At 45.7% G+C, this 144,179-nt stretch overlaps 1 protein-coding gene across 1 annotated transcript; it reads left to right on the forward strand.

Moving 5' to 3' along the window:
• Window positions 1–8,492: 8,492 nt before the first annotated feature.
• LOC147665198 (protein transport protein Sec31A-like) lies at window positions 8,493–86,040 on the forward strand. Its single transcript, XM_086949682.1, has 10 exons — window positions 8,493–8,990; window positions 15,207–15,299; window positions 19,637–19,769; window positions 27,405–27,740; window positions 36,129–36,167; window positions 38,668–38,726; window positions 64,857–65,129; window positions 65,231–65,350; window positions 82,163–82,234; window positions 85,251–86,040. Exons 1-10 carry the CDS (start codon window positions 8,493–8,495, stop codon window positions 85,428–85,430), a joined length of 1,803 nt encoding a protein of 600 aa, XP_086805808.1. The 3' UTR covers window positions 85,431–86,040.
• The last annotated feature ends 58,139 nt before the right edge of the window (window positions 86,041–144,179 follow it).

Here is a 144,179-nt window from a genome sequence, read left to right on the forward strand (position 1 = left end):
GCCACGTTTGAATAGGGCCCTTTGTTTGATGGGGAGCCAATGGAGGGAAATGAGAAGGGGTGACGAGTGATGAAATTTGGAAAGGCCATGTACCAGGCGGGCTGCCTGGTTCTGCACTAGCTGGAGGCGTTGAAGTGCATAGGCGGGGGCACCATTATAAATAATGTTCCCGTTGTCGATTTTGGATAAGACCATGGCCGTAACAATTAGTTTAAGTGCAGAAAGGGAGAAAAACCGAGAGACTTTCCTAATGGTGCGAAGGGTAAAGAAACAAGAAGATACTACAGAACTAATATGGGACTGTAGGGTCAATTGATGATTGAGTGTGATGCCGAGGGTCTTAACGGAATAGGAGGGAGTGGGGGGTGGGCCAAGGGGGGGGGGCAGAATGAGGGGGACCATGGGTTGCCACTGCCTCCAGTCAGAATCAGCTCAGTTTTATCCGGGTTGAGTTTCAGGTGGTTAGCATTCATCCAATCCCGGATAAAAAACATGACCGACTGGAAGGCAGTGACGCCAGATGAGGGAGAGGCAAAATTAAAAATGAGTTAGAGGTCATCAGCATAGTTGTAGACTGTGACCTCCATTTGCTGTAGTGCGAAAATAAGAGGGAAAATGTAAAGATTGAATAAAAGAGGGGAAAGAGAAGAGCCTTGGGGGACACCACATTGTACCCTGCGAGGCGGGGCAGTAAATTCGGCCAGATGGACGGCCTGGGTGCGGTCTACTAGGAAGGAGCCTATCCAGGTCAGTGCTTGCCCTCCTATACCCGCCGCCTCAACACGGGACAGAAGGATGGAATGGTCCACCGTGTTGAAAGCGGCGGACAAATCTAGGAGAACAAGGGCCTGGGGGGGTATTAGTGTCAAGCCCCTCCCTAAGTTGGTCCATGACCGAAATTACCACCTTCTTGGTGGAGTGGCGGGGGCGAAAGCCCGCCTGGCAAGGTGCAAGATAGTTGCTGTCCTCAATGAAGGTGCTGAGTGCCTGAGTGGCATGGGACTCAGCTACCTTACCCAGGTAGGGAAGAAGGGAGATCAGGCGATAGTTTGCCGGGGAGGTGGGATCAGCCCCCGTTTTTTTTAGGCTGGGGAGGATTATGGCAGTCTTAAAAATAGCAGGGACGGAACTGTTCGTAAAACAATCATTGAGAAGAGTGAGAGCAGGGGGTGGGCATTCAAGAAAGATCTGACGAAGGATGCGCTGGGCATATGTCAGCTGGAGAGCCCGACTTGACGCGACTGAGTAAAGGGGGCAAAGATTCACTGGTAAGTGCAGGGATGGAGGTAAGGGACGCATTGTTGATGGGAGGCTGGGGGTGGGAAAAAGTTGGCGATGGGGAGGGAATGTTAGCTTTAATGCGAGCTATTTTATCAATGAAAAATTAATTGAGTGAGTCACATAAAGCCTGAGAGGGGGGGGATCTTGGGCTGAGTTCTGTCCGAGGATGCCAACTCGTGGACGGTGGCGAAGATCTCACGCGGCTGACTTTCTGCGGCAAGGATGCGCTTCGAGAAATAGTCTGACTTGGCTGCCAAGATGGCTTGTTTGTAATCGTTAAGGGTGGAGATGTAGTATTTTTTTCGGGTTGGGCAGTAATCTCTTCGCCAAGCTCGTTCAGCCTGCCGAAGCTCCAGTTTCTTAGCTTTGAGAGCAGGGCTAAACCACTTGTTGGCATTATGATTGCGGTTGATGGTGATCTGCCCCAAGGGAGCCACTGAGTCGCAGGCTTTGGTAAGCCAGTGATCAAGGGTGGCGGCTTGGGAGTGTGTGGTCAGCCCCGATAGATCCGGGCAGGTGGCAACTAACGAATTGCACAGAGATGGGATGTCAACTCGGTTCCAATTTCTTGTCCGGGTGTTCTTAGGACAGGGAGGTGTAATTTTTTGACTCCGAACCAAGGAGAAGGCGAGTATGGAGTGATCTGACCATGAGCAGGGCGAGATGGTTGGAGTGGAAATCGGGATGTTTAAAGTCCAAATCTGGTCAAGAATGTGGCCCCGGATATGGGTTGGACCTTGGACCTGCTGGGTAAAGTTGAGGCTGAGCAGCAATTGCGTGAAGTCCTTGGATTTCGTATCCTCGGCGGGGTCGGTGGGCCAGAAATTAAAGTCTCCCAGTACGAGAACAGAAGCGCTATTGATTGGGGGGAGAGTGGCAGGTAGATTTAAAAGTGCACAGTATTACACAAAAGATTTAAAACAACAAGTGTTTCTCCCGGCTTCCGCCTCAGGAGATTTACAGTCCTCTGGTCGCGCTCGCAGTCAGCGCGCCTTAAGTACTGGATGCGGGGGCGTGGCCTGAGGGTGGTGGGCGTGGCCTCAGTGTGCCACGAAAATGGCGGCAATTGTAAATAGTATCCCACGTCAGCGCTAAGGTCCGCTGCGCAGGAGTGCACGGGGAGAGTGTCAGGTAGATTTAAAAGTACACAGTATTACGCAAAATATATATATTATACCATGTGACTCCTCCGAATCTCTCGGCGTTTCCAGCTTAGCACGCCAGCAAACAGAAGGAAGACGGACCACGAAGATTCAGCATCCTAATGATTTTATTTGGTACACAGAAAGCAGCTACGCATTTCTGGCAAGTTATGCCCTTGATCACGCTGCAACATGTACTTGAGACATAATGCTTATTTAAATGCAAGGTTCGAAGGGAACACCCCCTCACAGTGACGTAATGTGTCATGTGACAAATAAACAGTGAAGACATACTGCCGCTATTATTAGTCTTTGAAAAAACAAACCAAAGTGCAGAGAAATAAATAACAGGATAAATCCCGGATTTTTGCATGTAAAATGTGGGAATAAAATAAATCTACCACATATTAACGCTCAATAAAGAAGCACAATCTAATTGTATAAATACCGAATTCTTGTACGGCGTATAAACATTCTTACATACAATTTAAAGCACATAGTGCTTGTCTAATCATATAATAGAGGCAGATAATATAGTGCTATGTGAGAGTGAAATAAAGTGCAAAAAAGGAGAAAAGGCAGGAAAGGGAGCAAGGAAGTTCAGTGCAATACCATTCATTAATCAAGGGACGGGAAATATCATGGCATATAAAAGTTTCACAGATCCCTGGAAACATTTGAATATCTCAAAATTCATGAACATGATTCGTCACTTAGTAATAAATAGTATAAATAGTATCAAAAAGAATATGATAAAACCCTATAAATACACCTAAATTTATGATATATATATACACATATATACAAATTGATATATAGCTGCATATATATACACACAATATAATGAGTAAAAGCTATAATTAATATGACAATTCATGTATATAAATTTGACCTCTGTCAAAGTACAAAAGTAGAAAACCTTATAGATAAATAGAGATGCATATAGATACACATATAAAAATATAAATGTCTATATACAAATATCTACAACAAGGAAAAGTACAAAATTAGAATGACATCAAATAGAATAAGTAAGATAAATATATACATATCAAAGCGTTTGCATTTCAACCAACATATATTCTATAGTCATCACAAAACCGCTTAAGTGGGATATATACGTGAGAAACAGAAATGGGACCCGACTTCAACCTCGAAATAGGGAACCTAACTAGGAGGGAGGGAACATGATGTACCGGGTCTAAAAGATATATTGATTTTTAAAAATATATATGCAGGGGAAGGTCCTTTTGGTTCAAAAAGAACGGAGAGACACCATGGGGTATTTTGAAGAGGGAGCTTTTATTTCTTGAGCCTGGGCATGACGCGTTTCGGCATACTGCCTTTTTCAAATGCCAGCTTTCACCCCAACACTAGCCGCAGTCCACAGAAGTACCCTCTTTCGCTCCGCCTTCAATGGTCATCCTGATTGGTCAGTCGAGATCACACACAGACCTGTAGTTTAGGTAGTAAACCACAGATCCCAGCATGCACTGCCACAGCATGCGAAGTATGTGATCCTTTTAACCAGGATGTAGTCCGTTGGGATCAGGTATTTTCACGAGCGCTGATCGGGGCTGCAGCAGGTACGGTAATTGGAACAAAAGATTCCCTCTCCAGTTCCCAAAACGCCTCAAACCAACACTTATCCGCTCCTACTTGTGGCCTGGAAAACTCAATACAGTGAGTGAGAATCCTCCATGTAGTCACAGTCCGCTATCCGCAATCGGCCAGATACGAGGGCGGGTGTGTGTGTATGTATGTATGTATGTATGTATGTATGTATGTATGTATGTATGTATGTATGAATGGGTAGAGGTCTGAGGGTAGAACCTTACTCCTCACTGAGATTAATTCAGATTCTGGTTGTTGATATCCTGGTGAAGTGCTGACATTGTCATTTTGTCATGTATTTTTAGAAAATGCGAATAAAAAGAGGTTTAAAAATGTATCCATATATTTATTACTTTACTCCTATTGTGGAACGAAAGAAAGCAAAAAAAGCCTTCAACTCCCTCGGTTCAACTACCCTGTCTCATCCTTTACCTCTCTCAATATATCCTCTACTGCCACTCTAACTCATCCAAACCTCATTCTACTACTGTGATCTCACTGGGATGCTTTCTTGACTCTTCCCTCCTCGACTCACCCCAAACCTCACTCTCCTACTTTGATCTCCATATATCGCTTTCTATACTCTTCCCTCCTCTATCCTTTTCAGTCAAACTAACAGACTTGCATGTCCCCGCTCAAATTAACAAGTCATATGTCCCAGTACTGATCCACCAATAATCCTTTGTGTTCCGGAGTAGTGTGCTACTCGCCAAAAAGCACTTAAACTCCTCATCAGGAGTAGTAAGCGCTATATAAATTCAATTTCTGTTTACAATCTGGCCCTGGGGCCTTATTGTTTGGGAGTGATTTAATGGTATATTACATTTCCTCTTCCAAGTGTGGCTCCCTCAGGTTTTCTAACAGGTCTCTTGGAATGTCAGGAAAGTTAACCCCTTTAAGATACTGATAGCGAGGGTCTCCGGGTTCCTTCTGGTACAGTTCTATGTAATAGGTTGCAAAGCTGTCTATTACGCTTTTATCTGAGTTTTTAAGGTCTCCCTCCGCTATTTGTATTGCTTGGTTATAATTCTTAACCAATCTATGTTGCAACTTAGAAGCAAAAAACTTATCAGCTTTGTTACCCCTCTCGTAATACACTTGTTGAATTCTTAGTAATGTATCTCTCACCAATCACTCCTCCAGTTCTAATCTTACACGTCTAAGATTACTTTATTGATGGTGGTTGTATCGCCATACATCAATACAGTTCAGATAGGCTATTCACGTTTTTGGAGAGTGACAGACAGGCATATAATCCCACTGAGAGACAGACCATCAACTGCAGGGTCTAGTGCCACATTATAATCTTTGCCCTTCACCAAATTGCCATCTGCAGTGGTAGTTAGGATTAGAAACCACTGTCGACAGAAGCTTTCTTTATCCCTTATTGGGAACCTGGACTGAGACTAGAGTATAAATGGCCATGTACTGTGCCCTTCACCCCACCTCTACCCTTGCCCTTCCTTTGTATAGAATCGGGACAACATGGGATACCAACTCAGATCAGGATAGCAACACCTTTAGATCAGGCTCTGGAGCGCGTTTGTTTGTGGTTCTTTCAAAATCTCAATTGTTTAGTGTCAGAGGACACAACTTAGGTTTCTTGAAGTAAGACTGGTCCGCCTGTTTCATATGAAGCCACTCCATTAGAGCTTTATGCTTCACTGAGGATTTTAACTCCTGTCTGTTTATTGTTACAAATGTTCATGTTTACTTTGGGTCTAAGCTTATTTCTAGTGATAGGGAAATCCCTAATTGGCAAAATCTTAACACTGTCTCTAAAAATAAACTCACCCTCCATGTATTCCATAAATGGTGCCCTAATGAGAAATGTTGGCATTGATATCGTTTCCCAACACTGCTCTTCCACTTTTTTATCGTGATTTGTTGTCAGATGGGTAAAACGAATGAAAACTACAGTTACCTCTGCAACCAGCAGCAGTCTAGCATAAGCATATCTCATCTTGTTGCTTCCAAAGTGTAAAAACATCAAAAGTTGAAAAGTAATAAATCATGATCAAGTATTGATGGTGAGCCAACTGGTAAATTGCTAAATGAATATACCATTCTTCCAACTTGTGGTCTGAGATAGTTTTGGGTATTCCTCTAATTAATTAATTTTTGAGTCTGGATCTGTATTTGCCATCGTCTACTCTGTCCAGGACTACCTGATGTTGGTTCCCAGAGTCTTCTATTTTGGTCTGCAGTTTGTCTCTGTGGTGGGCTTCTTCAACCAGGCCACCTCCAGCTGGTTTACTCATTTCCACCTTTTTGTACCGAGTGATCTAGCTCCGTCAATTCTTTATTAAAGTCCTGTCACAAAACAGTCAGTTCTTTAAATCCCACATTAGAAGACCGTAGCTGGGGCTTCCATATTTATTTCAATATCTCCTTAATGTTAGATGATTTCTATGCCTTTGGTCTGACTGACCACATTCTCTCCGTACATGATTGCGTCTGCAAGGACCTCCACGACCACAGGAAGAATCCAGCCATTTACTCAGCTAATTGCAGTCCTCTGTCAATGTTGCGTATTAATCATCTCAGATGGTCTCTCCCCAATGTTTAGCTATTTCTGTGTCCTAGTTAGATTTTGTACACTGCTCAGGCCATTAGTTCCCCTAAAATAGTCTTCTGTTTTGCCACAGTGATCACTGGGCCTTTGTTGTTTTCCCATAACTTGTTTGGGGGGCGCCCACTGCATTCTGTCTCACGAGCGGACCCCTGTGGGCCTCTCCTCTGAACTCCTTGGTGCTTCCACTCGCTTATGATTATGGGAATTTTTCTGTTCCTCCAATGCCTCAGTTGCCTCACTCCAGGCACTAAGAACCACACCCAGGATCTCTTCTCATCAGACAAGTCAGAGTCGTCGACACACCCCTCTAGGTTCCCCAAGCCACTCATCTAGGAGGTATGTTCCCATGTGTCGAATCCACAAGGGAAGCTATGCCCTCCCCCCTTCTCCCACACCCAACCCCCTCCATGGGAGTAGGACAAGGGACCCGAAGGCAAGCGCCAAACATGTCTAGCTAGTCCAGGCCAGTGCTTCTTCGGTCTGTTTGATGCTATATCGATCCTCGTCATCAATGTTGGGATTCATACACGGGTGATGGGAGGCCTTAGACTCTCTTTACGTTTTAAGTTCTAATTCCGTCAATGATCTACTGGAACCCGTTTTCCTTTGTGGCCTGGTGTTTCTTCGTACCAGGGGAATAGATCCGTTTCCGCTTATTGTGCTCATTAAGTCCGGAAGAAAGTACCCATTAGCGAGAACTCGACAAAGACTCTGGCAGCTGCATGGCTTCTCACTAAAGTTCTCACACGTGACCACTTCTTAATTGGGTGCTGGTTGCAAGCGAGATCAAGTATTTTTTCTGTTCATAAAACATCTTCCAGAATATCTACAGTCAGATCCAGACTTCCTAGTTCAAATATTACTGTTCGAGGCATATGAGCTGCAGATTGTACACCTTAGCATTAGACCGCCACCTGGTGTTGGGCTCGGATGATTGCAGGTTGTTGTTGTCTTGGAAGAAGTCTTTGTAGTCATGAGATAGGTGACTCCTCCCTTGGACAACAGTGCGCATGGTCATAGACTCCATCCTTAGATTGTTTTTTTCGCCACTGGGTTCGGATGAAAGTTTCTCCGCTCCGGCCAGGAAAAGATTTTACAGCAACTTCGAAGCGCAGAACTTCCACAAACTTCAAGAAACTACCTTCGACATCGAAGACAAGGCTTTTTGACGACATAATTTCCATTCCGGTCATCGAAGTGGGCCGTTAGGCCTATCGACGCCGTGCGGCCTACACCACATGAAAAGAACTCTGTTTAAGAAATGCCAGGCAAAATTCCCACATAGCGATCACCACGCGGTCTGCAACCTCTGTCTATCGCCGGAACACAACGAGTCGACCTGCACAGCTTGTGCGTCCTTCCGATCGAAGAAAACAATCCGGGATTGGTGGGCCCGTCGACACGAGATGAGGAGATCAGGCCCAGCACCGGAGGATATCTTCGATGAAGAGGTTCCCCTCATTCCCAAAGAAGACTCTCCTGATCTCCAGATCGTATCAGAGGCAGACGACTCCATTCCATTGGGTCAGTGCATGAGCACTACTGCCCCTGCACCACACTTTGCCCAAACCGAAGGCTAAGGTCAGCACTCCGCCCAAGGGGCCCAGTCGAGACCGAAAATCCACTTCGACAGCCTCGCCATTGAGCTCGGCTCCGAAGAAAACAACAAAGCCTTATAGTGCCTCGACACAGAGTAAAATTCCCCCGTCGTCACCGAAGCACAAAGACACCTCGGCGCCGAAGCCAAAAGACCCTTCGTACCGAAGCAAAAAATCGTATCGGTACCGAAACAGAAAAAAGCACCGGCTCCGAAGCAGTCAACTTCTACATCGGCGCCGAAAACAAAAAAGCCTGATACCGAGGTAACCAAATCCTGGAACATGCCTATGAAGCCGAAAACAACTCCTTCGGCACCAAAAACGATGCCACGGGACGTTACAACACCTCCCAACGCTAAAGAAAGGCCACAACCTCCGCCGGAGCCGAAAAAATCTAAGCCCAGGAAGGTTGTAGAACAGGGGGAACTTTTTACGCCAGATCCTCAACAAAAGGAGATCTATATAGACCCAAGGACAGGACTTGTGGTTACTACACCTCAAAAGAAGAGACCAGCAGATACACCTCCCACACCTGTGGTGCCTGCAAAGAAGGACTGTGCAACATCTCCTATGCACGCTTCCTCTCCTACACCTCTTCTTCCTCCTTCTCCTGTACCTCCTCACACATCACCTCAGATATCTCCTACACATTCTCCAGTATCATCACATTCCTCACAGCAAAATGATGATGAATACAACTTAGAGGGAGGGGACAATGAGGAAGAGCCTAGCTCATATCACACAGATGAGGGATTGTGGGATTTTTCAAACCCTAAAGAGGTACCTATATATGACTCACAGGGTATGCATGACATTCCAGAACCACACTCATACCCATCAAAGCCTTCCCCTCCAGAAGACCCAATTAGTTTTAGTCATCTGCTAAACAGAGCTCCTATCTACCACGGAGTACCTATGCATTCTGATGATATTGAGGAGATTTTTCTCTGAGATACCTTTGAGCACTCTCAGAGGACTGCTCAAATTCTTCCAATGATTAAGGGAGTAGTTAAGCATGCTCCAGAAGTATTTAAGGATCCAGTACGCACAAGAATATTAAACCCTAGAATTGAAAAGAAATATAGACCAGCACCCACAGACCCAGTCTATATTAAAGGACACTTACCACTAGATTCATTAGTGGTGTCCAATGCTAGGAAGAGGGCAAATTCTCAGACCTCGGGAGAAGCGCCCTCAAAGGTCATTGATGCATCAGGGAAAAGGGTAGCGGCACAATCTGCAAACATGTGGAGTATAGCAAATACACAAGCCCTACTTTCTCGCTATGATGGAGTTCACTATGATCAATTAGAAAAACAACTTCAACATCTACCAGATCAGTATAAGGATCAAGCAACTGACCTTATACAAGAAGGCAAGTTAATATCTAATGCCTCAATAAAATGTGCACTAGATGCCGCTGACACAGCATCTAGAGCTGTAAATACTAGTGTCATACTTAGGAGACATGCGTGACTACGCATTTTTGGGTTTAAACAAGAAGTGCAAACTACCATTTTAAACCAGTCTTTCAATCAAAACCAATTATTTGGTCCTGAAGTAGATACCACACTAGAAAAAATGAAGAAAGACACCAACACTGCCAAGTCTATGGGAGCTTTACAGTATACAACAAACAGAGGCTCCTTTCGTCGCTCCTCCTACAGAGGAGGCTCCAAACAGACTGGAGCAGACACTACAACCTATTTTAAATCACAAACATCTTCCACCAAGGGATACTTTAGAGGAGGATATAGAGGAAACAATAACAAAGGAAGAGGTCGCTGTAACAACAACAACCGATCCTCTTCCACCACCAAACAATGACTTCCCTCTGCTCCCCCCGCAGCATACCACTCCTGTAGGGGGCAAATTAACACAGTTCCTACCTGTCTGGATCTCCATTACAACAGACAGGTGGGTAAGACAGATTATCCAACATGGCTACTGCCTAGAACTTACAGCAACCCCTCCAAACATACCTCCAAGACAGCGTCCAATGTCTACAGACCATCTAACTCTGCTTCGACAAGAAGTGCTAACACTTCTACAGAAGGATGCTATTCAGATAGCTCCTTTAGAACAACATGGAATGGGGGTTTACTCACTGTATTTTCTAATTCCCAAGTAGGACGGAACACTGAGGCCAATTTTGGACCTCAGGCCCCTCAACCATTACATACAATCAGATCACTTCCATATGATCACTCTACAACAAGAGTTTCCACTGCTACAACAGGGCGAGTTCCTTACAACACTAGATCTAAAGGATGCCTACTTCCATATCCCCATACATCCTGCTCACCGAAAGTATCTAAGGTTTGTACTAGAAGGACAACATTGTCAGTTCAAAGTCCTTCCATTCGGGGTAACAACTGCACCAAGAGTAATCGCAAAGTGCCTAGCAGTAGTAGCAGCACATCTCAGAAGACAACAGATACATGTCTTTCCTTATCTAGACGACTGGCTCATAAAGGCAAAATCGTTCAATCAGTGTGTTCAGCACACACAACAAACAATTCAAACATTGCACGACTTAGGGTTCACAATAAACTAATTAGTCGCACCTAGAGCCTTTGCACATACATCAGTATCTAGGAGCTACACTAAATACGTCTACAGTTCTAGCGTATCCCAGTCCAGCCAGGGTACAGAGCATTCAGGCTTTAGTCGTCATGTTTCAACACCAGCAGTCTCTGCAAGCCAGGGTGTTCATGAGACTAATAGGCATGATGGCATCTTGCATCTTCATAGTACCATACGCAAGACTGCAGATGCGTCCTCTGCAAGAGTGCCTAGCACAACAGTGGAACCAAGCTCAAGGTCAACTAAACGACCTGGTGTTGGTAGACAGCCGCACATATCACTCTCTGCAATGGTGGAACACCAAAAACCTGACAAAAGGGCGGCCAATCCTAGTGCCTGTTCCACAAGTAGTGCTTACAACAGACGCATCCCTCACAGGGTGGGGAGCCCATCTGTTATATTACACAACTCAAGGCCAATGGACCATTCAACAGAAACGGTTCCATATCAACCACCTAGAGCTGCTAGCAATATTCCTAGCACTCAAGACTTTTCAACTTAGAGTACAAACAAAGCTGTTCTAATCCGGGCGGACAATATGACAGCTATGTACTACATACAAAAACAGGAGGGGACACACTCTCTGCAACTGTCCCAACTTGCACAGAACATTTGGAGATGGGCCGTTCTTCAAAACATACATCTGCTAGCGGAACACCTTCCAGGGGTTCACAATCAGATAGCAGATCTGTTAAGTCGGCAGGTACAACAGGTTCACGAATGGGAACTGCATCCACAAGTTCTTCAGCCATTCTTCAAAAGACGGGGGCATCCACACATAGATCTGTTTGCCACCCAAGAAAGCACAAAATGCCCAGCCTTCGCCACCAGGTTCCCACACCCACGGTCCAAAGGCAATGCGATATGGATGAACTGGTCAGGCAGATTTGCGTACACTTTTCCGCCTCTCCCACTTATTCCATTAGTAGTGCGCAAGCTCAGACAACAGTCTCTCACACTGATACAGGTAGCTCCCACATGGGCACGCCAACCGTGGTTCACCACACTACTAGAACTTTCTCTAGCTCCGCATCAAAAGCTACGCCTCACACCATCCCTGCTCACACAGAACCATGGAGAAATCAGACACCCAGATCCGAACCAGCTGAATTTGGCGATCTGGCTCCTGAAGTCTTAGTTGGGTTATCTAAACCTACCACCAGACTGTATGAACATCATTAAAGAGGCTAGGAAACCCACTACTAGAGCGTGTTATGCCGCTGGATGGAATTTTTTCAATCTATTGCAAAAATAATCCCATTGATCCCCTGTATGTATCCATCCAGAATATCATTTGGTAACTGTTACATCTACAAAGGTCTAATTTGTCATATTCTTCCATACACCTGCATCTTGCAGCAATTGCAGAATACCTACAAAACAGACAACATCTGTCTCTTTAGAGTACCAGCAATCAAAGCATTCATGGAGGGATTAAAGAGAATAATCCCACCAAGGTTACCACCTGCTCCTGTGTGGAACTTAAATGTTGTACTCACAAGGCTCATGGGACCCCCGTTCGAGCCTTTACATAAATGTGAACTGCAATTTCTAACATGGAAAACTGCTTTCCTTGTTGCCATTACCTCTCTTAGGAGGGTAAGTGAAATACAAGCTTTCACAATACAAGAACCATTTTTTCAAATACATCCTAACAAAGTGGTTCTTAGGTCCAATCCAAAATTTCTGCCAAAGGTTATCACTTCTTTTCACCTAAAACAAAACAACTGTTTGTAGCTTTCTCTCCTCCTCATAAAGGCAACCCCATCTCTAAAGGTGGGATTGCAAGGTGGATTGTAAAGTGTATACAAATATGTTATGCTAAAGCAAAACGTACATTAACAGTTCCCCCTAGGGCGCATTCCACTCGCAAACTAGGAGCCTCTATGGCTTTCTTAGGAAACATACCAATAGAGGACATATGTAGGCCAGCTACATGGTCTACACCACACACTTTCACTAAACACTATTGTGTTGATGTACAAGCCAAGCAGCAAGCTGCAGTAGGCCAAGCTGTCCTTAAAACTCTATTTAAAAAAACTGCAACGGATACAGGTGACCACCGCTAAGGGGAGACACAGCTGCACAATCAATGCTAAGGTGTACAATCTGCAGCTCATATGCCTCGAACGGAATATGCTACTTACCAGTATGCATCTATTCTTGGCATGTAGAGCTGCAGAGTTGTACACGCCCTCCCGCCTTCCCGGGACTTGTCTGCGTTCCAGTTTTCCTCATCTTACTTAGATGCACATGCATGGACATCACTTTCTTACTGTATCTCTACTAACTCCATCATTTCACATCATGGCGAAAAACAATCTAAGGATGGAGTCGATGACCATGCGCACTGTTGTCCAAGGGAGGAGTCACCTATCTCATGACTACAAAGACTTTTTCCAAGACATCAACAACCTGCAATCATCCGAGCCCAACACCGGGTGGCGGTCTAATGCTTAGGTGTACAACTCTGCAGCTCTACATGCCAAGAACAGATGCATACGGGTAAGTAGCATATTCCTTCTCTTGTGTTCTGCAAACAGAATACTCCTTTGCCTTCTTCCTTATGCACAAGATGTTCAAAGGTAGCATGTTCTTCTGGGTATTCCAAGCAGTGGAACTTTCTTTCTCCTATTCTTAAAGAAATAGAGAACCAATTTGAATAGTGAATGGAACTTGCCCTAGTTATTTATACTGTTGCTACTGCTGTTCCCTCACTCCCTTCTTGCTACTTCATTTTCTTTCCTTGAAGGTTTGACCATTCTGATGTTGTACGCTATACATGTTCCGAATATTATACAAACATCTAGACTTTGTCTACATTGGTACTCCATGATGTTGATACAGTCCAATCCATGTTGGCTGATTTAGATGACAGGCTCTGTCCTTATGAGGGTCGCAATAAATAAAGCCATTCATAAGTTATGCTTGTTTTCCTTGCACAAGCTAGAGTTCACCTGGATACTGAATTACTGGACTTCGCTCACTGCTTATTAGTATTGCAGCTATTAGGGATGCACTCTTGGTTGAATGGGGAACTATACCTTTTGCTCTGCTATGTCAGATTTGTGGTAAATGAGGCTTTCTTCCAGTGCTATCTCCTCATTCGAGCAACAAGCAAAGTAAATCTTCAGAACATTTATATTTTTTGAAAACACCATTAGTCTGTCCACTCTTAACGAACGTTGTAATTGTAACTATTTACTTCATTGTAGGTGCACTGATGACATTAAAACAGCCTACGAGGCACTGCCTGGAGAATACCCTTATCGAAAGGAACACAGTACACCTCTCTTCCTCCAGTCACTTATATATTTGTCTTGCCTGTTTCTCTCTCCCTTACTTTTTCTCAGCTTGAATATTGGACCATATCCCAGCATGGATTACCACTCTAGAAAGGCTTTTAATTTGGGTTTTAATCTCACCCAAAATGCATTTAGTTGTCCCTTTCTTTTGCCTTGCCTGCATTGATCAAAGTCTGTTTTTTAAATCGCGAGAACCTTTTTTCCTTTTTCACTCTTGACAGGCATTAAAGTGAGACTTTTCACTTCTGTTAATTAATATTGTTGGCAGAAGAGTCTGTTTACAATATATTCTAACATCCCTCTTTTAAATGCTTGTTAGAATGCTGAAATAGTATAATGCACTAATCATGCTCCTCAGGCTAAATGTTCAACATTATAGGCAGCAATGCAAAATCAGTGTGATGGACTGTTTCTAAATCTCCGCAATATCTGGCTTGGTTGCAGATCAGACATTTGGAAGTAAAACAGTGCTTCCCATCAATTGATATTGCTGTAGTATTCACTTACGAAGGGCACTGTGGTATGTTTTTTGAAGTACAAAACCTAGTCTTTGTCAATGAAACTCCTGGACAATACTCATAGTATTTTGCACTATGTATAATGAACATCTCCCACGGGAAAGCTTTTGGCAATCTTATTCGAGTTTCCAATTGCAGAAAATTGCTGTTTCTCATTGCAAGTACCTTCTATTACAGAACCCCTGCTGACTTGCAGTTAAGAGCTGTAAACATTGTTAGAGGTTTGTACTTTGCAACCTTGGTAAAATTATGGGTCGAAATAGGAAACCAAAGTCGAAATCAGCAATTAGAAATTGATGTCTTTAGAAGATTTATTTTAGTGCATAGCTCAAGAATCTGCATTTGGTTCGAGATATAGTATGAACTAGCATATTAAAATGAGTTTAGCAGCAGTTTTGGTTTGTATCGAACCTGATAAGATTGATACGACTATGCAGATCTGACTGCTTTGTTGTTGAGATAGATTCACGAAAGATTTGTGCGAGTGCCAAAGACAACTCTGAAAATATCGATGGGCTTCTCTAACCTTGTGTGTGGTACTGTTAGAAAACGCATACGTGGCCTTACTTTTTCTTTGTTTGATTCAGGTTAGAATTGCCCCTACTGTCACTGCCTGGAGTAACAAATCTCCCACTGCCCTTCCCAGCACTCCACCTGCAGCCTCTCCCTCTGAGTCACAGGTATAATATCCATTCTTCCTCTTTTGGCAGAGCCCTTTTCCTCTTTCTTTGAAATATGTTGCTTCATGCAGACAAGCACTACACTTATTCAAGAATTGTGTTAATGTTCTTTCAGGATTAGCTTTCTGTACAGTCCACTGGAGCGAGCACACTTCAGCTGTAAATGGCTGAGGAAGGAAAAGGTACAATAATTATTTTTCAAAGTTAGGTCTCAAACTGCTTTTTGAGCACTTTACAAAAAGAGCACCCCGCTTTCTATACTGATGTTTCAGATCTCAGAGAGTGTGAAAAGTTGGCCTGGTATATGCTGTCCACTAGTTAAAGTGGGCAGCTTGCACCAATCCAAACATCCCGTATGGTGATTTAAGAAGTCAAAGATAACCTTAGAAAGCTATCCAAGTGGTAACTATGGAGAGCAGCCTTCAGGCTTAGTCTTGAAGGAATGTTAATCAGCTTGTTTTACCATAAAGCAACCCTATTGTACTGGTTAAATAAAAGGAGACCCAAACAGTAGTTATTAAAAGATGTATTTATTAATGACACTCTCTAGTACGATACAGTATCTTCCACATCAAGATACTCACAAAGCACACAGTACTATGGCACAGAAACAATAGTAAACAGCACTAATACACAGTGAGCTTCAGGGGGAGACCAAACCATATACTGAAATAGTGGTAAAACCACCACGACTCGAGTCAAGCGTAGTCCCAGAGTTACTTATACAGGGAAGCCGGGTGCATAGGTTTGAAGTGGCGTCGTAAACTGCATTCAAACCCAATGGAGGACTTCGAAGAAGAGCCACTGCTGGAAAAAAGAAAAGGGTCTGTTGGAATCCAAAGGTGGATTCTTGTTGAAGAGTACCTGAAAGCAGAGGGGACAGAGTCTGGGTCACTCAGGAGTGACCAGGTGCTCTGTAGACGAATGCCCACTGATGGCAGGTGCGTCATTGCCGTTGAGGGGGTTCTTGACTCTGCAGCTACAGGGACCAGGAGACTTCGAGGACGACCAGGAGCCGGGTACGAGCTGTTCGACGAAGGATGTTGAGTGCTAAGGGGTCGGTGTCCGGCAGGAGCACCAATAAGCCTTGGCAACTGCAACCCACGTGGAAGGTCAAGGAAGGTTACGGGTCGAACCAGCAAGGTCCAGGAGACTCACCAAAGCTAGGGGTGTCAGGGAAGGCCTGGAGCAACCAGGAGAGCTCAAGAAAAGCAAAGTTGGCCCTCAAGTGGGCTCACAGGCTGGAGGCACAGGAGTCGCGAGAGGACCTAGAGCGATTTCACCAAACCGCAGACCAAGGAGCACTCTGTGCGAGGCGGCTGAAGATCTTGGTAGGAAATGGTGCCAGAGGTTGGGGCTACTCTGAGCCCAATGCACTTGCTCGGGAAACGGCAACAAGCATATGCACTTGAAAATGAACGCGTTTCACAGGGGTACGGGTATTGCTGCCCTCATGCGGGATTCTGACCTCAAACTCGGTGAGAGGGCAGCTTGGACCTAGAGGGACGTAGAAACTCACCCCCTGTGTTGCTGGAACCTTCAGAGTCCATAGGAGCTCAGGAGCAGCAGACCGGTCAATCGTGATGTGGTGCCTGCGGTTACAAGGGAGTAACTCCTTCACTCCAAGGTAGATGTCTTAAGTTGTCCTTGATGCTCCACAGGTCTGCACAGAGTCTGTATGGTGCACGGTCACAGACAATGCTTCAGACTGAGTGGGAGACTAAGTCGGGCCCAAACGAAGTCCAGAGTGCCAGACGGCCAAAGTTCAGTGGTTTCTGGTTCAGAATCTTGTCCATATCGAATCTAGGTTCCTACAGCCAGGTAAGCCCTTATGTACCCACTAGAGAGTGTTGGACAGATACAGGGGACCCTCCCAGGGGAGGGTCAGGACAGTGGAGAGATTACTCCGATGCAGGCGCGGTGCGTCCATTGGGGCGTGGGGGCGTAGCCCCCCCCCCCTGCCCGCAGCTCCCTCGGCGTCTGAACTTAAGTAAACTCTCAGTTTACTTAAGTTCAAAGATGCCCAGGGAGAACTGACAATGATGTCAGTCAGCATGACGTCGGACCGCCCACCCCCTTCAGAGACTGAAGCGGGTGGGCGGTCTGGCGTCATGTTGACTGACATGATTGTCACCAGGCAGCAACACAAGTGCGCATGAGTAAGGACTGAAAGTGAATTTTCGCACAGTGCCCACTCATGCGCTCTTGTGTTTTTTCTTTGTTTGCGCATGCCCATTAGGAGCCCCTCGGCCTCCTAATGGGCATGCTGCAGGCGAAGATTAGCCGTGCCCTTTGCCATGCCTGGCGCTGCTGGCAGCGCCAGGATTGGCTGGGAGAGGCTGCCACTCCACTCCAGGACCGTTCGTGAAGGCACCAAGGGGAGCAGCAGTGGAGGCGCAGACCAGCTGAGGCAAGTTTTCCTTTTTTTTATATATATTATATTTAACTCCCTTCAAGCTGCCACCCAAACCGTGTGAACACCTCCCCCCCCACCCCTCTGCGAGCCGCGACTGCCACCTACCACCTGAATTCACTCAGACACAAAGAGGCTATTCAGTTCAAAGTCCGTACTGAAAGAGTCATATGTTTAGTGAAAAACAATACAGGAACGCAGCCTTTTTTTAAAAAGCAAATACTCCTGGACAATGCAAGATAAAATGTAAACGGGGATTGCATTGCTGTAATCAAATTAATCACTCGTGGGTGTCTCCAGAGGCTGTCTTACATACCTTAAGGGTATTTCAGTCAATAGTTGAGAAATGGATCAATGCTTTTCCTAGTAAAGTTAGAGGCGTGGGTGTACATCTAGAGCTCCAGGGAATAGTTGTCTGTTTTTAATTATTGCCAGGTCTGAAACCCTACAGGACACACCCTACTTAAAACATGCTGTTTGGAGGAAAACTCCGAAGTGATGGGTGTAATCTTTTCAAAAGTCTCAGCCATTCGAGGCTGTGATTCCACAATATTTGATACCAAACACAATAGGGTTACTTTCAGCCATTTTAGAGTTGGTCATCACACGTTCGCATATAATGTCACTCTATATGTCGTAAATGGCTACTGCACTAACAACCCGGGAGAATGGACTCCATAGGCTGCAGGGGTGTCCAGCACATGCAGTGGCACCCTCTCACTTAGAACCAAGCACCCTGCCATCAGGATTGTTAAGGCCTGCTATAGGTATGGCTTATAGGTTTTAAGTGGTGTGACCCTTAGATATAGTAAACTATATGTTAAGTAAGTGGTGCATGCACCAACTTACACAGGTTGCAATGGCAGACCTGTAGTTCCATTTTGCATGCCCTCTCATGAGGGCAAACTACATGCTTCAGCCCATGGGAGGCCTCTGGGGTACCTATGCCCTGGGTACATAGGTACCATATACTAGGGACTGACAAGGGTACCCCAGTATCCAATCTGGAGTGTACCCAAGTACATGACATAACATTTTAGGGAGAAAGCAGATAGACTGAGTTCCTGATTAGTAAGATCCCAGTCAGACTAGTCAAAAACAGTACCACATGAAGCAAAATGTGGGGGTAACCATAAGAAGCAGATCCTACTTACCTACTGAGAGCTAATCCAGGTAATCAGAAGTCTTGGACAATTACACTTGGCTCCTGAAAAAACACTCCAGTCTGTTGAAGTTATCAGTGTGATATTTCTTTTCACCTTCTCTGAAATACTCTTCCCCAATCTTTTTTAACTCAGATTCTTTTTCTTTTCCTTTGCTTGTTCATGTATAGCACCATAAAGACTTTTAGTTCTATGACGGCTGCAAGTGTTAATTTATTTCTAAATAAATGAGTTAACATTTTCTCTCTGGTGGGATTGATGCTTGTTTGATTTATAGACCTTGTCTTCTGACCTTAGTTTTTCTATCATAATACCTCATAATATTCTTCTAATTTCTCTCCTTTTATGAGTAGTTACTGCTCATTAGTAATAGTGAATGACTATCTTAATATGGCTGTGTCTCTGGATAGTGACTTCATATGTAGAATTGCTAATGTTAGATCACTAGTTGCATTTTTCAGAAAAAAACAGATTGCATGGCTTGTTAATCAGGAAAAATTCACAGCATATTAAAAGAACATAGATGTTTCTGTGGTGTTTGATTAGCAATACTTTATATTCAACCTGAATGAGCATTTGACTTTATCATGCCAGTCACATGTTACTATACCAAAGAGTGTAATAAGTATGTATGTTTTCTAGATGCCACAGGCTAAGGTGGCGGCTTACATATGCATGTAATATTCCCTGTATCTTTAATTTTTGTAATTTGTTTTGTGATGGTGTGTACAAAAGTAATGTGTTTTTTTCGTGTTCTCCAGAGAGACAATCCTCCACCTCCAGGCTTTGTAATGCCAGGGAACACTAATCCTTCACTAGGACAGCCCCCATCATCACCACTTTCCGGATATGGCATGTACCCTCCAGCGGGGGCTCACCAGCCTTACCCTCAAAGTAAGTAGCAACCATATTGCTGCGTGAACTATCTAGCTAGGCTCTTGGTCTATTCATAGTGCTCAAGTTGTTAGTCTGGTATGTTTCATGAAAATATTCGATTCAGTACGGTTGGATATAGGTCCCGCTTGGTGCCTGGCAACTTCTTCTGAGTGATGACTAATTTGTGATGTACATTAGAGCTCATTTGTCAATTGTCTCCCACATTGGGATTAAGAAAATGGGTATGAAAGGAAGAATTGTATTTCATTTGAACTTTCATGGGATGTTTTAACGTTAATAGTGTGCAGGTTCTTTTCTTCATTGTCTATTTGCAAATGTTGTGTTGTGCAGACCTTCGTGGGACCTACCTGAGTGCTGAACACCGGTCGAGACCTCATTATTTATGAATCATATGCTTGACAATAAGACGAGTGTCAAATTAGTTCCTGCTGTGTAGGTGGGTAATGCTCTTTGGAGAGATAGGTTTTCAGTTTTTTTTCAAATAAGCGAAGGTTCGGAAAAGATAATGAATATAAAATCAAATATTTAGTCTACCGCCAGTTCTATTTTTATGTATCAGGTGATGGTTCTTGCTGATCTTTGTTTTGTGTGATTCAGTACCAAAGTGTACATTATTTTGATGCCACATTTGCGATCTTGTACATGTCAACCCGTATATATAAAACTACCACTTTATAAAGTGACGCTGCAGAACTGTGACTTGCACAGGCGAAATGCCTCTGTAAACATCCTTATTTGTTTTTGCTTTGTGTGCTTTCTTGTTAAGGCTTCCCTACCCCTTTGTCTTAAGAAGATGTGCCAGAAAGTTCATTCAGAGTTCACATGTGGTGTAGTATATCTATTGTTAGGTCTTGTGTTTCCTCAAATCAATGTTTTGAGGAAAATCCAGTGTACTTCGAGAATCCAATTATACTTGGTAATTAAAGTATATAGAAATAATTTTGATTCGCTACCACTGAGAAGTAGAGGGGTATTTGTTTAATGAAATTCCACTCCACCGTGTGTCATGGCTATGTTTGGCAAATTCTTCATTGCCTACAAATTGTACGCTTTTGTTAAGTAATAATAATTCATTTGTGGTGGAAGTTACAGAGGTAAGTGTACTACTGAAACATATCCACACTGCCAGTCATACTCTGCATTTTATAATAAATCTTTTCTTTCCTCATGCTTCACATAATCCTGCCCTCTAGTGATTGGACCTGGAATTGTCTATTGATAGGTTTTTGAGAAATAAAATGTGGGCAGTTGGCATTAACTCGGATAAGCCTATAAAACAATCTTTTATAAAATTACCAGCGCCCAATCCGTTGGAGTCATCATCTTTTTTCCACCTATTAAGGCTGAAAGGTGAGCATCCTAATAATGTTATGACTACAGTCATCTCAAAGTATCCTTGTAACCTTAATTTCAGCTGACTGAAGACCATAAAATTGTGGTGGAACAAATTGAAGAATGAGATTACTCCTTGATGGATAAGTCTCTTTCCTGGTTTGTCCTGATTATACTTCTTTAAAAAAAAAAAATGAAAAAAATGTGGAGAGGTTTTGCGCAAAAAGAACACAAAAGACCATCATTTCCCAAACCCCTTAAGAAATGTTCCTTTTTGCAGATGAATGAAAGCCCCAACCATATAGCCTCATTGTATGGAGACTAACCATTGTAGTTATCTGATTCAAAAAAGACCGGGGGTGTCACGGCCAACACATTAAAGTCAAACTAGGTGCGTTCTTTCTAAACTATAAAATGAAAAAAATAAAAAAGGTAGTCACCTCACGTAAGCTTCCTCCACAAGCCATTGTGTAGCAATCCTGCTAGCTCCTGCTTCTCATCATTGTAGAGCAAGGAAGGCACTCAAAAATAATGCCAAAAACACCACTATGACTCTTAGCATCTTCATCTGACCGTGGGGATAAGTAATAAATCACCACCAATATCCCTGCAAAAAAACATCCTGCTAGAATCAGAAGCATTAGGAGTTTGTGCTGCATTCACTACTATGAACTCTCATAGCGTAAACTTCCCAATCTAGTGCACTTGGTTTAATGTATCTACAACTACAGAGGTCCTCACTGGCCCACATTTAACTTGACAGGAAGGATCTTCTTTTAGAGAGGACTGGAACGTTTTGAATCCATTGCCAGCTTTTAGCACCCCTGCTTTTCTCACATCTGTCTGGTTTGCCAAAGTCTTTGACTTCCCCATGAAGGCCTTCACATTACATATTAACTGTATCAGCAATAACAAATTAATTTATTTGTATGCAAATCCATTTATTGTTTTTCAGTCCCACATCAAGTGATGATTTTTGGACTTCATTGCCTTTTCTTTTAATGACATTTGGGGTGCTCTGGAGCGTTCTGTGTTGGACAATACGAAATTGTGTTTGCAGCTTAGTCTCAATTTCTCATGGTATACTCATTTAGATCTGATTAGTAGCAATGCACTGTCTGCAGTGGGAGCGCTCGCTGAATTCAGTGAGTTCTAAGATGGCCCTTCAGTACATTGATTAAAGCCTATAAGGGTAAAGTTATTCATTTGGTGTGTTACAGCTCCCCTTCAGAGACTGATTTTAAAGACTGAAAGGTAAATGTTGGACACGTACATCACATTTGCCCACTTTCACTGTAATTGAATTATTTCAATTATAGATGGGGCATGTTCCAAGTGTGCACCTGCGGGTACGTGATGTGTTGGAATGGGGGACTGCAGAAGAGCATCACATATGTCTCTGCTGCACTTATGAGAGGGCAGCTTAGGTAGTGGCAGTACTGAGGTAGATGTTAGATGCATTTAATACAAATGGGGCTCTGAACACAGACACTGACCCGAGTGAACAGGGTGCATAAAGGTGTACACTGTTTTTAGTTAATGGGGTCAACTAGTACGGATACCACTGATTCATAGGTGGGGTCGGCTTGTAGCCTTGATGCTTTTACAATTGTTTCTTCTGTACAGATTACTGGTTTCAGGGAGGCTGGGGATGAGGCATGCTGTTTGCACTTGATGATGTGCACTGACTTTTCTGTTCACTGTTTTGTGAAACTGCAAAAATAAAGATGAAAAAAATAAAAGGTGAGGGCATTGTTCCTTCAACTTGTTGCCCAAGACTCAGGCATAGTTTTTGTTTCAGAACCAAGAGTTCTTGAGCACAGAAACTTGCATCAGGGATATATGGGATAGCAATTTGAATTAAATTGTATAACATTTGTCATGGGTATCTGAAGCGTATAAGACAATTATCTAATAAATTTGCATTGAAAGTTTGATGCCTCACAACCTTAAATATTTGTAAATGGGGGCGAATTCGGGAACTCTGCTTTCATGTACAGTACACAAATGTTTTAGCTCAGGTTCAATGTGTCCGTGGTGTCAACCCTGCATCCCCAAAACCTAGAACAGCTAAACAAATGAAATAAGCCTACAACCTCACACATTTGTCCAAACTACAAGTATATAAAATAATATAAGTAATCCAGAAGTCTATATATTCCTCGGGTTGTTTCTTTATTGTTCCAATGCACACAGCCAGCCAACACGTATTTTTGTCACTGAGAAATTCACCCCACGACTTCCTCAGGACTAGAATAAAACAATAGTGTGACTTACAAAACCAAATGTACATACACATTGTAAAATTGTCACCCTATGTGAAAAGTATAACCGGGCCCCATTTATAAATGTATAAAATATGGAAGGCATAAAATCAATATTCCACATTATGAGCACAATAATATACATGCCTCACTTGTCTCGTGTCAACTGCGACTTCATCACGAAAGGAATTCAGTTGGATTCAGGATTAATCATAATCGCAACACCCAACGTGTGGAAACGTAAGCCGCTACCGAAACAAGCATCTCTTATGTACAAAACACACATTAGTGACGTAAAAGATCCTAGGCATTGTCTATAAGCGCCTGTTAATCAAATAGTCACCAAACACTTATAATTTATGGAATATCTTCAACAAATCCTCCGGGGCTTCTGGATTAACCACACTATTGTAGTTTGGACAAATTTGTGTGTGCTCGGAGGCTAGTTTCATCAGAACCTTAAATGGTCTATTTGTCAAATATGAAATTGCTATCAGATTGACCACTCCTTTATACAAATTGCTTTCTAGCATGGTTGCGTTTAGAGAATTTGCATTGGTAAACCTGCAACTGACAGTTTAAATTATGTGGTTAAATACAAGCGTTATCCTTTGCTAATTATACAACCAGATTGAGGTTAGCCAGTATTTGACCTTCACTCCAGTTTTATATTTTTACATCTGAAAATGAGACTATGGTTTCCATTGATATTCAAGTTAAATGGTGGATGAAAGAGGAGAAGATGTGGCTGTAAATTTAGTTTTGATGACTTGCCCTTCCATTTTCTTCATATTTGTCCTTATGTCCTAGCTGCTTGGAAATAATGTTTATTTTTTGAAACTTATAAATGTTTGTATCGTCTGGGCTGCCTTCACACTTGTTCTCTTTGAAATCTTCCGACATAGCTCGCACAGTAAACATTTTTTAATGAATTGTTAATAGTGAATACCAAATCTGTTACTTTCAAAGAGAAATGTGGTGTTTTTTTTTCTCACAGGTTTTTACTGTACTATTTGTGATTAACAAAGTGCATATATCGTAAGGATTTAAATACTTAACTGTATACTTAGATGGCCTATTTGTCGAACAAACAAATAATTATTCTTGTTTTTCCAATTACCAATTTAAATAAGTGAAGCCATTGGAAATTCTGAAATTATCTAATCACTATAGAAATGCACTGCCGTCTTTACAGCAGTGAAAAAAAATACTTGAAAATAACTGTTCAGAGTCATTTCACTTTAAATCAAGGAGTTGTACTATACTATGAATCTACCTCCACCCCAAAGGGCGTGCTTGTTTTTCATCAAATCTGACAGAGAAGTTGAAAACTACACTTCAGGATGATTGTAAGTAGTACAGAGAACACTGAGCAGCAAAAAGAAACAACTGAAATAAACATCAATCCAAAACATGCTTCAAAGCTAAGACATGATCTCAGGCAGAGGCAACATCAAAAAAACGCTGAAGCCAGAACCGATGTATGCAATGAAAAAATGGAAATATGAAGAAAAAATAATGTATTACTTGGATCAAGTTTCTTACAGCTTGTGACCCAGGGTTCAGTTTGAATGATATACTAATTCAGCCTCTGTCCCTAGATGAGGATCTTATGAGAAGTTTACTCCTCTCTTCTAAATTACTTCTGCTGAACTGCAACTCCTGAATCAAGTTCCTCTCAAGCCCATCACCACCAGAAGTTGGGTAGCTATTTATCAGCTCATGCAGAGAACATATTTCTCTGAGAAGCCTTTGATTCAAGTGTGCTGGTAGATTACATGAAGTTGACAAAGGTTATTTGACTGAGACAGCTGAGGCACGTTAGATAATTAAATAGAAAAGAACATCATTCTTGTAAGTAACAGCAAATTTAAGTGCAAAGTAGCTCCAACACTGTAAAATTAGCACATCAAGGGGCTCATGCATCAAACTCCCGTTTTGCGTTTCCAAATTTGCGAATTTTACCGAATCGCAAATATGGATTCGCAAAACGGGATGCATCATAGAAAGTGCAAAATATTTCCGATTCGGTAAAAATCGCAATTTTTACCGAATCGCAAATATTATGTGACTTCAAAATTGCGAATTCGCTATTCCCATTGATTCCTATGGGCCAAAAGGCCCATAGGAATCAATGGAAATTGCGAGTGGCACTTAGAAAATTTCATGGGTGCAGGGGGGGTCCAAAGGACCCCCCCCTGCACCCCTGAAATGTATTTTTAAATGGATGTTTCACACACACATGTCCTAAAGACATGTGTGTCTGTAACATGACATTGTTTAAAATGTAAATTAGTACATTTTAAACATTTTTCGCAATTTACCACGAGGTTCAACCTCGTGGTAATTTGCACTTCCAAACCTTGTTCTCGCAATTTGATTTCAGAATGATGCATTGCATTTAAGGAATCGCAAATTTGCGATTCCTTAAATGCAATCGCATTCTGGAAATTCGCAAAATCAGCGAATTTCATTAAAAAATAATGATGCATCTGAAAAAGCACTTTTGCATTCGCAAACGGCCGATTTTAAGGAATCGCACCGTTTGCAAATGCAAAAGTGCTTGATGCATGTGGGCCCAAGTATATTGCGGTTTGCTGTGCACTCCTCAAACCCAGCTTCTATAGAGTTGCACATGTTGAAGGCTGCATAAGAGGGAGTACAGCAAAAGATGAACCCTCACCAAGAAATTATTGCAGAGAGACACTAAGCAAGCATGGCATGGCACCCCACTAGGAGAATTTGTTCACACAATAATGGAGGTACATACCATCAAACACTTAGGTACCTGCGGGCTTCTGGTTTCAACTTGATTAAAGGTAGCAAGCTGCACATCAACAAGAAAAGGAATGCCCACCAAATAAAAAGTGACAAGGGGGATGCACTTCTTGAAAAAAAAATCTATGGAAACAGTATCCCAAGCTTTACATCAATTTTTTATGGAGAGTACAAATTAGGTTCCAGAAAACTAGGACTGTGCTATTACTATTACATATGTGTATAATCTAAGACTCTATGCGATATATGGTATTGCCCACATTCTTCCTAGAGGTTACTCTATAGTTTGAGATAAACTACTAGAATGTCAAATCGCTGAATCTTTGGTGCCTGAAGAAAGGCACAAGCAGAGAGGCACTAACAGACACCAAAGATCTCTAGTAGGTTTGTTACGGGTCAGTTGTTTCTTGAGGAACTCTGGAGCAGCACCAATGAGTCACATGTACAGCCTTAAAGGTAGTACGGTACAGGAGAAGAGGGTGGAGGGAACGGATATGCCATAAAGAATGCAAGTAGCTGGATTTTGTTTTTGTAGACATTTCAGAGGTTCAATGACCATTCTCAAATGGTGTTGCTAAACCTTCAAGTAAAGAATAAAAAATGTTGAAGACAGTTCTGAGCTTGGGTCACACCACTGCATTATAATCTTACATTAGCACCAAATCAAGTGGCATTGAGGGATTTTGCTCAATGACCTGCAGCTAGTCTTTCAGACATACCCTCCAGACGTCACCTTCTTAGCAACTTTTAATTACAAAAATGTCATTGTGACAATTTCAGATTAATTTAGAAAGCAGGACAGTGCAAAACGTGACGTTTTTCCATTTGCCAACCATTGTTGTAGGGAAGAGACATTTTCTCTTCCCTCACCCTTAAATTGAGGTCTCACGGTCACAAAAACTAGTGTCATCTATACACTGTCAAGGAATTGTGGAGTGAAGGGGATTGTGACATGACCATTTATCATTGGTTTAGGTTTGGAAGCTAAACTAGGAGAATTTCATAGAAGTCCAAACCAGGTGAGTTTTCAGTAGACATCTATTACAAAAAACAAGCTGTTGCATTCTCTAGTGTTCTTGATTGCATGTCTATTCCATATGCCAGAGCCAACTTATGCATATGGCTTTCTTTCTATATCTTTTGTAAGTAGAAGAAATCCGAATAACCTGCAAATAGCTAACCTCTTTCTCATTTTAGTTCTTTTACTGTTCATTACAAATATTTACTAATTATAACTCTCCTTTTTCCCCCTGTGTAGCATACCAACCAACGCAACCACACTCTTACGGAGCAGGGGGTCCTGCTCTCTATCAGCCCCAGCAACCTAGTGCCCCATCTTCCTCAAGCCCCTATCCTAACTCTCCTTACATGCCTTCTGTCGGTACTCACTCTTTGCCACCTCACATGTACCAAGGACAGCCCCAGACCTCACCAACCAGCATGAATCCTGTGCCTTCTCTCCCCCCTCCGACTGGAGCATCCTTCCAGCATGGCGGACCAGGAGCTCCAGCATCTTCTGCACCTTATTCAGTGCCTCCTGGACCAACAGGTATTCAGCCTGCTGCCAGTGAGATGCCTGCATCCCAGAGAACAGGTCTGCGCTTGGAATGGGGTGGGGAGGGACTTCTTTTGCTTATTAATTTGCCTTTATTGTTGAGAGAATGGGGAGAGCTCTTAGGGTTGGACTGCAGTGTTTCTAAAACATGAATACTTAATATTATTTTATCATGTTACTTTCATTTATATCTTGTCTTGTAAACCACTTTACCAACAGGTTTACAATTAATTTGCTATCCCACCTGCCGTGTTGAAAAGGAAACTGTGATGGCTTTATGCATATTTCTCTAATGGGAGCAGATATTTTTTAGATGTGAGCCTTCATTGGGTAGTGCTTAACCAGCTCTTTCTATCGAGTTTTTAATTTTAGTAATTTTGTTTTGAACACTAGAAACTTGTCATCCTTTGTGTGTGTACACACACAGAATTGTGTGTGTATATACTAAACTTTAAATACTATGAATTTAGAAATACTTTGAGAAACAAATTAATATACTAGTATGTGTCTCTTGACCCCTCGGGTCGAACAGTCATTGTTTTCCAGTTAATTTGGCAGTCATTTTTGAGTTCTTATCTGTAAAAGCCATCCTGAATTTACAAATACATCTTCATATAAAACAAAACATGTTTTAGAAACACTACAAAAGCATGTTTCCTGGGCCTTTTTGTATTTTTAGTCTCCTGGCATGAATGCCGTAGCATGGGTTTGCTGGAAAGAATGAGCGCACAGAAGTACCTCTGGATTACGGGATCTCACCAATCTTATATCAAACTAAGCAACAGTTGATATCTAGATGAAAGAGTTTACCCTGCATGATTCATTTCTTTAGATCTCTCTTTCTGTACTTCATTTACTAACCAGTGAACGGTGAATGCATGAAATCCGGTATTACTCATGGCAAATGGAGTAAAAGAGCTTGAAGCATTTGCTGCTTGCTCTTTATTACGGTTGCTTCTGATCTCTTTATTTGCATCATCTAGAATTACAGAGCTTTACATTAATTAGGATTTATGCTTGTATGTGAAAGCTTGCCATTTCACACAAGCTCCATGCCGCCTCCTCCCAAAAGCAGAAAGTAATTCCTAAATGGATGGAAGATTTTTCACTGGTTTGATTGTTGGGAGCATAGACCTGCTTTTAGTGACACAAAAGATTATTCCTAGTTTCCTTAGTCTATGTCTGAGGTGGGAAAAAATGAGACTCGGGTGAGCTCGTTTTCTGCCTTACTTTTGAACACCAGGCAGAGAAGTGTGCTTCATGATATCCAGATACTTGGCAGTAGGGGTGTGAATATTATTTACAACAAGTATCTGTTTCAGGTATTAAAATGTTTTTGGTTAATCAGTTAAAGTTCATGAAGAGTAAAGTGAAAGATTTCTTTTTTTAATCACCATGGTTCTGTAATAACAGTCAGGTGGTCTTCTGTATAAAATGTATCTAACCTGATTCACAGTGATCTGCAGATTTGTAAAATTGATTTGCACATTGAGCTAATGGTCTTGAGACATTTTTATTATATAACTAGATCTTTGAGTGCCACTTAATTATCAATTTAGTAAATGTAAGATATACAAGTAGTGGAACTTTACATCCCAGTAAACATTTTTTTTTTTTTTTACATACCTTCTCTGAGTATTACAGTTTAGAAGGATTGTGGCAAAACCTTGTGCCTAAAGGTATTTATTCAGTGGGGTTAAAGACCGGTTTACAACAAGTTTGCAGTCCCAGTGGATGGTTCAAAACCCAGGCGCTCAGTTCTTTTGTATGGAGTTGAAGAAGCAAAAAGTAAAAACATTCAAGACTGATTTCTCGACTCTGTACACTTGAACAATTCCATTTGCGGGCATTAGTCCAGCCATCTAAAAAATATTTTTCTCTTATAAATGTGATGCACTTTTTTTTAGAACTTGAGTCATACTCTTGGTACATTGCTGTTTGAGGACAAGTTGTAAACCTCTTTGTGTCTTTTGAGCGAGGAGTCCAGACCTAGCCATACTCCCTAGGTCTTATCTTCGAGAGGATTAGTAATGAACATCCCAGCAGTTTCATTTTTTTATCTACCTTTGCAAAACTTGGTTTAGGCATATAACAAAGGTCTGCAAAATGTACTTTTCCTCTATTTTTAGATTTCAAGAACGACCCTTGCTTGCCTCTACAATTTGGTGTTGTGGATAGCGATTCATTCACATTCACATTATATTTCTAAGGTTATCCTATTTTATAAAAAAAAACATTTACTGTTCCTAGACTAACCCTAGCCCTCATTTGCTATGAAATTCGGTAGGAAAATTGTATTGTTGCCAGGAAGGCTTATGTTTTTTTTATTGGAAGGGATCCCCCCCTTTTGTGTCTACACCTCAATCTCTACTGACAGGGTTTCCTCAGGGGTCTATTCTTAGTCTTTTGCTATTCAATATCTATATGACCCCTCTTATTTAGCTGGCTGAGGACCTGGGTGCCAAAGTGGTTGCCTACGCCGATGATGCGCAACTTTTGTTTACCTTGAAGAAACACGAGGCTGCCACATCTCATGTCAAGGCTTGCCTGTCTGCGGTATTTAGCTGGCTTGTGTTGGCTCAGTTGAAATGTAACACTGACAAAACAGTGATTCTCTTCTTTGGGGAGTTTCCCCCATTGTTTTGGCATCTTGTCTGGCCGACTGAATCTCCCTGTCCTTCTCCTTCAGGCCATCCTGTGAAAAATCTTGGCATCTGGTTTGATGAGAAACTCAGTTTTGGTAACCAGATTGGCAAACTCACTGGCACTTGCTTTGGTCTTTTAAAACTCCTCCGCAGGTTCGTGCCATCATTGCCTCTCTCTGCTAATGAAAAGGTTATCCGTGCTTTGGTTAACTCTCACATATACTAAGCGAATGCACTTTACGTCGGTCTGCCGTATTACCTTTTGAACAAATTACAGGTTGTTCAGAATGCTGCAGCTCCTCTTATACTGGATCTTCCTAAGCGCTCCAGTGTTAGTAAACACTTGCTTAACTTACAATGGCTGCCAGTTAATGCTAGGATAATGTTCAAGGCTGTGACCATTGCCCATGCTGCACTTTACGAGTATGGCCCTGCCTATCTTAGCAAACGTTTTCAGTTCTATACCCCCGGCAGGTTTCTTCGTTCCTCAATATGCTTTTAGCATCTGTTCCCGGGTTTCATTTGAAACGGAAGGGTGGCAGCTCTCTGTCCTACCTTGCAGCGACTTACTGGAATTCCCCGCCTCTGGATCTGCATAATAAGAATCCTTCTGAGTTAAGAAAAAAGCTCAAAACTTTCTTGTTCAATTAGCCTGTTTCTAGTTCATCTGCGCTTAGGTTCCCTTTGACTCTTGGGCTCGCGCCGAGACACTCTATTGAGTAGCTGTGCGCGCTACAAATCCCTAACATAACAAAGCCTTTAAGGTACACAGCTAAATATTGTATGGGATTTATAGATAAACTGTTTCCAGAAGGTAGGTTGCTCTTGCTCGTCCAGCACACAAGAAGTTTGACCATGCACCTTTACCTTTTGTATTTGGAACCCAATTCTGTGCCTTTGTAGCAGAGACAAACCTTGCTCTTGGATCCACGTACTACACACAGTTAATATGTGAATAGTGAAATTCTAATTTCGACCCAGGGAATTCTCCAGCTACACACTTTCACTCACCCTTCCTTATTAAAATGTACAAAACCCCTATAGCAGTACTACCTCCTGCATTCTTACCAGTCATTGTTTTGCGCAAGATGTAAAAAATGGCTTCTATTCAGCGAGGTGGTAAAGCTTTTTCCTATTACCATCCGAGTTGAGCTTTGAATATGCGCTGTTACTGTATCTGTCAGTTGTGTTCTATACTGTTGAGCTACATCTGAGTACCCTCCCCACTTGTACAGGAATCAGCATGGCAGTGCTCAAGTGTTTCTCCTTCTTGTTCTCTGGAAATCAGCAGCTCACTCAAACGGAGACCTCCAGATTCTCCCCTCCTTTGTGCTGTACTTCCAGTGGTATCTGCAGTGTTTTCCAATCTTTCCTCCTGCACTGACTTTTAAACCTATGCATCGAAATCTATCAGCTATAGGAGACTTAGTTCATCACAATCCATTATTATACTGATTTCCGGTGAAGACTTCTAGCCGCAGGTTCCTTATCTTTTGACTATTTACTTGGGTGTCAGACTGGATGTGGAAACTTATCAACAGTACCTCTTTCAGCCGGTGGGTGGCAACAAGTGGCTCTGCACTGACACCATTCTGTTTCGTAAATGACATGTGGTGTTTATATAGGCAACACTCCCTCGTGATGTCAGTTTCTTTCTTGTCGTACCACAAGACTTGGACCCTCTTATCTCTCTAAAACACTTTTACCATAGACGTTTGTCAAAAATCTTAGTGTGCATGGGAATGTCACCCAAACAGGTTTTAAGTCTTGAAGGGACTGTCACAAACAAATGTCTGTGACAGATCTCAATCAGGTGTACCTGATGGTGGTGGTGCCTGGGGTCGAGTCACGATGAATCTGAAAGCAATCCACGACTAAGAGGCAAAACTCTACATCGCCAAACATGAGAAGACTCAGCAGCAGGACTGGTCCAAGTCTCAAGCCTGGTCTCTATCCTTTTCTCAGCCCATATGCTGCCAGAGCAGTTCTAGAGGTTGATCTTCGTCGAGATTTAAATCATCCTGTAATTTAAAGAAGAAACATAAAAGATCAAAGCAGGACTCTTCCCCCGTCAGCATTTACTTTGACCTAACAATGCACGGGGGCATTGTACCTTCCAATTTCTGAGTTACTCTACTTAACAGCTAAGCTTGTAGCTGGTGCTGGCACAAGCAGAGATTCCTTGGCCATCTTCCACCTCAAACCAGATTGAAAAGGTCTGCGATGTCGTGGTACAACTCTTTGGATTTCTTCTAGCTCTATGTGGTATGCTTTCAAGCCCAAAGGAGCCAAGAGGCATTCCATTTGGGATTCCACAAGCAAGTTCCCCCTTGCCGCCAGTTTGTACCTGCCGACCCCACCACAACCCTGCTGGCTCGTAGCGATCCCACCTCCAGCACCATGATGTACCCCGATTCCTGGCACATTGATGGACAGGGAGGTACAAATTGTACTCTCCTACTCTTCACCAGTCCGACCTCAACCGAGGCTGCACCCAATCTGAGGTGCCATTTCCCCCTGGTAATCTATCACCTCTTCAAGGGGATAAACACATCCATCACTCCCTTTTTGGGATGGACACGGACAGCGATTATGATACAGGTGATGAGCTCGTGCAAACCTTTCATGGGGATAATTGGTACAAAGATTTGCAGTATGCCAATTGCCTCCATACCTCCCTTGAAACAAGTCTCTTCTCATCCCCTGGTCCAACCACAGAATAATCTGCTACCTATGCCACATGGTAATGTGTATAGTGGTCCAATTCCTTGACCTCCAACTCCCCACCTTAAAGGTAAATACCATTACATGGAAAGAAGTCCTCCAGCCGAGGAAGACCTCAACTGAGCCACTGCTGCATTTAAATCAGGCATTAACTGATACCTTATTAGGGGCCTGGGCCAAATCTTGCTCTGGACCTCCAGTCAGCAGGCAAATAGCGTGACACCATTGTTCAGTGCCGAGGAACCCTGCTTTACTATCTCAGCACTCCTCCCCTGAAAGCTTGGTGGGGCAGGCATCCACAAGCCGGTCTAATCCAAACACTTTTGTGACTTCTCCCCCCGACAGGGAGCCCAAGCTGGTGGAGTCATTTGGAAAGAGTTTTCCTTCCTGCCAGCTGCCTCCTGAGATGCTATTTCCATGCCATTTGAGAGCCGTTGACTCAAGTCCTCACTGGTGTCACCAAAGGTCTTCGGCCAGTCCTGGTGTATGCCATTGAAAACAATCAAGATGCAGCCATGTTCACAATTCGTGGTGGCTTGGACGCCACCAATGGCATCGGGTGAGCCATTGGCACCAGTGTTGCCATTCACCGTCATGCGATCAACCAGGCGATGTCTTCCCTTATGGACATGCCCTTTGATGGGACTTGCCGATTTGGGGACAAGACTATTTCCGGTTAGAGCTAGTCAGAGATTAGGGCTACTGCATATGCTTTAGGCTTATCCGCTCCTTAACGCCATATGCTCCAACCCTACCTCGCCTGGGCCTTTGGTAGAGCTGGTCTATTCCACCAGCCTGTCCATCCTTAGCAAGGAATCCAGCATTTTTGTGACAGAGGCCAGGTTGCAGTTGCACACCATCAGCGTCACCATCCCCCTCAATCCACTGCCCCACCTCTTCTTCAACGCACGCTTAGTGGAGCACAGCCACTCGGTTGGGGACAGGTACCACAATTTATATCTGGATAACAAGCTGTTACTTAAGACAGGTGAGTCCTGCAGATCACTCACAAAGGATATGCCTTACCTTTCCTTTCTTCTCTACCACACCGTCCACCAATGGCTAACGGAGGAACTTATGTCCCTTTTGTGGCAGGAAGTGCAATCTCTTTTGGCCAAAGGAGCTATTGAGAGGCTACCTTCTCCAGAAGTATAGCATTTTTGCTATTCCGCTAATTTCTGGTGCCCAAGAATGGAGGCCTTTGTCATATTCTAGACCTGCGTGCTCTCAACTTGTTCCTCTGCCAGGACAGATTCCAAATGCCCACTCTGGCCCAGTACTGGTTTGTCCTTTTTTTTTTTTTTGCAGAGTTTTATATAGCGCAAACTTGACCCGAATCGGGTATCAGAGTGCTTTACATAGCACCAGTTACGTTACATGAGGACACACATACAATTTTTTCCGCACAGGGAGATTAAGTGATTTGCCCAGAATCACAGGATGTTCAGCGTCATTGCAGAGATTCCAACCCAGTTCCCCAGATTCGAGGTCGACCGCCCTAGCCGCAGGCCAACTCCTCTCTCCTTGACCCTTGAGACTGGATGCTGGCGTTGGACCTACAGGATGCCTAATTCTATAAACTGGTCCTGCTGGCTCATCGGCTCTACCTGCAGTTCGTGGTGGGACCAGAGCATTTTTCAGTTCCCCTTTCGTTTCATCTCTGGTGTTCACAAAAATGATGGCGGTGGTAGCAGGGCACAGTTCGAAGTCAGGGCTGCCCCTACCTTGATGACTGGCTGTTGACGTCGGGCTTGCCTCAGGTAGTCGTCAACCACCTCGAGACTATGGCAAAACTCCTATTGTCTTTGTGGTTCACTGTCAACATGCTGAATGGTACCAGCTTTGTCAGAGTATTTCCCCCATGTAAATTTTTGTAGTGTACATGTTTCGGTATCCTCACCATCAGCAAATGGGTTCTGTTCTAGTGTCTGAGTTAGTAGGCTGCATGCTGATCCAAAGACAGGTAAATGAAAAGGAAAGTTTGCTTAACCTTTCTGAAGAGGTGACTCAATCTTTTTAACAAGTTTTTTCTATTTACCTCCATATTAGCTTCTTCCCTTTTATAGACTCCAGTATAGGTCTGTTGATGCTCATTTCTGGATTCACATTGAGCAAATGTGATTCTAAATGCATTTCTAAAGCCACTTGTCACATGCAAACTTAACGGCAATTGAGCTATTCAGTAGAGACAATTGTCCCCTGCTGAAGAAACCTCCATAAAAGGTATATAGGGCATTGTGACTTATGCAGTCCATCTAAAAGATGTCAAATAATCTAGGTAATAACTGTGAGCCAAATAATTTCCAAAAAGCAGGGTAGAAAGTGTTTTTCACTGAACGTGTTTTGTTAAGGTATATCTTGAAATTCTCCAGCATTATCCTGGATTGTGTGCAGTGCTTTATCAAAGTGCAGGAGCACAACGTTGTTTGCAAGAGCTCGGGCAGGGGTTGCTGCGTAGCAAGACTGTCTAGTCTTGCTTCCATATCTTGCCTTCTCCTTCGCTACCCAACACTTCCTTTCTCGTTATTTCACTATTAAGGGTTCTTTTTCATCCGTCTAGTCTCCCTTTGTGACTTATTTTTCTTTCTTTTTTCTTGCTCTGGGTCTGAAAATAGAAAAAATAGTTCAGGTTCCCATAAATGAGCTAGGCACTTGCAGCTAGAGCAAAAGATTACCAATGGTTACGTGTGTGTCTGTCTGTCTTTCTTGGTCTGGCATAAATCTTGCATATTTTTTAGACAAACCCTCCACATTGCAGAATGAATTTTGATGGCCACTCTCGAGAATTTGTTGTGTTTTATAGTTCAGACCATCTTTTCTTTGTAGGCTTTTTTAAAGTTCTTAGCTCGTTACATGCCCATTTTCTGGTGCTGTCTAATGTGTATTGCAGAGTTACACAACTTATGCCACATTTGAGTAGTCTTGCAGGACCAATTTATAATATCAAGGAAGATGGTGCAATTTTATTGAGAAGCTCACTTTAAAGGAAGAGGTGTGCAATAGCTTTGTATGTACTCTTCTTTACACCCTTTGAGTTACTTTTGCATTTCATCCACAGAAAATCTATCTACCCAAGACATGGCAGCTTTCCTGCAAGGTGAATTAGCTATGTAGTCTGAACTAACGACTCATGTGGAATATATGTTTAATCAATGAACCTAATAAAATATTCCTTAAATTAAACTCTTGATTTCTGTGATTTCACTCAATAGTAGATATAATTAAGCTGTGTGATACAAATCTGCACCTTTTTTCTGGACATTAAGATGTTAGGAGCGGACTCTCTAAAAACCAGTACAAGATGAGAAGCTCTGTTGTAGTTTGATTGGAAGGCAGAAAGGAGGCTGGGTGGGCGAGTTGTAATAACTCTCATTGTACTACCAGCTCATTTCTTCCCTTGGTTTGGTTTATTTGTGTTACAAATGTTTTATTTTCTTTGGAAATTGTAAAGAGCACCTGTAATTTTATTTTATTTAAACTGAGCTATCCGTGTTTGTCTGAAGGTGTTTTCAGGGGCTTGTGTTAGCTTTTGTTTCATTTTTAAAATTTGAGTGATTGTCTATTTGCACAGGTCTGAAAATACTACTTAGTACATTTTTGATGTGTGAATACGAAGCATATCTAATCAATTGGACCTTTTTGTAGTGCAAATACGGATGTAACGTCTTGTGATGTACTGAGAAATGTTAGTCCCATTTCCATAAGACATTGTGTTGAAATGTAGAGCATTCTGTAATTATTGCAAAGGCATGTCGTTGTTCTGGCGTTTTGAACATCGCCCAGATCTTACACTGGAACAAAGTCATTGGGCTTTGCTCCAGTTGAGTTATACCAAGATTACTCGTCTGTACTACTCGTTTAAAAGTTACGAGTGATAGTAATTTATTCTCGGTATGGCTTATTCATATTTCAATTGCTGGATGGGGGAGTATTGAATAGAGTGGTAGTGTGGGTACACCACAAATCCTGTGTGCCAACATTTTTCTTAAGTGTCATTTTGAGGCCTTTTTTGGAGGAGCAAGTAAAGATTAATTTCCTATGAGCATTTAGATAGTATATCTATGAAATGGGAGTTGCTAGATAGATGTTTCCAACGTACTTCCCTGTTGGTGAGTGTTTTGGAGTTGCAAGTAGATCTGTGAGCTGTATTTGGACTATCCTTTTCCATCTGTAGCTTGCTCCAATATTGTCTTAAGAACTAATGGTAGATCAGCATTTAGTATTTTATTGAAGCATCTAATTTGCTTTTGCATGTTCTGCTGAAATATGTGAAATTTTAATTTCTTCTTTGATTATCTCTGTATTGCCTACACAGACCGAAATTATTTATTTTTTATGTCTTTTTTTTTTAATTGCTCGGACCAATTTGGCAGCTGTGATTTACATGTAACAGGTGAACAGGAATAAGAACATATGAAGAACAAAGTATGGTTATGATGCAAAAAGAGACTTGGGAACACTACTCATTTAAGTACTGTCTGAAATTGTGGGTTGTTCTGCCTTTTCGGCACTTGTTTGCATTTTCTTGCTGCTAGGTGAGTGATTGCCTGGTTCAGGGTTTTGTACACATAAATATCCATTACAAGGCTCTGTTTTCCTCAGGTGGTACTTCCTTTTTCCGCATTGTGAAGTGTTTTTTTCCCAAATATGTAGGTTTTCCCAAGTGTAGCCAGATATTTTGAATTTGATTATGGCTTCCAGAAAATTTTATGACACTCTCTCAAAGTAGAATTGGTGTGATCTGATTTCTTCGACGCTTTGAGGCATGCTGCAACTGGAAGAACGGATTTGAGAGGAAGAAAGACACATTTGGAGAAACCGGGTAGTAAAGCCTTTCTGTTAGGTGATAGGTCTCACGCCTGAATTGTATTTCTCGAGTCATATGGAGATAATGGGGAATTCGTTTTTAAAAATGAAATAGTAAAGGAGGCAGATTTAATCAGTTTGATAATGTCTGATTCCATGGTAATGTGGTCGAAGATAAAGCCGAGCAATTTTTATGAAGGTGCCGGTATAGGGAAGTCATGAGGTGTTGTGGTGATTGTCTGTAGTCTAGGGGGGCAATTCCAGTTTTTGCTTCGTTTATTTAGAAGGAAAATAACTTCATACATGCAATTACATCTTCAAGTGATAATTTCAAGACCAATAAGTCTTTCAGGATAAATCTAATAAGTCTTTCAAAATATTTCTGGATTTCAGGAGTGTATGTCTGATGATTAACAACTCTAAATGATTGTTAAACATGGTGCAGGCAGAAACAAAATGGCCATTGGAAGTCTTTCTTCTATTACATCAGTGTGTGTTGGTGTAAGGAAGTTTTTTTGATAACAGAGGTGGTGTTGAGCAAGTTGTCAGTGTTTGCATCATTTGAGACTAAATATCTTCACAAGACAAGCAAGTCAAGCCTTGGAGTTAGACACAGAACTCGACACCCTCTGTGTCACATTCTTCATTACAATTTTTCTTTTTTATGAATAACATGCACAATTATAAAAAAAATTATTTGGAGCGTATGATGATTTTTAAACTGTAAACATTCAGGGATCGGAACTTGATCTCCACAAAGTAAATGCTGTGCTGTAATTTTTTCCTTCCAGGACCTCAGAACGGGTGGAACGATCCTCCTGCGCTGAACAGAATTTCGAAGAAAAAAAAGGTATGTGTCACTAGAGTCAGCTAAGACCAGATTGCTAGTTTTTGTTTTACTGCATTATTCAGTCTGCCTTTTAAAAAAATATCGTATTCTTTACTTCATTTGAATTATAATGCAATCTAGCAGCGGAGGCACCATTGTAAAATACATCATCCTTGATAATCTTCAGTGATAGGGCAGTTGATGAGAATCATTTCCTTGCTCACAGCTTCAGAGTTTCTATGTTACAAGTTATGGAACTGCCTGAAAAAAGTCGCCCCTGTCTCAACCGGACTGCAGGCTAGCATAAAGCAAAGATGGCCACCACATGATGTGGAATGGAAGAGGCAAGAGGCATCTGGACCTCCACAGGACATCTTTTGGAGTTCTCTTAATAAAGGGAGTGAAGCACTTTGGAGATAGACTGCTGACTGAGTACAGTGCTGAGGCTGACTGAGTACAGTGCTGGACTGATCTCACTCACAGATACACAGACTGTTTATGAAAGGATTTTTTTCAGTTTGAAGATAAAAGCCCTTCCTGGGAAGTCAGCACTAAGAGCCCTATATAGGACAACGAAAAACATAAGAAGAGAGATGTTTTGCAGTAGCACTGTAAAATAAGAGGTGACGTCTGCATACTCGTGGGCGAAGGGAGTTCAGAAGGTATTGGGAGGGTTTACCATTTGCAGGATGGCTGTGATTGAAAAGAGGTGCGTAGGGACAGGGATGCCACACATAGTGCTCTGTGGGCTACTAAATAAAACAAGAGATACCTCTTGTTTTATTATGAAACTGTATGATCATAGTGCAGGCAAAAGGTTTCGATGGGCTCTATTTTATATCGTGTGGACATGGACTGTATGGTCATCGAGGGAAACGGAATAGATAGTGGCTGTTGCTGGTGAAAGCAAGTCATGTATATCTGCACCAAGAGTTGGAGGTGTCAATACATACCCAATGTCCTACAAATGATACAAATCAAGTGAGGAAGACTACAACAGAAGTGCTATTGGTGAAGAGTCTGCAGATTAAAAGATCTTGACACTTAATGGTATTCAAATGCAGAGGTGCCAACATCTCACCAAGATGATATGATCATGTCAGAAATGTTGGAGACCTGCGTCGATTGCTGCACCATGCACCCCAATGCCTTCAAGTGAGGTCCCTCAAGCTCCTTGCTGCCCGATGTGTGGCGCTGCAGCAGTCTCTATCCTGGTCGAGAGGAACCACCAAGCATCGGCCACGGAGCCCAAAATCTTAATCTCACTCGAGTAAGAAGTCGAAGAGGTCCTAGACTTCTCCTCATCCGTCGGCCAACGAGACAATGGATTGTCATCAATCGAGTCCTGGCTCCTGGTTCATGAAGGGACCCCTCCTAGTTCGGGAGGGGCCCCCTCCTGGTTCTGGAGGGGCCCATCCTAGTTCCACACCAGTTGCTCGCTCTCCGGCACCAGTTAGGCCCCTTTGATCCATTGCTGTATCCGTACTGGTGCCGGTCTTACCACCTCGACCTTCCCCGGCACCATTCTTGATGTTCTCGGCGCCATGTGCATCCACCGGCGGCCATGCCTCTATTCAGATTCTCAACTCCGACACTGTGCCAAAGGGGCATTGTCAAACTCCTGCTCCAGCCCCAACTGGAGCCATGCCTTTCAGGCCAGAGCCATCATTCTGTGGGCTAGGGCTCTGGTAGGATTGAGAGGGGTCGCTGTACCCTGGGGAATACCAGCCTTTAGATCCCCAAATGGACTGGAGTGAGGACTTGGGTTGAGGCCAGTTGACTGGACACTTACAAATACTGGCATGCTTTCTCCTCTGACCATGGCCACAGAGGAGGGGAGTGTCCTTTGCCATGATGGTGAGAAGGGTGGCTAAGGTTTTGGACCTTAGCCTGCCCTCAGTGGCAGTCAAGAAGAATGTCTTGACAGAGGTGCCTCAACCGGGAGTGTCTCCCTTGGAACTGCTTCTCCCATTTAATGAGGCCCTTACAGAAGTCCTGCTTGGGACTTGGTCCAAAGCCAGCGCAGGAGCTCCTGTGAACAGGACGATTGCCCACCGCTCTGCCCCACAAGTCCCCCAACTTTCTCACACAACACCCTACCCGATAGAACTTGGCGGTCCAAGCCTCTACCTCCCATGTAAATCCTGGTGCATTCCTTATTGCCCCACTGGATAGGAAACCCACAAGTCTGGACACCTTGGGGAAGGTAATGTTTTCTTCCACCAGCCTGGCAAAGCGGTCCGTAAACCCCTGTGCCTTTTGGGACATTACTCCCACGCTCATTGAGATTCGGTTGCGCAGGTGCTGCCATTCGTCCTGGAGGAGGCCTGGGCCATACTTGCCAAGGGGAGAGATGCAGCTAAGTTCACAGTCAGATGTGGACTTGATACCACCAACTCCCTGGGCAGGGCGGTTTTATTGACAGTGGCCTTATGGCACTACACCTGGCTGAGAACTGGCTTTTCAGGGGATGTCCAAGCTTAGCTTATGGAAATGCCCTTTGATGGCTTCCTTCTCTTCGGAGCCAATTCGGATTCAGTGCTTGAGTGCTTTAAGGAAAGCAGGACTATGAACAGGTCTTTAGGGCTTCCCATAGCCCCTCACCCCCTTCAATCCACCTTTCGCAGCCACAAAGGGTTCTTCCAGCCGTGTCTATACCTGCCCAGCCACCGCAGTGCGACAAGCTTACCAGCCTCTGCGTGGCAGAGGGGCACCCCCAGGCCTCCTGGGCTGGGAAGCCAGAAGTCTGGCCAGTCCACAACCCTAGACAGCCTCCAATTCCTTATAGTTTGCCCTCTTACCATCATGGGCACCCAGTGGGAGGCAGGATACACCATCACCTGTCCCACTGGAGCGCTATGACATCAGGCCAATGGGTTTCTTGAAATTGTCCGAAGGGGTAACACCTTCCCCTTTGTGACTACCCCTCCACCCATTCCACCTACTTGCAACAGGCCAAAGGAGCACTATCTTTTATTGCTCCAGGAAGTGACCGCTCTCTGGGCCAAGGGAGCCATAGAGAGTGTGCTGACAACAGAAGTTGGTCATGGTTGCTATTTCCGCAACTTTCTGCTGCCCAAGAAGGACAGAGCCCATCTATCTATCCTAGACCCGCACCCTCTCAATTTCTTCCTCAAGAAGAAGTTCAAAATGCTTATGCTTGTTCAAGTCCTCTCTTGCCTGGGATACTGGACGGTAGAGTTGGACTTGCAAGATGAATTCATTTCCACATTCCCACTCTGCCTACCGACACGTGTTACCTGATGTTTTTGATGGCCCACGAGCACTTGCAGCTTGGCATGCTCCCTTTTGGCTTTCCCAGCACCCCTCGAGCGTTCACCAAGGTAATGGTGGTGGTTGCAGCTCATTTGCGGAGATCAGGAGTGCCAGTCTTCCTCTATCTCGACGACTGGCTGCTGAAGGCATGCTCGTCCCAGGCTGTCGTCTCCCACCTCCAGACTATGGCGGACATCTTTCATTCGCTGGGGTTTGCTATAAATGCGCGGAGGTCACACCTGACACCATCTCAGACACTTCAGAGCTATTCTGGACACAGTGCGGATTCAGGCCTTTCCTCTCGAATGGCGAGTCCAGAATGTTCTGCCTCTATCCTTGGATTTCAGTGAGGCTGATTCTGAGGCTGCTGGGACTCATGGCCTTGTGCATCCTGCTGGTAGCACATGCTCGCTGGCATATGCAGGCTCTACAATGGGATCTGAAGTTCTGTAGTAGGGGATCTCTGTGTATAGTCATAATCTAGTGAATAGTCCCGCCCATATGTGTGGACCCCGAAGCAATCAAAAATAATCTCTTAAAGTGTCGAAAAAATGCAGAACTGCACAGACACTTAAGAGAGAATTTAAAGACACATAATGCAGCCTATAAACAGGCTACACTGTCCAGTACTTCAGCTAGAAATTCCACCAAAAATCCACAAAGCAGCAAAGCCTGTCCAGATTTCCCTTGCCTTCAGCAAAAACCCCTCTGGAATGATGGAGAGGAAGACATGGACAGACAAGCCCCATAGGCTGCCATTATGTGGCTCAGAACAGGATACTGTGCCTTTAAGAGAACTTTCCAGAACTTCACAGTATCCCAGAATGCCTGAAGGTCCCTCTTACTTTCAGTTCTTTTTTCCGGCTCCTGCTAGCAGGACCCTGGAGCATTGAGCTCTCCCTTTTTGGAATTTATTTGGTGTTTGTTCGCTAATTTTCACAGATTTAGTACTTTATTGTGCTGTGGGGCTTTTCTTCTTGGTTTTCTCACTCTGTTTTTTGTCGAATATGCCTGCATTATTCGACAAATGCTCGGAGTGTTCCAGGAAAAAGGCCAGGTCGGACCACCATGGGGTGTGTATCCTCTGCCTTCCAGCTTCTCATGTTCCAGAGGAGTGTGTTATCTGCCAAGGCTTCTCTGGAAGGACCCTGAGGGAAAGGAAGAAGATCAGACTTCAGGGTCTCGAAGAAAGAAGACTGAAAGCACAAGGTGGGTCTGAAGGGGCTTCTTCTGCCCATGCTGAGGCCCCTGGGGGGCTCCCCAGGGGCAGGAAGACCAGCAAGCGTCACCATTCTCCGCCTGGGTCCATTGCTCCCACTACGGCGTTGAGAGGAATGACTGCAGTCTGTTCCCCATCGTCGGAGACGAAACGACGTCGACGCTCGGCGTCGAGGGATATCACTAGACCTTCGATGTCCACGGTGGCTGTTTCATCGTCATCCTGGCGTCGGCGCTCGCCGTCGAGGCGATACCGCCGTTCGCCGTTGGCGAAGAGGAGGCGGACGTCGTCGGTGAGGTCCTCTCCGTCAAGGTCGCCGTCGAGGCACAGGAGGTCGCCGGTCGAGGCAAGGGAGGTCGCTGTCGAGGCACAGGAGGTCGCCGTCGAGGCACAGGAGGTCGCCGTCGAGGCACAGGAGGTCGCCTTTGAGGCCCCGAGGATCGCCGTCGAGGCACTGAAGTTCACCGTCGAGGCGCAAAAGGTCGCCGTCGAGGCACAGAAGGTCGCCGTCGAGGCGCAGAAGGCGTTCGACGCCGAGGAAGAGACGCTCGGCGTCCAGGGGCCGACGCTCGCCGTATGGTCGCCGTTCTTCGACGCCGAAAAGAGGTGGAAGTAGACCTGATGCCGTGGGAGGTTCGCCTACGTCCCAGGCTGGAAGAGAAGGGGGTTCGCCGCACTCGGTGTATTCCGAGGTGTATACCCCGTCTGGGAAGGTGACTCCCCCTCCTCAGTTATCGAGGGGTCCCCCTCCGAGGACGCTTACTCCGCCTCCGTTACCTCCACCGCAACCTGGGTCAGGGTTGCCTGAGAAGCCACCTCCGGTTCCACCGAGGTCGACTTTGTTACCTAAGCTTCCGACGCCTCGCAAGGGTACACCTAGACCGAAGGCTCCGTCCAAACCCAAGTCACCCGTTCCGGTGGACCCGGTTGATCGTCCTCGGCCGAGGAGGTCCCGTTCACGCTCAGGACGGAGAGGAAGATCAAGGAGTCGTCATAGATCCTCCACCAGATCAAGGCGTCGCCATAGGAGGCGAGAGTCTAGGTCCCGCACGGACTCTTACAGGACCCATTCCTACTCGCCGACATTATCGAACTCTGCTGAGACCAGGATCTCTCCAGTGGATGACATTGCCACATTGCCACATTCCAGGAAGTTCTCCTGAGGGGAGCTGCGAAGTTAGGTATCACGGTGACGGCTCCAACACCTACGACGTCCGTGATATTCGAGACGCTTCACAAGAAGCACTTGTCTCGCCCTCTTCTGCCTCTGGTACCTGGATTGAAGGAACCTGCGGAGGAGCTGTTCCTCACGCCAGCGGTGGTGAAGGCCGCTCCGTCCCGGCTTCTAAAGAAGTACAGGGCCCCGGATTCGGACCCTGCCTTTCTGAGAGTGGATCCGGTACCGGATTCAGTGATAGTGACGGCGGCCAGGAAATTGCATTCTACCTCCCCGTCATCCACAGTGCCGCCAGATAAAGATAGTCGATGGATCGACTCAGCGGGCAGGAAAGCGCGTGGGACCGCTTCCGCAGCCATGAAGGCTGCCAGCGATACAGCTCTGCTGGGCCGTTACGACTGGGTGCTGTGGGACCCCCTACAACAGTTTGTGGAACTGCTACCGAGAGACAAGAGGAAGGACTTCCAGGAGATCCTCAAGGAAGGGATGCTGGTATCAAACCAGGTGATCAGTGCAGCGGCGGACGCCTCCCTGTTGGCCGCACATGGTTACTGCCATGGAATCAATCAGCGGCGGCATGCCTGGCTACGGCTCACGTCACTCAAGCCTGAGGCCCAGCAGCGGGTGGCCAATCTGCCATTTTCTGGGGAGACCCTATTCGGGAAACACGCGGATGATGAGATTGTCCGCATGAAGGCGGAGGCGGAGACCCTTACGGCTGTGGGCTTGGAGAAGCCCAAAGAAAAGAAAGCCTACCGACCGTTCCAAAGGCGGTTCGGTGCACAAGGAAGAGGACGGGGACAGTCTTCGGGACAACAGCAGCAACAACAGCAACAGTTCCGGAGACCCTTCCAGAAAAGACAAAAGGGTAGAGGAGGACAGCAGTCCTCTACCGCGAACAAGGGCCCGGCCGGGTCTCGACCCTGAGCGGTTACTTCCCCTGCATCCGTTACCCGCACCGCTGGGGGGAAGCGTTCAATTTTTTCTGGCAGAGTGGAGAAAAATTACTCAGGACAAGTGGGTGCTGAATATTGTTTGCAATGGATACAGTCTTCGGGTCATCAGCCCTCCTCCAGCGATCTCTCCGGTCAGCTCGCAGTATCAACTGCGCGCGCTCCAGGCGGAGGCCGATATCCTGTTAAGGAAAAGGGCGATAGAAGACGTACCTCTGTCTCAAAGAGGAAGAGGTCTGTACTCCCGGTTCTTCCTGGTTCGCAAGAAGGACAAGAACGAGTTCAGGCTCATTCTGGACTTGCGGCAGGCAAACAAGTGGATTCGCAGAGAAAAGTTTCGCATGCTGTCGTTGCATCAGATTTTTCCTCAGTTGCAGCGGGGACTGGCTTTATGCCATAGACCTACAGGATGCTTACTTCCACGTGCCCATCGCGTACAAACACAGGAAGTTTCTGCGATTTCAAGTCGGCACCAACCATTATCAATACACAGTGCTGCCATTCGGGCTGAAATCTGCGCCCAGGACTTTCTCAAAGTGCATGGCAGTGGTAGCGGCACACCTCAGGAAGAACAAGGTGTTTGTCTACCCGTACCTGGACGATTGGTTGAGCAAGGCCTCCTCCTTCTCGGAAGCTCAGGCAGACTTCCAGAAGACGTACGTTCTCTTGAACAAGTTGGGGTTGCACATCAACATGTCCAAGTCTGTCCCGATCCCGGTCCAGTGCATTCAATACTTGGGGACCACCATCAATACGCTGTCAGCAAGCGTGTCTCCTTCGGAGGAGCGACGGCGATCGATCCTTCGGAAGGCTCAGGCTCTTATGACCGCTCCATCTACAACAGTGAGGACGGTATCTTGTCCACTGGGGTCGATGGCCTCTTGTATCTTTCTCACTCCTCATGCACGGCTACACATGAGACCTCTGCAGGAGTGCTTGGAGGACCAATGGGACCAGAGGAAAGGATCTTGGGACGACAAGATACAACTGTCTCTGCATGCTCTTCAGTCTCTGAAGTGGTGGTGTTCAGTGGAGAATCTCCTCAGAGGGGTTCCCCTCCACAAGGACATCCCTACTCAGACTATCGTGACGGATGCTTCTCTCCAAGGCTGGGGAGTGCATTCGGTAGACTTACAGATTCAAGGAACGTGGTCTCAGATGGAGTCCACGTATCACATCAATTTCCTGGAACTCAGAGCTGTTCACTTGGCACTGAAGGCCTTTCTTCCGTCCTTCCAGACCAACTCTCTGCTTGTACAGACGGACAATACAACCACAATGTATTACCTCAACAAGCAGGGGGGGTCGAGATCGCGCACTCTGTCTCGGGAGGCGCAGACGATCTGGCGCTGGCTTCTGACCAGAGGATTGACGATAACGGCTACCCATCTACCAGGTGTGCAGAATGTTCAGGCAGAAGCACTGAGCAGACTGATTCAGGAAAACCACGAATGGGTCATAAACGACGAAGTACTAGGAGAAGTCTTCGAAAGGTGGGGGACGCCAGACGTAGATCTGTTCGCCACAGCCGAAAACAGCAAATGCCGAGACTTCGCCTCCAGGTACTACCAGCAAGGGATGCTGGGGAATGCACTCTGGATCAACTGGTCGAACAGCTTTGTTTACGCTTTTCCGCCCATTCCCCTGATTCCAGCGGTGCTCATCAAGCTGGCTCGGTCCAGGGCACGTATGATCCTGATTGCCCCGGAATGGCCCAGACAGTGGTGGTTCACGGACCTTCTACACCGGTCAATCCTTCCGCACATACGGCTGCCGTGCAGGCCGGACCTTCTCACGAAGTTCGGGGGGCAGATGTTGCACCCCAACCTCTCGTCCTTGAGTTTGGCGGCATGGCTCCTGAGATAGTGCAATATGGCCATTTGAATCTGCCCGAAGATTGCATGGACATACTGAAGGAGTCTAAGAGACCTTCCACTCGGACTTCTTATGCTTACAAGTGGAAGAGGTTTTGTATCTGGTGTGTGTCCAGGAACTTTGACCCAACGACGTGCAAGGAAGATGTCATCCTTCCGTACCTTCTGCATTTGGCGCGGTCTGGCCTTAATGTTCATTCCATTAAGGTTCATCTCGCTGCATTGACTGCCTACAGGAAAAGCCCTTTACAGACTTCCTTCTTCCAGATCCCTGTGATCAAGGACTTTTTGGAAGGCTTGAAGAAAGTGTTCCCTCCTGTCCGGCTTCCGTCGCCTTCATGGGAATTGAATGTGGTGCTGTCCAGATTGATGAAGGAGCCTTTTGAACCCCTTCATAAGGCTTCGTTGCAGCACCTTCCTGGAAGGCGGCGTTCCTCGTGGCCATTACATCGGCCCGCAGGGTGAGTGAAATTCAGGCGTTGTGTTGTAATGAACCTTATACTGTATTTCATGCTGCTAAGGTTGTTATGCGTACTCACCCTAAATTTCTTCCCAAGGTTATTTCTGACTTTCATGTCAACCAGACTATAACTTTACCTACGTTTTTTCAGAACCCTTCATCTCCAGCGGAAAGGTCTCTACATTCCCTGGATGTTAGGAGGGTGTTGAAATTTTATCTGGATAAGACCAAAGGTATTCGTAGGTCAGACCAATTGTTTATCAATTATGGATCGGTCATGACGGGTCTTGCGACCTCTAAGCAGTCCATCTCTAGGTGGATTGTGTCCTGCATACAACTGTGTTACCAGAAAGCTAATAAGACCTTAGGAGGTAAGCCTAAGGCTCATTCCACCAGGGGCAAGGCTGCCACGACAGCCTTCCTCCGTAATGTGCCGATTGCAGAAATTTGCAAGGCCGCCACTTGGAAGTCGGTTCATACCTTTGCTAAGCATTACTGTCTGGACACTGATGCCAGGGCGGATGCTCAGGTTGGACAGGCTTCGCTGCGGAATTTGTTCGCACAATAGTGGTGTTAGTTTATTTTCTCCACCGCCGCTTTGTTGTGGGGATGGGCTTGCCATTCTATTTACTAGATTATGACTATACACAGAGATCCCCTACCACAGAAGGAGTAGTTTCTTTTCTGTAACTCCAGTTCTGTAGTAGGGGTATCTCTGTTAGTCATTAGCGCCCGCCCTCCTCCCCGGTGGAGAAAGATATTCATGTAAGGAATGCTACAGGTCTGGCGTGTTACGCCTTCAAAAAGAACTGAAAGTAAGAGAGACCTGCAGGGCATTCTGGGATACTGTGAAGTTCTGGAAAGTTCTCTTAAAGGCACAGTATCCTGTTCTGAGCCACATAATGGCAGCCTATGGGGCTTGTCTGTCCATGTCTTCCTCTCTATCATTCCAGAGGGGTTTTTGCTGAAGGCAAGGGAAATCTGGACAGGCTTTGCTGCTTTGTGGATTTTTGGTGGAATTTCTAGCTGAAGTACTGGACAGTGTAGCCTGTTTATAGGCTGCATTATGTGTCTTTAAATTCTCTCTTAAGTGTCTGTGCAGTTCTGCATTTTTTCGACACTTTAAGAGATTATTTTTGATTGCTCCGGGGTCAACGCACATGGGCGGGACTATTCACTAGATTATGACTATAACAAAGATACCCCTACTACAGAACTTGAGTTACAGAAAAGAAACTACTCCTTACAGTGGGTGCAGCATAAAGGTAATCTCTCTGACATGGTCCAGATCTCAGAGGGATCTTCAAAAGATCTGCAGTGGTGGGAAACTAACCACGATTGGGTTAGCAGCAGACCCCTCTCCCTTCCCCAACCAGATTTCACAGGAGTGACAGATGAGTCATTTCAGGAATGGGGCGGTCATCTGAGAGAGGTGGATGTCAGAGGACTCCAGTCTCCGGCGGAATCCGGGCTTCACATCCTCTTTCTGAAGCTCTGGGCAATCCGGCTGCTTTTAAAAGGCTTTCTACCCTCCATCAGAGAATGGCTAGTTCTAGTGTTCACGGACAGCACTACTGCTGTGTGGTACTGCACCAAGCAGGGCAGTCTAGGGTAGTTTAACCTTTGTCAAGAGGCCCTGCGTCCCTGGACATGGCGGCAACAATAGGGAATATCTCTGGTAGTTCAACACTTGGTGGGCTTTCTGAACTCCAGGGCAAACAAACTCAGCGAAGATGCCTAGTGGAACACAAATGGAGTCTCCATCCTGAGGTGGTGCAAGGTCTCTTTTAGCAGTTTGGAGAGCCTTGGTTAGATCTGCTCGCCACAGCAGAGACCATGCAATGTCCTCAGTTCTGCATGCTGGTGTTTTCACAGCGGCTCTCGCTTAGAGACTTTTAGTCTAGAGTGGAGCTCAGCACTCCTTTAGAGAAGTGTGGCTCACTGGTTAGAGCAGGCAGACCCTGAAGCAGAGGTCAGACCCGGGACCAGGGTTCAATTCCCGACGCGGCAGGGTCTTGAGCTCAAATGTCCATGGACTCGATAATTCTCGCTTCGGTGCCTGACCTAATCATGGGTTCACACTCTGCAACTCTGGGCATTAAGCTTGCTTAATCTCCACAACGGCCCCCCGCGGCGGGATGCCTGGCTTTCACCTTGGGGATGCCCTGTAGGGGCTATCTCACAGGGAAAAGCCAGGACGGGTTCCCAAGGCAAGCGCGGAGATACCCCTTCGGGGTCGATTCAGGCGCTATATAAGAAACATAATAATAATAATAATAATAATAATGCCGTTGGGCCATCACTACTCCTGCTCAGAGTTCTCCAGAAGATTAGGAACAACCGGACCCAAGTCATCCTTGTGGCTGTGGACTGGACTCGGATAGTTTGGTATCCCAAGCTGTTGAGCATAGACATCGGTCCTCCAATCAGACTGCCGCGAGGGAGGGTTCTCCACTTGATTCTGTCTACACTCTAAATTCATGTGTGAAGATTGAGCTGTAACAGTTGACAGCTTTTGACCTTCTGCCGAAGTCTGCTATATTTTCTTGGGAGCCGGGTGTCCCTCCAACAAAACAGTATACTCTTACTGGTGGGCAATTTTGTTGCATGCTGTGCAAAAAGACTATCTCAGCAGCTATCTCAGCAGCTAAAACCGCCTACTTCTCCTCAAAAATTCTTAACTCTGTGCAAAAATCCAAAGAAATTTTTGCCATTGTGGAGGAGCTTTCACATCCGGATAGGGTGACTATTAAACCCCTTCCCTCCCAGGCCCTCTGCGACTCCCTCAACTGTTTTTTATAGAAAAAATCAGCAAAATCAAAAACAGTATATCCTCCGGACCGCCGGTGACGCCCCTCTCTGAGGTCACCTCCTCTTTTAACCCCCACTCCCTGACTCAGCTCCCCCCCATACTACAGGAAAATTTTTTTCTCCCTACTCAATAAAGTTTCATCTGGTTCCCCCACAGATTGTTGCCCTCCTGAGATTCTCCGGGCCGCCTTCTCGGCTTGCCCCGCCCCTCCGCTGGCCCTCCTGAACAACTCTTTACTGCTCGGTGAGGTCCCCAGCCATTTTAAGAATGCTGAGGTGGTTCCTATATTAAAAAAACCCAACGCTGATTCCGGGGTTATGGGTAATTTCCGTCCCATTTCCCTGCTCCCTTACCTGAGTAAGGTACTTGAGACTCACGTGACCAGCGTCCTTAGCTCCTTCATCGAAGACTCCAACTTCCTTGATTCCCAGCAAGCCAGGTTTAGACCTGCCCATTCGACCGAGGCGGTTATCCTCTCTGTCATGGAGGAACTCCGTAGAGGCGCTGACTCCAACATCAGCCAAGCCTTGGTCCTTCTGGATCTGTCGGCTGCCTTTGACACGGTCGACCACACCATCTTGGTCGACCGTGTCAAAGAAGCAGGCATCGGTGGGACGGCCCTTAACTGGGTCCGTTCCTTTCTGACGAACCGCCACCAATCCGTCCGACTCTCCCAGTTTTCGGCTGACAGGAGGATGCTTACCTGCGGTGTTCCACAGGGTTCGTCCTTGTCACCACTTCTTTTTAACCTGTACCTCACCCCTTTGATCCGCTCCCTCCGGGGAAGGAATGTCTCTGCATTTAACTATGCAGACGACATTCACCTTGTCTTCAACCTTGACTCCTCTGACGAAGCAGCCCAAAATTTCCAATCCACCCTCTGTCATATCAGTAATTGGATGGGCGCCCACCATCTCAAACTTAATCCCGACAAGACGGAGCTTGTTCTTGTCGGAGGCCCATCCAACCCTTGGAACTCCACTTTCTGGCCCCTTTCACTTGGCCCCCCTCCCCGCCCTGCTGATAAAGTGGAAAGCCTGTGGGTTTATATCTCCCACGATCTCTCTATGAAGCATCAGGTCAATGCCACTGTATCTGCTTGCTTTTTTCAGCTTAGGAAGATCCGAAAAATAGTCCACTTCTTGACCACCGAAGCCCTCACTCTGGCACTGCTTGCCCTAGTCATCTCTCGGATCGACTATGCTAACGCTTTGTATGTAGGCATCCCTCAATATCAAATCAAACGACTGCAGTTGATACAGAATCAGGCAGCTCGCCTGATCTATCATCAACCCAAACATCATCATGTCCACCCTCTGCTCAAAGCCCTTCATTGGCTTCCTGTATCAGAGCGCTGTAAGTTCAAACTTGGTTGCCTTACTCATAAATCTTTGGCCGGTATCGGCCCGTCCTTCATTTCTTCCCTCCTACATCACTATGTCCCTTCCAGGCACCTCCGATCCTCTGACCATGCACCACTCCAGGCACCCAGATACAGACGCAAAAAACATGGTGGTCTCAGATTTTCTTTTCTGGCCCCCTCATTTTGGAACTCTCTCCCACTGGAACTCAGACTCTCTTCTTCTCATTCTCAATTTAGGTCTCTCCTTAAAACACACCTTTTCCGTAGTGTTTATACATAAGTACATAAGCTTTTCGCAAACCACCAGCCCCCCCCCCCCCCCCCCCCGCCTCTCACCGAATAAAGTGAACAGCGCCAAGAAACGGTCCGGTGTATGCCGCGCTTTATAAGTAATTTTTTACATTACATTACAAAGACTGGTTGCTAACCTTTCTTCTCCCCTTTATCAGGTGCTTCTTTGTTTTCTCTCCCTTTCCCAACAGAGCTATGCTCTGAGCACCTTAAAGAGCTACCTTTCTGCTATATCCGACTTTTTGCAGTTGCCTAACCTGCCATCTCTCCTCAGATCCCCTATTGTACATAGGTTCCTAAAAGTTTTGCAACATTTGTTTCCTCTTTTATCATGCCTCAGTGGAACCTTAATCTGGTACTGACGTTACTGATGTGTGCTCCCATTGAGCCCCTGCACAATTGTCCTCTCAGTCTCCTTACCATCAAGACGGCCTTCCTGGTGGCAATAACATCTGCCTAGAGGGTCAGTGAGCGTCAGGCTTCGTCATCCAAGCCTCCATGTCTGAACATCTACCCAGACAAGCTGGTTCTTCACTCTAGAACTTCCCTTCTGCAGAAAGTGATTTTTCCTTTTCATGTAGGCCCGTCCATCACAATGCCTACATTTTATGCTCCACCACAGTCCTCTAAGGTAGAGGAACAACTTCACTGACTGCACCCAAAAAGTTAGTTGTTTTTCTACCTTGGCTGCACGGAAGAGTTTCCGGGTGGACGACCAACTCTTCGTGGGATATGTCAGTAACGAAGGGAAAGGCTGCGCAGAAGAGGACCATCTCTTGATGGACCGTGTTCTGCATTAGGATCTCTTACATATTGGCCTTGAAGTAACCCCCTGAGGGCTTGCATGCTCATTCCACAAGATCCAAGGCTGTGACCACTGTGGTAGCACACAGCGTCCCGGTCCTGGACATCTGCCAAGTACCTATGTGGACGCCTCTGCACAAAACAATACTGCCTGCACAGTTGCGTCTGTCTGGACAGGCACTTTGCCCGCTCGGTCTTGCAGGACATTTTAGTGTGAAATTGTTTCATAGCCCCACCTCCAGGTATGTATTGCTTGAGTATCTATTCTAAGGTAAAGAAACAGTGGCTAGAAGTGTATCAGATGAACAATTTACATACCTTCGGTAATGCATTATCTGGTAGAGACTCCATCTAACCACAGATTTCCTTACCAACCAACCTACCTATCATCCACGCAAATGGGTTTATTCCCCCTTTCAAGGCCCTAGTTTTAACACACCAGTGTCAGCAGTCTTCATGGCTGGCGTGGAAAGCCGCGAAAAGAAACTGATATCAACATGCTGGTGTGGTGCCTATATAGGCACCGCACACAACACTATGATGATGCCACGCGGAGCAGAGCGACGCCACCTACCGGTGTGCAAGGATACAGTTCACAAAAAATATCTGGATCCACTCTGACTCATGGGGATAATTCTAAAGTATGTAATCTGCGGCGAGATAGTCTCTACCAGTAATGCATTACCGAAGGCAACAAACTTGTTCTTTCCTACCAAAGTTTTTATCCCCCTTTCTGTTTTAGATTTATTTAGGCCACTATGGGCTAGATGGAGGTGGCCCAATACCGCTCGGTAACGGTGAAATTCGTTAAATTTCACCATTACGACCGGTATTTAGGCATTTGAGATGTAGGGAGGATTCGGTATTAAGGAATCGGTAAATACAGATTCCTTAATTCTGATTCCTTATGGCCTTGCAGTTAAGGAATCGGTAATACTGATTCCTTAAATGCAATGTAGGTAGCACTTAATAAAGTGCACCTCAGCCTTAAGGACTCACTATTTACCACCAACTCCAAGTTGGTAGTAAATCGCGATTTCCTTTCAAAAAGCACTTTTTTGCTTTTTGAAGTGTGCCATGTGGCACACATCCATGCCCTTAGGGCATGCATGTGTGCCACATGTGCACACATGCACATTTCAGGGGTGCAACAGGGTGTCCTTTGGACACCATGGCACCCTTGAAATACCTCCCGGTATTACCGATTCGGTAATACCGAATGTCTTCACATTCATTCCTTTGGGCTTCCAAGCCCATAGGAATGAATGGGTAGGTATTCTTTATTACCGAATCTCAATTACCGATTCGGTAATAACGAATATTAAGAATTCGGTATTTTTTACAGAATTCTTACCTACATCCGAAATACTGATTCCTAAATACCGAATCGGTAAGATTCGGTATTTAGGAATCGGCATTTCCCAGTTACCAACATCTAGCCCTATATTCGGTGTCTCAAAGCTTGGCATTTGTAGGTGTCCCTGAGACAAAGTGGAAGGTACCTTGTGCGTGAGCTTGGGTTACATATCGATGGTTATCTTGATAGAAATATGGACTGGTCAAGAAAGTCCAATCAAACAGGAGTCAGTTATGTATAACTATTTTGAGCTGTGTATCAACATTGTAGAAGCACAGCAAATCTGATTGCCCCCTTTGATTTTGTACTGTTCTATTAATTGAATCTTACCCTATTGTAATAGAATTATCCCTTACTATACTGATGCCATCAGTATCATTAGAAATATAGTTAAAAAAATGTAGAGGAAGGTTGTGTGTCTACTGCCTTAATGATCTAATTGTAGACAACATTTCAGAACATTATAAGGTCTAAAAACTCAGTATACATTGTTGTGGGCAGATGCAGAAATACCAGATATATACATGGCTTTAAGAGTGGGCAGGTAAGGCTCTGTATTATTGCACTGATCGAGGAAGTGATGTTAACAACTAATATAGACCGAATGGGGACCATTTTGGCACCCCAAGATTGGGAGGTTATTTGACTGCTCTCTTTAAGAGTTATAATGATCAAAGGGGCTTTGCCGATAAGTAGAGCAGAGAAGAAAGAATGAACTTATCCTTGGATTCAGTGTCTCCATCCTTAACACTTTTCAACAGTATTGCATGGGGTGATGCTAGCTAACCTGCATAGCCAGTATTTCTAAACTATCAGAAAAGTTATATAGACAACAACTGGGCAACTATAATGCATGCAGTCTAATACAACAGAAAGGGGTAGTTTTATCTTATTTGTTTGCTCAAGGTACATAAATTTAAGGGTAATGGGCGCTGTTTTGTCAAGCTATTTGTGAATTTTTTTGTCCAACACTGCAACATCAATCCCCCTGGCAACATTTGTCTGAGATGAAAGCAGGTTTGGTTTTTAACTTAATGTGTGTTGAGAGACTTCTCCTCGCTCAACATTGAATTGATTGTAAACCTCCCATTGTGTTTGAATGCTGGACCACTGTCATTTACTATTAGCCATTAGTAAGTAGTAAGTAGTATCAAGGTGAAGAGTGATGGCAAGATAACTCATGGTGAGGTAAATTAACACTTTCAACCTCTTATATTTAACCGTAAAGGCGGGTTCTTTCATCACATTAGACTAATGTGTTCTATCAGAGGAAGTAAAGAGGCTGGCTAGGTGAACTGAATAAGGTACGACAAATTAGTTATCCTGTTAAGATGCCAGTGGAACTTCTATGTTTATTTCCTTTCATCTCTTGTTTTGCTCTTCTGTTTACAGTCGAGGGAGGAGTTAATCCAAGGCTTTAAAAGTCCACTCTCTGATATTTAATTCCTCCCATGCTGGTGACGAACCCCAGCCGTCACGCCCCGCGGTGGGCGTGTGCTGATGACGGCTGGGGTTCGTCACGGCCCTGCCCTGTTCTTTTGTTTACCGCACAGCGGTAAAATCGCGGCCGCAGTGAAGGGGTTAAAGGAGAGGCATTTGGCCATTAATGTCCCCAAGCACCAACACCCCCCTGAATAAAGCCTTTATGTTAAGTGCATAGTAAAGTAGGTTAGATAGTAATGTCTGATTTCTGAAACATTTGCCTTTAGAGATCTCTCTTGCGATTCCCATCTGTTACAACTATTATAGAACATTGATGCTTTGCCTAGTGGACACTGACAGAGGGAATTCTTAGCAGCAAAAAACACTATTACTGCCACTGAAGAATAATAAGAGAATATTGTCTGCTTGTATCCTCATCTATCCCAACAAATGAGCATTCCACACTTTCCCTTTGAAACAAATAAAATCCAGATGTCCACGATCCTATCCTGTAAGGATAAGAAGATCGCCCAATGGGATAGCTAGCTATCGTTTAGTTGTGCATCAGAGCATAAATGCCTTTACCCCTGAGCCCTTTGACTATGTGTGTAAAAGAACTTAAAATACATAGTGTTCGAGGCATGTGGACTGCTGAATTCATATCTGTGCATAGATCGCCGCCTAGTTTTGGGTCCGGATGATTGCACATTGTTGTCCTGGAAGAGTCTTCGAAGTATCACGAGATGGGTGACTCCTCCCCTGGACTACAGTGCGCATGGGCATCGCCTCCATCCTCAGATTGTTTTTTTCCGCCATTGGGTTCGGATGTTACTATCTTAGCTCAAGTTAGGAAAACTTTCTACAAAGCCAAAAGGATTTCGACAGCGTCGGTATAGTTTCATTCGGTACCAATATCATTGCTTCGAGGGGACATCGAGGAAACAGACGGTTTTTTTCCACACTCGACCCGATCTTCGATCTACGATGGAAAGAAGCCCATTCAAGAGGTGTCCACTTTGCAATGCAAAATACCAGCACATCGATGTCCACCCGGTGTGCAACAAGTGCCTGTCCCCGGATCACAACAAAGCCAACTGTATGGCCTGTGCCCGGTTCAGGTCGAAGAAAACTCTTCGAATTCGACGAGCGGCTCGATTAGAGTCGCAGAGATCAGCGCCTAATCCAGAAAACGTCTTCGGGACCGAAGACGAGGAGGTCGTTGATCTGGAGGATCGGGAAGAACACTCGGATCCTGTTTCGGGGCATGACTCCGAGTATGACGCCGAAGATGAAGAAATATTGGAAGAGGAAGAAAACGTTGTCGATAAGGTAGGAGAGGACGCGGAGGCCCTTGGGGCCGTAGAAGATAGCTCAGGCGATACGGGGGCCGACTATGAAGCACTCGATAAGGCTCAGGTCGTGGGATCACCACAAGGCCTTACCCGAGATCTACCGACTTGTTCTACAGCCCCGCATAAAGGCCCGGCTACGAACATATATATAAAGAGCCATCGGTATCGAAACTGCCATCGGTCGATCCAAAGAAACCGAAAGCATCACTGCCAAAACCGAAACCAAAAGTGCAGCTGACTCTGGTTGGTTCCAAGGCATGAAACCCCTCGGAGCCGAAGAAACAGAAAAAGGCAGTCGATACCGAGAAGTTCAAAAAGGTCGTCGAGCCGAAGGTTGGGGTAACGAAGACCAAAGTCAAGGCTGTCGAACCGACAAAGTCGGCGCCGAAGAGAGCCGACACAGACAAAAGGCTCGAACCAAGAGAGGGGGTCGATCCTCGGACAAGGCCTGCGGCCAAGACAAAGACTGGCTCCAAGGACCCTGTCGAGTCGACGCAGCCGACCCCATTCTTATCCAAAGAGGTGTCGGGAGTCACTCCAACGCATCAGAGAAAAGGCTACAACGGTCGGGCCGAAGAAGGCCCCAACCCCGAAGTTGGTCGGAAACATTCAGACCGCATCAACACCAATCAAATTCGGGTTGCCACCGATGGTGCTACCGAAGATGTTCGAACCGAGAAAGGGTATCGGAGCCATTAAAGGAGTGTCGATGGGACTGGGGGCTACAGAGGAGCCTGAAGAACAGGAGTCGAGGCAGTTCATCGACTCGGACACTGGTAGACTGTCCATGTATAAGAGGAAAATTGTACCAGAAACACCAATGGAGTCATATAAGATTCCATTAAAAAAGAAGAGGGATTCAACCACATCGCCAGTTCTTGTGGAACCTCTGCAATCCTATGGACAAGAACCTCAGTCTTTTTCACCCACATACTCAGATGTGGATGCAGGGGATGATGAAAATGAGGATGACACTTATCATGTGGACACTGATCCCGATAATCAGAACCAACCATGGGCAGACCCAGCTGACCCAAGGGATCCGCAAAGTGCCCCCGACACACATGCATACAATGTAAAAACATCTCCTACTGAGGACACCACTGCCTTCAACGCCCTTATTGAAAGAGCGGCAGGTAACCATGATGTGCAACTACATGCTGACCCTGTTGAGGAAGATTTTCTGGTCGACACCTTTTCCACTTCGGAAAGAACCGTCAAGACTCTGCCCATGCTAAAAGGGGTCCTTAAGCATGCTGGTGACATTTTTAAGGAAACCACCAGGGCAAGGGTATTAAACCCTAGAATTGAAAAAAAAATATAGCCCGGCACCTGTGGACCCTACTTATATAAGAGGACAGTTGCCATTGGACTCATTAGTTTTTTCTAATGCACGTAAGAGAGCAAACTCTCAGACTACAGGTGATGCTCCCCCTCCTGACAAGGAATCGAAAGTACTAGAAACTTCAGGAAAAAGGGAGCAGCGCAGGCAGCGAACATCTGGCGCATTGCCAACACTCAGGCACTCTTAGCCAGATATAACAGGTCCCATTATGATACCCTTGAGACACTGTTGCAACACCTACCAGATCAGTACAGGGAGGGAGCGGAGTTACTAATCCAAGAAGGAAAGCTTATAACCAATGCTTCCATCAAGTGCACGCTAGACGCAACTGACACTGCAGCCAGGGCCATTAACACTAGCGTCATGTTAAGAAGGCATGCCTGGTTAAGAATCTCAGGATTCAAACTGGAAACACAAACTACTATCCTCAATCAGCCAGTAAACCCGGACTACTTATTTGGACCTGAGGTTGACACCACCCTTGAAAAGATTAAAAAAGACACAGAGACTGCGAAGTCTATGGGGGCTCTGCAGTCACAGCAGTTTCGGGGTGGCTCTTTTCGACGCTCCAATATTAGAGGACCTTTAAGAGGCCAAAACACACAGCAGACACAGTATAATAAAGGAGGTACACAAACCACCTACAATAAACACAACAGGGGTGGATATCGTGGACACAACATCAAGGGCAGAGGAAGAGGAAACAACAATTCCAGATCCTCTGCCAGTAACAAACAGTGACGCCCTGTCACTGCCCCCTGACCATATAACACCTGTCGGGGGGAGACTGCAGCAGTTCCTGCCGGTCTGGAAATCCATCACCACAGATAGGTGGGTGAGAGACATTGTCCAGTACGGGTACTGTCTAGAGCTGACATCCATTCCACCCAACATACCACCAAGACACCGGCCTATGTCCGCAGAGCACTTACACTTATTGCAGCAGGAGGTCGTCAGCATGCTGCAAAAAGGAGCCATAGAGCGCGTGCCTGTAGAAGACCAAGGCTCAGGGGTGTACTCTCTGTATTTCTTAATACCCAAAAAGGACGGGTCTCTCAGACCCATACTGGACCTCAGGCCTCTAAACAGATACATTCTGTCAGAGCATTTTCATATGCTCACCTTACAGCAGGTTCTACTGTTAGTCAGGGAGACTTCCTCGCAACACTGGATCTAAAAGATGCGTATTTCCATATACCCATACACCCATCACACAGACAGTATCTCAGGTTCACTATTCAAGATCAACATTATCAGTTCAAAGTCCTCCCTTTCGGAGTAACAACGGCACCCAGGGTGTTCACAAAGTGCCTGGCGACAGTAGCAGCACACCTAAGGAGACAGCACATACATGTCTACCCTTATCTGGACGACTGGCTTATTCAAGCAAAGACGGCCCAGCAGTGTGCCAGCCACATGTCCCACATCCTTCATCTTCTTCAGAATCTGGGATTCTCGCTGAATTATCCAAAGTCATATCTTCAGCCCGCCCACGTGCGACAGTACCTGGGCGCGACAATAAACACTCTGGCAGCCAAAGCTCAGCCAAATTCAGTGAGGATAAACAGCATGCAATTGCTGATACAAAAATTCAGACCCCAACACTCGCTTCCAGCAAAAGTGTTCATGCAGTTGATAGGCATGATGGCCTCCTGCATCTTCATAGTCCTGCACGCGAGACTACATATGCGTCCGTTTCAGGAGTGCTTGGCACGTCAGTGGAATCAGGCTCAAGGACAATTAAAAGACCTAGTGTTGGTGAGCGGTCGGGCGTACAACTCTCTGCATTGGTGGAACCCCACAAAACCTTTGCAAGGGCCGACCGTTCCAGGAGCCTGTACCACAGATTATACTGACGACGGACGCATCTCTCCAGGGATGGGGAGCTCATGTACTCCACTACACAGTGCAGGGACTATGGATAGCACAGCAAAAGAAAATGCACATCAACCTTCTGGAATTGATGGCAATCTTCATGGCAATGAAAGCTTTCAAAGTACACCTGTGCAACAAGGTCGTGTTGATCCGGACGGACAACATGACTGCCATGTACTACATACAGAAGCAGGGAGGAACACACTCTCCACAGTTGTCTCATCTGGCTCAGAGCATGTGGAAGTGGGCCATTCAGAGGAACATCTTCCTCATGGCGGAACACCTCCCGGGCAAGGACAACCAGATGGCGGATCTGCTCAGCAGACACAGCCACCAGATGCACGAGTGGGAGATACACCCATCAGTACTCCAACAGTATTTCCAGCAGTGGGGTCATCCACAGATAGACCTATTCGCCACAAGGGAAAACGCAAAATGCCAAGGCTTCGCTGCCAGGTTCCCACATCCGCAGTCACAGGGCAATGCGATATGGATGAACTGGTCAGGCAAATTTGCGTACGCTTTTCCCCCAGCACCTCTAATACCGCTGGTGGCACGCAAGCTGAAGCAACACTCGATGACACTCGTCCTGGTTGCTCCAACGTGGGCACGCCAGCCATGGTACACCACGCTAGTAGAACTTTCCGTGGTACCGCATCAACGACTGTGGCTAACACCCAGACTTTTAACGCAGAGCCATGGCGAAATTCAGCACCCAGATCCGCAACAGCTCAAACTGGCGATCTGGCTTCTGAAGTCTTAGAATTTGGCTACCTCAACTTGCCGCCAGAATGTATGAATATCATCAAGGAGGCAAGACGACCCACAACCAGAGCATGCTATGCAGCTAAATGGAAAAGGTTTGTCATATATTGTAACAATAATGACATTAACCCACTGGATGCATCAATTCAAAACATCTGTTATTTGTTGCATTTATACAGATGTAATCTAGCGTACAGTTCCATTCGTATACATTTATCCGCAATAGCAACTTATCTTCAGAACAGGCAGCACCTGTCACTATTCAGGGTGCCTGCCATTAAAGCTTTTCTGGAGGGACTTAAAAGAGTGATCCCTCCCAGACACCCACCTTCACCTGTCTGGAACCTCAATGTGGTCCTCACCAGACTAATGGGACCACCTTTTGAACCTCTACACTCTTGTGAGATTCAATTTCTGACCTGGAAAGTTGCTTTCCTAGTAGCCTTTACCTCACTGAGAAGAGTTAGTGAACTCCAGGCACTAACCATTCAAGAGCCATTCATACAGGTCCACGCAAATAGAGTTGTACTACGCACCAACCCTACATTCATGCCCAAGGTGATTTCGCAGTTCCACATGAACCAAACCATAGAACTGCCTGTTTTCTATCCTAATCCGGAAAATGTCGCAGAGAGATCTCTACACACATTAGATGTCAAGAGGGCTCTCATGTACTATATAGACAGAACACAGGATTTCAGGAAGACAAAACAACTGTTTGTTGCCTTTTCTCCACAGCACAAAGGTAACCCCATTTCCAAAGCAGGAATAGCCAGATGGATTGTTAAGTGTATACAGATGTGCTATGCAAAGGCTAAACGTACACTAACCATTCCTCCAAGAGCACACTCCACACTTAAGTTAGGAGCATCCATGGCTTTCCTGGGAAATATTCCTCTAGAAGAGATATGTAGAGCAGCCACATGGTCCACTATACATACATTTACAAAACACCACACCACTGCGTAGATGTACATTCAAGACAGCAGGCAGCTGTAGGACAGGCTGTTCTCAAAACTCTTTTTCAGACTGCTGCAGCTGGCACGGGCAGCCGCCGCTAACAGGAGGGACTGCTATATAATCTATGCACAGATATGAATTCAGCAGCCCACGTGCCTCGAACCGAATATGCTACTTACCAGTATGCATCTGTTCTTGGCATGTAGGGCTGCTGACATTCATATCGCCCACCCTCCTCCCCGGCGCCTGTAGCAGCTGTAGCATTCAGAATTACTATGTAGCATGGACATCATTCACTGTATTACACTCCATCTCTGCCACAATGGCGAAAAACAATCTGAGGATGGAGGCGATGCCCATGCGCACTGTAGTCCAGGGGAGGAGTCACCTATCTTGTGATACTTCGAAGACTCTTCCAGGACAACAATGTGCAATCATCCGGACCCAACACTAGGCGGCGATCTATGCACAGATATGAATGTCAGCAGCCCTACATGCCAAGAACAGATGCATACTGGTAAGTAGCATATTCGACATCCAGGCTGCTCTCTAGTGCTGGCATCGTAGCGGACTCATGTATGCTTAGGTACTCAAACATACTTCACTCAAGCAATAGTTTACACCTTCCTTTGAAGGCGACATATCTTAATTTCTATAGACAGTGGGTAATCTTACATTTCTTAGCAATGCTCATTGGGAACAAACTGTTTTGGGCGCACCTTGTTGCAAGTGTTGAGCTTCAACGACTAAACTGGTACGGTTTGATACAAAGTAGGTCTTGCATTCAGTCTTTTTGTGTGTTTTTTAATGCAAGTTAGCAAAATAATTTCACAGTACGCCTTTGCTGCCAAGCCTTGGTGTTTTAGATTTACGGCGAGACATGGACAGTGTTGCTCCTCCATTCTGGTTGAAATCCTCTGTTTTAGGAGGACGGGTCTGCTTCAGTGAAAATTTGCTTTCAGTGCGTTCTACAAATTCTGTGGCCTTCTTAGTCGGTGTGTGTCCTTCGTGCCATGATTTTCCTAGTAAAGTTACAATCTTCCAGGTGCTGTAGCAAAGGTAATTGTCTGCATGGAATTTATTTCTGCATTGTTTGAAAAAAATATAGCTGCAGAAATAAATTGGTAATAAGTACCAAGATTTTGCTGCATTCAATACCTTGTGGTTTAAAAATGAAGATGCCACTTAAAAGTGGAAGGTACTTTTTTCATTTCAAGTAATGAGCATCTTGCCCGTTTGGCTAATTATACAACCTTTCAGGTAAGGTGTGGGTTAATACATTTAAGATTTCAATTAAAACTAGACTTCGAGATAGAGGTAGTAGGGTTAGGACTAGAGAGGGACTTGCAGGCCCTCAGATGAAGTAAAAAAACGTGGCATTTGCTGCATGAGACAGGCTAGCTCTCAGACCCTGAACTAGCAAGGAGAGGTGGAGTAAGTACACACATTGTCACTGCGACTAAGAGTCTCTTCCCCCACCAATGAAGTCTGGTCACCAGAACATGTTGTAGTTAGTGGAATGTTTCACAATTTCCTTTGACCTCTCTGGAATTTCTAGAGCGATTATGTATTTCAAAAGACAGTTTTTCTGTACTGTGGGGGAAATATCTTATTTTGTTTTTACCTGGATACAAGGCTCAAATGTTGGAAGCTCACCAACTGAACTTTCAAAATGGTTTTTGACTCACAGCAAATCTTTTGCCTTCAGAGGGTTGGAACCATTTTCGTCTCAGTATATTGATTTACTAGTAATTTTGTACACAGTGGAGAAATGGTGCTTATGCTAATCTGCCAGTGTTAAAGTAAACAATTAGGCCTATGCAGTCCCTTCAGTTAAAACTATCAACCATAAGGCTTTCACAATCCTGAATAGGTGTAGTTCTGATATATTCCTTGCATATGTTGTTGATTTTAGAACTTTACACAAATTTACTTAAGAGTGTGGTGGTAAGGCCTCACACATTTCCTCTCGAGGATATCCCTCATTATCTTGGCCTTATGAATGTTCTCCTTGAATCTCATTATATATATTTATACTGGTTTACTACGGTACTCATTTGTTCAACATCTTTCAAGTTTGTTGTCTGGGTACCCAGGCATAAAAGATGCCTTATTTTATGAGTAGTCTCTTGCATTGTTTACTCATACATAATTTGAGAGAGGTGTTGTTTTCTGAAACGATTCAGCACATTCCATCACATCTAGAGTTATGTCTGCGTTTCACATTCTCATCCATATCGGGCCACTGGTGGAGTCTCTGTTTAGGTGATACTCTGCTGCAGTGAAAAAAGTCACTCTGCTTAAAATACAAACAAAAGAAAAAAAATAACAATCCCACCAAAGGATCATTATCAAACATTATTGTGCCTGAGCAATACAATATAAATAAAGTATCGGATAACCTAGCACTTCCTTCAAAGCGGCATGAAGGAAGTCTATAGAATATCTCATGAGCTAATATCAATTGACTTCCACAGACAAATCAGTCCCTTCCCTTGGTCCGTGCATGTAAAAAATACTCTTTTCTACATGGGACTTCTGAATGTGTCGCTGTGTTTTGTCAGACTGCTTAGGCTCTTTGTGTACGAATATTTTTTTTCATGCCAAGAGACTTACAACTATATATAGGTTTCTGTGTGAAGGGAAGTTATAGTCACACACTGAGTAGACCACATCCAATGCTTAATTATTTGATTTTGCAAAGAAATAAAACCCTGAACGATAGGACTATGGAGTTCTATGTTTGGACACATTGTGGTTGGCTTACAATTGAAAATTCAGTTAGGCAAATCTGTATTTACATTCATTTAAGAAAACGAATCACTTGAAAATGTAATTTTTTCTAGATTCCTGAAAATTATGCCTCTCCTGCTCCTATCACTGCTCCAATCATGAACCCCTTGGCAGATGCCCAGTCTCAGGGACATCAGCCTACCATGCCCTCTGCACCAGCAATGATGACTCCATTCCAGCCGTCTCACATGCCTCCAGGACAATCCGTTCCACAGATCCCTTTCCAGCCTATCCAGCAACCATTGGGCCAGCCTGGTGGGCTCCCTCCTGCCCACAAAACAAGTGCTGAAGGGGCACCTGGTGCTCCCACTGGGAATTCCATACAGGTTTGTATGCGCTCTGTTCTTCATTTATCAAAAAACTTTTGAACAAATAACATGCTTGTGACCTGAAGTCTGAGTGCAATGTTTGATATGTCTTCTTACAGCCTGTACATGCATTGCCTGCAGAGAAGATAACCAAAAAGCCAATCCCTGAAGAGCATCTTATTCTGAAGACAACATTTGAGTCTCTTATTCAGAAATGTCTCTTGTCTGCATCAGACCCGGTAGGTTGGTTTGTATTGTTTGTTGAGTGTGTTTTACAGCAATTCATTGCCTATTTTGGGTACTTAACTTGATTTTGCAAGGTATCTGCCCTGTATTAAATTGTGACTTGAAGCATAGATCATTAGAGCAAGAGGGTATTAAGTAATGTAAGAAGCATACATATAATCAAAATCTTGCACCAATGAATTAGCAGGCCTGTACCACCAATACCATTCTCAATCAGCCTTGCTTGGATGCCGGCTAGCCCCTTAGCACATAAAGTTCTGTTACCGAGCTGATTGTATTCCTCCCTTTGGTAAGGAAGTCCTTTTTCTCTCTACTTCTAGACGTTTCCAATTCAGTATAACAGCTCTGTCTCCAAAAGATTGTTAAATAGTCTCAATTTGTTGGATAAGGAACAGATGCTTCAGTCTCTTCTCCCTACCAGATCTCAAATGTGACAGTGGGGTTCCCAGGTGCCATCAATGATTAGAGCCTTGGATAGGAAAAGTCATGACATGGCAGTGGAGTTGACGCGCCGGCAGAGATCCCCAGGCTGAGGCTAGGCTCCTCACTATGCCTGCAGATATCGAACATAAAATCGTAGAGAATGAGCGGCTGCAGAATCGTACATGTTGCCAGATAATGCACAGTGAAGTAGATAAGGTGGGCAGACTATTGTCCTGGCTCATGAAACTGGAGGAGGCATTAAAATGTATAATGGTCATTAGAGATACTAATGACTTGATTGGGGACACAAGGGAGGGTATAAATGACATCTTTCAGGAGTATTATCAGCAGCTGTGCAAAAAGAAAACCAGTTACTTACCTTTAACTTTGGTTCCCCAGCATTGGTAACTTTCATAGATTCCCATGCTTTTGTATCATTCCCCGTCGTCGGAATGGGAGTCTCGGTAACAAAAATAACATAGCAGTATGTACAAAAGAGAAAGAAAATGGCCTAGGCCTAGGCCTTATTCCCTTTTGTAGCATATCCGCCTCTTTTTGTAAAAGAGACCAAACTAAGCATCAGCCAATCCGAAGAGCCCCACCCCATAGAACCCTCCTGAAGGAATCTCAGAGCCTTAGATTTTCGTAGCGGTTGTGTAACAGTAACCACATCTGCTGAAGGCTGAGCTTTCCTCAGGGAGGAGGATGGGCGCATGGGAATCTATGAAAGTTACCAATACTGGGGAACCAAAGTTACAGGTAAGTAACTTGTTTTCTTGTCCCAGTATTGGAACTTTCATAGATTCCCATGCTTTTGTTTCAGAGTATGCATACTTTCATAAGCGAATAAGTAAATACACATTGCAATAGCCATCATTACCGACATTAGATACAAAATGTGCAGAAAAGGAAGGAGGGATAGTAAGGAAAGCTCACCAATCAGTGGAAGAGGGTCCTCAGGACTGCCTGGCCCACAGCCGTGTCCTCCTTAGTCAAGGATTCCAAGCAGTAATGCTTCGTAAAGGTGTGCACGCTGCTCCAAGTCGCAGCCCTGCAAATGTCTCTGATGTGCACTCCAGCGAAGAGAGCAGTCGACGAAGCAACGGATCTTGTGGAATGTGCTCTAATCCAGCTGGTCAGCTGCTTACCCGCTGTCGAATGACAATAGAGAATGGCACTGGAAATCCATCTCGCAATACTTTGTTTCGAAAGTGGGAGGCCCTCGCGAGGACCTCCAAAAGCAATGAATACTTGTGAAGATTTACGAAATTTCTTGGTGCGATCCAAATAAAATTTCAAGCACCGTTGTACATCCAAAGAATGCAGTGACCTCTCCGCTGGTGTGGAAGGGTGAGGAAAGAAATATTTAAGAATCATTGGTTCTTTCAGGTGAAAGTCCGAAGGCACCTTTGGTATGAACCTCGGATTAGTCCTTAAGATTACTGTAATCCTCTTGAACTGGAGAGACGGTTCCTGTATAGTGAGATCCTGCAACTCCCCAATGCGTCTCGTCGATGTGAGGGCAAGAAGGAGAGCCAATTTCCATGAAAGAAATTTCATGTCCGTCCGATGTATTGGTTCAAAGGGTTCCTTCATGAGAACCAAATTTAGCTGCCAAGTAGGAGGCGGAGGCCTCACTGGGGGATAGACTCAGAACAATCCCTTGAGAAACGGTTTAATTATTCTTGAAGACCAGAGGGAAGGTCCAGATGCAAAACGTCTGTATCGAGAAATTGCTGCCAAGTGAACTTTTATGGATGAATGAGCTAGTCCTGTCTTGGCCAAAGACAAAAGATGAGGAAGAAGCTGATGAGGCGGAGAAGAGAAACGGTCAACACCTTCCCTCCTGCACCAAATGCAAAATCTCTTCCAATTTAAATGGTAAGTCCTATTCGTGGAAGGAGCTCTAGCCTGGGAGAGAACCTCTCTTATTTCATTTGAGATGGGAAGGCTCATGAATTCTCGCTGCTCAGGAGCCATGCAGTCAGGTGTAATGAATCTGGATCCGGATGCCAAATCTGTCTGTGGGACATTGTGAGAAGATCCGGTATCTTTCGCAAAGGAAGAGGAGGGAGGAGCGACAGAAGATGGAGCTCCGTGAACCAGAACTGTCTCGGCCAAGCAGGGGCTATCAAGATCATCTTATACGGTTCCACCTTTGTCTTCCTGAGAAGCTTCGGGATCATTGGAACGGGAGGAAAGGCATATACAAATGCTCTTGACCAAGCTATCGAAAGCGCATTCCCTAATGACCCTCGATGGTGCAGCCTGCTTGCAAAAGACCGTCATTTCTTGTTGGCCGGGATGGCAAATAGATCTATTGAGGGTTTGCCCCACTGTTGGAAAATTTCGTCCAGAACCCTTTGGTTCAGTTCCCATTCGTGACTGTCTGAGGATAGCCTGCTGAGTCTGTCGGCATTTTCGTTTAGGACCCCTGGTAGATGTTCCGGCTGCAACGATATTCCGTGAAGAATAGCCCACTCCCAGATTTCCTGAGCTTCCTGAGAGAACGGAAGAGATCTGGTACCCCTTCCTTGGTTATGTAATGCATGGCCATGGTGTTGTCCGTTCGGATGAGAACTTTCGAACCTCGCAGTCGAGGGAGAAATGCTTGAAGAGCCAGCCTGATAGCCCTGAGTTCTAGGAGGTTGATGTGAAGAAGACCGTGCTGAGGTGACCAATGCCCGCTGACATGAAGTACTGCACCCCAGCCGTCCAGTGACGCATCAGTTGTCACCACCTGAGGAGATGGATTGCTTACGAAGGATAGACCTTGGGAAAGGCTTTCATGTTTTGTCCACCACAAGGCCGCTCTTTTCATTGCTAAGATGATCGTCACCTTGTCGTCGAATAATCCATTAATCTGCTTCTGTAGTAGGGGATTGTCGTCGAATAATCCATTAATCTGCTTCTGTAGTAGGGGATCTCTGTGTATAGTCATAATCTAGTGAATAGTCCTGCCCATGTGCGTGGACCCCGGCAATCAAAAATAATCCCTTAAGTTGTCAAAAAATGCAGAACTGCAAAGACACTTAAGAGAGAATTTAAAGACAGATAATGCAGCCTATATCCACAGGCTACACTGTCCAGTACTTCAACTAGAAATTCCACCAAAAAAACCACACAAACAGCACAGCCTGCCCAGTTTCTCCATTGAGAAACATGCCTCTACCAGTAAAAGCCTCTGGAATGATAGAGAGGAAGGCATGGACAGACAAGCCCCCCAGGCTGCCATTATGTGGCTTAAATAGGATACTGTGCCTTTAAGAGAACTTTCCAGAACTTCTCCCAGTATCCCAGAATGCACAGCAGGTCCCTTTTACTTTCAGTTCTTTTTTCCAGCTCCTGCTAACAGGACCCTGGTGCATTGAGCTCTCCCTTTTTCAAGGGTTTATTGGAATTTTGTGCACTTTTGGTTTTAAAAGTGTTTTCAGTTTGTGTACTTGGTGTTTCCCTTCACTCCTGTGTATTTGTTCAGGCTTTTTAGGGCTCTAAAATGCCTGCTCTCTTCGACAATCGCCCAGCATGTGGAAGGAAGAAGTCCAAGACTGATCCACACAATATCTGCATACTCTGTCTCCCTGATGCACATGTCCCTGAAGAATGTGACATCTGCCAGAACTTTTCAGCAAGGACCCTGAGGGAAAGGCTGAAGATTAAGCTTCAAGGCCTAGAGGAGAGACGACAGCAGGCTGCATGTGGGTCTGGGCAGGCTGAGAAGGCTCCCTCTGCCTCTGCTGAGGCCTCTGGGGGGGCTCACCAGAGGCAGGAAGCCCAGCAAACGGTCCCGGTCTCCGTAGTTTCGATTGCATCGACAACGTCGAGAGGGATGACGACGGTGTGTTCCCCATCTCCCCGGGGCTCCGGGTCGAGACGGCGTGAAGGATCGACGTCGAAGGGCCTGGGTAGGCCGCCGTCGAGATCAGTCGACGGATTCTTCGTCCTCGTCGTCAGCGTCGGCGCTCGCCGTCACCGCCGGTCGCCGTCGAGAGAATAGTCGGCGTCTAGGGGGATCCTCGACGTCGAGGACCTCGAGTAAGCAGTCGGCGTCGAGAAGGAGTCGACGCTCATCGTCGAGGACTGAACTTTCGACGTCGTGGAGGCGGCGTTCGGCGTCGAGGAAGAAGCGTTCGACGTCGCGGAGGCGGCGTTCAACGCCGGAGTCGCGGAGGTGATGTTCGACGCCGGAGAAGCGACGCTCAGTGTCGAGAAGAAAGAGATCAGCGTCTCTGAGACTTTCCAACTCTCCTAAGCAGCGCAGAAGGAGTTCTGGCGCCAGAAGTCACGCTGGGTCTGGAGGAGGACGCCGGAGACGGGGATCACCTACTGGAGGGGCTGGTTTGCAGTCCCCTCCCCCGAAGAAGTCACCGGGCTCGGTGTACTCGGTGGTTTATACCCCACCTCGGCCGAAGACGCCCCCACCTCCTATACCTAAGGAGGATCCTCCCATCAACCCTCCGCTTCCACCACTTCCCCCCTCGGGACAACCACCACCACCGCTTCCGCCTCATGGGCCCGCCCCGCGGTCGGAGATACCTCTTGTTCCTCCGCCAAGGTCGGTGTCACTGCCTCCACTCCCTACACCGCCTAAGGGGACGCCTAAACCAAAACCCCAGGATAGGCCACGGAAGACGCCTCCACGGAAACCTGCGGAGCGTCCTCGAACTGGGAGATCACGATCTCATTCCAGGAGGAGGGAACGATCTCAGAGTCACAACAGGTCATCCACGCGGTCGAGACGACGCCACAGGAGGCGCAGGTCTCGTTCCCGTACTGGGTCTTCAGAGACCAGGGACTATTCTCCGACTTTGTCGGAGTCACCGGAGACAAGGGTGTCACCGGCTGACGATCTGGTGTCCTTTCATGATGTCCTGTTAAGAGGTGCAGCAAAATTGGGCATCTCGTTGACGGTGCCCCCGCCCAAGACATCGGTGATCTTCGAGACGCTGCACCAGAAACATCTGTCTCGGCCATTACTACCACTGGTACCGGGCCTGGAGGATCCGGCCATGGACCTTTTTCTCACCCCGGCGGTGACTAAGGCGGCCGCCTCGAGACTACAGAAAAAATACTGGGCTCCCGACTCGGATCCGGCTTTTCTAAGGGTGGAACCTCCTCCAGACTCTGTGATAGTGACGGCGGCTCGAAAACAGCATGCCACCACTCTGTCATCCACAGTCCCACCAGATAAGGAATCTAGATGGCGGAATTCGGCTGGGAGGAAGGTTTGTGGGACGTCTGCGACTTCCATGAAGGCTGCGAGTGCCAGGGCCTTGTTGGGGCGGTATGACTGAGCCCTCTGGGAATCCCTCCAGCAGTTTGTAGAACACCTGCCTCGTGACAAGAGAAGATTTCCAGGATGTGTTGAATGAGGGGATGTTGGTGGCGAATCAGGTCATCAGTGCTGCAGCCGATTCTTCCCTCCTGGCGGCGCATGGTTTCTGCCATGGGATTAACCAGCGAAAACACGCCTGGCTCCGCCTCACGTCGCTGAAACGTCACGCACAACAAAGGGTTGCCAATTTACCATTCTCTTGCGAAACCCTGTTTGGAAAACATGCGGATGACGAAATGGCCCGCATGAAGGCGGAGGCCGAAACACTCACGGCTGTGGGTCTGGAAAAGCCCAAGGATAACAAGAAATCGTACTGCCTGTTCCAGAGACGGTTCGGTGGACAGGGCAGAGGGTGTGGCCAGCCTTCTGGACAGCAGCAGCAACAACAGCAGCAGTTCCGAAGACCGTTCCAGAAGCGCCAGAAAGGCAGAGGCGGCCAACAGTCTGCAACAGCGACCAAAGGCCCGGCCGGGTCTAAGCCCTGAGCGCTTACTTCCCCTGCATCCGTTACCCACACCGGTGGGGGGAAGCGTTCAATTTTCTCTGGCAGAGTGGAGAAAAATTACTCTGGACAAGTGGGTGCTGAATATTGTTTGCAATGGATACAGTCTTCGGTTCACCAGCCCGCCTCCATCAATTCCTCCGGTCGGCTCGCAGTTTCATCTGCACGAGCTCTAAGCGGAGGCAGATATCCTGTTAAGGAAAAGGGCGATAGAAGACGTACCTCTGTCTCAAAGAGGAAGAGGTCTGTACTCCCGGTTCTTCCTGGTTCGCAAGGACAAGAACGAGTTCAGGCCCATTCTGGACTTGCGACAGGCAAACGAGTGGATTCGCAGAGAGAAGTTCTGCATGCTGTTGTTGCATCAGATTTATCCTCAGTTGCAACAGGGAGACTGGCTATGTGCTATAGACCTACAGGATGCGTACTTCCATGTGCCCATTGCGCACAAACACTGGAAGTTCCTGCGATTCCAAGTCGGCGCCAATCATTATCAGTACACAGTACTGCCATTCGAACTGAAGTCTGCGCCGAGAACATTCTCGAAGTGCATGGTGGTGGTAGCAGCACATCTGAGGAAAAACAAGGTGTTCGTCTACCCGTACCTGGACGATTGGTTGATCAAGGCCTCCTCCTTCTCAGAAGCTCAAGCACACTTCCAGAAGACGTGCGTTCTCTTGAACAAGCTGGGGTTGCACATCATCATGTCCAAGTCTGTCCCGACTCCGGTCCAATGCATACAGTACTTGGGAGCCTCCATCAATACGTTGTCAGCAAGCGTGTCTCCTTCGGAGGAGCGACGATTATCACTCCTTCGGAAGGCTCAGGCTCTTATGACCACTCCATCTACAACAGTGAGGACAGTGTCTTCTCTACTGGGATCAATGGCCTCTTGTATCTTCCTAACGCCACACGCACAACTGCACATGAGACCGTTGCAAGAGTGCTTGGAGGATCAGTGGGATCAGAGGAAAGGATCTTGGGACGACAAGATACGACTGTCTCTGCATGCTGTTCATTCTCTGAAGTGGTGGTGTTCAGCGGAGAATCTTCTCAGAGGGGTTCCCTTCCACAAGGACATTCCCACTCAGACTATCGTGACGGGTGCTTCTCTCCACGGTTGGGGGGCGCACTCCGGAGACTTACAGATTCAAGGAACGTCGTCCCCGATGGAGGCCACGTAGCACATCAATTTCCTGGAACTCAGAGCTGTTCACTTGGCACTGAAGGCCTTTCATCCGTCCTTTCAGACCAACTCTCTGCTTGTACAGACGGACAGTACGACGTATGTATTACCTCAACAAGCAGGGGGGCTCGAGATCACGCACTCTGTCGCAGGAGGCGCAGGCGATCTGGCACTGGCTTCTGGCCAGAGGACTGACGATAACGGCTACCCATCTGCCAGGTGTGCAGAATGTTCAGGCGGACGCACTGAGCAAACTGATTCAGGAAAACCACGAATGGGTCATAAACGACGAAGTACTAGGAGGAGTCTTCGCAAGGTGGGGGACTCCAGTCGTAGATCTGTTCGCCACCCCCGAAAACAGCAAATGTCAAGACTTCGCCTCCAGGTACTACCAGCAGGGGACGCTGGGGAATGCGCTATGGATCAACTGATTGAACAGCTTTCTGTACGCTTTTCCACCCATTCCCCTGATTCCGGCGGTGCTCATCAAGCTGGCCTGGTCCAGGGCGCGGATGATACTCATTGCCCCGGTATGGCCCCGGCAGTGGTGGTTCACGGACCTGCTTCACCGGTCTCTCCTTCCTGACATACGGCTGCCGTGCAGGCCGGACCTTCTCACGAAGTTCGGGAGGCAGATGTTGCACCCCAACCTCTCGTCTTTGAGTTTGGCGGCATGGCTCCTGAGATAGTGCAATATGGCCATTTGAATCTGCCCGAAGATTGCATGGACATACTGAAGGAGTCTAAGCGACCTTCCACTCGGACTTCCTAAGATTACAAGTGGAAGAGGTTCTGTATCTGGTGTAAGTCCAAGAACTATGACCCAACGACATGCAAAGAAGACGTCATCCTTCCTTACCTTCTACATTTGGCGCAGTCTGGCCTTAATGTTCATTCCATTAAGGTTCATCTCGCTGCATTGACTGCCTACAGGAATTGCCCTTCACAGACTTCCTTCTTCCAGATCCCTGTGATCAAAGATTTTCTGGAAGGCTTGAAGAAAGTATTCCCTCCTGTCCGGCTTCCGTCTCCTTCATGGGAATTGAATGTGGTGCTGTCCAGATTGATGAAGGAGCCTTTTGAACCTATTCATAAGGCTTCGTTGCAGCACCTGTCCTGGAAGGCGGCGTTCATCGTGGCCATTACATCGGCCCGCAGGGTGAGTGAAATTCAGGTGTTGTGTTGCCAAGAACCTTATACTGTATTTCATGCTGTTAAGGTTGTTATGCGTACTCACCCTAAATTTCTTCCCAAGGTTATTTCTGATTTTCATGTCAACCAGACCATAACTTTGTCTATGTTTTTTCAGAATCCTTCATCTCCAGCGGAAAGGTCTTTACATTCCCTGGATGTTAGGAGGGTGTTGAAATTTTATCTGGATAAAACCAAAGATATTCGTAGGTCAGACAAATTGTTTATCAATTATGGATCGGTCAGGACGTATCTTGCTACCTCTAAGCAGTCCAACTCTAGGTGGATTGTGACCTGCATACAGCTGTGTTACCAAAAAGCTAATAAGACCTTAGGGGGTAAACCTAAGGCTCCTTCCACCAGGGGCAAAGCTGCCACGACTGCTTTGCTCCGTAATGTTCCAATTGCAGAAATCTGGAAGGCGGCCACTTGGAAGTCGGTCCATACCTTTGCTAAGCATTACTGCCTGGACACTGATGCCAGGGCAGACGCTCAGGTTGGGCAGGCTTCGCTGCGAAATTTGTTCGCACAATAGTGGTGTTAATTCTCGTTCTCCACCGCCGCTTGGTGTGGGGATGGGCTTGCCATTCTATTCACTAGATTATAACTACACACAGAGATCCCCTACTACAGAAGGAGTAGTTTCTGTCCTGAAGCTCCAGTTCTGTAGTAGGGGTATCTCTGTTATAGTCATAAGCGCCCGCCCTCCTCCCCGGTGGAGAAAGATATTCATGTAAGGAAGGCTACAGGTCTGGCGTGTTACGCCTTCAAAAAGAACTGAAAGTAAAAGGGACCTGCTGTGCATTCTGGGATACTGGAAGAAGTTCTGGAAAGTTCTCGTAAAGGCACAGTATCCTATTTAAGCCACATAATGGCAGCCTATGGGGCTTGTCTGTCCATGCCTTCCTCTCTATCATTCCAGAGTCTTTTACTGGTAGAGGCAAGTTTCTCTATGGAAGAAACTGGGCAGGCTGTGCTGTTTGTGTGGTTTTTTGGGTGGAATTTCTACTTGAAGTACTGGACAGTGTAGCCTGTGGATATAGGCTGCATTAAATCTGTCTTTAAATTCTCTCTTAAGTGTCTTTGCAGTTCTGCATTTTTTGACCACTTAAGAGATTATTTTTGATTGCCGGGGTCCACGCACATGGGCGGGACTATTCACTAGATTATGACTATAACAGGGATACCCCTACTACAGAACTGGAGCTACAGGACAGAAACTACTCCTTCCACTGTTTGTTTAGCTGCTCCTGAAGAGGACGCATTTGCAATCTGCAGTGAGGAATCAGAGGGATGCATGAGGAGATCACTCCCAGAAGGGATTTGTAACGGCGTACTGAAAGAAACCTTCTTTTTCTGAACGGCAGTGCCATGGTTTGCAGTTTTTCCTGCCTTTCTAAGGATGGGAAAGCCCTGTTGCGATCTGAGTCCAAGATGGCCCCCAAGAAGCGCGCTGTCCTGGACAGAATCAAAGACGATTTCTCCTTGTTGAGAGTAAGAATCAAATTCTGAAATAGGTTTGTACATGCATTGACTGCTTCCCTCGCAGCCTCCCTGGACGGAGCCTTCAGCAACCAGTCGTTCAGGTAAGGGAAGACCTGAAAGTGATTTTTCAGCAGAAAAGCTGCCACCAGTGCCAGCACATTGGTGAAGATTCTTGGGGCAGAGCGAAGTCCGAAGGGTAAAACCCTGAATTGAAAGTGGCTCTTGGCTACTGTAAACCGAAGAAACCTTCTGTGTGCTGAATGAATGGGTATGTGGAAATATGCATCCTCGAGATCTAGCGTGGCCATGAAATCCCCTGGATTGATGAGTCACAATATGTCTTGAAGCGAGACCATCCGAAAGGATTGGGAAATTTGATAGGTGTTAAGCTCCCTGAGATCTAAAATAGGGCGCCATCTCTCCAGCGTCTTCTTTTTCCAGGAAGAATCTGGAATAGAAACCCTCCCCTCTTTGTGATAAGGGGACCAGCTCCACAGGTAACTTTAAGAGCATCTGATGAACTTCGAGCTGCAGGAGACGCAAATGTTTTGAAGGAATGGCAGCAGGGGGCTTGGCTGGTGGGATTTGTGTGAATCCCAAAGTATGGCCCTTTCGAATGATGTTTAGCACCCAACTGTCTGATGTTATCTCAGACCAGTTGTGAACGTATTGAGATACCCTGCCCCCTACAGATGTTCTTGTGGAGGTGGGCTCAGTAGGAAGAGCAAGGAGGCCACTATTGCCTCTTTGACGTATCACGTCCCTGGCGATTCTGTTTCCCTCTAGTATTTGATGTATTCGATCTTGAGAAAGTCGAGGTTTGACTTGCTTCTGATGATAGGGCTGTCGGTATTGTTGAGACGCTGACCCATATGATGAGTACCGCTTCTGCTGGTATGAGCCTCTGTATGTGGTACTCTTGCCTCTGGCACCCTTGAACAGAGCATTTCAGTATTGAAGTGTACCAAGAGACCTAGCCGTCTCTGTATCCTTCTTAATATCTTGGAGAGTATCATCTATATGCTTTCCAAACAACGCCTCTCCATCGAAAGGTAGATACAAGATTTTATTTTGGATCTCCGGCCTGAACCAAGTCGCTCTGAGCCATCCCTGGCGACGAAGAACCACTGCCCCAGCTAATGAGCGAAAAGCCATTGTGGGATGTCCATGGCACAATCGATTATCTCCTTTGATGTTGCTTCCCCCTCCTGTAGAATTTTCTTCGCTTCACCTTTCACCTCCTGGGGTAGTTGATCTAAATAAGGCGAAATGTCACACCATAACTGGCGATCATATCTGCCCAGTATCGCCAAGGCATTCGCTGCCCGCACCAGAAGACTAGCCAATGAAGAGAATCTTTTCCCAGCGTTACCCAGTCTCCTGCCATCCTTATCAAGGGGAGTAGTCAAAGGAGCCGACGGGTTGCGGGACTTCCTCTGAGCAGCCTGCGAAATCACAGTTAGGTTTTGGGTGCCCAGTCAAAGCCGCCGGACCATCCTCGGGTGCCTTATATTTCTTTTCCAGGTGCGGTAGGACAGGGACCAATGTAGCCGGGTTCTTCATAGCCTTCAGACCTTCTTCCCATACATGTTGTACAATCGGGATAGATCTAGTCACCTTCTTATATGGCTCCTTAAAGTCATTTGGAAAACACTCCAAGGCAACAGACGACATAGGTAGCTTGAATCTGCTAGATGCCCTTTATATTAGCTTATGGAACCCCCCGATATCCACCGGAGGGGAGTCCACAGGGTCTGAACATGGTGACGCCCGGTCCGGGAATACGTACTCATCCCATTCTAAGCCCTGATTAGACCTGCCATCGAGATTCTGATCCTCATCCGAGGAATCATCCTGTATGTCCAGTGGCGTTGAAGGTACCTGTGGACCGGTGTTTGCGGCAGAGAGACCATCTGAGCCGGCAACTCTGGAGAGATCATCACTGGGGTCGTAGGAGCAGGCAAGGCTTGACTAGCCGTAGTAGCAGCAGGTGGAGAGCACCTTGATTTGTAATCCTGCAACATGTTATGGAGATCTTGTAAGAGAGAAGTAGGAACAGACACCATCTCTTGGCTTGCCAAACCCTTTGGTCGAGAAGAATGTTAAGTACATTCCTGAAGATATTCTCCCTCCGAATCTGTCTCCTGGCATTTCACCAGCAGTTGGGATGGACTGTGTGCATACCCAAACGATTCCTGATCTTCATCATCTGAATCTTCATCATCCTCCTCTAACAACAAAGCGGGAGGCAAGGGGGTAACCCTCCTTGGAGACGTCATGTCTGGAGTAATTCGTTTCAAAAGACGATGGAGCTGGTAAAGGTAAACCTGCCGTCGTTGACGTCGACAGAATAGGTACCGTCGACTGATGAACCGTCGACATCTTCGCCTTAATCTTGGGCTTCGACACCTTCGTCGACGGAGCCTTCTGCTGCGTCATCGACTACTTGGAACTCCTGTCTGACTTCTCAGAAGACTAAGAAGATGGCTTTTTTTTTTTTTAGAAACAATTTTATTGATATGAAAAACAGTCATTGGGCATATAAAAAGCATTCCATGCATACAGAGAGAGAGTCAAGTCAAGAAATCCAATACATCAATACATAGAAGAAAACAATTCAGCTGTGTCAATTAGGCGACCCCACTGCCCTCCTTAGTTACGCACCTCCCTCCATTCTACTCCGAATCGCTGTCGTTATCAGAAGATGGCTTTTTGAAGGCTGAAGCAGTCTTCATCCCAGTGGATGGTGTAGATGGTCCCTCCCTCTCCTTTACACCGTGGTGAGGAGATTCGACTGGACCCTGGGTCTCAGACTCGCGGGGGATCTTTTTTGAGGCTTTAACTGGACGCTCCACAGAAGGTGAAGGGGAAGCCCTACCCCTTTTGACTGACCTTCTTGAAGATGAAGCTGAAGAGGACTCCTCACTGTCGCTGGAGACTGTGTCTTTCCTGGGCTTCAGTTTCTGGAGCCAGTTGAGGAGCCGACCCTCACGGTAGAAAAGGTGCGGCAGATCTTGCAGTCCGCAGCCTTATTATCTGGGTACAGGCAATATATACAATCTTTATGCCTGTCCTTAACAAATAACCTTTTCTTGCCACAGGCGGAACATGGCTTGAAAAAGGCCTTCTCCTTATCAGACATCCTGGAAGAGACAGCCAACAATTCTGAAGAAAAAACTGAAGAAAATCCTCAAAAGAGTAGCGATTGAGCAGAGCTCAAAGGAGACTCCCTAAGCACAACGTGCGGTAGAAAATCAAAGTCTCTGAGGTTCCTTCAGGAGGGTTCTATGGGGTGAGGCTCTTCTGATTGCCTGATGCTTAGTTTGGTCTCTTTTACAAAAAGAGGCGGATATGCTACAAAAGGGAATGAGGACTAGGCCTTTTTCTTTCTCTTTTGTACCTACTGCTATGTTATTTTTGTTACCGAGACTCCCATTACGACGACGGGGAATGATACAAAAGCATGGGAATCTATGAAAGTTCCAATACTGGGGCAACCCATTCTCCGCTAATGTGGACACTACATAATACATACTGGAAGTGCCAGGCGTAGGTAAATTGTGGCCTGCTAAGAGAACGCAATTGGAGGAGCCGCTTACTCAGAGGCTATGAGGAACTTGAATTCCAATCAAACACCTGGGCCGGATGGGCTACTGGTTGAATAGTAGTGTGCATACAGTGGCCTGTTAAATGAGAAATTGCTGCAGATGTATCGGGAGGCATTGGACAAGGGATCTCTTCCATGCTTGGTTAGAGAGGCTGGGATCGTAGTCCTCCCAAAACTGGAAAATGACCCCTAGATTGTTGGGCATATGGTCTGCTTTCACTACTGAATAATGATAATAAAATGCTGGGTAAAGTTCTGGCCCATTGGCTATAAAAAGTAATAGGTACTCTATTTGACGTGGATCAATGTGAATTTATACCGGGCAGCTAGACGGCACTCATTCTTAGGCGACTGCATCATGCCCTGGCTGAAACACAACAACATCTCAACTCCATGGCCCTGGTGTCTTGCAGTGCATGTTTGAAGTCCTGCAGGTCATTGACTTTGGTCCTTCGTTTATAACAGTAGCCAAATTACTATATACTAGCCCCATAGCCAGGGTGAAAACAAATGGGTATATATAAGCAGAATGGGAGTTAGAATGTGGCATAGGTATCTGCTGTCCTCTTTGCTCTGTGTGCTGTTAGCCGAAAAGTTTGCCTTTCAGCTCACTTGCTCTGTCAGACTGGGCCATTGAGGTGGGAGCAGTGAAGCACCTTGTGTCCCTTTATGCAGATGATCTACTTGTGTACCTACGGAACCCTGTAGAGGCGGTGCAGGGCCTGCTTACTATATTAGACGACTTTGGCCACCAGTCAGGGATTCACAGAAATACCTGGTGTTATACAATAGTTGAACTCTTGGCGGTAACTGCATAACAACTACCACCCGCCCCCCCCCCACCCCCAGCTATTCTCTGGAGACACAGGCTTACCGGTATCTAGGGGTAATGGTAACTACCTCAGAGCACACCTGGCATGACCTAAACACGGACACTAATACAGGGCTCCATAGATTTCTGGACTTCCCTCCTTTTTTCGGGCGCATCACAGTTGCAAAAAATGATTGTATTGTCTCAATGCCTTCATCTCTTCCAGTGCAGCATCTACATGATTCCCTGTAAATATATTATGACACACTCCTAAATGCACTCATATGAGATAAGAAAAGGAGTAGAGGTAAGATGGGCATGCTAGTCAGAACGTATGAGGAAGTGGGCCTATGGGTCCCAGATATGTAAGCATTTTACCTGTCGGCACAGCTGCAATATGTGGCTGGATGGTTTGACGCTGTTGCCAGCACAGATGGTAGACTATTGTGGGGATGGACTGGGGGGGGGGGGACTTGCCCGAGCACATGTTCATGGCGCCGTATACACTACGTTGGGCACCCCTTATGGTGCGGTATATGGGGCTTCTATGGCAAATGTCTTGGGGTGAGGGAGGCTGTGTCTCGCACGCTGTGGACATGTCGTTCTAGTGTATACCCAAATTTGCCCAGCTGGAAAGTTCTGTGGGCATGTGTGAGTGGAGTTGAGGAATGTGTGTTTAGGGGGGGGGGGTTGCCTTACGGTAGTTGACCTTTGGGAGACAGAGGTCATGACCTCCTTTAAGACTGCCAAGACACAATTTCAACTATCACATGGACAGTACCTACATTATAATGCTATCAAGGGAATAATGCAGGCATTTGGGGAGACACAATCTGTGACCCTAAATTTGATGGTTCAAGCAGATGCGGAATCATCACACACTTATTTGCAGGCCTCCGAAAGGACAAACGCAAACACCCACTGCACTCGCACCCAAAATGGGAGGCAGACTGGGATCCGGCCTTCTCAGACACAAATTGAGAAAAACACTATTACTGATAAAGGAGATCTCAAGCACTGCTAGATTTCGTTTACTTCATTCTAGTTATGTACACCTCACATATGATGAGACAGTGATCCTTAGGCCACTTATTTGCATCTGGTCTGGGAATGTCTGAAAATTGCGGCATTCGGGGGGGGTTACTGGGATTGGTGGGTGTAACTAGATTGTCAGAAAATTTGTCCCAGTGACAATGTGCTAATTAGGTATTGATGTTAATGTTATTAAGACCAAATATAACATGAAAAAGCAATTTGTGAACCATACACTTATTGCGGTGGCGCCCTGTGGCAATCCGCTGGCTGAGCAGATAGTTAAAGGCCCCAGAAATCTGCAGATGGGTACGCAACATGGCAGATTGGACACCAGCGGAAGAGCTCAGAATGTCAGTGGTCAGAACTGATAATAAGCTACAAGATGAACTCAAGCTGTAGAAGGCCCTAGCACGTGCACTGATCTGTCCCCAAGACCCACTGCCCTTTGAAAGTATGTCTGGACATGTAATACTGCTCTTTACGTGCACGTGGCCGGCTGCGTGGGGCTGCACATGCTACTGTCTACTGGGTCTTCACGCCCACTTTGCTATCCAGTTGAATGTTTTATTTGATATGCCACCATATATACCTCCCATTACTAATGTATGTACCTACTGTATCACAAAACCTAATAAAGAGACTTGGAGGAAAAAAAATGCGACAATGGCCAATTCTTGCTCTATTGTTTACTTTTCCGCTTAGTTGGAGAGGAGTGGTAGCACAAGTTGGTTCTTTCTCCTGATCTGTTGAAACCTCAGTCAAATGACCACCTCAGACACAAGGGTTTGATCATGATTTATCCCAGTGACAATGCACTCTCACAGGTATTCCTAGATGTCAGCGAAAGGTACACCGAAAGGGGTGGAACTTTCCATAATGTTAGGTTGACTGAAATCTTCCCAATGGCAAAAATAGTTCACTACCAAGCGTATCTTCTCAAATTCATAATGGAACTTCCACCATACCTTAAACTAACACTAAAAAAATAACTAATGAAAAAAATAATTTGGATCTGAGGTCTGTGAGCCAATAAAGCCCTGACTCACCTTAAAACATAATATAAATAGGCTTCATCTTTTTTCACTGGAGACTGCAGTTTAAAGGATAAACGTACCATGATGGTGACACTGTTGCTCTAACCCACAGGCACTCTCCAGTATTTACCCTTGTGGGTGCCTAGCCCAAAACTATTATCTGTACAAATGTTTTATTCCGTTTTTTTTTTTTTTGCAGCAAACAAGGAGAAAATTGGAAGATGCTAACAAGCGCTTGGACTCACTTTATGATAAACTTAGGGAGCAGACGGTAAGTCATTTAAAGTCCCATGTAGCCGCGGCTACTAAGGGATTCCTTCTATGAATACAGTTCAAATTGTTAAATGACTTTTTTTTCTTTACCTGTCAAATATTCTGGAATTCCTTTTTAATCCTTTATTGACTATTCATGTGTTTTAAGATGTGTATGCACATGATTCACATCGCCTATTTCAAAACCCGAATGCAACATGTCAAAAGTATTGAACACTTTACTTTTTTTTTTAAGTTGGGAAACTCACACAAATAAAAAAAATATATATACCCTTAATCTCACAAATGTACTTTCTTGTGATTGCTGAGTCTGTCTCAATCCAAACCTTGTGGGTGTTTGGCGTGCATTGCTGTCCAGTGTTTTCTTTTGCAGTTTTCAGGCAATGGTAGAACCAGAGTAATCCGGGTTCTAAATTGAGGAAACACTTCTAAATCAGAAATGTCAGATTAGCCTTTTAATAAGTGCAGAAATGAAAGAGTCTGGTTCAAACACGTGACTGGTTCTTGAATGGCAGACTAATCCCAAATTTTCAGAGCAAATTTTGGGTCTGTGTTGCAAAACACTAGTAGAAGTCAAGGCTGGGCTTGTGTTTGTAATTAGCTACTGGAAAAAGGAAGTGAACTCATAATATGTAGGAAACTGGAGCAATCTTGCTATGATTTGTTGCAAAAGAAACTGTTAAAAAAAAAAGTATTTCTTTACCAGCTTCCTGGGGAAACGCAAAGTGGGCTATACCCACAATAGGACGCTCGATGAACTTGTACCCTGAAGAAGCAAACTAGTGATCAGAACTTCTACTAATGGATGAGAGATCCTACCTTAGCAGAAGTTTGCTTTGTCCTTTGGCTGGGGGTATAAAGCACCACTACCCCTAGTATTGGAGAGGGTATGGGATTGTCACCGTAACTCTGTCAAATCAATCAACAAAATCACAAGTATCATTAAATTGTGCTTACAGAGTGGGCAAGGACACACAATGCCAATATCCAAACTCCTTGCTAAAATATGTCCAGAGTTAAAACGCAATTTTCTCTGGTAAGTCCTCTAGCATTCTATTAGTCTTTTAACTTTATCCATTACTCAGTTCCTTCACTGAATATTCAGACCTGTCCATGGCCTTCGAACTGTACATGTAGCAGTTCTCAAAAAGAAAGGCGAAGTGTCCCAATGTCCATTTTAGACCCAATCAACCAAGGAAGATATCTCAAGGAATTTCCAAACCCTTCCATTCTCTAGAACGTTCCCATCTTAACTATTCCCAAAGTTGTAGAATGGTGGTTTGAAAATGAGATCCGCTTCAGTTCTGGTGCAGTGAAACTTCACTGCATTGCTCTGGGGTTCTCTTCTCTACTGTAAAAGCTGTATTGACTAGTAGTTTGGAAGTGTGTGCGGCCACCATTTATAGAGGAGTCCAACCATAAAGCTGCCGAGATCTCTTGGGAGTTTCGCAAAGTTTCCGAGATCCAAGACGACCATCAAGACATTTGGGCAGTCTTTGTGGAGGTGTGCCATGGAGGCCGAACATGAGCAACTTCCATATATCTTGGGAAGTGTTGCAGCCCACACTTGCCACCACCATCGGTCTCTGTGCTGCATGAACAGAGTGTGTGATGACTTGCCACCAAAACAAGGCATCACATGTCTGCCTGGTGTGGAGGCTAGCTTTACTGGGTGAGCTCCTTAAAGCTCTCCCGGTCCCTCCTGAAACACTGAGGATGTCACACATTGGTCAGAATAGGACAATGTGAATACAGCTGAGATTTGGACTTCACAAAGTCCTTCTATATTCCTGTTGAATATGTCCGAGAATACTATGAAAGGGAATATGAACCACAGCTAGATAAGACGAACTGACCTTCGTGACAGCCTCCGACCATGTTTGGATAGAGCAACCTTTCAGAACTCCAAATGTAAGCAGTGTAGAAGTTGTAAATAATTCGGTCACCCTCCTTTTCCACTGGTATGTTCATGGAAATCACTTGAAGACTATAGACCAGAACAATTTATGGTTGTTGTGGCTCTATGCTGCAACGGTGTGGCTGACGCTCCCACATTTACTACAGCCTTCACCTGATTAAGAACTGAGCCACAGTTACACATAGGAGTCTGCTGCTTAGTATCAGTTAGGGACAAAATGGCTGATGCTCATCTCTGCCACCTGCAGTCATCTGGAGGCCATGAGATTGGAGGTCGGCAAGGGACACTTTCCTTCTGTCTTGAGTGCTGTTAAGTTAGGGAGTATTAATATGTGTTATTTACTGTGCTTAAAACTGTCATAAATGCAGTACAAAGCTGTATATAAACAGGATGAGAGTTATACATGGAAGTATACAGACTGCACAATCTCTGTTACCTTTTCAATGCTTAAGGGGCAGGGTTGGAATTTTAGAAAGGAAGGTTTTGTCTGAGGTTGTAGATTGTAATTTCTTCCCCCCTCATTGCAGGGCTCTTAACACATTCAAGGTTGTCAAAACTAGGGTGGCAGCAACGTCTTAACGCGTGTCACTAACATGTGTCACTAATCCAAACATTTGTTTTTCACATTGTGTATTTACTTATTTACAATCATTTTATAATGGTATATAAAAATCATCTCCATCCCATTCTTTTTACATAGTTTTTTCTCTGTCTTGAGTCTGCTTGGTCATTATTTACGAATTGTCATTGCCCCTCGCAGTACTTTTCATCATACAAATATTCCTAACACAGCATCACTTTAGCCAACCTCCTTAGTCCCAGCTGGTGGCATCCTTTATTTTGTATTATTTGTAGACATTTCAAAACGCATTTATTCCCATAAAAGTGTCTTCAGATATGCTGTGTGTGTGTGTATATATGTCCGTGTGTGTGCATGTGTGTACATATATACACACGCACATTCGCTCCTATGTGTGCAGGCTCGCACACACTTGAGCGTGTGTGTGCCTGCACAACAGTGTGTGATCCATCCATACAATGATTTCCACCTTCTTTTCTGCTCATTACATTTCTTGTTGCTTGCCTCCCCTGACAGCTTTCGCCTGCAATCATCAACGGCCTCCACAGCATTGCCAGGAGCATTGATTCTCGCAACTACATGGAGGGAATGACCACCCATACTCACATTGTGAGCACCAGCAACTTTAGCGAGACGTCTGCGTTCATGCCTGTGCTGAAAGTCGTACTCACTCAGGCCAACAAACTGGGGGTCTAAATTGCTGCTTTTTTGTTTAAGGACGCACACCCCAGCACCTTCTGCAAAGAAAACATTGTAATGAGCTCATTTTCCATGCACACTATTATTTTTTTCATAGAAATACAGTAAATGGCATTACACTGTCTGCAGAAGTACCGCTAGATTCACCTTAAACTTCCTTTGGTGCTGATTTTTTAAAATCATTTTTTTACTTGCTGTAAACTGTCCACCCCAGATTAGAATATTTAAAGGATTACATACAGTATTGCCAACTGTAGGCGCACAGTGTATGGACCAGATGTACCGCATGTGTGGTTTTTAGCTTAATGATGAATATATTCTAGAAGATGCGGTTAGCAATATGGAAAGCAGAGCTGCAACAAAATGTCTCTTCTCCTCCCTCCCCTGCGTTCCAGTCACTTGCACATGCTGTCAGGTGGATTAAAGCACGTGTGTGGTCCTGTGTTTTAGCCCTTTTATTGTTTGATTGCCAGAGTTGTGCAAGACAAAACATTTGTTCAAAAAATCTATAATGATGAGCGATGTTTCGCAGCGAGGAAGACAAGCCATGAATCATAGTAAAAGCAAGCCACATACAATATTTTAAATAAACCTCTTAATTTATTAACAGGTGTTATTCTACTTTTAAAGGAATGGATTCAATTGAGTGATTGAAGTAACACAGATGTCCTTTTTTAATGCAGTCACTAGCCTTGTGTTTTTTTTTTTTAAGGATTTCGCTGTATAACTACCATTTTTGGGGGCCACTAGAAGCGCTCTGAGATACTGTTCAAAAGCAAAAATAAGATAAATGGAGACAATCCCAGTATTGTAAATGAACAACACCCTGCACAGTGATATAGAGGACTTGTTTTCTGGGATCTTCATTGTAGTTGCCCACTTGCTTCCGTGCCCCAAATGTCCTCACTGCCTGTGCTCCAAGGACCCAACTGTATTGCAGATTGTGTGTAGCACTTCCTACTTTTTAAAGCCCTCAACAAGCTTTAATGTGGTTTGGTAAGAGTATACCTGTTAGTTGTTCATGGCTGTTAGAGTGTGGGTTTGTAGTCTGACATTTGGGGAAAGCATTTAGTGTCATGCCTGAGGTTCACAAAGATGTGGCCAGGTGTGAATTGATGCAGAATTTGGTAGGACAATGTAGTCCTTCCCCTTTTCAGATATGTCCCTCTTCATATTGCTTGATTTGTACCTGAGCGCCTTGTGTTTAGAAGAAGTTCCGTCTTTTAAGCTTTTCTAAGCTAGATGTTGTTTTGAAACATCCTTTTACTCTTTGGAAACAAGTTCCAGATCTTTGCTGTCTTTACATTGAACAGCGTGAAACCAGAACAAGAATTTCTGTAAGAGGAGATTGTGACTGGCATATGTTTTTGACAGTAGGTGTGGATGTCAATTTTGAGGAAGATCTGAGCAGTGCCATAGATGGCCAGTGAGTAATGCAGTTGTCCTTGAATGAGGTGCATTTTGCCACAGTTACCCAAAGTCATGCTGACGGGGTGGGAGTGATGTGGATACCTAGGTCTGAAAATGGTCTGGCAGTCAGCCTCTGTTTACTAGTCCAAGATGGAATTTTTGAGATGCTTAGCAATGTATATTAGGAAATGACACTGCGTACACAAGATCTCAAACACAGTCCGTGTCAGCAAAGAACTCCAAACAACTGGCTGACTATACTTACACGGTCTCTGAATCTCTGCACACGTATGCTCTAGTTCAGTCCAGCCAAAACTAAAATCGCAAAATATGTGGCCTTCCGGAGGTGATTAATTCAATGGGGTTACCCAAATAAATCGAAGGACCTGGGTATCAATTAGTATAAAACAGTGGTCCTCGATATTTCTTCAAACATCAACTAAATGTATTTCTCATATTTCATACATTAAGGAAATTAATCCACAACAGAAGACAGAATATATCAATATTTTCAAAGCCAGTGATGCATATCAGTATGTTGTACCCAACACAAATCAATTCAAAAGAACAACCAATCTTTTTGGTCAATAATTGTATTCCAAATTTATTTACAACATTCATAAAAAACAATTAGGTAATAGAGAAGAAAGGGCTGCAAGAATGCAGTAAACTCCGCTTATTGAGCCAGGGTCGAAAGGTCGACGGTTTTTACCCCCATGTTTTGAGGCCTATACCATATCTTTGATGTTCCCTCCCTTCCCTGTTTAAACCATCACTGTATATAAAATATGTGGGTAGGCCCCTGTAAATTGTCCAATTAGAAGGATTGTATATAAATTTTGAACCTTGCCTCTTGAGCTCTTTTTCTCCCTTCCAGAGGTGAGCACTTTATTCAGTTCATTTGTGTTTTCGGTTCCAATCTTTACAAACCACAATCGTCTATTCTTCGGGCAAGAGCCTGAAGGATCAAGAAATCTAGCTGCCAAAAATAGTGCTGCTACAGATACTCAGATGAGGTGTGGGCCTGATGCTGGGGCTGCTGTGAGTACACTGAGCTCGGTCACCTCGTGCAGTTACTGTGTGCAGGTTTGGCATTGTGTAAATAACCCACTTTTGGATGGGAGTAGGCTCCTGTGGTCATTGATTGCATGAGCTAGGCCTTTGTACTTTCCCTCTATACTGCACATGAAGCCTTCTATAAACGAGATGAGACTTTGAATGCATAGTAAATTATCACGAAACAGGTCGAAAGATGAACTGATCAGAAACTTTAGAGGACTACAAATGGATTTAAAAACAACTAAGACATTTAAATTTATTAACATGTCTGTCCTATTAACATCTATATACATCTTGATAACTGTCTCCACACCGCTATTACGATTTGATTGTTTGTGTGTGTGTGTATATGTATATGTGTGTGTATATATATATATATATATATATATATATATATATATGTGTGTGTTAGGGAAAGAGGGATATACCTACCCCTGCGCTGACTGTGATGGAACCTGGTGGTTGACGAGGGGTGTCTTTCAGACCAACCGTCCACACGACGTGGTGGCAGTGCCCAAGCCAGCGGCAATTGGGAATCATGTCAGCCGAGGAGTCCAAGCCATTGGACATGGATCCACCTATCCCTCTTTCCCTAACAACTGCCGCACCCAATGAGCATCCAGCTCTGATATTTAAGGCACTGATCCGCACACGCTGTGTGTAGTACACGTGAGCTGGATGAAGGCAGAACGCCGAAACGCGTCCTCAAAACTTGTGTACTTTTAATAAAAAGGATTGAACTCACCCCACGAGTGCGTAGTGTTTTTGGACACCGGAGCTTGTATTTTAAAGTGGACCCACCCCCACTATCTTGCAACCATCAGAAGAGTGAGGCGCACGCCAGGGCGGACTTTGGAGCGATGATTAAATGGCGTCTTGCACCGCCACTGGGCGTCTTAAACTACGACGATCGAGCGCCAGCCAGACAGACTGGAGGAGTATCGGATATATACCGACCCCTGCGCGGACTGTGATGGAACCTGTTGGTTGACGAGGGGTGTCTTTCAGACCAACCATCCACACGACGTGGTGGCAGTGCCCAAGCCAGCGGCAATCGGGAATCGTGTCAGCCGAGGGGTCCAAGCCATTGAACATGGATCCACCTATCCCTCTTTCCCGAACAACTGCCGCGCCCAATGAGCATCCAGCTCTGATATTTAAGGCACTGATCCGCACACGCTATGTGTCGTACACGCGAGCTGGAAGAAGGTAGAATGCCGAAACGCGTCCTCGAAACTTGTGTACTTTTAATAAAAAGGATTGAACTCACCCCAGCAGTGCGGAGTGTTTTTGGACACCGGAGCTTGTATATATCATCGACCAATGACCACTCCGTCTGAAAAGAGACCAGAGGACACAGCGGGCCTTTGAAAGATTCTTTAATGAGGACTACAGGGCATAATGCATTTTGGCGTATAGTTGCCTTCATCAGACGCCCTTTAAAGAAACCAGGACTGCAACTCCTTTTTCTTTGTACTGCTGCGGTCCTCCCCTGAACAGGAAGTCAGCTTGCTCCTCCTGATTGCCTGCAGCTGTAGTTAACTGGATAAAGACTACAGCCCCCATCATGCAGTATCACGGTAAGTACCAATGGTAGAGTCCATGCTTAGTAAGCGCTGAATTACCTAGCAAAGGAGGGGTTGGTGGTTCTTGGTGAGTCCTGCAAATGTTCGTCAGAGTCTTTCTTGGGTCGCCAAACGTTCTGCAACAATAACCAGGATCCAGCCGGACCATACAACGAGGATGCAGTGACCCTGCTGTCACGAGCCGCTTATAACGGTGGCCACTTGCTCGGCCTGATTACTGAGGCGGGACTGCGTATCCGATACCTCTGAGGCAAAAAAAACACCAGCCTTGCCACTGGAACCAGCAAAGCCGCAGTCCTCTTGTAGAACGGGTCCTCCGAACGCGGTTGCCAGCTACCGCGTAATATCATCGACCAACGACCACTCCGTGTGAGATGAGACCAGAGGACACAGCAGGGCCTTTGAAAGATTCTTTAATGAGGACTATAGGGCAAAATGCATTTTGGCGTACAGTTGCCTTCATCAGACGCCCTTTAAAGAAACCAGGACTGCAGCTACCCTTCCTTTGTACTGCTGCGGTCCTCCCCTGAACAGGAAGTCCGCTTGCTCCTCCAGATTGCCTGCAGCTGTAGTAAACTGGATAAAGACTACAGCCCCCATCATGCAGTATTACGGTAAGTACCAATGGTGGAGTCCATGCTTAGTAAGCGCTGAATTACCTAGCAAAGGAGGGGTTGGTGGTTCTTGGTGAGTCTTGCAAATGTTCTTCGGAGTCTTTCTTGGGTCCCCAAACGTTCTGCCACAATAACCAGGATCCAGCCGGGCCATACAACGAGGATGCAGTGACCCTGCTGTCACGTGAAGTCTCGAGCCGATATATATACTCAATCCTGTGTTCACACTCCTTCGAAAAACAGGCACCGACTCCGTGGGATTCAAATCAAGGGTCTTTCTTAACAAGAAAAACAATCAGACGTGTTTCGGCGGACAGGTCCGCCCTGCTCACTACATCTGATTTCACCAAGTGCATGTAAAACATTTATAGTGTATACTGATAACCCATTGGTTCATTGTGAAACGACAAAACTGACATGTGACACCTTAATAGAAATGAAAGAAAATTACATTCTTTTTGCAGAGTCATGCTTCCCAAACAGTAAAATAAACCATCTGTTCTTTCTTAAAAAAATTGTTTGTTACAACTCTTATATGGCTTCCAAGCTTCATTCATAATTTAAACAATCGTATTTAAACCGTTTATATCCTATTGTCAGTGTTGTCCTGGAAAAAAGGAGAAAACATCCAGAGAAAAGAATCTTCGGTTTGTGTGTCAGTCGACATGAAAGAAAGGTTGCGCTCGCTATATGAGCTGTCAGCGCATGTCTGCTCTGTAATTTTCTACCCACATTGATGACCGAGCCTCGTGTTCGTGAAGGAAGGTAAGGGCGCTTGTGTAGCGTTTTGGTTTCTGTGGGGATTTAACTAGGGGCATGTTCTGGTGACCCTGTCACCAAGGTCTTCATGAAACTCACTGCTAATGTTTCCAAGTATGGTTTACGCGGGGGTACAGAAGGTAACAAAGTTATATTTTGAGGCTGGTTCTTTAAATAGCATTGCCACACTCTTGATAGCGGAGAGGTAGGATTTCAGCGTTTTTTGCTGGGGAGATTACAAAGAGAGCTGGACACTAACATTGTGCGAACAGGGCTCACTTAGTGGTTGTTCGTAGTGATCTTGTATGCGTAGTACAGACATAGTACGATTGTGAGTGCCATGTATATAAATCAATAGATAACATATTGACAGCGGACCCACGAGGCACGTGATTTCCCCATGAGTGATATATTTCGAAAACAGCATCGCATACACAGAACGCTTCTGTGTGGTGAAGAAATGTTATTATTACTCGTAGTCAAAATTGATACATAGTGTGGAAATTGACAAGCGCCGTATGCCGTATGTTCACGTGATAAACAGGCACCTAGAATACATTTTATAACATAAATGAGACATTAGTACATTGGCTGATTCCAAAAAGATACAAATATAGTTATAAACATAGATACGCCCAAGTGGGCGAGGTAGGATTTTTGAAGCTACATCTTTGTTTAACCTCTAAGAGGAAATAGACGAAAAGCATCTTGATGTATGGCTGGCTATCCGCTTTACCCCATCTATTCATCAGTAATATGATAGAAATACTTGTATTAAGTTAATGAGTAAGCCATCACAGCAGTCGGGTCACAAACAGGGAGGCAAAGTCGGTGTCATGGATATAGTCCTATTGTCGTTTTTTGTGATTGGAGTGCTTAAAGAATAAAAATTGCAGAAAAAGTGAATGTGAGGTTTTAAAAATACAAAAAGATGGTGAAGCTAGATGTTGAACAGCTGGTGGATACAATTTCTGAGTGTGAGGGGTTCAATGAGACAAAGTAAAAGTCTATGATACAGTTACAGATGGACACAGTGCTTCATCAGCATTGTGGCAATTCGGAATCTTAGAGTTAAGCTGAATGATGTATTTGGACTCTAACCGTCTGAGTGCTTGTAATCGATTTCCACCTCTTGGATTTTGTGCCACATGGTCAATTACGAAATATGTTAATTCGTCTGTATTGCCCTTATGGTCTGCGTTTATGTGTCTTGCAAAGGGATAAGTCGGATCATCATTGCTGATGGCGCGCAGGTGCTGCAATATTCTTACATGGACCGGATGAATCATGCTCCCTACATATAGTTTTTTGCAGGTACAGCTAAGCACATAAACTGCATGGTCAGTTTAACAGGTGAAATGACCTTTGATTGTGTAGGGGATTTTCCTAAAAGGAAATTCGACTGCTTTGATGTTGACTCCATGTAAACACGCTTTGCATTTTGGACACTTGAAAAAGCCTTTTTGGGGTTGTAAACAAGGCAAGTTTTTGGTGATGGTGGGCGCATAGTTAACCAGTTCCTGTCGCATAGATATTGCTCTCCGGAAGGTTAACTGAGGTAGTTTGGCACAATTTTGTCCAATGGTAGGGTCCATTTTTATGAGTGGCCAGTGTTTGTACATGATTCTACGTAGGTCCTTATGGTGTTTCTTATAGCCTGTAATCATTCTGGGAGTGAAGGGTTTACTATCACTCTGGCTGGTCAGTATAGGGGATTTCTATTTTAGCAAATCTTTTCTGGTGAGTTTTTCGCTTTTACTCTTTGCTTGGTCTAATGTGTGTTTTTTATACCCTCTCTCCCTCAATCTGGAAAAGAGGCTCTCAGTGTTGTCACTAAGGTCACTTTGTAGACTGCAATTTCTCATTATAAGCAAAGCTTTTAAATAATGAGGGGAAAAAAAAGCAAAGAGTTGATCATGACCAAGGTGTCTGGGACACCGAAACGCATAGACCACTCGCTTTTCACCCTGTAATATTGAAATGATCCAAGAATAAATCACGCATGCTGTGGATAACTAATGGTGTGCGCCCCATTTTTCTTTCAGAAGAAGGATTGTTTTTTAAATATATAAATATCTCAATGAAAAGGGCTTCCTGTGCCCAGCGTCTGGGTTTGCTGGAAAAAAAAAGAGAACAAGTGTGCTCCTGGTGCGGGGGGAAGCAGTTTGATGGTGCCCAATCCCCTATCATAAGAAAAATCAAAACCGTTCCTGGCTTCTGGTTGGGAAACAGACATGCAGCTAAGTCTATAGAACTACTCTGCAGGACGCACAGAGCATAGCAAAGGGTTTTCTCCCTTTTTAATCGCCTTGATTGTTTGTGGTATCTTTACATTGTTTTTAAAGGCGATCTGATTGTCACAGCACTATTCATTCCGCATACCCGCACTATAAAAAAAGAAAACTTACCTCACCACCCGCTGCTTTGGCGTGGTTAGAACTCCTGTGTGGCTTCTGCGCCATATTGGTTGAGGGAGGGTTGGGCTTTGTTTCCATCCTCAAGCGCCATCTTGAGAGGCGCTCTAGTTGTTTGGCAGCTCTTACAGGCCACCACATTTAAGCGGGAGGATGCAAGCGCGCATGCCGATGGCGCGCCAGAGGCAAGCCCGTCTGCGCCCGTCCGCGCCCGTCCGTGGCCTGGAGGCGTCGGCGCCGGCAATGCTGCCCGTCTGGCTGGCGATCAAGGGCGTCTAACCTATGATAGAGAAGAGTGAGGAGCTGAAACAGCTCTGCGTGCTCCGCAAGAAGGCGGAAAGGAAATGGAGGAAATGGTATGATGAGGAAGACAAGAAAGCCCTCAGACGGATACAACTGCAATATAAAGAGGATATCCTCAGGGCCAAGGCAGATTTCTATGCCATCTCGATTATACAAGCGCCTAATGGGACTAAAACACTGTTTAGAATTATCAAGGACCTCTCCTTCCCCATATGTATGGAAAATAAAGTGGCAGCATCCCAAAAATGATGTGATGAAATTGATCTACATTTTCAGGACAAGATTGCAAACATTGTGAATACTCTGCAGGTTAATGATAATGGAGAACAACTTAACCCTGAACAATGGATTGAGGCAGACTCACAAGAGCCTGTATTCCTGGATAACTTCCAGGCATTAACAGAAGTGGCTTTTGACAGCTTGGGTGATAATGTATCCTCTGACTCTCCCCTTGATCCTTTTCCCCATAAAATGTGGAAATCTTTTGGGCGAAATACCTTTCCATGGCTGAGGCAGATATGCAATCAGTCTCTGGAGGAAGTAACGGTCCCGGAATGCTGGAAATTGGCGGTGGTGACCCCATTGATTAAAAAGCCCTCCTTGGACCTGTCAATATCGGCAAATTTTAGGCCCATTTCTCTTCTTCCGTATCCGGTGAAGATTCTAGAGAAAGCAGTCAGATCTTTGTTGTGCTTTCTGGAGGAGAACCACTTACTGGATAAAGACCAGTTTGGTTTTCGCCCTGGGCACGGGACCAAGACTGCTTTGATCACGTTGATAGATAATCTGCATATGCGTGCCGACAACGGGAATGTCACTGTCTTAGTGCTTCTCGATATGTCGGCCGCATTCGATACGGTGAACCATCTTTTACTAGTGGAAAGACTGAAGAAGATAGGAGTGAAAGGCCGGGCACTGCGAGGGCTTCAGTCCTATCTGGAAGGTCGACAGCAGGTGGTAACTTTAGCACCTTTCTCCTCTGGTAAATCCTTAGTGGCCCATGGGGTGCCGCAGGGATCTGCGATCAACCCTATCCTATTTAATGTCTACTTGCAGCCCCTGTTTTCCATCATGATGTCTTCTGGAGTCTGCTTAGTCAATTACGCCGACGACACGCAACTAGCCTTTTCCTTGGAAGGGGACCATGCATTATCCATGGGCATGTTCCAGCAATACATGCGGCAGACGACTGACTGGCTCATAAGGAACTCACTGCAATTTAATAACGGAAAGACAGAGGTAATGTACTGCTCTGGAGGTAGGATGTCCATACAACTGCCTTCTGACTGTAGACTCTTACCAGAGGAGGAACCTTTAACCCCGGTAAGGAAATTTCGTAATCTGGGGGTGTTGTTTGATGACAACCTCCAGATGGAATCACAGGCAAATAAGGCCACTAGCGTATGCTACAGAAAATACTCCCTTTACTACCTAAAGAGGCACGCCCTCTGGTGGTAAGTAGCACTGTGGGAAGCAGGCTGGATTATTGCAACTCCCTATATCTGTGGGCCCCTGCGTACATCTTCCAGGGACTGCAAAGAATCGAGTCTGCAGCAGCCAAATTGGCCCTTGGTAGGCGACGGAGCTCTTCTACTACCCTGGCTCTGAGAGAGATTCACTGGCTGCTCATTAGGGAAAGGGTCCATTTTAAAGTCCTGTGTGTAGTTTTCCGAGCTGTGCACGAACTAGGTCCTGTCCCCCTACAGGAAAGGTTCATGTGGTATCACCCCACAAGGCAGCTCCGCTCTTCTAGCGCTGGCCTGCTGACTATTTCCCGGTTTAAATGGGCCAGGTTAGGAGGAAGGGCTTTTAGCATGGCTGGCGCCCGTCTATGGAATGAGCTCCCTCAGAACCTCAGACTAGTCAACTCTGTTAAAGTTTCGTAGGAACTTAAAAACCTGGCTTTATCCCAAGACCTACGTTCCTGCTCCTCTCCTCTCCTCTGCTGCTACCTGCTTCCACTCTGGTCTGAGTTTTTTTTGTCTGAAGCACCAGGATACCCGTAGGGTGACAGTATGCGCTATATAAGATCTATAATCAATCAATCAATCCTAATCAAGTCTAAATCTGAACAGCACTCAGCAGACACACAGCTGCTTCACAGTGCAAAGTGAGAGAAAGGGTCTGTGTTACTGATAACTCTGTATTTCCAGGTGACAGATTGGAGCCAGAAATTTTAAAGCAGTATCTCGAACACTGGAGCAAATTTCCACGGCCCTAGAAATGACCTGGTAGAGCCGCATACCAGAGCATTCCTGTGCAATATCATAATTTCCTTTCTATCCATGCCCTTCGACATGGATCTGAAGTACGACTCACAACAGGTCTTTTGATGCCTTCAAAATCTTTCGGAACGTGTGCCAGGGAAAATGTTTCCACCGAAAATAGCAATATTCAAGGTATGAAGAGACTGCAAGAAGCTGTTGGCTAAGGACACCTACGACGTGTGCCTATGTTACATGGACTCTGGTCACAACTCAGTCATGTGACAAATGTGCCTTGATGCACTCAAATGTCATCAGAGGGTGGGAAACAAAGCTATAAGTTGCTGAATATGAGAAAAGGTCACATTCGAAACAACTGTCCTGCTCCTACTTCTAGTTGTGTGGGCTGTCCCACTCCAAATGATGAGGCCGGTTCTATGCTAAATTTCTATCCTCATCAAAGTCCTCAGGTAATTCGAAATCCAAAGAACATCCCATCCAAAGCGTTTCACTAGAACAAGACAGCCAAGCGACATTCTCCCCCCTTTTGCCACTGAAATTCAGAAAAGAAGTCTGAACTCCATGGGCCTCTCACCTCCAGCGTCTGGCTCCTAGCCCTTTCCACATGTGTTCCCAGGACGTCCCATATTTCACAGCCTGACAATCCTGCAGCAGATAGAGGCCTTGAAAAAGGTTATGCTGCAGATTTCTAAGACCGTACCGGCTTCTTTGGCGTGATTTCTGGCCCCGTTGAGCCGCTGGGGACTCCAACCGCACTTCAGCAGGTCCTGACTTCCATTCCATTCCCAGGATCCACACCAGTCCCTTTTGCACTGGACCCTGTGCCGACACTGGTCTTTAACCCAAGTCTCCCACCCCAAATTGACATCTGCCTGAGCCAGACCTGTGTCACACTACCAAATCACTAAGGCACAACTAATTATGATGGAACCAGACTCCCAGCTTCTTCCAAGCCGTCCTCTTAAGCAGAGACCAAAAGCCACATTCAGTTCTGATTTGGATGCAGTGCAACGCCTGCAACATGTTCCCCATGATGGTGATGATGAGGAAGTGGACAAAGTGCTTCATCCTCACTACACCGATGCAAGACATTTATCAAAACCTGCAGTGCGCAATTGCATCTTTGCAGCAACCTTCCCAGCCGCTAAAGAAACAAACCCAGACTTTTTGTAATTCCAGCAGCTGTAGTTGAGGCTGTGCGCATCAAGAGGGACATTGGCCATCTTCCTCCTCCCACCCCCTTTGTGGCAGCCACAATGTCGCTCTGTTTTGCCCTTCATGCCGGTATGGGCATCATTCTGGTTTTCTTCCCCAGTTGGAGATCCTTCACATTGCATCAATGGGTATTTCAAATCATTCAGTGCAAAGGCTAGCGGGTGCACCTCCCCCCCCCCCTTTTTCTTTCCCATACAGCAGAAGCTTCCAAGCAATTTCAGTTTGCCCCCCGTGATGCACACCCATCCTGTGGGGGAACAAGATTCAGCACTTCCTCACACTGTGGCAATCCATCACGTCTGACAGATGGGTCCTACAAATCGCTCAGGATGACAGTGCCCTGCTCTTTATTTTTGCCCTGCCAAATCTTCCCCCAAACCAGACAGACTTTCAGAGGAATACCGGTCTATTTTGTTAAAAGGAGCGTGAGATTTATTTTCCAAATGAGCTATTAAAAGGGTTCCAAACTGGGATAGAGGAGAGGGTTGTTACTCTTGCTATTTACTCATGCTGAAAAAGGGCAGGGCCTCCAGCCTATTTTGGACCTTTGACCTCTAAATGCCTTCCTGGGGAATGACTAATTCAAAATACTCACACTGGCCAAGATCTAATCTGCTCTGGACAGGGGCACTGCATAGTGTCCTTGGACATGCAGGATATGCAAGTTTTCATGTAACCGTCCTGCAGTCCCACAGATGTTACCTGAGGTACAAGATCAGCCAGGATAATTTCCAACTTGCCATGCTTCCCTTCTGCCTCACCAGCACCCTTTAAGTGTCTATAAATTGTTGTCTGTGATCGCTGCCCACCTTTGGGCATCAGGGATACCAGTTTTCCCTACCTCGATGAGTGGCTGTTAAAAGCAAGCTCACCAAGTTCAGTCGTAGACCAGCTCCAGACAACAGGGATTAGGGGTTTATGATCAAAGAGACTAAATCACACTTGAGTTCTTCGCAGTGGCTGCCCTTCCCTCTACCACAGCGAGCTGAGGACATTCCAGCTATGATCCCAGTGTTTATGCCTCTGTCCTGGATCTCTTTGATAGCAGCTCTGAGGCTTCTTGGCTCTTACCCTCCTGCCTCCTTTGTGTTGATTATGCCAGGTGGCACATGCAGGCTCTACAAGGGAATCTAAAGTACCAGTGAGCCCAACAGCAAGAAAATCTATTAAATATTATCCAGATTTTCGAGGCGATGGCTCCCAGTCTGCAGTGGTGGTTGCTCAAATGCAATTGGTTAAAAGCCCCTCTCTCTTCCCCCCACCTGGAGCTGACTATGGTGAGGGATGCGTCAATAATGGGTTGGGGAGAGATGATATAACAAGATATTGAGGTCAGAAATATGCCAAATGTATTATACTGTGGTAAACTGTGGAGCTCTTTGACTGTCAGATGCCCGGGATATGGTAGAATCTTAACTAGCTTCTTTATGTACAGGACTATGTGTGTGTTCTTTTTTAAATATGTAACTGTACGCAACTGAAAAGACTGCTCTGTCTGTATTATGTGCATTTTGTCATTGCTGACTGGAATAATAAAAAATAATGAGTTGGGGAGGAAGTCAGGGAGAGGCTCTATATGAGGCTGTTGAAGTTGCAGACTATTCGTCTAGCTCTGAAGGCTTTCCTTCTGTCCATCAAGGGCTGTTGCAGGTTCTGACGAACACCACCACCACCTTGCGGTATTGAAACAAGCAAGAGTGATGTTCTGGGTCCTGTTTCGAGAGGCTCTGTTCCTCTGGAGTTGGTTAAAGCATAAGGGCATTTCTCTGATCGTGAAGCACTTTCAGGAATCCTTGCACTGCATAGCGGATAAGCTCAGCAGGTGGTGTCTGATTAATCATAAAAGCCATATGCATCCCAAGGTGATGCAGGGCATCTCCGGACAGAGGGTAGAAACCAGGCTAAACCTTTTCACCACTGTGTCAAAGGTTTTGCGCTTTGGAAGGACACCCACTAGGAGATGCTGTCAGCAGGACTCTTGTGCTCCTTCCTGCCTCTGCCTTTCTTTCCATAAATTCTGAAAAAGATCTGGAGTGACCAGGCCCAAAACATCCTAGTGGCTCTGGATTGGGCCAGGAGAGTTTGATATCCAGAACTTCTGGGCATTATCATCTGTCTTCTGATCAGGCTACCACTTCGAGCGCAACTGCATTTGTAGCAGGGCAAGGTCCTTCACCTGAATGTTCGTATATCTACTTTAGGAGTGGCGATTGAGTGTTAGCAGTTGACTGCATTTGATCTACCAGCCAAAGTGTTTGATGTCATCCGAGCTGCCAGATGTATTCCATGAAGTCTATTTATGCCAGACCCTGGGACAGATTTGTGGCCTGGTGTGGTATCTGTAAGATTGACTATTCACAAGCCAACCTGCCCAATGTTCTTTTGGTTGTTTTGTCTTTAGACCAGAAAGGCCTTGCAGTAAGCATTATGAAAGGTTATTTGTCAGCCCTTTTGGCCTTTCTAAGTCTGTTGGACAAACTGTCCTTGTTTAAATCGCCTGTTGTGATGCGGTTTAGAAAAGGTTACATTTCTTCCATATAGTTTGTGATGCATTGGGACCTTAATTTGATCTTGATGTTTCTCATGTGTACACTATTCGAACCGATGCTTAGCAGCTTGCTGTGTCGCCTCACTTTAAAAGTGGTTGTCCTCAACGTGATTACTTCAGGCGCTGTAAGTCAGTGCAGCTTCCTTTCACCTCCTTTTTCACAGACGCACTGTTGATGGTGTGCTGAGTAGGCGCCTGTCTTCATTCCTAAAGTTGTGACTCCTTTTCACATGGGGCAATTCATCACCCTGCCAGCATTCTCCCCTCCCCCCCTACCATTTCCCCCACTGAAAAGGGATCTCAGGTTTCATCCGTTGGACTCTAAAAGGGCTTTAAGCTTTTAAATTACTCGTATCAAACACCACAGTGTGGATAATCCACCTTTTGATGAGTTATCCATAGTGACAAAATGGAATGTTGTGCAGAAGAGGACCCTGTCAAGGTGGATATTTCTCTGCATTAAGATCTGCTTCGCACTGGCCAAGAAGCAGCCTGCCGGAATGTTGGAGTGCCCATACTACCAGGGCTAAGGCTGCTGTGTATAGTGACTGTCCTTGACATCTGCTAGGCTGCAAAGTGGGTGTTGGTGCATACCTTCATGAAGCATTACTGTTTTAACAACCGGGTCTAGTAGGAAGGACATTTTGCCTGCTCTGTCCTGTAAGGCTTTTTGCTCTGAGTCCATTCCATAGGCCTGCCACCTGGAGACTGCTTTGGTATCCATTCAAAAGGTGAGGAACCTGCGGTTGAAAGTATCTATCAAAAGAACTAGTTACTGATTTTTTTGTAATGCTTTTTGTGTTAGATAATCTCTATCTAACTGCAGATTCCTCACGACCCTACTGTCCTCTCCTTTTTGTGAACCTGGCTGTTTTCCACCTAAAAAGGTACCAATTATAGAGAGCTGCGCCCTGGTTAAAGCCAATTTTCTGTTCAGTACTGCATCTGGGAGTGCGGACAGCCTAGAAAGAAACTGTCAATCTGTCAACTGTCATTGCACGGGAATGTTTTGCATATCACTTCTGGAGCGGAACAATATTAATATGGAGTTACACGACACTACGTACTAGCACACAGAGGGACTGCTTAAAAAGTTTCCGGTTCCAATCTTACACCTGGGGAATATTCAGTAGGTAAGGACTCTATGGTGAACTACAGTATCTCCCAGAAGGAGTGTTACCAAAAGTAAGTGACTTGTTCTTCAAGGTTATGCAGATACATAGCTAGAAATAATAGGTTTCGTAAAGCATTCCGGGGCAGTTGAGTAGCCCATGACTGAATTCAGTAGATAACTGCAAGGTGACAAATGCATCATAACCGCATGTGTAATAAATTAAGTACAATCTACAGTATATATAACATAAAAGGAAGAGTATCTTTGGCAGCAAAATGAGTGAGATAAGGATGGGAGGTGCATGACTCAAGAGGTTAGAATGAATGTAAACAGGTTGTTTTCATGGGGGAAGCTGATTTACATTATTGATTGTGAGTAGTGGATTTGCCCTGAGCAGGTTGATCCAAAGGTGAGGTTATGCCACTGAGAATTGGCAGATTCATCTTGCTTGTCTGGTTATCAGGTGTGAGGTCTTGTTCACAGGTCCCAAGAGCAGTCAGATTGTACTGGACTTCAGTTGTAACATTTGGAGTTGCTTACCACTGGTGTTCTGTGGCCAGAGTAGCTATTGCACCCTAAACGATATCCCGCCTTAGCACCTGACTCTCTGAATAGCAAGGTAGAGCAGTCCAAGACTTACTCAAGGAAGTGTCATAGGTTTAGACACTCAGAATACAGTATGGCACTTCAAAAATACTCAGGAATAAATTGTACAGTCTGTCGTATGTTTTAAAGAAAAATACTTCGATACAAATAATTATTTTTTACTACACATGAAATGATGATTAGTACAGAAAACCACACCCCTCTAGCTCCACATTTTATACAACTCTGCTTCGATGTCAAGAACATTCTTGAATGATATGCTGGTCACTAGACCTGGTATTTAGCATTAATGTTGCCCAGTCTGTGGTACTTCACCCTTTGGAGTTTAGGGGGATCCTCCATTACCAGACAGTCATGGACACTGCATTCATTGATAATGAACATATATAGTCTTCTCTGGGCCAGACTCAGGTGGCCCACTGGAACTACCAGAAAAGGGACCCATTTCTTTGTACTGGACCTGGACAACTTCTGTACAAAGCCAGCCACCATTTTGAAAGCAATAACCACGTGGACTCAGTCAGTCAGATATTCTTTATTCGATAAAATTAATATCATAAAAGACATGGTACAATTATACAAAAAGTTACAATCTAACAAATTTCAGTACAATACATTTTTTCCATCAATGTTAAAAATACAATACATATTAAAAAGAGAAATTTCTAATATTAAGAGTTTAAAAAAAAAAAAATATATATATATATATATATATACCATTTAAAACTGTCAGTACTACTGCCTTAGTAAAGTAGAATACATATTTACACAAGAGAAACATTACTCAAAACAGCTTTGGATCTGCGGCAGGCTGATGGTATTTTTCCTTACGCGAGTAGCTGCCGTCAAAAAACTAGCCACACAGAACATAATATAGGGGTTACCCAATTGCATTAAGTAAGTTAGAGCGGGCCTCACCTGAATAAAGCCCGCCTTCTTCAGGAGTGGTAACAAATATTTCCGTCTACATACTTCATAGTGAGTGCAAAACATGACAAAATGGAGTGTGTCTTGTAATGAAAAGCAATCACAAGTGCAGGGATCCGCCTTGTCAGGTGCGCACCAGGTACGGAAAACTCCTAGAGAGTAATGAATCAGGTTTAGGCGGAATCTTGTCAGAAGAAATCTGTGGTGTCGATTATTCACCACTATTAAATATGGTTCCGGCCCTGAACCACTAACCAGTCCATAGTTTAGTCTAACAAGAGGCTTTCTCAGCTCCGTCTCCTCCCGATCTAATTTAAAAAGGTCCTCTAGGGCCTTTTTTGTTGGAAAAATATCCTTTTTAGTTATTAATTCGGGAGAATAGAACATGTCTGAGCGACCTATTTTTTGCAGACCATTTTTAATATAATTCAGCCATACAATTTTATCAGCCCTCTCTAAATGCAGGCAGTCTTTAATAATGGAGTGGTTTAAAGTAATTTCTTTGTTAAGCCAGATTTTTAGCCAATACAGAAGGGGTGCTATTTGGATATGGTCTGAGATATATCCGATCCCCACTTCCGACTCAATCATGTACTCAACCGTTACACTAGCATGTCTCCCAATCACAATTGTGCAGGTACACGTGCCAGCACCTTCTAAGCATGTCCCATACATGATGGAGGCAAGGAACCTTGATTAAGGGTGAATAATTTATATAGGTGAGTCCTGTAGGGATCTTCCTCTGAAAAGAACAAGTAAAAATACTTATCCCTTCACTATAATTAGGCTTTCACCATAGCCAGTCTCTCAGAGCCTGGCTAGAGGAGGACATAGAAACTCTAAATGAGGGGGGAGACTTTTTTTTTGCTCCTTTCGGCCTCGGAGTGTGGGTCTGCGGTATACGTTCAGTTCAACAGGACTAAATTACAGGGAAGCTCATTGAAGGAATACAACAGGGTCAACAGAAAAGCTGGACATGGGGCAGGGCTGCATGGTTCTCTGGAACCACACACATAACTTTCTGTCCCATCAGATAGCCTTTCCAGATCAGATTAACCTGGTCCTACTCTTGTGTGGAAGAGGTTGGGTCGTCTTTGTAAACCGCCTACATTCCCATGCAACTGCCTTGCCTTTTGTTCGACATCCACGTCCATTCGCTGATGAAAAATGGACTGCCGGAACAACTTCAGGTTCTCGCCACTGATGGCTATCAACCACTTTTGTGATCGATCTGGACCCCAAATATCCTCCAAAACAAGGTGGACATGAATTTTCTGAAGGCCTATAGGATGGCTTAGCATCTTGTTACAATTGCACCATAGTTATGCTCCATAGAGAGACTTTAGCAGCTGGTTAAAGCCACTCGAAGCTCTTTTCCTTTCTCATTGAGCTGGGCAGGAAAGGACACAACTCTCTTTTGTGATGTATCCATATGGATGAAGGCAGCTGATCACAGTGATGAGTCTTTAGAACATGACCGTGCGGTTCAGGATATTAAATGTCTTTTGACTCCCCTTAGTGTAAATGACTTTCGTAGGGGTCATGGCTGTCAAAGTGGAAACCATGGTCCCATAGGTGGCCACTAAAGTCTGGTAATGGTTGGTGAGGCCCAGTCTGGGTAGGGGCGATCTCAGTTTCAACACTGGTTTGACATTCACCCTTAAGGGTTGCTTCTTCCCACTGCAGACTTAGTTTAACATTGGAAAGGCATTTGTAATCACCAAGGTGTTAATTCCCGTGTAGTCCAAACAGAATCACAGGTCTATCAAATTTCAGTTAGCTAGCTAAACACAGGACTGGCCCGTTGGCTGGGAGAGCTCTTGGTGCACCACCTGCATCTTGGCCACCGAAGCATTGGTGCCCTACCAGACTTTTTATGATAAAGCTGCATTTCTTCTTCTTCATAGGCAGGATATTCTGTGAGTCATGGACACAGAAGTAACTTGGGGTGAGTGAATAAATGATCACAGCGCAGCTTACCACTTTCTCACACTCCTGTGAAGATGTCAGATTAGAGGTGAGCACTGAAAGCCTACCCTTTATATGTTCACTTTGGAGGTACTGTTTAAACTTAGTAACATGGAAGGCAAAATAGTACTCCCAGGTGGTACCTATATCAACCAGATAGCTGAAATTGGAAATTTGTTTGTACAGGCCTGCACCATTTGTCATCTGTAACACAAGGGCAAATATGCTTCGGGATCCAACTTTACAGACTCTCTTCTTAGCCAGTAAGGGTTGTCTTCTGGTCGGGCCACTCATTTAGAAGTGCTCGACTGGCTGGATGGTTCTGCTTCACCTTGAACTTTAACTGGACCATCTTTTATTTTTTGATAAGATCGCCACACCTAATACACCATATTGAAGAAAATAAGTTTTTACTAGTCCTATTAATTTCCTTACATTCCTCGCCATCTCGTGACAACACCCTGCCTACAGCCTCCATTTCTGCTGATGCTAAATTAAAAAAAACGATCATATACCCAAGCCTCCTGTTCTTTGCAGTTAACCAATTCATCAACAGAAACCCATGGGACACCTACGCCCTGTGTAAACAAGCTTGTTTTTCATCTTCTGCTCCCTGCTTGATAAACATCCTTGATGCCGTGATCAGGTCATCTGTACAATGGTCTGACTGACTGAGCCTTGATCAAGCTGATTGAACAGTGGTCTGACTGACGGAGCCTTGATCAAGCTGACTGAACAATGGTCTGAATGCAGAGTCTTGATCAAGCTGGTTGAACAATGGTCTGAACGCCGAGCCTTGATCAGGTCATCAACTACAAACACTGCCTTGATCAGGTCATCAACTACAAACACCGCCCTGATTGAACAATGGACTGAATGCCAAAAGAGTGGAATAAGAATGTATATAAGGCTTGTTCACTGTGGAGTAAAGCAGCAGCCTCCTGAGTTTTGTCTCTGACTAGCTTGGGACTCTGTTCCATAGCCCGGGCTATTGTAATAAAGGTGGTTCTCTCTGTAGACAAAGGTTTCCGGGTCCACTTTAGTATAGAAGGAGGGTAAGAGTAGACTCTGGTGATTCCCGCACCGCAAAGCCCCCACTCCTCCTTGAGGTGGGCTTTTCTTGGTTCTACAAATGACCCCTGAACCGGGACACCACGGAGACGTAGGTCTGGCCCGGTGGTCTTGAGGGGGCCCCTGGTGGAATTCCGACGGAGGTACCCTACCCGAGGGACCATTTTGAGTCTGGTAGACCAGAAGTCTTGCACACGGTCTTCCCCATCCGGTCTGGGCCACCTGACTGTGTCCCTTTAGTGCGGTCTCTGGCTGGATCTGGACTCGTGCCTATGTCTGCAGAAGAGAACAACATTTTCGGGTAAGGGTGAACTGATAATCCGCCACTGGTGCTCTGTTTTCTGTCTGTATTGACTTTTGCTAAAGCCAAGCCAGTGAGGTGAGTGTTTTTCTCCCATTCTTGTCTGCCTGAAGTAAAAATATGCCAGTCAGTAGTAAGTTCCGAAAGTTATGTTGCGTATGTACAGAGGACTCCCTCTGGAGGCAGCCTGCCCGCTTCCTCCAGAAGGAACTCCAAGTTATGAGATGTATGTTAAATATGGGCCATCTGCTATCATGTTTTCTTCCTTATGGGTAAAATATACGAAACAAAGCAATGTTGAATTACAGTGGCCACAGTTTGGCTCCTTTGATTTCCAGGCCCTCTCGAGCCTGGAGGAGCAGCTGCTCCGCAATCGGTCTTGTCAAGCCATGTTTGACGCCACCGCGTTGTGGAGGTAAGAAATAGATCAAAAAATGAGAGAAAAAAGCAAGCGTTGAATAAAAAGATGGAGAGGATTTCTATGGCTGATCATGCGAAAGCGCATTTAAAAAATGAGGTTCAGGAAGGGGTTGAAATGGCAGATAGGCATCATAGGGCTAAGGCGACAAAATGTTACCCCTCTTGGTCTCCCAGGGACCATGAGGTTGAAGGAGAAGAGGAGGACTCGTTGTTGAATGCTATTCTTGAAGGTCCACCTCCTGCCTATTCTCCGGCTCCTATGTATCCCGCTCTTCCTCAAAATGTTCGTTACGCCCCACCCCCACCAGTGGTGGTTGAGGCTGCCCCACCCATTGTACCACTGCCTGATCCTTTGACTCCCGTCATCCTGCCAGCACCCCTCCCTCCGACAGTTCACACCGCCCCACCTATTGGCCAAACCCCGACCATACATTCCGGTCTGCTTGATAATAAGTCTATTGGTACACCTGTTGGTGACTCTTATGCCACTCCGGACCGAACAAGATGGTCCTCCCTTTTGCCCAATACCCTGTTTGGATTCTTCGATACCCCTAGAAAGGAGTCTTTGAGGTCTGCTGAACTTGCTGGGGGTAGTGAAAGGGACGCTATGCGAAAACAATGTGCGTTTTAGGTAAATGGTAATATTTATGGCGTTAAAGATATCTGGTCGACGTTTAGACAATGGACGGCCATACAACAAACAGACATGGCCGATTACATGTGCTCACTTATAATGAAAAGATACTAAGCATTGTTCATAGATACTCCTAGGGGTTTGATTGATTTAAAACTAACTATTACCAAGGGTCATGTTCAGGGAGATGATATGCATGAAGCCCTTGTTACCACGATTGCGTTCAGAGACACAACAGCTTTTCCGCCATCTCCGAATGACAAAGCTATGCCTATAAGAGAGAGAGCTCCTGTCTTTATGCCTGCGGTGCTTGCCAATAACCAGGGTGTTGGAGCAGCCCCAGCCCACTGGTGTAGAATGTGGTTGGATGTCCCATGGGAAAGAGCAGATGTTCTTCAATTGAAATCCCAATTACCAGACCCCCGTAAGAATCTGGCTCTTTACTATCAGGAATTAGGTCAGATTGTTTCCTCTGGTGTCCTTACCTTAAAGGATATTGACTTATTATTCAGGTCAGTAGTCCCACCCGACATATGGGACAAAATACGCCATGCCAACCATAATGCCGCTTTGCATGGTGACTGGACCGACTTTGAGAAGATGGAGGATGACCGAGAAGGGGGGACTAAGCCTGATACGGCTATTCTGGATCTCCAGGCCATCTGTTGCAACTCATGAACACCCTTTTGCCAGAAATAGCTGGTAATTGGGATAAGATAAATGCATGTGAACAACGTAAGGATGAGTCTGTTGCTGATTTTTTTTCGCCTGCTTCGAAACTGAGTACAAAAGTCACAGTGGATTGGACGCTAGAGCCACGGGCTCAGTGTTTATTGATACATTTGTATCTAATTTATTACCGGATCTCTCTGCTCGCCTTAAGAAGATTGAGAGTATGTGGTCAGCTCAGACTATGGCAGTCATCCTTGCCATGGCCCAATATCATGAGAATAGAGAGAATGAAGATAAAGACAAAGAGGTTAGGAAGAACAAGGACCTTAAAACGAAAGTTTTGTTACAACAAGCTTATTCACCCTGGGGACAAAATGCTAGAGGCCAAGGTCCGCCTTCGGACCAGTTCCAGAGGCTGCCCCAGCGCCCCCTTCAGTCTCCTTTACAGAAGTCCATCAGTTCGGCAGGTCCCATTGACAAAGACCAGTGTGCCTACTGTAAGGCTTATGGCCACCGGGTTAGTGAATGCCCGGTATTAGCCCAGAATATTCAGTCATGAAAAACGAGGCCCCCAACTCAAAGGGAAGGAAATATGGGACCTCCTAGACCGAGGCGTGCACCAGATCCTAATGTTTGACCCCGTATGGGTCCTCCCCAGGGTACATATAACAGATTTGACAAAGGGTATGAGGCCACTAGGACATACTTTAACGATGATTATGATGAGATTGATGAGACAGCTTTCTACCAGCCATAGGAAAGCCAGGAAAGGGGTAATGTAAGAGTGCCGATTCCTGTGGATCAGCAAGGTCCTTATATCCGCATGTCAGTTGCAGGGGATAAAAATAAGTTTCTCCTAGACACCAGGACTACTTGATCCTCTGTTGCACACACCTTGATACCGGAGGCCCCCCTTTTCTGGCTCTCTCAATGTCTCTGTGGGTTTTTCTGGGGTCCCTGTCGCCAACCCCCTCTCTAAGCCTCTCCCTCTGGATCTCGGTCCATCTCATATGGATGCTCCTTTGATTCTCACGATTTGATGTAGTGAAAATTTGCTGGATATGGATTTGTTAAAGGCTTTACATGCTACCATTTCTTGTAGTCCTGAGGGCGTGTCCCTTGCCATATCACCAGATTCCTCCACCACTATGTTCCACTCTGGACCCCTCCCTCCCGTTCTGCAGGCCTTAACCTCATCACTTTGGGCCACTTCTAACACTGATGTAGGACTTCTCGACATTGCTCCGCATACTGTCCGTATCCAGCAAAGTACCCAACTGCCCCAGCTTCGCCAGTATCGCCTTCCCCAGGAAGGTGAGGCTGCCCCATTATCTATAATATCAGATCTCATGAAGACGGGAGTAGTTGAGGAGACACGTGGTAATGAGTGTAGCAGCCCAATTATTCCAGTTCTTAAAAAAAGTATTGATCCCTCTCCTCCAAAATTTATCGGTTTGTCATCGATCTGCGGACTCTCAACAACATTACGGTCTCACAGTATCCCGTTGTCCCTTATATCACAGCCCTCTTGACCATTGTCCCAGCGACCGCCACTCATTTTTCTGTTATTGACCTAAAGAATGCGTTTTTCAGCATTCCCATACATTCGGACAGTAGACATCTTTTTGGTTTCTCCCTTGGAGGGCGGAGTTTCTGGTTCTGCTGCGCCCCCCAAAGTTACGGAAAGCCCCAGCATCTATAGTCAGGCTCTCAAGAATCAGATGGACTCCCTGACACTCCCAGCAGGAGCCACTCTGTTGCAATATGTAGATGACCTCTTAATTACAGCCACGTCTGCTCCACTTTATGAACAAGCAACAGTACGTTTGCTTCACCACCTTGCCTCCCACAATCATAAGGTTTACTTTAACAAATTGCAATTTTGTCGAGAGAAAGTGACCTACCTCGGCCACCTCCTCTCAAAGGAGGGAAGACAACTTACCGATGACCGAGTGTCCCTTATTACTTCCATGCCTCCCCCTTTGACACAGAAACAAGTACGTGCCTTTATATGCCTCACGTCCTATTGCAGACAATGGATCCCTAACTTCTCCGCCATTGTCAAACCTCTTTTAGCTCTCACTACTAAAGATATGCCAGAAATAGGTTTTCCATGGACAACTGAACATGTGGCTGCCTTTCAGACACTCAAAGATGCCTTATGTACAGCTCCTGTGTTAGGCACCCCAGACTATGGCAAACAATTTCTCCTTTTTGTCCATGAGACACATGGCTGCGCTTGCGCGATCTTATCTCAGATTTTTTGAGACAAACATTGCCCTTGTGCTTATTTCTCGGCTACACTTTACCCAGTAGCCCAAGCCCTCCCTGGATGTTTCGCGCAACTGCTGCTGCTGCACTTATGGTCCGCCAGAGCGCAGGTATTGTTATGTCTTCACCCTTGACCTTATTGGTCCCACATGCAGTAGATACCTTGCTCAACAACAAGACACAACACCTTACCAGTGCACGACTTACAGGTTATGAGCTCACTCTTTCCCCCCAGTCACATTAGGAGATGTAATGTTCTAATCCCAGCTACACTACTCCCTACTGAGACACAAGGGAAAAATTCTGACCCTCATGACTGCATATTACGGACTGAAGAAGAGACAAAGGGTCGTGTGGACCTACAAGACACCCCCCTAACAGACGTTGAGGGAACACTATACATAGATGGTTCATGTCTTAAAAGATCAAATGGAACTACATCTGCTGCATATGCCCTCACCACTCTTGCTACAGTAGTTGAGACATCACAAATTCCACAGGCATCGGACCAACCGGCTGAATTAATGGCCTTGACACAAGCTTGTGAAATCAGTAAAAACATGACTGTTAATATCTATACGGACAGTCAGTACGCCTTTGGGGTGGCTCACAATTTTGGTAGACTCTGGAAACAAAGAAATGTTCTCACCTCACATGGGACCAGAATACAGCGTGGCCCCCTGATACACAGACTGCTAGACGCCTTGACATTACCTAGAAAAGTTGCAGTGATTAAATGTAAAGCCCACCAGAAAGTGACTGAGGATGTAGGGGAAGGCAATGCCCTTGCAGACCAAACAGCAAGACAGACTGCTCTAAGTAAATCAGATGGAATGTTTGTGACAGGACCAGCCAGATGGGTGGTGGAAGGAGGAATGTTGGAAAATACTAGTCAGTGTGGTCGAGATTCAATCTCATGCCACTGCAAAAGAACTGCACATATGGGAGGAATATCTGGCAGAGAAAGAGATAGAGGGATATTTGGTGTGAAGGGAGGCAATGGATGTTACCAGACAGTCATGTCCCCAGTTGTCACTATGGCCCATGGCCCTGCCCATGTCAGTGCAAAGGGAATATGCAAGTTACTAGAGCCAACGTGGTATAATGAAAAAATACCCCTATATGCTGACCGAGTGGTTAAGTCATGTATGATCTGCCTTATGCACAATCCAGGAAAAGGTACATTTACCCCTGCTGGTGGCTTCTCCCCACCTATGTTTCCTTTTGAGGCCATCCAGATGGATTATATCTACATGGACAGGTCTGAGAATTTGAAATATGTCCTTGTAGGGGTCTGTGCCTTCATCAGATGGGTGGAGGCCTACCCCACCAAGGATTGCACAGCTATTACAACGGCCAAAGTTTTGTTGAAAGAATACTTTCCCTGATTTGGGTTGCCTTGTTTGATTTGGAGTGACTATGGCCAACATTTTACAACCAATGTGGTCCAGTTTGTGTGTTCCGGGCTTGGTGTCAGACAAAAGTTTCATGCTGCTAATTACCCCCAGTCAGCCGATTGATGGAGAAATACAATGGGGTACTTAAATTAAAATTGCCCAAAATAGTGGTGGAAACAGGTGTTAACTTGGTAGATGCCCTACCCCTTGCTCTCTTGTCAGTAAGGACGACTGCCCACTCAAGGATAGGATTATCTCCCTACGAATTGGTATTCGGTAGACCAGCTAATGTATGTGGCATACCAAGTTCAAAGAAATAGTCTGATGTTGAGTTCCCAGTATTGACTGACTACCTGTACCAGTTAACCGATCCTTTCGTACTCTTTATCATCAGGTACACGCTGCTATCCCCGACAAGAGCGAAGGCCCTGGTCACACCATTCAACCAGGTGACTGGGTGGTGATCTGAAATTTTCAGCGTAACAAGTGTCTGGAGCCCCGCTGGTCGCATCCCTGACAGGTTCTTCTGGCCACCCGCACTGCTGTAAAAGTCGAAGGGAGAAAGAACTCGATACATGCTACCTATTGTAAAAGGGTGCCTCTCCCCCTCCCGTACGACCAATGGGTGAAAGAAGGACTGCCGGATTGCGACACAGAAGTAGTACTGACTTTTGTCCCTTTCGGTGATGCTCAAAACTGATTGAATCTTAGGGGGTCCAGTCATCCCTCCTCTGCAGGACCAGAGGAAGGAACAAGAAGCTCTCTTTCCAGACCACTCAATACCTTCTTCCACTTGCTACAACTTGAGACCAAGAAAAGGGGCTGGCTCTTGACTGTCTGGTGTCTAATAGGCTGTAGGGCTGGGATATCTCCGGCTGAGACCGGTGCTGGTATGCTGGACCAATTGGAAGTCTGTAGGACTCTTGGTATCAACATCCAGTGACGCAACCACCAATTACAGACAGCTGCTAGTGACAACAGGCTGAGCACAATGGCAGCGGTCCGAGGGTCTGAAGCGCACAAGAAATATGTCAAACTTCTGAACAATAAATACTTCCTTTCCATGATAGTTATACTTTTTGCTCTCCTCATCCTGCTGGTTGTGGGATGGTTTCTGTTACTGAAGTCTCCCCCAGCTCCTCTGGCTACGACACCGACACCTGTAGAACATCTCCACGCCACCTTGTCACCCCATGAACTACTACGACGCCTGGAATTCATGAACAATACTTTTGTACAATTATTGCACCAGCATCAGCTTGTGATTAATACCTCGGACTGTTGGGTATGTGGGCTCATGCCACACTCTATGACACACACTGTCCCCTATTTCGTCTATCCATTTTCTGTTTTTGGGTCCTGTCTGGCTTGGAGGATGCTCTACACCGATGCCTATACGATCAATGGAACAACGAGCTCCATCATTGGTGATTTTTATGACACTTTCACCCGAAACAGAACAGGCAATGTCAGTAATTCTTTCTGCCCTACTACTACATCTGACATCGTGAACATCTCTCGCGCTGAACGCAATGAGATGGTTGTGTTCAATACCTCAAGTAGAATAATCTTCTCCCGCTTTCGGTCCAGACGCAAAGTTCCCACCAAATTGCAGGCTTTCAATGTGATCAACACGCATGGCCAAGTGTGCATAAAAGGACTAGGGACCCGGGAGGTAGGAGTCCGTGACTGCGCAATAGTCAGTACACTGAATATTACCGCACCACCACTCCTAATCGCTTCTCCAAATACCTATTTTGTTTGTGGACAGTCTGCTTATACCTGGCTTCCAGGAAATTGGTCATGTGTGTTATTTGGCCTTGACCAATCCCCACCTCGACCATCGTATGCCTAGGGGAGTAATTGAGGCCCATGACACTGCAGGACAGGAGGCGGGGGACTTCTTTAAAGGTTTCCTGCCGTTCTTGGGTCCTATGGTCAACAGCTGCAACATACAACACCTTACCCGAGTGGTGGAGGCAACCATTAATGAAACAGCAGGGGCATTGGGCAACATCACCACAAAGCTTCAGGCGGACCGCCTGATGACACTACAACATCGAATGGTACTTGACATCATCCTTGCTGACCGTGGTGGTGTATGTAAACTAATCCGCTCCAGCTGCTGCATATACATACCCGATAATGCTCCATCAGTCTATCAAGCTATCGAACGTCTGCATAAACTTTCCTTTGAGATTCATCCGCAACAAGACGACTGGTCCCTCATGGGCTGGATTTGGGGCCTCCTTTCCAGATGGGGATGGGGGATCCTCATTTTTTTTTCCTTAGGAATGGCAGTCATCATGCTGTCTGTGTATCCAGTGCTTGCCTATGCTTTGTGCTATGCGTACACAGGCCCTTAAAAGTTCCCCGGTCAGTGCACGTTACACCAACGTAAGGATAATGCTTCAACAAGAGATTGGCGACCTAATGCAGATAGACATTTCCTAAGAACATGTTTTGCCACTCAATGGCAAAAGGAGGGTCTGAAGAAAATAAGTTTTTCCTAGGTCCTATTGATTTCCTTACATTCCTCGCCATCTCGTGACAAAACCCTGCCTACAGCCTCCATTTCTGCTGACGCTAAAAAAAACTATCACATACCCAAGCCCCCTGTTCTATGCAGTTAACCAATTCATCAACAGAAGCCATGAGACACCTACGCCCTGTGTAAACAAGCTTGTTTTTCATCATCTGCTCCCTGCTTGGTAAACATCCTTAGCGAAACAAAAGGGGATGATGGACAGAGCGTTTGAGCAAATCAAACACTCACCCCCAGTCAACTGATCTGGGTTAAATCCATCACCATTCTTTAGCTCACGCAGCCACCCCAGTTCAGACATGGCCATATGCAAATCAGTCTGACCCTGTGCCTCATGGGAACAGTCCAGCCCGAACTGCCAAGCAATGTCTTCCCTGGACCGGAAACAAGCATCCTGGGACTGGTTTCGGATTTATAATCCTCATCAGTCAGGCTATCTTGAATCCAGTGGCCAAGTGAGCAAGGGATTCATGTCTGAGCATACCCTGCCAACTTAGGGCGAACAAAGCAACACAAAAGGGGATGATGGACGGAGCATTTGAGCAAATCAAACACTCACCCCCAGTCAACTGATCTGGGTTAAATCCATCACCATTCTTTAGCCCACTCAGCCACCCCAGTTCAGACATGGCCATCTGCAAATCAGTCTGACCTTGTGCCTCATGGGAACTGTCCAGCCGGAACTGCCAAGCCATGTCTTCCCTGGACCGGAAACCAGCATCCTGGGACCGGTTTCGGATTCACAATCCTCATCAGCCAGGCTATCTTGAATCCAGTGGCCAAGTGAGCAAGGGACTCACGTCTGAGTTTACCCTGCCAACTTAGGGCGAACAAAGCGAAACAAAAGGGGATGATGGGCGGAGCGTTTGGGCAAATCAAACACTCACCCCCAGTCAACTGATCTGGGTTAAATCCATCACCATTCTTTAGCTCACTCAGCCACCCCAGTTCAGACATGGACATATGCAAATCAGTCTGACCCTGTGCCTCACGGGAACAGTCCCGCCCGAACTGCCAAGCTATGTCTTCCCTGGACCAGAAACAAGCATCCTGGGACCGGTTTCGGATTTATAATCCTCATCAGCCAGGCTATCTTGAATCCAGTGGCCAAGTGAGCAAGGGACTCACGTCTGAGCATACCCTGCCAACTTAGGGCGAACAGAGCAACACAAAAGGGGATGATGGGCGGAGCGTTTGAGCAAATCAAACACTCACCCCCAGTCAACTGATCTGGGTTAAATCCATCACCATTCTTTAGCTCACTCAGCCACCCCAGTTCAGACATGGCCATATACAAATCAGTCTGACCTTGTGCCTTATGGGAACAGTCCAGCCGGAACTGCCAAGCCATGTCTTCCCTGGAACGGAAACAAGCATCCTGGGACCGGTTTCGGATTCATAATCCTCATCAGCCAGGCTATCTTGAATCCAGTGGCCAAGTGAGCAAGGGACTCACGTCTGAGCATACCCTGCCAATTTAGGGCGAACAAAGCGAAACAAAAGGGGATGATGGACGGAGCGTTTAAGCAAATCAAACACTCACCTGATCTGGGTTAAATCCATCACTATTCTTTAGCTCACTCAGCCACCCCAGTTCAGACATGGCCATATGAAAATCAGTCTGACCCTGTGCCTCATGGGAACAGTCCAGCCCGAACTGCCAAGCCATGTCTTCCCTGGACCGGAAACGAGCATCCTGGGACCGGTTTCGGATTCATAATCCTCATCAGCCAGGCTATCTTGAATCCAGTGGCCAAGTGAGCAAGGAACTCACGTCTGAGCATACCCTGCCAACTGTACTGGTAAAAGTCACAAGGTTGCTCTGGCCTTTGGATTTTTTCCGCTGGTTTGACAAGCCAGGCAGATCTGACCGAATTTCTCTACTTCCTGACCCCTACTGAGAAGAGAGATGTAAGCCAGTTCGTAATCTACGTAATGCACATGTTCCCCGCTAAGGGTACCTCATGGCCAAGCTGCAGAAGGGGATTTCTGTGTGCCAAAGTTCCAAATGTTTCTGACACTCTGCCTTGGCCGTGCAGTATTTCTTCCAGAACAGGCCTCCAGGAGCTAGCAGATTGTGTAGCGCTTGAAGAAACCCAGACTCCAGCCCATGGTCTGTGTACAGATGCTTCCTCACATCTACTTTTGGAGCAGGGGCTCATGTGTGTCTGAATCGGAGCCTTCCTAGAGTCGCCTTTGTTTTTTTTTTCCTTTCTACCTATGCTTACCTTTTTCTGGTCTCTCCTCATCTGAAAGTACCTCTGCCTCACTAGGGGTTTTGAGCAATATTTGAATAGGTGTACACAGCTGACTAGTCGGTGACATATAGGCTTCAGACCATTATACAAAACTGGGTTCATTTAAATCATTTCTGAGAAAGGAAAGCAGCACATTGCTTCTCCTGAACTACTACAGTCACCATAGCAGTCTTGTCTTTCACCCCCACTTCTGCAGGGATTGTTGAGGCATGCTCCTTCCGCTGCAAGGCCAGGGCCTTGGAAATGGGAGATGACATGCGCTCTAACCTTTATGGTGCTGTTGTTGGTCCTGCAGGAGCGATTCGGATCCAACACTCAGTAAGACACTTGCAAGTACTACTTTGAAGCAGCATGGGACGATCAGTACAGGAGCACAGAAGAGGGGAACGAGAGAGACAGAGAGAATACACTGCTTGTGCTGCTTAGTCCATCTCATGGAACAGATTGTGCTTACAGACACCCATAAAGCAGGGCACACACTAGACAGCATTTTTATGTCCAACAAACACATTGAAATGTTGGATTGCCTTCCTGTTACCTGGTCAGATCTTAAGGTCGTAATCTTTTCAATTACATCTGATAATGTAGAAGGGGTTACACTATCTCTTACTGTGGACACCTCTACATCTTGTGTTGATTGGTCTAGATTAGACCCAGAAAAATTAAAAAATCATTTGGCTTTGACGATACCTAGGTTAGTGCCGGACAGTAATACGGCTACAGACCAGATCTGTAATTGGATAGCAGGGGCTATAAGAACTATTGCACCACTGAGGAAAAGATCCAACCTCAGAAAAAAACAGGTGTCACAACCTTGGTTCTCCGAGTCTCTTAGGGAGGCAAAGAGAATTTGTAGGAAGCTTGAAAGAGTGTGGAGGATCAGCTATGACCTTGACAGTAAAAAGGAATACAAAAAAGCTCTAAATTCCTATAAAAAAATAATTTTTGCAGCTAAGAGTCAATTCGTTATCGAGAGAATAGAGGAGTCGAAAAATTGTAGTAGAGCGCTCTTCTTGACTGTAAAAAAGTTATCCAAGATAACTACAAACAATAATATACCCAGTAGTACGGATTTCTGTAACTCCCTTGGTCCATTCTTTACCGACAAAGTGACATCTGTATATGAATCATTCACGTCAAACACTTCCCAATTTGTGACTTCAGAGAATATTTCTCCTAGGAATACATGTCCTGCTGACGAATTGCCAAAATCAGGGTTTAAGTTCCACCCCCCAGGACTAGAACAGGTCTTTCAGGCAGTTCGGTCTACAAAATCTGGGGCCCTCGGGGATCCCTGTCCACCAAAAATTCTACATCTTTTTCCTGAGCTGCTCAGCGAGCAGTTGACTAAACTCACAGAGCATATAATTACCTCTGGAGTCTACCCAACTCCATGAAAATCTACTTAGGTTCTTCCACTATTAAAAAAACCTAATTTAGATCCACTAGATCCAGGAAGCTATAGACCTATAGCCAGGATCCCCTTTGGCGCAAAGGTTCTTGAAAAACTGCTGAACAAACAACTGGCGCAGTTTGTTAAGGAGGCAGACATCCTGGACCCATCTCAGTACGGATTCCGAAAGGGACATGGTACCGAGACTGCACTGCTGATGGCGGTGGAAGAACTTAGGAGTGTGCTGGATGACGGAGGGAAGGCCGCCTTGATCCTGTTGGATCTTTCGGCGGCCTTCGACACGGTAAACCATGACACACTCCTAGACCGGCTGACAGCAGTGGGGGTCCATAAAGAGGCAAGAACTTTGTTGGCGTAATTTCTTAGAGACCGGTCCTTCACGGTGGAGACGGGGAACGCTAAATCTTTCAACTCCCCGTGTGGGGTACCACAGGGGTCCTCACTAAGCCCGACATTATTTAACCTATATGTCTTACCATTAGCTGAAGTGATTAGGGAATGTGGTTTCCTTCCAATATCATACGCTGATAACACGCAAATCGTGGTCACGATTTCTAAAGACACTTTAGGCACGGCTGATAGGTTTAGAAACTGTATGAAGCAGGTTAGCCTCTGGATGGAAAGAAACTGTCTAAAACTTAATGGAGACAAAAGTGAAGTCATGATACTAGGGAGTAACACTGAAATTTGGTCTCCGAACTGGTGGCCCTCCAACCTTAGTACTGCCCCTCGCAAGCCACGAAAGTAAAAAATCTGGGGATGTTGATAGACAATAAACTGACTTTCGAAGCCCAAGTCAATAAATTGTCGGCAACAATGTGTTATACACTGAAAATGATTAGGAAACTAATACCCTATATCCCATTGGATTCCAGGAAAACAGTGGTCACCACATTAGACTTATCGAGACTTGATTATGGGAATGCCTTGTTTGCCGGTATGCAGACCCAGCATTTAGCAAAACTGCAACGCTTGCAAAATTCAGCAGCTAGGCTGCTATTAAACATCCCCAGATCTGAACGCATATCCCATCATCTGAAATCTTTACATTGGCTTCCCATAGCAAAAAGGGTCACATTTAAATCATTGTGCCTAACATATAAGGCGCTACAAGGCTCTGGATCTCTCTTTCTCAGAACACACCTGAAACCGAATATTCCAATAAGAGAATTGCGTTCATCCCAAGCCAAACTAATTCAGGTCCCCCGCTTCAAACAAGTGAGATGGGGTGGCAGAAGCTTCTTACTGCATGCTGCTAAAAATTGGAATCAACTCCCCCAGATCATTAAAAGCTGTACCTCCTTGCTGTCCTTCAGAAAACTGACAAAAACATGGCTTTTTAACCTTTAATAATTCCTGCTTCTTCAGCACTGCTCACGTGATTAGCGCTAAGACGCCCACGGGCATATGCGCGCTTTATAAAACTACATATCAAATCAAAATCTCTGTTGTGTTGATATGCATCTGCAGTCTGATCGTGGCCTGTATGCTCGATGTGATGTTTTGGGTGTAAGACTGCTATGGTGGAAAAGGCAAAGTTCTAAAGCTCTTACGAGTACAATAAGGATCAGTTAACGATTACACAATTAACCATGAAATGACTTAGCTGATTATATTCCTGCTAAATAAACTTTTATTGATCACTTTGGAAAACACTCTGTATGGTACTACTAGTGTACAGAAACTTGGTTGTTGTGCAAACCTAACACCAGCAATGTTAACACTGGTGTTAAAGCTACTATTGAAATATAATAGTATGATATTATACAGAAACTTTTACCTGTGCTAGTACTCACGGTGGAAGGTTTGGGAATTTCATTTATAGGTATGCATTATGCCATGCATTGAGGCATAAACAGAGCGTTTGAGTTCTGAAGATAGTAATCAAAAGAATTGCCTCGAAGACCGAGACACCAGGGAAACTGCACAGAACCAACGGGCATATTATCAAGGCAGGCGATAAAATTATCGCCGCTTTCGCTGCAAAAAACTGCCGCTAAAACGGCGATAATGGGCTTGCTAATATGCTTTATGGAATTCCAATTGAAGCCCATGTTAGATGTGAAGGACATCTAACCCTAGCTTCAATTGGAATACCATAGAGCATATTATCAAGCCCATTATCGCCGTGTTAGCTCCAGTTTTCTGCCGCTAAAGTGGCGATAGTTTTATCGCCTGTCTTGATAATATGCTCCCAAGTGAGAAATGCTGCCTCACAAGATCTGGTTTGTAGAGCTTTAACACTTGGTAAAGGTCTGCACTTGGATTGTAATTTTCAACAGGTACTTGAACTGTAACTCTCAAGTTGAAGAGTTGTAGAGACTCTTCATTGGAGGGCGTAAAGATGTTCTGGAGAAACACAAGAGAATCGCTGGAGCCATCTCATCTGGAGCGTGAAGAGCTAGCTCCCGAAGAGATGCTGCTGCCGCCTCCTTTTCAGAAGTCTCAAAGGCAAACCAGGAGGTCCAGACCAGGGGTGGTTTTTATAATAAGTTACACCCAAGAGCTGGAGCCGCACCTAAGGCCACCAAACACAATTGCATGATGGTGGTCTCACCTGTGTTACCATTGACCAATATGCTATAAGCCCCCCCCTAGGGCAGGGAATGTCTTGCCAGCCTCCTGCATTAATTCCATCAAATTAGAATGAATGTGTTTGAGGGCCTGTGGAGTATCTCCCATACTCCAAGGGCCTCTATTTTCACCTCCTAGTAATTCAAACACTATTTGTCCTTGTTGCTGGGAACCTGTGTCCTTTTGTGGTTTGAGCTATGCCTTGTCCTTTAACTGTATTTTCAAACGAATTGTCTGCTGAGTCAGCAAGTAGTTTGGGATCAGTCTCCGTCAATTCAAACTCGTACAGGCAGATGGTTGCTGGACACTCCTAACTGAGTTGCTCAGCAATCATAAGAAGACAAGATTCGGAATAACCAATAAAGGAATCACACTAACCTTCGAGGAACCCATGGAACTAGCTCGCTACCTAGCAGGCCCAACCACTCAGGTAATGGAGACGCCAACACCCACTAGCAAGAGAAGTGCCTCACCAGACCACTCTACAGACGCACAAGATGCCACCCGTCAGTTTCGTGGATCTAAAACAAATCACAAGAACGAAGATCCCATAAACTCTCACGGAATATATGGACACACGATAAGACTACTTGACTTTACCACAATTCTACCTCATGAATTCACCAAAAATCCTTTGCACAGCAGAATCTTCCTCATGGAAGGCCCGTCATAGACATGGCAGAGCTCAAACCTTCACACCAATGCACAAGAAGTGACTGACAAACAATACGGAACATAGGATGTCTATATCCTTCAACTTTCATACGGGGTTCACTGTAACGACAACTAGCAACGGAGGGACATCTCCAATAGACAGACCCACCCCCGAAAGTCGCACAGCCAATGTTATTGCGCAGCACAAGACGACCTCTAACCATCCTGGGGAAAGTAGCGGGGCGGGAGGGACCTTGCTGTCGCACCTCTACTGTACGACAAAGCTGCAGGGAAGGGGAGGGGTGGGAGGGGGGTATCGATGTACATATTGTCCGTACCGTCGTTCCGTTTTGTTTTGTCCTTGTCTTAGTCATTAACAAATGCTCAGTTAGATCACATGCACTAAAACAACCACCTCAAAAAAACACTACTACACACATCAACATTCACCAGGGCCCCGCAAACCATGATGCCAAATAACAACAACGCCCTACAGGCGGACCTGAAGATAGTCTCCCTCAACGTTAAGGGTCTAAATCACCCGATTAAGGGGCAGAAAGTACTAGACTACCTAGCTAAGACCAAAGGGGACATCGTCCTCTTACAAGAAACTAAACTAGCCAGAGTAGACGCAAGCAAGCTTAAAGCAAGATGGATAGGTCAGGTAGCCTGCTCCCCGGTGGTAGGGAAAAAAAGGGGCGTCATCACCCTGATAAATAGCAGATGCAAGATAACTATTGAGAAAGAACAATGTGACGACCAGGGGAGACTACTGATCACCCAACTGAAAAGAGGAGATGAAACCATACTGATAACCAACACCTACGCTCCCAACACAGACGACACTAGTTACTGGGAAGGGGTAACGAGGCAAATAGAAGCTTACCAGCCGTGCGACATGAATGTGCTGGCAGGCGATTTCAACCTAGCCCTGGACCACAACCTAGACAGCCAATCAGGTTCACACACACGACCCCCGGCGTCCCTCAATATTCTAAAAAACATTTGCATCAAGTTCAACTTAGAAGATCCATGGCGCCTTCAACACCCCGATACCAGAGATTACACCTTTTACTCTAACCCACACAACTCATACAGTAGAATAGACTACATCCTCATCTCAGCCTCACACAAACACACACACACCTGATAGAACACACAGACATCGCGGTTAGAACAATCTAGAACACACAGACATCGCGGCTAGAACAATCTCAGATCACTCGTGCATCAGCCTACAACTCACAGGCAGACACAATGAACACATCACACGCAGATGGAGATTTAACAACATAACCATGGCAAAAAAAGAGGACAAAGACAGAATAGAGAAAGCCATTAAGGATTACATTTCAGAAAACGATATACCTTACACAGACCCAAAGTGCCTATGGGACGCCCTTAAGGCAACCATCAGGGGGACCCTGATAGAAATCAAGGCCAGGAGAGATAGAGAAACAAAAGTGCAACTAAACAACCTAGGACAGGACATCAAAGAACTTGAAAGGAAACACATTAGTGATACCTCGAACGCAGCTGCACTCGTAGAACTCACAGGGGAAAAATATGAATTCAACAGAATTCTGAGCGAACGGGCGGGTCTGTGGATTCAGAAATACAAACAATTAAACCTATGCGAGGCTACTAAAGCGGGTAAAACACTTGCGTCATATCTCAAATACAAACAAAGACAACAATGTATCTCTACAATCAAGGATACAAACAACAAGCCACACACCAGGAACAAAGAAATCATACACACATTCATGGAATTCTACAAAGAACTCTACAAAAAAGATGACAACCTACACCAGGAGGGCTGCTCAGCCTATCTAGACAGCCTTAATCTACCCAAGATAACAGAAGAAGCCAAGGAATTAGGTCAGGACATAAAAACTAGCGAGATCATTACAGCTATCAGGGCACTAAAAGACGGCAAAGCCCTGGGACCTGACGGTTACACCGCACCCTTTTACAAAACCTTCCAAGACCAACTAGTTCCAGTTTTGAGAAAAGTCTTTAACCACTGTGGGAAAGAGTTGGCAGTTACAGAATCCATGTCACAGGTCAATATAATTGTCATACCTAATTAGGATAAAGACCCACAATGGCCCAAAAACTACCGCCCTATATCACTCATAAACTTAGACTGCAAGCTATACGCCAAAATCCTAGCCAGAAGATTAAACTAAGTGCTTCCACTGCTAATCGAAAATTCACAGGTAGGCTATCTAAAAACTTGCATGTCCCATGACAATACGAGACTCCTCTGCCAGGTCATAGAACACTCCTCCAAAACATTTAACCCAACAGTAGCCATCATGCTAGACGCAGAAAAGGCCTTCGATAGGGTATCCTGGCATTTCTTAGAGAAAAGCATGCAGGCGTACAGCCGGGGCGAGAGCTTCATGCGGAAAGTCATGGCATTATACAAATCCCCCAAAGCCCAGATAGCAATTAACGGAGCGACTTCAGCCCCATTTAATCTCGAAAGGGGGACGAGACAAGGATGCCCTCTATCCCCTCTGCTGTTCCTTCTCGCCCTCGAACCTCTGATCAGAAATATCATAGACAACAGCAGCATAGCGGGAGTAAACATTAACAACACCACAGCCAAACTTGCTTCCTACGCAGACGACTTACTCATAATAACGGAGAAGCCCGCTCACTCCATACTAGCACTCATGCGCACCATCGAACTTTACGCCAAACACTCAGGCTACAAACTCAACAGAGACAAATCAGAATGTATGCCCCTCAACATACACACAACTAGAGAAGTATTGGGCTCCTCCGGGCTGGCCTGGCAACCTAGTTCTGTCAAATACCTAGGTATCCATTTTTGCAGAACGCTAAGGTCGACTCTGGAACAGAATGAGAAAACCACTCTAGAAAAGATAAAAGGTCTGCTAGATACCTGGTCGCCCAAGTTCATTACTTGGTGGGACAGAGTAGACACGGTGAAGATGATGGTCACTCCCATAGTAAACTACCTAGCTGGTATGCTCCCCCTGGCTCTCACGGACGAATTCCACAAAAAAATTGACCGAATGCTATATGGTGTGACAAAAAAAACAGAATCAGCCTCCAAAAACTCAGACTAGGTAAAAAGCTAGGGGGTCTTAATGTGGCGGACCTGAGAACCTTCCAGACAGCCTTCATAGCCAGACAAGGAATGCACTGGGTACTGACTAAACAGCCATACACACCAACCTGGCTATCTATAGAGAAAGCCATCCTAAATAATGCAGACTCGTTAACTCTCCTCACAGTCAACAAGCAAGCACATAAGAGCAACCCGATCTTCAGGATCACAAGTGAGGCGCTGCTCAAAGTAGACCGGAAGCTCGAATTCAGCATCAGGAACTCGCTCTGGGATAACCCCAAGATTAAATACAGAGGGAAGACCCTCGATATGCACACATGGAAAAAAGTAGGTCTCGCATATCCAGTTCAGCAGGAGGAGGAAGGATTGCCCCAAACATTCAATAGCCTGAGCACTCGTCACGACCTACCCGACGTGGAACTATAGAACTTCCTAGCTATCAAGACAGCCTTAACAAAATCTAAACTAACCAAACACAAGCCCTCAATCTTCCAGTACATGGAAAACAAACATGTCTTGCACTTGTATAAGCTTTTCCGCCCAGGATCCTCCAAAATAAACACAAAAAACAGCACCTACTGGGAAATGCAACTTGGCTCCAATCTCACAGAACAAGTCCTACAATCGTTCTGGGCGGTCCATCAAAAAACATGATATCCCCAGTGCTAGCACAAACTAAATTCTGGCTTTTACACCAAGCATTCTGGACACCGGCTCGCCTAGCATCAATTAGGCCTGAGAGGCAACAACAGCTACTAGAACTGCGGCGCAGCAGGGGGAGAACTCGCACACCTCATCTTCCACTGTAGTAAGGTTAGCAGATTCGGGGGGAAGGTGTTTAGCTTCATCAGCGAAGCCCTAGGATGAACTCTAGAACACTCATTTGCCACAACAACTATCGCTCACATCACAACAGATCTAGCCACACAGCAGGACAGGTACCTATTGGACTTCCTCCTGACGACAGGAGTCAAAACAGTACTAGCCAAGTGGAAAGACACCACCAAAGCCACATTCAAGGGGTGGCTGAATTGGGTCACATTCCTAAGAGGGGCAGACATCCCCGCATTAAGACAGACACCATGGAGAAACCCCGACCAAGGAATGTGGTCAAAATTTGACAAATTCCTCAGCTCATATAAACCTCCATAAAACAACTGTACATGCCTGACCAGCTGCTAGTAACCCAGCGTAGGGAGTGTAATCTAACACTAAACAGCCGCCAAACACATCTATGTTTTGTCTTTACGTCATAGCACGCGTCCACACGCAAACACATATGTTCAATGTTAAATGTTTTAATGCCGGTTGCAGAAACGTGGGGCAGACACAATTGTAAATCATGTATCCCTACTGGCTCGCCCATGTAACTTCCTATTCGGTATATGTCGCAACGTTTTATATTTTTGTAATGTGCAAGACACCAGTAAAAATATATTTGAAAATAAATAAAAATACTGGGCTGGTATCACCCTAAACCCCCTGATCACGGCATCTCTCATCCAAAATTCAGTTGCTCAGTTACATGAAATTGCATAATGCCACCCCCTTCCGTACACACACAGTGTGCCGACAACTTGATCGTACATCATCTCCAAAAGAGGATAATAAAGGCGTGTCCAATGCACACCAGGCAGGGGCATAATCAAATGGAGTCCTGCCAGCCCCAAGGCTGGCATGTTTTGGGATAATGGATGGTTCCGGTGCCACCACTAAGTTGACAAAAACATCAAGGTCCTATATCTCGGATACTGCTGACACAGTCATTAAATCTTACTAGGTTGCCCATAGACCTGATGGCACAGCAGCTGTCGCCAAGTGAGAGAGTAAGATGAAGGTAAACTACTTTCAGGAGTTCTGACCAAGGTTCACATGTGGATAGCTCCAGAACTGACTGATGTGCAAAGATATGGTCTGCAGGTCCGGGCTTTGGCAACCTTCCCAAACTATTTCCGAATTCCCAGACCAGAGGGTGGAGTTTAGAGAAACTTTAAGACCTCTGGAGGCAGTTGTAAGACATGAAAGATGTAGATATACATTACAAGAACTTGAAGAGTGATCAATGTAACTACAACATATACAGTCAAGAGGGAGACGTTTCATGTAAGTATCTAGACCTGGGATCCTGTTTCTACCATATCTCCACCTTGGTGTTCTACTCTACCTTCGCAGGGCCGCCATTTCGGGATTACCACCCATGTGATGTTGTACACTGTAGCATCCCCCTCACTCAAAACACTGCAAGTACACATACAGGCACCAGCCAAGCATGTCTCAAACTCCTAAGTGATCATGCTGCCACCACTGTGAGTCTCTCAAAACACAGATGTAGAGGGTAGGGTCCACATTGTGAAAGAGGGGAGCACTTTGGATGCCCCCACAATTTCGGCGCACACCTTTTGGGTCTCGAAACAGTTAAACAGAAGAACCATCTGTGGCATGATTATCGAGCTCACTCTTGGAAACCTCAGTCAACAGAAACATGGACAAGGGTCAAGGCTGCAGGGTTCTTGAGCCATGGATTGGACTCTATGTCCCAAAAGGGTGACCAGGAGATGCTCTTCTTTGTGAGTGTAAATTGTGTGTAATGGCGTCTGGTACATTTATTCTTTTTAAGTATTTGGAGGCTGTGTTTTCAGTGCATTTGTGAGACTGAGAATGCTGAATGTTATTATTTTACTGGGAGCCCGTGTAAGAACTTGAGGTGAGCTGCGACCAGTCCATGTGTTTTTTCAGACCATAAATCAGTCTCCCAACTGTGATTTGCACCTGCTGGGGTTGTTAGCTTTGGTAGTCTGCTTGGCCTGAGTTTACGGTGTGCCCTAGTCAAGTCATGAGTTGACCAGTGCTCCCACTCACCTGGAGCAGTATAAAGGGAAACGAAAGGAAAGGTTTTTTAAGGTCTTGCCTGTGATAGCACATGTGCAGTTTGCATATGTGCTCTACCTTGCAAGAGGTATTGATTTTCTTTTTAAGTTCTCACCTGTGATAGCTGCTCATAAGCAGCTTGCACATGTGCAGATTGCGCATGTGCAGCTTGCGAGATGTATTGTGTACAACAAGGGGCTTGCAACCAGCCCTTTACTTATCATTCGTTGGCTTCTTTGTCACTCTTATTTGCTTCTTTGTAATTGGGCAGTGTGCTCCGGCATCAGGGCCTTTTCTTCAGCTGGAGCATGGACCAAGCTCAGATTGCTTTAGCTTGATTGCTGTTCTTCTGCTGATGTTTTTTTTTATTTGGTCTTCGTGTTGCTTCTTCCGCTCTCCAGCCCCCATCCTCCCCAAGGGAAGACCTAAAACGTGCTATGACCCGGCCAGCGCTAGGGTTCTTCACGTTGGTTCTTCCACTCTCCAGACCTTCCACCACCCTTTCCCCAGGCGAGATCTAAAAAGTACTATGAACCAGTCAGCGCTGGGTGGAATGGCATAGAGATGAGCAGAGTGTCTTGGAGTGGTGCAGAGTGGTGTAGAGGAGTGGAGCATAGGGGTGGAGTGGCAGAATGTGGAGTAGAGTGGATTGGTGTAGAATGGAGTAGTGTCCTAGAGTGGAGTGTCATGGAGTGGAGTAGTGTGGAGCCAAGTGGCATAGAGTGGAGAAGAGTGTTGCAGAGCAGTGCTTAATTTGAGCAGGTGCTTTCAGGTGCTCAGCACCGGCACTTCTTTCACAGGGCCGGGGCTATGATTTCTGGTCCTGCAGGTGGTGGTCTCAATATTAATTGCCTGATTTAAAATAAAAAGAACCACATACCTTGCATGGTGACGGGCTGGTATGTTTTCATAGGGAGGCATACATCTGTTCAGGCAGGCTTGATTGTGTATCATCACTTTAGTGATGATGTCGTCACTCCTGTCATGAATCCAAGAAGTCAACACTAACAAATAGCTTGCATTCAATTCCCCGAGTCTGCTACACCCTGCCACTGCCTGGTCCTAAGCCTCCCATTGGATACTTGTAGTGGGGGGCCTGCAGCCCTGCATTGCTCCTATCCTCAATGTGCTTGATGTGGCTGTGGCCCACCGCAACTTTTGTGCGCTATGTAGTCACCGGCAGTTTCTGTGCGCTGCCTCCAAGCATGCTAGTTGCCGAGTGTGCTTGAGCCCAGTAGGTGCAACAGCCATACTCACGTCTCACAGGCATTGCAGCATTAATAATAATAATAATAATTATAAAAGCAATTTATTAGGCGCAACTTAGCCCAGGGGCATCAAGGCGCCAGACAAAGCAAATATCAGGGAAAACAGTCTCAGGACCCCGGGACCATGACTATAAATAGGCTTCACGAAAAAGCAAAGTTTTCAGCTCCTTTCGGAAATGTGGAAGAGATGATTGTCCTGCAAGGGCGGGGGGGGGGGGGGGGGAATTCCGAAGTTTGGAAGCCAGGAAGGAGAAAGCTCTACCTCCCCATTTTGTCTTGGAAAATCTGGGGACTAGGAGAAGATTTTTGGCAGAGGATCGAAGGGCTCTACCTGGAAGATAGGGAACAAGGAGACGGTTGAGGACAGTGCTTTTGCTGTAGCAGGCAGGGTCACAGCAAGCTGAGCAGTGGATGCCTATGCCGTCGTCATAACTGGACCAAGTTAATTACAGGCAGCACTAGTGACATGACCTGCTGTGCTCAAGCAGCCTCCTGACCTGCAACAAACCCAGTCAGACCGCACTGATTAATAGGTTAAAAATAAGCATTTTCATTTGGTGTACATTTTGCTTTCGCACTCACCTTTCGGTGTAAGTAAAGAAGTAAAAAGCATGTCTTATGGGACAGACAGCACAGCATGGTTACAGGATAGAGACTGAGGCAGTGCGGGTGTTGAAAGTTGGACACACCGGAGGTAGAAGTGGGCTGTAGCCTCCTTGGCAGCATTTTCAGCCCCAGCACTTCATTTTTCACAAATTAAGCACTGTTGCAGAGTGGAGTGGTGTAGAGGAGTGGAGTGGCGTGTCGTGGCCTAGAGTGTAGTGGAGTGGGGTAGGGTGTTACGGAGTGTCTTTTAAGTAAAGTGGAGTGTCATAGAGTGAAGTGGACTTGAGTGTCCTGGAGCGAAGGGCTGTAGAGTGGAATGGCAAAGAGTGGTGAACAGTGAAGTAGTGTGTCGTAGAGTGGATTGGCGTTTTGATGTATTTTAATCAAATTAAAATATTTGTTTCCACAACACTTCAGAATTACAAAAAAAGTTGTTTCATTTGTGCTTTTCAAATTTTACATATTTTGAAATATTTGCTCAGCACATTTTGTGTGCTGGAAACTAATGACCTCCCACAGCCTTTCTTGTTAACCCCCAGTACGATTGTCACATAAATCCTCTTACCTTGCAGTCAGAGTAATACAATTAAACACCAGACACCCTAGGACGACTGAACCTAACATTTGACCTATTTGAATGCACAAGAAATGTGGTAAGGTAAAACCATAATATAAAGGCCAGTTTATTGCTCATTTCACTTCTAAACTCAAACGTGGGTACTTTGAGAGTGCTTCAGCAACCACCACTCCCCTGCTTCCAGAGTCTATGGCATGGGTGTGAAATTTAGAAAGAGGATTGTTTTATTTATGCTATTAGAAAGAGCACTGACGAAAATAAAAAAGCTCGCAGACAGAACATTGTTCCACACAGGTATAAGAGATTGATAAACTGATAGGGATTCTTCCTGGCAACTTGTTAAAATCTATTCCAAGCGGACCGGCGGATAAAAACCTCACCTTCACGAGCCTAAGGAGCCTGCTGCGTGCTGCTGCCGCTACAACTTGCCGGACCCGCTTCGCGGGTCCCGCAGCGCGGTGAGCAGCGGCTGCCTCATCACTGAGATGGGATTGGTGCCTGCATTCGACCGGCAGGGCTGCGAGCTTGCAGCGGCGGACTCCAAGGACCAGGAGTCCCCGCGCGCCCGTCACCACCTGGGCTGCTCTCCCTGCCGGCCCCACCCCCACCTGTTTCTACTAAAGTGGCGACTTTGCATTTCCTAAGTGGATTCTTCCTGGCAACTTGTTAAAATCTATTCCAAGCGGACCGGCGGATAAAAACCTCACCTTCACGAGCCTAAGGAGCCTGCTGCGTGCTGCTGCCGCTACAACTTGCCGGACCCGCTTCGCGGGTCCCGCAGCGCGGTGAGCAGCGGCTGCCTCATCACTGAGAGGGGATTGGTGCCTGCATTCAACCGGCAGGGGTGCGAGCTTGCAGCGGCAGACTCCAAGGACCAGGAGTCCCCGCGCGCCCGTCACCACCTGGGCTGCTCTCCCTGCCGGCCCCACCCCCACCTGTTTCTACTAAAGCGGCGACTTTACATTTCCTAAGTGGATTCTTCCTGGCAACTTGTTAAAATCTATTCCAAGCGGACCGGCGGATAAAAACCTCACCTTCACGAGCCTAAGGAGCCTGCTGCGTGCTGCTGCCGCTACAACTTGCCGGACCCGCTTCGCGGGTCCCGCAGCGCGGTGAGCAGCGGCTGCCTCATCACTGAGAGGGGATTGGTGCCTGCATTCGACCGGCAGGGCTGCGAGCTTGCAGCGGCGGACTCCAAGGACCAGGAGTCCCCGCGTGCCCATCACCACCTGGGCTGCTCTCCCTGCCGGCCCCACCCCCACCTGTTTCTACTAAAGCGGCGACTTTGCATTTCCTAAGTGGATTCTTCCTGGCAACTTGTTAAAATCTATTCCAAGCGGACCGGCGGATAAAAACCTCACCTTCACGAGCCTAAGGAGCCTGCTGCGTGCTGCTGCCGCTACAACTTGCCGGACCCGCTTCGCGGGTCCCGCAGCGCGGTGAGCAGCGGCTGCCTCATCACTGAGAGGGGATTGGTGCCTGTATTCGACCGGCAGGGCTGCGAGCTTGCAGCGGCGGACTCCAAGGACCAGAAGTCCCCGCGCGCCCGTCACCACCTGGGCTGCTCTCCCTGCCGGCCCCACCCCCGCATTCACCAATCACATAGCCATAAAAGAGAAGCAATACCCCCGCTGCGCGGGAGCGCGCGGGAGGGCGCCGGGAGAAGCCCGGGACAAGGGCGGGACCGTCTGTGGCCGTCCGGGGTCGGTCGAGGTTGGGTTGGGTCTAGAGTCCTGGTTAAATCTACATCCTGTCATACCTTATTTAGTTACATTTCGAGGCTTTCACATCTTTTCCCAAATATGGCTTTAAGATCTGGTAAACAGCGCTTAGTGCATATACAAACCTCAAAGGGTGTTGTCTCTGGCCCTCTTGATGCCTTTATCACCAGAGCCACAGGAATTCTAGAAAAAGAAATAAAATTGGTAGAACACAGATTGTCCCTGGATTTAGTTACTGGGAAACGCTCTTCTATAGGTGCCTTGGCCCGTGTTAAAAGCCCCTTAACCAATGCAGCGTTTAACTGTATTTCAACCACAGAGACAGAAGCGATAGTCCATGTAGATGGTGATGGAGCCACAATATCTACGGCCAATGAAAATAGGGATCTGAACTCTGATATTAACCAGACCAGCTTAGAAGTTGATAGTCAAAATATTGAGGACGACGAGAGTAGCACGTCTGGCGCCTCACAATCAAATGCTCCCACCTCACCCAGCACGCTCATTCCACGACAAGATACCACTAACCACATCTCCCGGAAAAGAAAACACGTCTCAAGTCCACAGGGGGAAAAGGTACTAAAACAACCCAAAATGGATCATGTCAACAGGATGAGTTCCTCCCACTCCCAGACCAACCAAGATCTCCCAATAGTGTACTGTCCCTCACTAGCCCATTCTGGGTCTTCTAACCCTTGTCCAACTTGTTTTAGCAGCGATGATGTCCTGTTGGCCAAGATGGAAGCAATGTTTAAAACCTTATTGCTCCCGGTCTTAGAAAGAACCAGGTTAATGTCCGCTAAAATAGATGTTTTGGAAGCAGCCGTCAATATCAACATGGACCTTTTGCAAAAACTAACAACTTCCAGTACTAAGACAGGGGGTTTTAATTCCACTGGGGGTGCTAACCAAAAAGTGGGGACAACCACAACATTTCCCCCAGGGACATCAAGTGCTAACGATAATAAGAAGCCAATAACAGGGGCAAAAACAGCAGCTGCTACTTCGACTACTGTCAGTAGAGCTCCCACTAAAAATATACCAAAGGTCAAGCGTCCATTGGCTGCCAATAACGCGCCAGTGAAAGAACATCCAGCGAATGGCACGCTAAATCAATTAAATAATACCCCAGTGCAAACACCAATAACGGGTAAGGAGAAGAAAATTCCCCAACCAGATAGGAACCAGAGGACAGATAACAGAAACACACGACAACCTCCCAGAGTTAATTTACCCCCTGAAGCGTCACAATACACCATCGTCTTAACTGGGGTGGCCCCTCTAAGAGATGGCATTAAAGAGACTCAAGGGGACCTGCGGAATAAGGTCATATTCTGGCTAAACAAACATCGTCCTCTCCCTCTGTCATCCCCTACTGAAATCCTTTATGTAAGGAGAGTTGATTGGGTAGGCAAGGGTGTAAAAGACCTGGAAGGGGACTGCATCTTGATTTCATTTAAAGACCCCTGGGTGGTGGATAGAATCCAAAGGAAGCCTAGATTTGCCCGTCTTGGTGATGTTCAGACCTTGCACCTTGGTTACTTCTACCCCCACACATACCTCAACTATCCAATGGGCCCTAATCATTGGAAATCTAGAGGGGGGAGGCCCCGAGAGCCCATAACTCCCTACCCCCCACAGTACCCCCCTCTCTTTAACCACTTCGAGGCACTGTCAGATTTAGAATGGGTTGACTGACTACGTGCACCGACCCAGTCACCAAATCTGGTTACAGAGAACGGGGAAGGAGTGCATAACCCATACATCCCTACCTCTGAATTAAATATGGACCAACAGTCTTTGTCCCATAACAAAACTAGAACACAGGGGGGGCTAGTCGGGGAGGAGGCCTCCATTCTTAACGTAGAAGAAACCAGATTAACAAGTGCTAGTTCACCGAGTCCCCTTTCCCCTCCCTTTGTCAGCAACAATCTTGTAGAAACAGATACACCAACATCACACATCGTGTCTTGGAATGTTGCCGGAGCCAAGACACGTCTGGATTCTGAGGACTGGTTGGAGTTCCTAGGTAAACATGAGGTTGTGCTTCTGCAGGAAACTTGGGCCACAGCTCCGTTTTATAAGGTTGGATTCATAAACTTTTTCAAACCAGCAATAAAAGGTACTAAAGGGCGGGCGTCAGGGGGACTGACCATATGGGTAAAACAGGCCTGGTGTTACTCAGTTTCAGAATTGTATGTGGATAACCCTGATATATTGGCCATAAGGTTGAGTAAGGCAGGGGGTCAGGATATGCTTATTATCAACATATATTCTAGAGGCCTCCCCGGTGGACGATGCCCCAAACTGATAGGTGCCCTAGATACCCTATTAACTGGCTGGAATAAAGGCACATTTATTATGTTAGCTGGTGACATTAACTGTACAATTGAGCCACTGTATCTGCCTGAGGATAATTGGGGGTTTGCAGAAGATGCTACATGGAAAATCCCAGAATTATCGAACAAAATACCAGTTAAAGCAACGGAGGCTGCCCTGAATTGGACTGCTTTTTGTCTTACTTGGGGATTAAGGGCCGTAAATGGTCGTACCATATCGGACATTGGAGCCAACTTCACCTTTGACAATGGCGTGAGAAAGAGTCGTATTGACTACATTTTCTTAAAAATGGAATATTGGAGCCTAATTGTTGATATGGAAATCGTTACGCGTCCTAAAAGTGACCATAACCCTCTGTCCCTGAAACTTAAAATGCATGATCTGAAAAGTTTAGCGGAACCAGATCCTAGGGGGCAAGGGGTTTTAACCATATCAAATGACCGGAGGAGACTGAAATGGTCAACTATATCAAATGATGTAATGATACAGGACAATATAGAAAATGTGGTGAAGACTGCTTTAAATAATATGAGGTCTGTTGTTGTTGAGAGGGGCCAGAGTGAATTAGATAAGATTATGGGCATACATGATAAATGTTTCTCTGAGCTTAAAAACCTTCTCTCGAAACCGTGTAAGACAAGCACCGGGCATCTGAATGCCCCAAGAGCAAAATGGTATAACAGAGAGTGTAGGGAGGCCCATAGTTATCTAATCGAGAAAGTCAAATCTAGAGACCTGAGTGCAGTAAAGGTGGCTAGGCAAAAGTACAAAAGAGTTCAATGGGAAGCAAAGAGGGAATGGGAAGATGATTTTTGGGCGGACCTTCTGGACGCCAGTAAATCTAATAACCAGACTAAATTCTGGGATATTGTCAAATGCGGAAAGGATGGTGACTTCCGTACCCCATCTAACCATGTATCACCGGAAGTCTGGATAAATCATTATTCCTCCCAATTTTGCTCAGAGGTTGCTGACCCTATATCCACACCGAACTTGTTACATGTAATACCTCCTGGCGATGTGTTTATGACCTTTACTGAATCAGAAACGGAAATTGCCCTAGGCTTAACAAAGCGGGGGAAAGCTCCTGGGTTGGATCAAATCCCAGCAGACCTATTTAAAGCGAACACAGGCCTTTGGGTTCCCTATTTAACAAGCATAGCTAACGCCATAGCGAGAGGTGCCTGTATCCCCAAGACATGGAAGGGGGCGGAGATCCTCCCTATACACAAAAAGGGAGATAGATCAAACCCAGGGAACTATCGCCCGATCAGCCTAATTGACTGCTTCCAAAAAGTTTTTGCTCGCATGATCCTGGCGAGGGTGCATGGGTGGATGGAACTCGAAGGAATACTGTCCCCATTAGAGGCGGGCTTTAGATCTGGTACAAGTACCATTGACCAGGTTCTAAGGTTCTGTATGATCTTTTGGAAGGTCGTCATACTTGGTGGTGGCACTATCTTTGCTGCCTTCATAGATTTGAAATCAGCTTTTGATTTGGTGCCGAGGGGAAAATTATGGCAGGTATTAAGGGACCTAGGAATGCCGGGGGAACTGGTTGAAGTGATCATTAGACTACATGATGATAATTTTGCTAGGGTAAGATGGGGAGCACAAGGGCAATTTACGGACTCGTTTCCGGTCTCAAGAGGAGTCCGCCAGGGGTGCGTTCTCGCCCCCACCCTTTTCTTACTCTTTATTGACCAAGTAGTCAAATTTTTTAGGTCCACTAACACCGACGCACCATCCCTGGCGGGGACTAAATTCCCCATGTTGATCTTTGCTGACGACACCCTCTCCTATCAAAGACCAGGGGAGGTTTACAGCGGGCTTTAAACCACTTTGAGGAATATTGTAATAAAAATGACCTTCAGATTAATGTGGGAAAAACTAAGTTTATGGTTTTTTCCAGGAAAAAAACAATACGTAGTAGTGTACAACTAAACAGGGTTAACCTGGAACAAGTTGACACGATGACGTACCTGGGGGTCACTCTGGATTGCCGGCTGTCTTGGAAAGCACAAATAGAGACCCAACAGTTAAGACTTGCACAACTGACTGGATGTCTCTTGCGTGAGCAAAAGAAATCCATCACAAAAAGGGTCGTCCCCGCCTTACAAATATATGATGCTAAAATTAATGCTGCCACACTACGGGGCAGAGCTATGGGGTTTTTTGGACCTTTCGAGTCTATACAGAATACAGTGTAGATTTCTTCGTAACCTGGTAGGGTTGCCCCAATCAACCCCACTGATCCCTCTTTGCCACGATATGGGTTGTCTTCCAATAACGGACATGGCAAGATACAGAGTAGTGTCCACCTGGAGGCGCCTATGGACTTCGGAGGATTTGACACTATTTGCAAAGGAGCTATCAGAGGTGAAGGCTATGGGGGGGTCGAAGCGAATTCCATGGCTTCGCTCGGTGAAAAAGAGCCTGTGTGATATGGGCTTGAGCCATCTGTGGGTCTCCCCAGGCACTAACAACTTCCCCTCGAAAAAGGAATTTAAGGGTTTATTTTGGGCCTCAACCCGCCTTTCTTTGGCACACGCCTCTAGTTCTGAAGGCCTGACGGGGCGCTTTTTAAGCTTTAAATTGGACCCTGCCCGTGAGACATACTGGGACCTTATTACCAGGCCAATGGACAAAAAATTGTATCATCAATTTCGGGTGGGCTCATTACCCTTGAATTCTTTTACCTCATCCTGGGACAAAACCTCTTCAAATCTTTGCAGTTGTTGTCCTGGATGCAAGGAAACTGAGGGCCACTTTCTGTTCGCCTGTCCTCAATATACAGAACCCCGCTCCAAGTGGTTAAAACCCACCTTCAAATGCTTGATATGTAGAAAATCCTCGGACGCAATATGGGCCCTAAAAACAAATACCTCTGATTTTACTGTGATATGTTTGGCCAAGTATTTAGGTTGGGCCTGGGCAATCAGAGCTAGAAGGAATCTAACTGCCCCATGACTACAAAGTGCAAAGTGTTTTTGTGCACGTGTTAATCCCACTTTTAGGATTAGTCTTATTTAATGTCTTGTTTCTCCTATAAATGTTTAATAACTTTTTTAACTGTAGATTTTAGTCCTATTGTAAATCTGATATTATATTGAAAACTGACTTTTTAATAAGATTTTGTACAATGTGGAGACCTTTGAACTGTTTATGAATGTTTTGTCAAATTTTGTCTTTTATGATTTTATCATCGAAATAAAGACATTAAAACCTGACCTGATAGGGATGTACGTCATTACCACGCACACTTTTACAACGCGTTCCATTACAACGCGGTTGTAACAAAGCAAGTCGTTACAACGACTTGCGTTGGGGGGGGGACGCAAATTAAAAAAATTTCACTTACTATTCCAACACCAGTCCCCGTGGATAGTAGGGAAGGTGTTGGGATAGTAAATTAAATGATTTACTATCCTTGAGCGCCACCCAGCGCAATTCGTTGTAACAACTTTCGTTGTTATGACCGCGTCGTAATGGAACGGCGTTGTAACTGTTGTGTTGTAAACGTCGCATACCACTGATAGTGGCAGAGATTAGTAGAATAGGTCAAGCAGAAAGAAAGGAGGCAGGAAATATTTTTAAAGAAATACAGCACGTTTACAGCTTCCTGAACTGGCACACAAGGGAGACAACTAAAAACACGTACTTTCATCGAGTGCTTCACGAAAAATAAAAAAGAGTTCCCAGAAAGTGAGTGCTCATGGAAGAATACAGAGAGACAGTCAGACAGGTGGTAAACCGGTATGCTCCACAGGAGGCACATAGACATGCTGGACAGCCTAAAAGAAAGCCAGCAAATACAGAACAAGCAAATGTAAGTTACAAAATAGAAAACCAGTGGTGAACAATGGGAAGAATGCTTTCCTAGGGAAGGTTTCAGCATGCCTCTAATATGTTTTTGTAACCATTCAGCTGAGCTGTCTGGTAGGCTTCGACCTAAGAAACCGCTGTTATGCAGAGCACTGCTGCATCATAGCGCTTTTTTACATACCTTTCAGTCATGGTGCACAGTAACTGCTGTACAACATGGCTGAAAGTTTAGAAAAATAGCGCTATCAGACGGCCAGCATTGACCATGTTATAGCTCTTTTTTTAGGTCTTGTCCTATTCCATTCCACAAGGAATGAATAGAACGAGACTATTGGGGCTAAACTAAGAGCTAAACTAAGCTCTCAAAAATGTGGATTTCCAGAAGTGCTTGTGGTCTCGTGAACACGCTTCTATCCACCTGCCTCGCTTCACCACATGAAAGCCATTTGTTGCCACACCACCATCAAAGGCTTCTGCTCCCCCTCACTCCCTTTCCTCCCCCCCACTCGCTGGCCACGTCAAACGCGAGAGATTTAAAGGGGCTTGCTTAAAGCTGTGTCCCCGACCCCCCTGGTGTTTCTGGCTTTTCTTGCTTGCTAATCAGTTTTTTCCCCTCCCACCCTTCCTTTGATGTCCGCCGCGCGTGGCCTCTGCCTGTCGCCTAACACGGTCGTTGGTGCTACCACCTCTCACAAAGCTGCATTTACAATTCTTGTTATTCCTGCATTTTTCTGAAAACTTTAATTTGCACATCTCACACCTCACCTTTTTTCTCTTCATTAGTCTTTTCACTCTCCCCTTCTGTATGTACTGCCTTTCATCTCCTCCACTTCACCATCGCCCTCACACACACACACACACACACACAACCATGCACTTAGCTGTAAACACTACATTTTCTTTTCCTTTGGAGCAGTCCATGTTTCGACAGCTGTGGACCTCCTTCACACACTTTCCCTCAATTACAATTGGCACATATTTCACCTATGCTCTGTGCACCTGCAAAGAGGCCAAGGATTACATGTGCACTAAGGTGACTACTGACAAGCACTTTGAGAAATTCCCATTGTCTTCAGCCTCAGCCCAAGCTCCAAAGCTCTCACTTGTGCCCCGACATTAACACCTACTCACAACTTGAACTCACGCAGACTCCTGTTTTTTTCTCGTGGCAAAAACCTCCCACGAAGGTTGACCTGAAAACGTGACTGCACACATTAAAAAGGCAACTCTGAGATTACGCATTCTTGCTTTCTAGGCAGTTAAATTCCTTGTGTTTCTGCTTGCATTGTCTGTCGTAGCTACAATTTTTGGTTGGTTTCTGACGTCACAGTTCCCGTTGATTTCCTTGTATTTTATAGTTTTTGTTCCCCCTCGACCTCCTTGTTTTACAAGTCATTAGTGTCCGGAAGGTTAATCCAGTTGGTCCAATTGAAGGAAGTTAAGGCCACAGCTCGTACACTGCATGCAAAGCCTTGAGCTGGCTACATTGTGTCCTGACAACAATGTTTTTACTGTCGCCACCTCAATATTTTGACCCCTGTGTACCTCCTCACACATTTTCACAGAATTACAATTGCAACGGGAATACCCTCCCATTGCTCTGTGCACCCTGCAAAGAGGCCAAGCATTGGATGGCCACGTATTCCGAACACCCTTTGAAGTCACTGACAAGCACTGTGTTAAACTCGCACTGCTTTCAGCCTCACCTTCAGAGCTCTCAATTGTGCCCGCTATAAACACCTACTCAAGAGTAAATGTTTCATGGAAAAATAAAGAAACACAACACCCTGGAAATAGTTTACTTAATCTTGCATTTCCTAAGAATGTTAAACTGGAAATAGAAACAAGAACTAAAATACTGACATGGAGTACTTACATTTTTTACATGAATTATTTAGAACTCAATCAGTGTTTTTAGGCAGTGAAGTTAAGGACCTGAATATAGGGCCCAATGGTGACCTTTTTCAATATTAGTTTTTAATTACTACCTAGTGTGAGATTGAATGCACGCTTCCAGGCACACACAACAACACACGCACACCACCAGCCATCAGAGCACGCTTTCAACAGGCACACACACACCACCAGCCATCAATGCAAGCTTTCACCAGGCACACACACCACCGGCCGTCAGTGCACACTTTCACTAGGCACGGACACCATCAGTCGTCAGTACATGCTTTCACCGGGCACAAACACCACCAGCCATCATTGCACGCTTTCACCGGGCACAAACACTACCAGCCGTCAGTGCACGCTATCACCAGACACACTCAACCAGACGTCAGTGCACGCTTTCACCAGGCACACACACCACCAGACGTCAGTGCACGCTTTCACCAGGCACACACACCACCAGCCGTCAATGCACACTTTCACAAGGCACACACCACCAGCCGTCAGTGCACGCTTTCACCAGGCACACACACCACCAGCCATCAGTGCACGCTTCCACCAGGCACACACACCACCAGCTGGCCAGGCACACACACACCACCAGCCATCAGAGCGCGCTTTCAACAGGCACACACACACCACCAGCCATCATTGCACGCTTTCACCAGGCACACACACACACACACCACCAGCCATCAGTGCACACTTTCACCAGGCACAAACACCACCAGCCGTCAGTGCACGCTATCACCAGGCACACACAACCAGACGTCAGTGCACGCTTTCACCAGGCACACACACCACCAGCCATCATTGCATGCTTTCACCAGGCACACACACACACCACCAGCCATCAGTGCACACTTTCACCAGGCACAAACACTACCAGCCGTCAGTGCACGCTATCACCAGGCACACACAACCAGACGTCAGTGCTCGTTTTCACCAGGTACACACACCACCAAACGTCAGTGCACGCTTTCACCAGATACACACACCACCAGACGTCAGTGCACGCTTTCAACAGGCACACCCACACCACCAGCCATCATTGCACGCTTTCACCAGGCACACACACACACACCACCAGCCATCAGTGCACACTCTCACCAGGCACAAACACCACCAGCCGTCAATGCACACTTTCACCAGGCACACACCACCAGCCGTCAGTGCACGCTTTCACCAGGCACACACACCACCAGCCATCAGTGCACGCTTCCACCAGGCACACACACCACCAGCCGGCCAGGCACACACACACCACCAGCCATCAGAGCACACTTTGAACAGGCACACACACACCACCAGCCATCATTGCATCCTTTCACCAGGCACACACACACACCACCAGCCATCAGTGCACACTTTCACCAGGCATACACACCACTGGTCATCCGTGCACACTTTCACCGGGCACACACACCATCAGTCATCCGTGCACGCCTTCACCGGGCACAAACACCACCAGCCATCAGTGCACGCTTTCACCGAGCACAAACACCACCAGCCATCAGTGCACGCTTCCACCAGGCACACACCACCAGCTGTCAGTGCACGCTTTCACCAGGCACACACACACACCACCAGCCATCAGTGCACGCTTTCACTAGGCACACACCACCAGCAGTCAGTGCACACTTCCACCAGGCACACACACCACCAGCCATCAGTGCACCATTTGTACAGGCACACACACCACCAGCCATTAGTGCACACATCAATTGTTAACACATCCACAATTAACTATTGTAGCAATCGCAGTATGGCACACTTTACTATTAAACATATTCATCTAAAGTGCAGCATGCCACCATTGCTACAAACAAAATACACGTTTTTTTGCCCTACAAATTATAGACTTTTGTTGCAATTGGTAATGCAATATTTCGCAATGCCAATAGCTCAAACTTAATTAATGCGAGACTTATTGCATTGCAAATGCTTGTCTTTACTTTCAGCCATGCTGCACAGCAGTGACAAAGCCAACCAATAAATCTCTCATAGACGAGATCTATTGACTTTGTCAATGCTTGTCCTATGAAACGATTTGGTTGAAGGGGGTTTTCACTATTGCCCCCCCGCCCCCCTCCGTTTGAAAATTCCTGCTGAGGTCCACGTCCCACAACACTCCCAGGTCTTGTGCTTTTGTATTGATGAGAACATTTTTCCAAAAAAGATTGGTAGAGGCCAAAGGGTGTCGATGGCTTTGAAGCAGTGGGCTGGGCCTAGGACCAAGGTCTGTGTTTAAGCCATTTCAGTTACCGCCTTTGTTTATGTTTTCAAATTGGTAGGAGACCTGTGGCTTTACCATGGACATGCATATTTCTGCATTGGAGCAGAATTGGAGGCCAGTTCATTATAGGATTTTTTTGTAAAGAGTGGATGAAGAAGATCACCAAGGGGAGGGGAGAGGAATTTTTCCTTTCTCACAATTTGTATATGCTCCCCCATGAAGGACTTAAAACGTACAATGAACTTGTTTTAGGAGTTTGCCGCTGTTTGAAGCCCTGGAGCAGGATGTTGTGGTCTACTGTGTCGAAGGCCGCTGAGAGGTCTAGTTATATCAGCAGGCTTGACTGCAGTTTGAAGGGATTGTCTCCCATTTGCTTGTGCGGTTTCTGTTTGGGGCTAACCCGGACTCACAAATGTCAAGTATGTACTGCGACTTGTTGTGTTATTGTGATTGTCTGTTAACAATTGTTTTTCAAGTATTTTTTAATTCTATTGATGCCAGTGATAAGGTGGACTTTACTGGAGTCTGTAGGTTATAGGGTAAGAATTTTTAGTAAGGGTGTTTGATGATGCCAAGGGGCTTAAATGCAGTTGATAAGTTCAGTCACACGTGTAGAGTCAATGAAATTGTGACATGACAGAAGTCTGAGGTCTCTGAGCAAAGGTAGCACATTAGAATCTCTCTGTGGGGAAGAGTCAGGGCACTGACATCGCCCTCCTGACCGCAGTGGAGAAGGCCAGAAGCATTCTGGACACAGGAGGATCAGTGGCAGTGATCCTCCTAGACCTCAGTGCGGCCTTCGACACTGTAGACCATCCCACCCTGATCCACCGACTGGGAGAGATCGGAGTAACGGGTCTGGCCTTGAAATGGCTAGAATCCTTTTTGACTGAACGCTCCTTCCAGGTGCGGGAAAACGACAGCTGCTCATCCATCATCCCCCTCCGGTGCGGAGTGCCACAGGGCTCATCTCTGAGCCCTACACTTTTCAACGTGTACATGGCCCCACTGGAGAAGAGGGTCAGCTCGTACGGCGTGTCAGTCATCAACTACGCCGACGACACTCAGCTGGTCGTCACCCTTTCCCACCCTCAGCACGCACCATCTGACCTCCACAGCTGCCTTTCCGAAGTCCACCGATGGATGAATCTCTCCTCATTAAAATTAAACGAGTCCAAGACTGAGATCCTCCTGATGGGCCATAATGGACCCTCTCTACCACCTCACCTTTGGCCCAGGTGCCTAGGGGACCCCCCCGCACTCAAGGAAGAGGTCAAGAGCCTTGGTGTGTGGATTGAGAAAGACATGAGTTTTAAAACCCAGGCAAAGAGAACCGCAGGGACTTGCTTTGGACTACTCAGAGCCTGCAGGAAGATCTTTCCCCTGCTCCCAGAGACTGCAAGAAGGCTCCTCATACAGGGTCTAATCCTGGCAAGATTAGACTACTGTAACGCTGTATACTTGGGAGCCCCTGAAGCCACCCTGAACTCACTGCAGAAAGCCCAAAATGCCGCAGCCCGGTTACTTACGGGCACTCCTGGAAGATCCTCCGCCAGGCCGGCCCTCAACTCTCTCCACTGGCTCCCAATCAGAGAAAGGGTCTTGTTCAAATCCCTCTGCCTGGCCCATAAAACACTCAATAACAACGGCCCCCCTCTTCTGAAAGAACTTTTAATCCCTTACAAAGCAGAGAGGGATCTCCGATCCAACACAGAAAATCTCATTGTTGTCCCTAGAGTGAGAAAAGCCAAGACCGGTGGCCGCCGCTTTTCGGTTCACACGGCAAAACGATGGAACCAGTTACCCCGAAAACTTAGGACTGAACCGAACTATCTCCAGTTCAGAAAGACCCTGAAAACCTTCCTTTTCCCACAAATATAATCCCCTAGTTGGCTAAAAACCCCTGGAGAAGCAGATCAGCGCTGGGATGCTCCTCGGAGTTACTACGCGCTTTACAAAACCATTAAATAAATAAATAAATAAATAAATAAGAGGTGGAGGACTGTAAGGTGAGAAAGTTGTCGATACTGATTTTGTTTTTCAATGAAGAATGTTACTAGGAAGTTGCCTAGAGCCCTATTTTTTGGAGTATGATGAGAGTTTGCAATCAGAGTTTAGTTTCAGAATTCTTGTACATCCTTTAAAAAGTTTTTTTGTGAATTGCTCACCTTTTCTATTTTATTAGAAAAATAGTTAATTTTGTGCTTCCAATGCTGCATGGTGGTTTTTTCTGAGCGTGCATGCTTGAGCAATAGAATTGATTCTGACTTTTTGGTTTGCACAATATTTTTTTCGAATTTGACAAAGCTAGTGTTGAGTATTTAGATCTCGCTTTTAGCTATGTATAGGCTAGAGCCTTTTGTGGACCACACCAAAACACAAAAACATAGTGGGCTTAGAGCCTGGACATTGCCTACCATTGGTTGGCTTTACTATGACTTTCACTGCCTTGCTTTTTATTCAATGGCTTGCCTTCCTCTTCCTGTTTATCCTTCTTGTGGAATGTGAGAAGTTAGCCTGGCATATGATGTCCACTAGTTCTAGTGGGCACCTTGCCCCAGTCTAATAGACCCTTATTGATAGTGGTTGTAAAGCCAACCTTATAGAAAACTATCCTAGGGGTAGCAGTGATGAGCAGTCTTCAGGCTAAGACTTCAGAGAGTGAATTAAGCGAGTTGTTTTACAAATTATAATCCCTTGAGTACCAAATGAAAGCACACCACACAAGGTATATATCAAATATATATGTATTTATTCTAACACAACCCCTCTGCACTCTTTATGAGGTCAGAGGTAAAAGTACAATACAAGTTACCTAATTAGCATACGATAAGTTGCACAGTATACATTTTGCCCAAGGAGCCTCACAAACCATATACTAAAATAGTGGTATAAGAACCACGTAAGAATTAGAAAGCATGCCTGGGGCCTGTGGAATCGCTGGGGCTACTCTAAACAACCAAAGGTTAGGATGTAGGAGGCCCGGGGGGGAACATGGTGGCCGGAAGCTAATGGCCGCAGGCAGAGCTCCCGAGATTTGTGGCATCTTCGTTTCGCGCTGATGGTGTCAGCTGGCAGCTCGGGCTTTCTTGTAGCCGGGTAATGTAGGAGTTTGCCGGCTTCTCGATGTTTCATCTTGCTGCCTCGCCGTTGCCTTTTTCCGTTTTCTGCTTCACCTGGAAGGCTCGGAGTGGTAACCCTGATGGTGAGAGAGACCGGGAGCGCACTAGTGGAGCTGCCGGGCTGCCGTATATTGGATGCCGCAAAGGAGTGGAGGCGGCGGGTTCCTAGCGCCCTTGGGAGAGTTTCTCGATCCAGCACGATATCGGCAGTGGCTCCTATTC

The sequence above is a fragment of the Lissotriton vulgaris genome, unplaced genomic scaffold (assembly GCF_964263255.1).
Source record: "Lissotriton vulgaris unplaced genomic scaffold, aLisVul1.2 SCAFFOLD_1663, whole genome shotgun sequence".
Lineage (NCBI taxonomy): Eukaryota > Metazoa > Chordata > Amphibia > Caudata > Salamandridae > Lissotriton > Lissotriton vulgaris.

Excerpts from the sequence above, each read along its gene's own strand:
- LOC147665198 (XM_086949682.1), top strand. The coding sequence starts at position 8,493 with ATGCCTATGAAGCCGAAAACAACTCCTTCGGCACCAAAAACGATGCCA. Across the intron at positions 65,130-65,230 it reads CCACTGGGAATTCCATACAG|CCTGTACATGCATTGCCTGC; the intron begins GTTTGTATGCGC and ends GTCTTCTTACAG. Across the intron at positions 82,235-85,250 it reads ATAAACTTAGGGAGCAGACG|CTTTCGCCTGCAATCATCAA; the intron begins GTAAGTCATTTA and ends CTCCCCTGACAG.